The sequence below is a fragment of the Peromyscus maniculatus genome, chromosome 2, assembly GCF_049852395.1.
Source record: "Peromyscus maniculatus bairdii isolate BWxNUB_F1_BW_parent chromosome 2, HU_Pman_BW_mat_3.1, whole genome shotgun sequence".
Classification (NCBI taxonomy): Eukaryota; Metazoa; Chordata; class Mammalia; order Rodentia; family Cricetidae; genus Peromyscus; species Peromyscus maniculatus.
The window spans coordinates 150,813,497-150,949,133 of record NC_134853.1 but is presented as its reverse complement, the minus strand read 5'-3'; the positions used below and the strand labels follow the sequence as shown (position 1 = coordinate 150,949,133).

Sequence of the window (135,637 nt, the reverse complement as noted above, 5' to 3'; positions counted from 1 at the left end):
ATTTTTAAAATGTAGCTGGGCGGTGGTGGTGCACCCCTTTAATTCCAGCACTTGGGAGGCAGAAGCAAGCAGATCTCTGTGAGTTCAAGGCCAGCCTGGTCTACAGAGTGAGTTCCAGGACAGCCAAGGCCACTCAGAGGGGAAAAAAGTTATTTTAAGGGCCTGGAGAAATGGCTCGTTGGTGAAGAGCACTTGCTTGTTTTGTAGAGGACTTGGGTTCAGTTTCCAGCACCCACACGGTGGCTCACAGCTGTCTCTAACTCCAGCTCCAGGAGATCTGATGCCCTCTCCTGGCCCCTACGGGCACCAGGCACATACATGGTGCACAAATACACACATATACACACACACTAAAATGAAAAAAAAAATGATTTTACTAAAAGTAAAATCATTTTTTAAGTTTTAAAGCACACACACACACACACACACACACACACACACACACAGGTCAAAGGACAACTTGAGAGATCTTGTTTTCTTCTTCTCCCATTCGGAACCCCAGGATCACATTTAAGTCCTCAGGCATATCGGGAAGTGCTGAGCTATCTTGCCAGTCCTTTCCTACCCCCACCACATGCACATTCCCTACCCTCCCCTCAACCTGACAAGTCAGGGTTCCATGTAGCCCAGGCTGATTTTAAATTTACTGTGTAGTTGAGGTTGGCCTTGAACTCCTGATCCTCCTGCCTCTACCTCCCAAGTGTAGGGATTACAAACTCCTTCCCTTAATTTTCCTTCTCCTTTGGTTGGTGGCAGCAGGTATGTTAGCCAGATTAGGTTTCTGCTCCCTTGCTGGAGACCTTGGCTAAGTCACTTCCGCCCCCTGTGGAAAAGCTAACATACGGTGCCAGAGTCTTCCACCTTCTCTGAAGTCAACCTCTGGCCCCGAAAAGAAAAAACAGAAACAAAACAAGTCTTACTGGTCTTAGCAGTGGAAATTCTTTTCTTCCTAAGTCCGAATCACTTGCGTTCCTGTTGCTCTAGGGATAACGGGAATAGCAGGGATAACCTGAGCTCCTGCTGAATTTCTGAGAGTCAACAAAGAGCATCTTAGTGGGTGGGGTAGCTCAAGCCTCATTAGCAACTGGGGAGCCAAGGCTACTCAGGCCAACCTCATCTCCCCTCCCCAACAAAAATGGTGTTAGGGATGCTGGTAGAGAGCTACCTTAGATTACAGGAAGCTCTGGGTTCCATGCCAGCACTACAGCAGGAGAATCAGAAGTTCAAAGTCATCCTTGTCTACATAGTTAGTTCAAGGACAGCCTCAAATCCATGAAACCCCATCTTTAAAAACAACAACAGCTGGGTGGCAGTGGTGCACACTTTTAATCCCAGCACTCGGGAGGCAGAGCCAGGTGGATCTCTATGGGTTCGAGGCCAGCCTGGTCTACAGAGAGAGTTCCAGGAAAGACACAAAGCTACACAGAGAAACCCTGTCTCAAGAAACAAAAATAAACACAAAACAAAACAACATCAAGCCAGGCAGTGGTGGTGCAGGCCTTTAATAGCACTCAGGAGACAGAGGCAGTTAGTTCCTGGACAGCCAAGGCTGTTGTGTACAGAGAGACCCTGTCTCAAAAAACAAAACAAAACAAACAAACAAAGACTGGAGACATGGCTCAGAGGTTAAGAGCACTGGCTGCTCCTCCAGAGGCCCCGGGTTCAATTCCCAGCATCCATATGGTGACTCACAACTGTCTGTAACTCTAGTTCCAGAGGAAGGTACACACAAAGGACATGGACATTCATGCAGGCAAAATACTCATACAGATAAAGTAAAATAGGTATTTTTAAAAAAAGAAAGAAAGAAAAGAAAAACGCAAACAAACAAATGAAAATTTTTTGTTTATTGTTTATACCTTTCTGAGTGCTTCCTGTTTGCCACACTGACAGAACAGCTTTGAATGGGACACACACACAGTACCAGTCCTCGTGGCCATGAAGTTCATGAGAGAAAGACGACTTTCATAGACATACTCAGGATGAGTCCTGGGAAAAATCCAAGTCCAGGGAGTTCTGAGCAAGGACAGCCTGCAGGCTTGGAGGATGAGGGTGGACTTAGGACTTCGGGAGCAGGGTAAAGGAGCTGGCACAAAAGGAGAGGATTCTGTGGGTTTGAGACAGGGTCTCAGGAGATCCACCTGTCTCTGCCTCCCAAGTGCTGGGACTAAAGGCGTGGGCCACCACACCAAGCCTTGAAGGGGCAAGAAAGGGAAAACTGAGAGCCGAGGCTGGAAAAAGTCCCAGGAGAATCTGGTAGAATTTTGGACTTTGGTTGAGGGCTATAGCTTAGAGGTATAGCACCTTGGACAGTGTGGACTAGGCCCTGGGTTTTACACCCAAGTTAATAAAAATACAATTTCTTTTTAGCCTTTGTCCTATGCTGTTGGGAAACCTTCTGAGGAGATTTTATAGTTTATTGCAAAATAGATACTATTTATGAGCAGAGGAAGTGGAGTACAAGACTTAGAATGTGGTACCCCTACTTCACAGGCATGGTGTGCCTTATTGACTTACCTCTCACATCTCACATCCCTCTCTGTGGAGCCTTTTACATCCTTTTTTTTTTTTTTTGAGACAAAGTTTCTCTGTGTAATAGCCCTGGAACTTACTTTGTAGACCAGACTGGCCTCGAACTCACAGAGATCCGTCTGCCTCTGCCTCTACCTCCCAAGCGCTGGGATTAAATAAAGGCATGCACCACCACACTCAGCTTTTTTTTTTTTTTTTAAGATAGAGTCTTGCTATGTAGCTTAGGTTAGCCTTGAATTCATGGATCTCTTGCCTCAGTCTTGTAAATTCTGGAATTACAGGTGTGAGTCACCATGCCTGGTTTTAATATCTCCATTATACAATTGGTTCTAATGAACCTTACATCTAAAAAGGTTTTCTGTCTACCTGGGTATACTAGCCCGGCCCACAGTTCCAGCACTTGGGAACAGAAGCAGGATGGAAGACTGACATGTCTACCCGGGTATACTAGCCTGGCCCACAGTTCCAGCACTTGGGAGCAGAAGCAGGATGGAAGATTGACATGTCTACCCAGGTATACTAGCCTGGCCCACAGTTCCAGCACTTAGGAGGCAGAAGCAGGAAGATAGGCACAAGTTGTAGGCCAGCCTAGACTACAGAATTAGACCCTGACTCAAAGAAAAGCATAAATAGAACTAGGCATGGTGGAACTAGCGTCTCACTCTAACAGAAGGCAGAAACAGGAGGATGAGGAGTTTAAGGTCACACTGGGTTAAAAGAGCCCTCTCTCTGAAAACAATAATTAAAAAAACAACATCGAGATCAGTCAGACTCGGTGGTGTATACCCTAAACCTAGCACCTGGCAGGAGACCACAGCTGGGGGCTAACTTGATATATGTGATGAGTTCAAGACCACCCAGGGATATATCAGAAAACATTGTCTCAGAATTAATCAATTAATTAACATAAAGACTATCTTGGGCTGGGTATGAGCTTAGTTGGTGGAGTGCTTGCCCCACATAGACAAAGCCCCGGGTTTGATCCCTACATCAACTGGAGAAGGAGATGGATGTCGGTAATCCCAGCATTTGAGATATGGAAACAGGATCAGAGGTAGAGGTCATTCTTGGCTATATATCAAGTTTGAGACTGGCCTACGCTACTATCCCAAAAACAGAAAAGAATTTCGCTGGTTGCCCATCCCTTCCTAGAATACATCTTTATAAAATCCTTCCATTTCCAATCCTTTATTTTGCCGTAGTTTCTCCCTCCATACCAAATCCCAGAGCTGAGGTTGACCTAGGGCCTTGGTCAAGCAAGTATATCATTGTTACATCCCTAGCCTGCAAAGACTTTTTTTAAAATCCAAGTTATAATTATTTGTGTGATTATCTCATTTTCCTGTTTACTTAAAAACCCTAGAGAGGCAGGGATTTTTGCTTGGTGTGCTTTGTTTTATTCTCATAGCAGGGGTTGAGTGAATTGGTGTGGGGTAAATGTCTTTTTTTTTTTTTAATCTTTTTGGTTTTTTGAGACAGAGTCTCTCTTTTTTTGCCTTGGCTGTCCTGAAACTCACTCTCTAGATCAGGCTGGCCTCGAACTCCAAGAAATCCACCTGCCTCTGCCCACCAAGCGCTGGAATTCAAGGTGTGCAGTTGTAAATGTCTATCTTTACCCGAACACCTAGTCTAGTGCTGGGCCTCAGCACTCAGGGAACCCTAGTCTCAGACTCGGGAGATGGCTCACTGGGTAAAGACACTTTCTGTCAAACCTTGCAAACTGAGTCAAATCCCCGGGGCCCACGTGGGGGAAGCTGTCCTCTAACTTGCACACACACACATATACGCACACTATGTCATGCACACACATCCACATACTGAATAAATAACATATAATTTTAAAAAATTTTTTAAATCAGTTTCTCACTCAAGAGGCAGAGGCAGGCAGACCTCTGAGTTCAAAGCCAGCCTGGTCTACAGAGTGAGTTCCAGGACAGCCAGGGCTACATACATGGCAAAACCCTATTTGGAAAAAACAAAAAAACAAAACAAACAAACAAAAAAAAAATCACAGTTTCTGAGGCAGTGGCCTTGGCTCCTTTCCAGTCCCCTCTCCCTGCCTGGCTGGCTGTTCTGTGGCCAGCGCTCAGACAGTCGGGCTCAGTCTAGAGGTGGAGAAAGAGCTTGGACTTTGGAACCAGACGGAGGAGCCTCAACCCCAGTGCGAGTCCATCTGGAGTGAGGCAGAGCATGAACAAACAGAGCCGAAGTGCTCCTAGGACCATTAATAACTTGTTTAAATTTTTTCATCTACAAAATGGTAATGTCACCATCAATTTCAAAAAGTTATGCTGGGCATGGTGGTGCACACATTTAATCCCAGCACTCTGGTTGTAGAAGCAGGTGGATTTCTGTGAGTTTGAGGCCAGTCTGGTCTACATAGAAAGTTCCAAGCCAGCAAGAGCTCTACACAATGAGACCTTGTCCTTTATTTTTTTTTTTCCTTTTCTTTAAAAAAAGAAAAATAAATAGTGCTATTAGGTCCAATGAGTTGATTCAGCAGGAAAAGGCACTTGCTGCCCAGCCTGACGACCTGAGATCCATGCTCAGAGTCCACCTGGTGAAGGGGGAAACTGACTCCTGCGGGGTGTCTTCTGAAGGAAAAAAAAGTGACCACTCTCATCTAGGGATAATTTACCCACCAGAACATTTGCCCAGGTCAGGAGACATTTTTGTTTATCCCGATTGGTAGTGCTCCTGAACTTCATTGGGTGGAAACCAAGGGTGCTGCCAGGCATCATACCCCACACAGGACAGGCTCCATAACAAACTGTTGTCCAGTCCAAAAAGTCAACTATCCCAAGGTTGATAAGTTTTGAATGAAATAACACACATGATGTTTTCAATATAACACCCGGTAAGTCTCAAGAGCTTGGTAACTAGAAAGCAAACAGACTGTGTTTTAGTGTGTGTGTATGGTGTATGCATGTATATGTGTTCGTGTGTGTGTGTGTGTGTGTGTGTGTGTGTGTGTGTGTGTGTGTCTGGGTGTGTGCACGTGGGTGCTGGTGCCCTCAGAAGAGGCCTTGGCGATCCTGGAGCTAAGGTTTCAGGTGTTGGAGAGCCGCTCTCTCTGCATTGTGGGTGCTGGGAATGAAACTCAGATCCTCTGGAAGAACAGTAATTGCACTTAACATCTTTCCAGGCCCTATCATATTTTGGGGGGGACAGGGTCTCTCACCGAATCTGGAGCTCAAAAATTAAGTTAGGACAGCTGGCAGGAGAGTCCCAAGGAGTCACCTGTCTTTGTTTCCTGAGAGCTAAGATTATACAGGCTTTGACCTGGGTGCTAGGGATTTTTACGTGGGTGCAAGCAATTTATCACTGGACCATCTTCCCAGCTTGCGTTCAGAGGAAACTGTCCCCAGGAGCAGGAACATGGGTTCGGTCAGTCCGCACCTCCATGGCTCTCTCAGGCATCGTGAAGGGAGTGGGTTGGAGTGAAGCGCTTCACACCAAAGGAGAAGTGGTTTCAGCACCAAAAAAAAAAAAAAAAGCCTTGGAAAGCAAAGGGTGAGCAGTGTGCTCAGAATGGAACGCAGCTGTGGACTTCGGACTCCTGGCACAGTGGGGGAGGGAAGACTAACGTTTTCCCCACCAGGCAGCATCTCCCTTGGTCTGGGTTCCATTTGCTGTCTGGGTCAGCGCAAAGACCTTTGGGCAGCTCCAGATCCAGGACTTCCGGCCCATGTCTCCCCCCCCCCCTCCCGCCCCAACCCCACCCTCCTTCACGGGCCTGTTCAGAAGATTCGGCCTAGTGAGACTCTCCAAGAGAGCTTTGCGTCACATGATCTGATGAAACCTCCTGGATGAATCCTGGATGAACTGGAGAGGGCCAAAGCAATCCAGGGCAAAGGGCAGCCAAAGCGGAAACCAACTCAATTCTACCAAGAAAAGCTATTTAGCAACATTCACCGCTGCTTCCCTGCGATGTGCCAGCCACTGTTTCCTACGTGGAATGATGTTTGGAACGGTCCTTCGTCACATCAATCTTTATCTAAAGAAAAACATTTGAACTCCAGCTCTGTCAACATGGGTATTTGTCCAATGCAAGGGTCACCTAGTATATGCACATTAAAAAATTAGGGCAGGCATGATAGCACACACCTTCAATCCTAGAATTTGGGAGACCGAGGCAAGAGGATCTCTATGAGTTTGAGTCCAGCATGAATGTCTGTTGTTCGAATCTTAAATGGTCTTTTTTTTTTTTTTTTTTTTTGTGATATATATTTTTTATTTTACAATACCATTCAGTTCTACATATCTGCCATGGGTTCCCCTATTCTCCCCCCTCCCACGCCCTCCCCTTACCCCCAGCCCACCCTCCATTCCCATCTCCTCCAGGACAAGTCCTCCCCCGAGGACTGTGATCGACTTGGTAGACTCAGTCCAGGGAGGTCCAGTCCCTTCCTCCCAGACTGAGCCAAGTGTCCCTGCATAAGTTCCTGGTTTCAAACAGCCAACTCATGGAATGAGCACAGGACTTGGTCCCACTGCCTAAATGCCTCCCAAACTGATCAAGCCAATCAACTGTCTCACCTATTCAGAGGGCCTGATCCAGCTGGGAGCCCCTCAGTCTTTGGTTCATAGTTCATGTGTTTCCATTCATTTGGCTATTAAATGGTCTTATAATAATAATAATAAACAAACAAACAAAAACAACAACAACAAAAAAAAAAAAACCCAGAGTCAGATATCAGGGTGAAAGCTGAAAGATCAGAGAAGCAGAACAGCCAGACACTAGTTCTTACCTCTATGAAATAAATCCTCAGCCTAAAGAGAGTTGAGTCCCTGTTTCCTCATGCCTTATATGCCTTTCTCTGCCCTGCCATATTACTTCCTGGGATTAAAGGCGTGTGTGCTTCCCAAGCAAAGACATAGGATCTCAAGTGCTGGGATTAAGGGTGTGTGCCACCACTGCCTGACCTCTATGTCTAATCTAGTGGCTGGCTCTACCCTCTGATCCTCAGGCAAATTTATTAGGGTACACAATATATCACCACAGTGGTCTACACAGTGACTTCTAGGCCAGGCAGATGGTCTACATAGTGAGATTTTTGTCTTAAAAAAGCCAGAACTCAGGGTTGGGGATTTAGCTCAGTGGTAGAGCACTTGCCTAACAAGCACAAGGCCCTGGGTTCAGTCCTCAGCTCTGAAAAATAAACAAACAAACAAACAAACAAACTATCTTGCATAGATACCACAGCACATGGCAGAGCCTGTATCCAATTCCCAACCAACACACACACACACACACACACACACACACACACACACACACCAAACCTCAGAGATATGAATGACTTTACTCAGTATCACAAGGCTAATTAAATGGTCTGGGATCATTGTGATAGACTTTTATGGAAATGGAAGGATGAATATTGTATAGTCCTTGCCTTCAAAAGCAATTGGGTCTCATACAGGAGAAGAAGACAGCAAAAGTCTAATCCATCCATCAAACACAGACAGATGGTGACTGAGTGTTCAGTCAGAGTAAGGCATTCTGAAGTTAGTTGTAGGTGGGGGCAGTTAGGAAGTCTTCAAGGGGGGAACTGTGGGTGAACTGGTCTTAGAAGATGGGCAGGTAGACTTTTCCTTTATAGGCTGAGGTTCTGAGACGCAGGACCATTGGGTCAGGCCATAGGATGTGTATGTAGCTGTAAAAACAGATCTGTCTGGAAAAGTTGATAAATTGGGCCGAAACTGTTCGTTTGGTAGAAATGAATGGGTTCAAAGTACTTAACGACTGAGCTGGAGAAGGACTCAGGTGGGTGTGGAAAAAAATATTTAACAACCGAGAAGGTACATTCAAAACTGGAGCAGAATGGACAGTGAGCTAGGAGCGTCAGTTCTCAAGGCTATCTGGGTGGGGACATGCTGAGTCAGTCCCATCTCAAATACCCTGGCAAGGGTGTATGAATTTGTCCACCCAGCCTCTTCCTCATCTCTTGGAAACAGCATGGGGCTATTTTGTCTGGAGATGCACTTATCTTATGCTCTGGAAGCCTGGAAGGCCTGAGCCTACCTCCTTATCTCCAGATATGGATACACAATGAAGTCTGGTCTAGCTGATTAGAACACACAGAGATTGGTACAAGGAAAGACACGTTCAGCAAGCTGAATCCATGAGAATTGTGCCCAGTATATTTGTTGGAACATGTAAGAAAAAGAGAAAACTTGCCGGGCGGTGGTGGCGCACGCCTTTAATCCCAGCACTCGGGAGGCAGAGACAGGCGGATCTCTGTGAGTTCGAGGCCAGCCTGGGCTACCAAGTGAGTTCCAGGAAAGGCGCAAAGCTACACAGAGAAACCCTGTCTTGAAAAACCAAAAAAAAAAAAAAAAGAGAAAACTTGCAGGAAAACAAGAAAAAAGAAAGTTACCAGGCAGTGATGGCACATGCCTTTGACCCCAGCACTCAAGAGGCAGAGACAAGCAGGTCTCTGAGTTCAAGGCCAGCCTGGGCTACAGAGTGAGTTCCAGGACAGATGGGGCTACCCTGTCTCAAAGATGTAAAGTGATTGGAGAAGACACTTGATGTTGAGCTCTGGTCTACACACTCTTCCCTCACACACTGCCGCTGCCTCAAACATACACACACTAAAGAGCCTTAAGTTGTGATAAAACAGCGAAGGGACTACTGAGCTGCTCGTGAGAAGCTAAAGTGTCATGGTCTTTGGTTTATGGTCTCTGCAGGGTCCCCAGGTCCCAGGGTCCGTGTGAGCATCCTCCTGGGTTCCTTGGTCACCATGCCTTCAGCAAGTCCCTATCTTCTTAGAATCAGGAAACTTTTAGGGACAACTGAAGTAACTCAGGTTTCAGCCTCAAAGGAGAGTCACAGGAAATGCTACAGCACCTAGCAAAGGAACAGATGGGAACGGAAAGTTCTGTGCAGACCTCGTCAGCCAGTCTAGGAGGAGGTCTCATGAGCCAAGCAAAATGGCAAGCAAATGAAATGGGTAATCTCTTGGCTTTGGACCTGTGAATGGAGGCACACACCTGTAATCCCAGTGCCGAGGCAAAAGGATCTTCAGTTTGAGGCCAGCTTGAGCCCCAGTTCTAGACTGACTGTATGGTAGAGGATGACATTGAACTTCTGATCTTCCTCTCCGCCCACTCCCCACCTCCACTACACCCAGTTAAGACAGTGCTGGGATCGAACTGGAACTTTGGGCGTGTGTGTGTGTGTGTGTGTGTGTGTGTGTGTGTGTGTGTGTGGCAAGTAGTGTACCAACTGAATGACATAACCAGTCCTTTATTTATTATTGTTGTTGATGTTGTTTTGTTTTGTTTTTCAAGGCAGGGTTTCTCTGTGTAGCCCTGGCTGTCCTGGAACTCAGTCTGTAGACCGGGCTGACCATGAGCCCATAGAGATCTTTTGTCTCTGGGCTTTTACCTTTCTCAATCTATATACCTTTCTTTCCTTCTTACTCTGTGGCTGGTTGTGTGGCTGGGTGACTGGCCCCTACTGTCCTCCTCTCCTCCTTTTCTCTCTCTTCTCCTCTTCTCTAGATCTCTCCTCCTATTTATTCTCTCTGCCCACCAGCCCTGCCTGTCCTTCTCCTGCCTAGCTATTGGCCATTCAGTTCTTTATTAGATCAATCAGGTGTTTTAGTCAGGTAAAGTAACACAGCTTTACAGAGTTAAACAAATGTAACATAAATGAATGCAGCACATCTTTGCATCATTAAACAAATGTTTCACAGCATAAACAAATGTAGCACATCTTAAATTAATATACCAGAGATCCAGTTGCCTCTACCTCCTGAGTGTTGGGATCCCTGATGATGATGATGATGATGATGATGGTGATTATCAATCGGTTATTATGAGGCCTATGATAACCTTGGACTTCCATGTAGTCAGGATAACTTTGAACTCCTCACTCTCCTGCCTCCATTTCCCAAGTGCTAAGATTACTGGTAAGTGTCATCACTCTTGGCAACCCCCAAACTTTCTGTCCATTCAGATTTACACAATCTTGATACACTTTTAGCTCCTACAGAATTAGCTGCTTTAAATGTTTAATATAAACACAACAGTCAGTTGGTGTCCTGGCCCATCCCATTCCTCTTATTCTAGCACTTGGAAGACTAAGACATGATGATTGCCAGTTGAAAGCCAACCTGGGCTACACGGTAAATTGGTGTGTTGTCCCCCCTGCAAAAAAAAAAAAAAAAAAAAAAAAAAAAAAAAATTGGGGATCAAACCTGTGACCTGTGCATGCTAGATAACTGATTTTGGATTTGTTAACTTTCTTGTAGCACCATATGTGGTGTTTCCTTTCTTTCTTCCTTTTTTCCTTCCTTCCTTCCTTCCTTCCTTCCTTTCTTCCTTCCTTTCTTTCTTGTATTTTTGTTTTGTTTTGTTTTCATTTTTCAAGACCAGGTTTCACCGTGTAGCCCTGGCTGTCCTGAAACTCACTCTATAGACCAGGCTGGCCTTGAACTCACTGAGCTCTGACTGCCTCTGCCTCCCGAGTGCTGGGATTAAAGGCATGCACCATCATCAACTGCTGTGGATTATCGTTCTGTATAAATAAACACTGATTGGCCAGTAGCCAGACAGGAAGTATAGGCAGGACTAACAGAGAGGAGAATTGAGGGAACAGGAAGGCAGAGGGAGAGTGCCTAGAACTGCAGCCAGGACAAGAAAGATGTAAAGTACTGGTAAGCCACAAGCCACGTGGCAAAGTATAGATTAATAAAAATGGGCTAAATATAAGAATAAGAGCTAGGTAATGATAGGCCTGAGCTAATGGCCAAACAGTTTAAATAATGTAAGAGTCTGTGTGTTTATTTTATAAATGGGCTCCGGGACTGGTGGGACATGGCAGAAGCTGGGGAGAAATTCTCCAGCTACAATCAACCAGGTTGGATTTATTTTATGGGCATGAGTATTTTGCCTCCATGTACGCTTGTGCCCAAGGAGGTCAGAGGTGTCAGACCCTCTGGGAAATGAGGTGAAGGATGTTTCTGAGCCACTCTGTAGGTGCTGGGGACCAAAGCAGGACCTCCGAAAGAACAAGTGCTCTTAACCCCTGAGCCATCTCATTAATTCATTCAGTCATGGTGTGAATGTGGAGGTCAGGGAACAGCTTGTGGGGTCTGGTTTTCTTTTCCACCATCTTTCAATATTTGGGTCCCAGGTCTGGAACTCAGGCTTGGTGGCAAGTGCCTTTACCTGTTAAACCATCAGCCCTTGGGATTTTGTTTTTATTTATTTATTTATTTATTTATTTTCCAAGACAGGGTTTTGCTGTGTAGCTTTAGAGTCCATCCTAGAACTTGCTCTGTAGACCAGGCTGGCCTCCAACTCACAGAGATCCTCCTGCCTCTATCTCCCAAGTGCTGGGATTAAAGGCGTGGGCCACCATGCTCTCCTGTAGTTCTGTCTGGTCTTGGGCCCTCTATATAGACAATGATGACCTTGAACTCCTGATCTTCTTGTTTCTACCTCTCAAGTGCTGGGATTACAGGCATGCACGAACACATTGACCAGTCTGAACATACATAAGTGGAAATAGAAAATGAATAAATGTAAGCTGGGTGTGCAGTGTAGTTGGCAGAGTGCTTGCCCTCCATAACTGAAGCTCTTCGTGTTACCCGAGCACCAAGAAAAGCAGGTGTGGAGTTGTTTATAATCCCAGCACTCGGGAGGCAGAGGCAGGTGGATCTCTGAGTTCGAGGCCAGCCTGGGCTACAGAGTGAGTTCCAGGACACCCAAAACTGTTTCACAGAGAAACTCTGTCTCAAAAAAAGAATTGATCTCTTTCTGTTCCAAAGGGTGAAGATTTCTAGATGGAATAGAAAAGCATAAAAACATGCTGCAAGGCATCAGATAAGAGCAGGGCTTGGTGGAAGGAGAGAGAGAAGAAATGGCAATAGGTTGTTTATAAGGAAGCCATGAGAACAGAGCACCAGGACTTAATCACTCTGGGAGTTTCACAGTTCACTGTCCTTGCCCTGGGGATTGTTTCCATCACATAAACTTTGTGCGACATGCTTAAACCACAGCACATATTCTTGACTTCTTAGTAGGATCTAGTTCCCTTTTATAATGACAGATATGATCCCAAACAGAGCCCACCTAGATCTTCCAGGATAATGACTTCAATTCAAAAATGTCTTGTCACCTTTCTTCAATTCATTTGCAAAGTGATGTGATCCGTTATCAACATTGACAAGTCAGAGATAAGGACTTGGGTGCCTTTGGGGACCATTTATTAACAATGTTTCTTTCTCAACCAGACATAAGATACAAGACTGCTATTCCAGCTTTTAGGAATTAAGAGGCTAAAGCAGGAGCATGATGAATTTGAGTCTAGCCTGGGCTACATGGTATAACTCCAAAAGGTTTTGGTTTTTGGTTCTTTTGAGACCCTTCTCATGTAGCCCAGCTAACTCATTATGTAGCTGAGGCTGGCCTTAAACCCAAGATCTTCCTGCCTCCATCTCCCAAGTGCTGGTGAGTGGGAACATTCTGCCATAATATGAACCCTACCTTGCAGAAGAGGCAAGCTCCCTTTAAAATCGGGAAAGGATGGATTCCAGCACAGAATTCTAATACCAACTTACAGATAATTTTCTATACTTTAGGAAGGAACTTTGCATACTTTATCACTAAATGAGAACTTTTCAAGGTGGGCGGGTTTTTTTTTTTTTTTTTTTTTTTTTTATAGTTGGAAGTTCATGCTTACAGAGGGTAAAGATAGGTTCCCAGGGTCACAAAGACACTCAGCAGCAGAGCCCGGGCTCTGAACTCAGCTTTGCATAATGCTGACCTCAAAGGCCAGGCCAAGCTTCCCCTGGAGAGACAGGAGCGCTCCCCAGCCTCTAGCACATTCCTTCATCCTGACAGGAGCACCGGGCGTCATTAGACAAGAATAACAAGCAGGAGAGGCATACAACTTTGGTACCCCAGTTCAGTCATTCATGACGCCCCAATGACCAGAGTTCACAGTCTGTGCTTGGCACCCTGTCAGGGCTTTGACAGGCGATGTGTTTGTTAGACACAATGTCCTTTCAGAACTCAGCCAAACAGCCCCAGCCTGCTGGCTGTAACCAGTGGGGCAGGTCCAGGCTGAGTCACAGCTCGGTGGTTTCACAACCTGTTTGTCCATTAGGCCACAGAGGCTGGGCAAGGACTCTGGCTGCCTGGTGTCTTTTAGATCTCCTGTACAAAAAGGTAGCTCCCGGTGACAAGTTCAAGGGGAGGTTAGCTTCGTCAAACCCACCCAGTCTTCATCCAGAAGTTTCTTCAACTTCCAGGCTCTTTCTTGCCTGGAGGTACAATCTAAGAGGAGAGAAGTTGCAGCAAGACTTAGTTCCTCCCCCTAAAATGGGAACTAGGTATGTATTTTAATTATTGCATACTATGTATACCATATAATTCAATCTTTATGGCAACCCAGTAAGACTGATGTCACTATTTAATTTGACAAATGAAAATACTGGGGTTCAGAGTTGTTGTATCACTAATCAAAATCACACAGGTTAGCCCAGGGTCAGGAATCCACCCAAGTCTATAATACTAAAGAAATTACTCTAGCCTGGGCTTCATAGTGACTTCTAGGCCAGCCTGAGTTACATAGCAAGATCCTGTCTTGTTCCCACCAGGCCTCATGGCTTGAGTTCAATCCCTGGAACCCACATGGTAGGAGTGGATTGACTCCCATAAGATGTCCTCTGACCTCCACAAGAATGCTGTGGCATACCCTCCCAAACACAAATAAAATAAAATGTAATAAATATATATACATACACACATATGCATACATATATAATATAATACAAATAAATAACCAGGTGGTGGGTGGCACACACTTTCAATCCCAGTACTTAGGAGGCAAAGGCAGGCAGATCTCCACGTTTGAGGCTAACCTGGTCTACAATAGTGAGTTCCAGGACAACCAGGACTACACAGAGAAACCCTGTCTCTAAAAACCAATGTGTGTGTGTGTGTGTGTGTGTGTGTGTGTGTGTGTGTGTGTGTAAGTGTTGTGGCACACATCTGTAATCCTTGTATTTGGGAGGCCAACCTGGGCTACAGAGTGAGCCTCTCCCTCAAAACTCTCCAAACTGAGAATGGAGAAATTGTGCTGAGAAGGAACCGGCCAGGGAAAGGCTGTCTGTTGCTGAGGCTTGCTGTTGTACACTGGGCAAGTCCCTTCTGCTCTGTAGGGCTTCATTTCCCATCCTTCCCTGGAGTCTCAAGAGTCTGAAGACAGCTGTCTCTTTTCAGTCTGCAGCCTGTAATCTTAGGTTAGAAAGATTTTTCCTGAAGTCACACCGTGAACATGGTCCCGGTTCTTGCACAGTCCTTTCCTGACGGTCCTCCAGGGGAAGAGCAGATACCAGTGATGATGAAGCCACACTGGTTGCAGTTCTTGCTTGTAGCATTTTAACGGTTCCTACCCAGCCGTGTCTGCCGGCACCGCAGTCCCAGTATGTGTGCTAAGTGTGTCACACTGTGGCTACGTGTGTCACAAGGGTTTCCTTTTCATCTTCACTAGGCCGTAGAAGCTGCCTGGCTGTAGGAGGTGGAGATGGTGTCTCAGCCTGAGTATTTGCATCTTGTCTGTGTCACTCTCTCCTGTGGGGAGCTGAGGAATGCTGCACATCTGCATGGTCACACCAACGCCGCACTCTGGGTTCTCATCTTCCCACCAGAGTGGAAGCTAGGGGCCCAATCTTCCACAGCTTTTGCACCCACGAATGCCAACAGGGGCCTTTGTGTGGTTTCTTAGGTAACTAGTGTCTGATAGACCCCATTCACCAAGGACCAAGAAGTGGAGATGCAGTCAGCTCCCAGCAGGTCTCGTCATCACTAACAGCCTTGTCCTCTAGGGGGCGTTATACCAGGCTTCTGATGAAATCTGGAGTTTCTGAGCACTCTCGTCCATTCCCTCCGTTCCTGCTTCCTAATGGGGCTTCCTCTCAGTAGTCTGCTTTTGTTTTGTTTTGCAGCGCTGGGATTGAACCCAGGGCCTCACTCATGCTGTTAAAGCCTCTGTTTCTTTTTGGGGGTGAGGGAGGGGGGTTGGATGGGTTTCAAGACAGCGTTTCTCTGTGTAGTCCTGGCTGTCCTTGAACTCTCTAGACCAGGCTGGCCTCAAACTCACAGATCCACCTGCCTCTGCCTCCTGAGTGCTGGGATGCTCACCACCACTGCCCAGCTTGTTTCTTTTTTAAAAATTAAGGGGCTGGAGAGATGGCTTAGAGGTTAAGAGTGCTTATGCTCTTCCAGAAGACCTAAGTTCTGTTCTCAGCACACACATTGGAAGACTCACATCCTCCTGTAATTTTAGCTGTGTGGGGTCCTAAGCCCTAACCTCCAAAGGCACCTGTACTCACACATGCGCAGATACCACAGACACTTAGTTGGGAAATAAAAACAAGCCTTTAGAAAAGTAATTGTGCTGTGTATGTGTGTGTGTGTGTGTGTGTGTGTGTTGTGTGTGTTATGTATATGCCACATGTGCCTGGTATGAGTGTGTGGTATTGGTGTGTATACATTGTATGGCATGTGTGTGTGTGTGTGTGTTGTTGGTGTGTACATTGTGTGTGTGTATTGTGTGTGTTATGTGTATGCCACATGTGCCTGGTATGAGTGTGTGGTATTGGTGTGTATACAGTGTACGGTGTGTGTGTGTGTGTGTGTGTGTGTGTGTGTGGTGTTGGTGTGTACACTGTGTGTGTGTGTGTGTTGTGTGTGTTATGTATATGCCACATGTGCCTGGTATGAGTGTGTGGTATTGGTGTGTATACATTGTATGGCATGTGTGTGTGTGTGTGTTGTTGGTGTGTACATTGTGTGTATGTATTGTGTGTGTTATGTGTATGCCACATGTGCCTGGTATGAGTGTGTGGTATTGGTGTATATACATTGTACGGCGTGTGTGTGTGTGTGTGTGTGTGTGTGTGTGTGTGTGTGTGTGTGTTTGAGTGTTTTACCTGCATATGCGTGTGCACCATGTGAGTGCCTGGTGCCTGCAGAGTTCAGAGGAGGACAATGGATCCCCTGGAACTGGAGCTACCAATGGTTGTGAGCCACCATGTGGGTGCTGGGACCTGAACCTGGTCCTCTGCAAGAGCACCCAATGCCCTTAACCCTGAGCCATTGCTCCAGGCTCTTACAGAGTAACCCAGGCTGTGTAAGGATTCTATCCTTAATTACGTCACCATCCTAAAAAGCAGGTAGGCCCAATAAAGCTCTAAAAAGGTAACCATGGCCTGTGATTCTTCTGATCAGCAGTCTCCTCCTCAGCCATGAGCAGCGCGCCATTTAACCAACAGGCTGGCTTTAAACTTGCTATATTGCTGGTGATGACTTTGAACTTCGGATCTTCCTGCGTGTACATCCTGATTGTGGCTTTGCAATTATTTGCCACCATGCCTGGTTTTGTTTACATGCACTACTGGAGACAGAATGCGGGGCTCTTGCATTCTATTAGCTGAGCTCTATGTATCTCCAGACTAAGCCTTAAATTCTTTTAAAAAATTTTTTTATTCTTAAAATTGTGTGCACTGGTGGTGGTGGCATACACCTTTAATCCCAGCACTCAGGAGGCAGAGCCAGATGGATCTCTGTGAGTTCGAGGCTAGCCTGGTCTACAGAGCAAGTTCCAGGGCAGGCTCCAAAGCTACACAAAGAAACCCTGTCTCAAAAAACCAAAAAATAAAAATAAAAAATAAAAAATAAAAATAGCACTGGCTGCTCGTCCAGAGGTCCTGGGTTCAATTCCCAGCACGGACATGGCAGTCTGTAACTCACAGCTGTCTGTAACTCCTGTTCCAGAGGGATCTGACATCCTCACACAGACATACATGCAAGCAAAGTACCAATGTACATAAAATACAAATAAATAAATAAAAAGAACAAAGAAATTGTCCAGGTTGATGATATACATAATGGCATGTGACCTTTGACCCCAGGAAGGGGTTAATGGTAAGGCAATATTAGAGGACCAGACACTTATAGCAGAGTACATGGTGGACTCTGTCTGGCAACCAGCAAACTAGACCTCCACCTGCCTCAGAGGGCTGGGAACTGGAGTACATGAGGGAGAGAGATTCACAGAAAGTGTTTACCCCAGAGCCTGGCACCCAGCAAGTGCTCACTAAAGGGCGTTATCTCTGAGAGCCTCCATCCAGGAAATCTGAGCCTCAGTGGGTTAATTATCCTCAGACAGAAAACAAGGTTGACGTCCCCAGACAGCATGGGGTGGGGTGGGGGGGCAGGCTGTGGAGGGGCAGGAAACCCAAACAGACAGTTACAGATCAGCTAAAGTGGAGCTGATCTTTAATCCTTTATGGACGTGCGTAATACATTAACTATTATAGCTAGCCCCTTGAGGGAGCTTAACACCCGACCAACCTGCAGCTGGAATGGATTGGCTGCATGGAAGGGAACAAGTAAATATGGCAATTACCCTGGGGCGGCAGACTTTCTTAGCAACCCCCACCCCAGATTAAGTGGTTCATGCTGCTGTCACCCCAGGGGTGGTGACAGGAAGATAAACTCTTGAGTCAGCACCCAGGGAGGCGCATTAGGCACAAAACGACCTGGCATGTTTTCTGTGTCCGCACAAACCAAACTCCTGAGACCAAGGACAGGATCATTTATTTGTCGCTGGGTGTTTACTGTTGGTGATTACTATTAAAAACCATGCTGCAGCTATCATCATAGAACAAACAAAAAAGGACAACCACAAACCAAAGGTGCAGAGTGGCGCAGGCTAGGTGTCTCTGTGGAAGTGGAGGACTCCTCTGTAAAGTTCAGCTCCTTTTCTCAACTCTAACATGCATCTGAGTCCGCGTCCACGAGGCTTCCACTTATGATAAACGCACAGATACGAGTGTCTAGAGGCATTTCGCTTGTCTAATCTTTCTTTCTTTGGCAGGGGTGGGGAGGGTGGACAAGGACTCCTTTAGTCCAGGATGATTTTGAACTCAAATCTGTAGCCGAGGATGACCTTGAACTCTGGTACTCGTGCTGGGATCAAAGGCATGTGCTGCCACACCCTGCTAGCCCTTGGTATTTTATCTGCTAGGCACCTACTCTACCACTAAAATACAACCCAGCCCATTATCTCCTTAAGACAGGATCGCTTTATGTGGCCAGGCAATCCTCCAGTCTCCCAATTTTTGGGATTATAGGCAAGTACCATCATGCTCACAAACTAAGGTTTAATTTGTTGGTTTATTGCTTATTTATTTATTTATCTATTTTGTTTTTTGAGATGGGGTTTCTCTGTGTAGCCCTGGTTGTCCTGGAACTCACTCTGTAGTCCAAGCTGGCCTCTGATTTACAGAGATCCTCTTGCCTCTGCCTCTTGAGCACTGTGTAGCGCCTGCGCTACCGCCCGTTCACCTTGTCCGAGCGAGGGGCTGAGGATTAAAACAGAAACAAGACATCGGGTCATTGGTCTCAGTGGAATACCGAATGTGAATGCGGTTTTTTGAAGGAGGGTAGAGGCCTTAAATACAGGCTTACAGCACAGAGGGAGAACCCCAGAGGGCAGAAGTTCGCTACAGATATTTTACAATCTTGCATCCTAGCTGTTGACACCAATATGCAGGATACACAAACAAGGAACCTCTGGTAAACTGTTTAGGAGAAAGGAAAGGAGGGGCAGGGAATTAGCATAGGGAAGACACCTGATCAAGGTCAGCAACCAAGGAACAGGGGACCAGAGCCCAACAGTACTGGGCTTAAGGGTGTGTGCCACCAAGCCAAGCTTTGTTTCCTTAATTCATTATCGGTGTGTGTATGACATGGAGAGGGAGGTACACGGTGTACATCACAGGCTAACTTTTGGGAGTTAGTTGACTCCACCCTGTGACCTGGGGATCACACTCAGGTTATCGGGCAATCTCTTTCACCTGCTGAACCTTCTTGCCAGCCTGGAGTATTGTTCTGTTACTAGCTGATCTCCAATTGCTGGTGTTCAGTGATCCTCCTGCCTCAGTTTCCTGAGCAGCTGCCATGACAGGTATATTCCACATCTACCGTGGAATACAAATGTAAACAGGTGGCCAGGGGAGGCAGCTCTAAGAAAAGGAAGGTTTGAGAGGCTGCGGAGAGGGCTCAGTTAGGAAAATGCTTGCCTGCAAGATGAAGACCTGTGTTCAGTCCCCAGAACCCACAGGGAAAAGAGAAGCAAGGAGGCACGCCTGTATCCTGCGCAGGGACGACACAGAAAGGTGGATCTCTGGGTCTTGCTGAGCTCTTGAGCAACAACAGTTGCAATTGACCTCTGGCCTCCACTGGTTCAATGACAGACATACATTTGCACCCTCTCACATACTTACACACACACACACACACACACACACACACACACACCACATGTTTAAAAAAAAGAAAGCCGGGCGGTGGTGGCGCACGCCTTTAATCCCAGCACTCTGGAGGCAGAACCAGGCGGATCTCTGTGAGTTCGAGGCCAGCCTGGGCTACCAAGTGAGTTCCAGGAAAGGCGCAAAGCTACACAGAGAAACCCTGTCTCAAAAAACAAAAAACAAACAAAAAAAAAAAAAAAAAAAAGAAAAGAAAAGAAAACCAGATTTGCAGGGAGATAGAAGTCGAGAGAATGAGCCCCGCAGCTCAGGGGCAGGAGAAGGTTTCAGACAGACCGTGGAACTGCAGAAGCCTGAAGCCAGGAGCATCTTTGACAGGCGGAGCATCTTTGACAGGCAGAGCATCTTTGACAGGCGGATGTTTGGTCCATGAGCACAGCGTGGCTGGAGTGAGTGCCACAGACGGGGGTGGTTGGCAGTACTTGGGCAGAGGAGTAAAGGGGATGTGGGCAGATCACATCAGCATTTCATGACCGTGCTTTCACTCTCACAGAGATGGGAACAGACTTGGTGTCACCTGAACACCTGAATTTAAATATGAGCTCAGACATTTACTAGCAGCGAGGTCCTGGGCAAGTCTCTCTCTCTCTCTCTCTCTCTCTCTCTCTCTCTCTCTCTCTCTCTCTCTCTCTCTTTCTCTCTCTCTCTCTCTCTCCAAGTACTAGGATTACAAGTGCAACCATGCCCAGGTCTAGTTCCTCTTTCAAATTTTATTTTATTTTTTTTTTTGGGGGGGGGTTGTTTTTGTTTTTTTGAAACAGGGTTTCTGTTTAAAGATGAAAGAAAAAAATGGAAGAGGGAGAGAGAGGAAGGGAGAGAGGGTCTCTCTGTGTAGCCCTGGCCTCCTGGAACTCATTCTGTAGACCAGGCTGACACTGAACTGACAGAGATCCACCTGCCTCTGCCTCAGAATGTTGGGATAAAAGGCGTGTGCCACCACTGCCAGGCTTCAAAATTTAATCTTATTTAAGCTTCAATTTGGATAAATACCTTGTTGTCTCCAATGACCCACACAGATCACTGGACGTTCTGTTCTGAAATTAGCATCTCTATAGGAGAAACAGCCACCCCCAATGGAGACCACGCAGGCCTGTATCATTTGCCCAATCTTGTAGGAGAAGAAGCACCACTGTGGCCTCAGCCACCCAAGGCAAAAATCTGGACAATTCTGCCTTGGTCTCCTCTCCCCTCCCCCGACTGCTTTGTCATTAAACTATTCAATCGCCTCCTTCTTTTCTTCTTCTAGACAGAGTCCCAGGGCAGGGGCTACCGTTTAGAGGTAAAGCACTTGCCTCAAATGCATGATGCCCTAGGTCCAATCTCTAGTATGCCAAAAATATCCCCCAAATAGAGAGGGTCTTATGTATGACATGCTGGCCTCAAACTCATTTGAACTCCTAATCTTCCTTTTTGTCTCCATGACCTGGGTCCTGGGGTTACTGGTGTGCACCATCATCCTGGACTCAGCCTAGGATTTCATGTACACAAGGGAAGCATTGTACCAAATGACCTACACCACCATTTTATTACAGCTTTCTTTGGAGGGAGAGAGGGGGAAAGAATCTTATCATGTAGTGCATGAGAAGTCACAGAGGGCTGTCTGCCTTTGCCTCCTGAGTGCTGGAATTAAAGGCATGTGCTATGATGCCCTGCTTATTAAGCCTTTTAAATTACATTCGTTTATTCTTGTGTGGGGGCACAAATCTGTCATGGCATACATGTGGAGGTCAGAAGGCAATTTTTGGGAGTCTCTCATTCCATTGGCTATTTAGGTCCCTAATAGCCAACTCAAGTTATCAGGTTTGGTGGCAGACATTTTTACCCACTCCGACATCTTGCTGGCCTTTTATTGTTTTGTTGTTGCTGTTTAAACTAGCATATATTAATTATACATAATAATGGGATTCATATGACATTTTCATACGTCTACACATGTATTTGGTTCCTGGTCATACATACCTCACTAATCTCTCTGGCCCCCTCCCAATCCCACTGATGCCCACCCTTTCTCATCATTCCTGTTTCTACTTTCATACTGGTTTTCCCAATACGAAATAAGCTTCATTAGGCTTGCTCACAGGAGCATATGCACTTTATCAGTAGCTTGCAGCACCAAAGAAAATGCCTCTCCTTCCCCTATTAAACATTAATTGGCTGTAAGTCTTCAGGGAGGGGCGGGGCCTCCTCAACCTCTCCCTCCTCTCTGACAGGATGGGCCCAATCTGAAGCACATCTTGTGTAGGTAAGCACAAAAGTGCCGCGGCGATATCACGCCCGGAAGTCGGTGTTTGACCTCAGCACCGCCATCCCTCCTCAGCGTCCGACATCCTTCCCACCTCTTCTTCTGTGGTGCTCTCGGAACCTCGGGGTGTTACGGATGCCCCGTTCATGCCTGAGCACTCAACAGTCTCTGAAGACCAGTCAGGAGTCTCCATGGGAACCACTGCCCATCACAAAGGGAGCTTCTCTGAAGAGGCTGAGAGAGGTACTGGCCTATGCAGTGCAAACACAGCCATTGAGAGGGCAGTCTGACTGGCATACCGTGTCCCTCCCGTGAAGCAATAGCAGTGCCTTCTCCCACCGGGGCCTATGACATCTCAAGCCCCAGACTTTTGACTAGGTTTACACTACCAGACGTGAATTCCCTCCTGTGGCACAGGCCTCAAACCCACAAAAAGTACTAGCAGTGAGCTACTCCATGTTAGACTTGTCAGTGTGCACCAGCAGTGGACACCTCTTGCTTGTCTAGTCTGTAGTACTGCACGTAGGTTCAGAGCACGCAGGTCCATAGCTCTCTCTCGATCATGCTGCCCCTTCCCCCACCCCTCAACCCCATGCGTGTGTGTGTGTGTGTGTGTGTGTGTGTGTGTGTGTGTGTGTGTGTGTGTTTGAGACAGGGTCTCTCTTTGTAGCCCTGGCTGGCCTGGAATTCACTATGTAGTCCCATGAAGCACCATGCCTGTCTCTCCCACGTTGTTTAACATCTGTAGCCTGAGTCTTCCCACTGGAAAAATCAGTCAGCAGTTACTTGAATAGGGTGATGCTTCCCAGCTCTCATCCCAGCCCTGAGTTCCGGGAAAGCTTGGGTTCCAGTGTGAGCCACTGTCTGACGTTGTTTTTTCCATTCATCTTTTTTTTTTTTTTTTTTTTTTGGCTTTTCGAGACAGGGTTTTTCTCTGTGTAGCTTTGCGCCTTTCCTGGGACTCACTTGGTAGACCAGGCTGGCCTCGAACTCACAGAGATCCTCCTGGCTCTGCCTCCCGAGTGCTGGGATTAAAGGCGTGCGCCACCACCGCCCGGCTTAATTTAGTTTCTTTCTATTTTGTGTGTTATGAGTGTTTTGCCTGCATGTCTGTATGTGCACCATATGGATGCAGTGCCTGAGCAGGGCAGAAGAGGCATCGGATCCCCTGGAAGGGGAATTACAGATGACTGTCAGCCTTCGTGTGGGTGTTGGGAACTCTGAAAGAGCAGCAAGCACTCTTACCTGCCCAGCCACCTCTCTAGGCCCTATTTATTTTTGAAGTCTCACAATGTTGTTTAAGTCTTGAACAGCTCTGCTGGAGAGATCCTTAACGCAGCCTTCTGAGGTTCTCAGATTCAGACTGTGTCTGGTCTCCTGTATTTAATGTTGAGGTATGTACCGTAAATTGAACAAGTTTGCTGTTGTTTCGTATTAAACGTACGGCCTTGCGCATGCCAGGGAAGGCTCTTAGCACTGAGCTGTTTCTCCAGACCCTTGAAAACACACAAAATATTAGGTGTTACTACTGAGGTCCATAACGGCACAACGCTATGCTTAGCTGGGGAGCGCAGCATCCCTTTGCCACCTTCAGGTCTCTCCTAGAATGTCTCCGATTTATAACATACTCCCCTTTTTCCATGCGGCTCTTTCCCTCCTCGCTCCCCCCAGCGGCTGAGTTCAAAATTTAAATATAGTATCCAATCAGTTTCGAGAGATCTGATCAAAACATCCAGGTAGTCGAAGCTGGGGAAAGAAAAAAAAAGGTCCTAGCGCTGTCCTATGACGTAAAGCCCTGCAGTCACCTCCAGTGCACCACTCTAGGACGGGACCCCATCACCACGCAGCACTGCACTTTGCACATGCGCTCTTGTCGTCCAGTGCCAGACGGCGGGCGCCTTCTCTGCCCTCTCGGCACCCTTACTTCCGGGGCTTCAGTAGCGAGGTTTCCCGTCCGTGAGCTTCCTGCCGGAAGTGCGGAAGGCAGTCCATTCGGTGGTTTGGCTGGATCTTCGATGGCGCGGTTTGGACATTTGTGGAGTGCGGATTGCTAGCGTGCACACGTGGATGTAAATCTAACTTTGTGGGGAGCTGCAGCGTGCACGGAGGCGTGTTGCTAGTGTAAGTTCACACGTGCCCCCGATCCCCGCGTGGGAGGACCGGTGCAGTCACTTTAACGTCACGCTTTCCGCCTGGCTCGTTTGAAAAGACGTTCTAGTGGGACCCTCACGTGTACCCTGGTGCCTCTGTCTGAGTCTCCACGGACGTAGGATGAAGGGTAGACAGGGCCTTAGGTCGCTTTCGGATCTTTTGTTTTGGGTTTTGAGACGGTCTCACTGTGATTGTGAGCTGGCTGGCCGGAACTTGCTGTGTAGACCAGTCTGGCCTCGAACTTGCAGCCGTCTTCCTAACTCTGTCCGTGAGTGTTGAGATTACAGATGTGTCCCGTCACGACCAGCTTTTATTTCTTTATGTGTAGCCTTTCTGTGTAGCATGAGGTGACTTTTTTTTTAATTTAGTTGTATGTCGGTTGTTTCGTTTGAGCCACGTAGCTGGGGGAGGAGGGGCTGGGTGGTTAAATGCCCCTGGTCTTATTTAAGAAGACAGACAGTAAGTTCCAGAACAAGAGGTTGCACAGCTGCCTCAGGATGACATAAGGAACTTCTAGAGGGTTCAGAACTTGAGGCTGGGATGGTTGTGCCATATTTTGGTGGCCAGAGTTCCGGCCATCCGTTCTTGGAACTGGCTGTATAAACAGATGTCCAAAGTTCTGAATGCTAAGTCTTGATTTCAGGGCCAGTGTCACAGCAAGTCAGCTGTGCCACACTACCAACCACTCCAGGGTGTACACAAGTGTGCCTCTTCCAGGTGTGTCCCGGGCTTCTGAGTGGAAGATCTGTTTCCAGTTCTGTCGTCTGGGACCGAATTAGAGGCATCATGGAGGCCCCACCAGTCACCATGATGCCAGTCACTGGGGGCACCATTAACATGATGGAGTACCTCCTGCAGGGTAAGTGAACCGGGGAGCTTGCATTACCAAGTTTTCTTTTTCTTTTTCTTTTTTTTTTCCTGGCCAAAGTAAGTAGAGATAAAGTTAACAAGGACAACCCCACAGTTTCTGTCGACCAGTAAGTAACTCTGTTTAAAAGGAGGGAGGGTGGTAAGATGGCTCAGTGGTCAGAAATTTACCTGCAGACCATGCCGGCCTCAGGTGCCTGAGGTTATAGGTATGCAGCACAACACTTGTTAACTTTTATTTATTTATTCATTCATTCATTTATTTTCGGCAGGGTTTCTCTGTAGTTTTGGTACCTGTCCTGGATTTCTATCTGTAGACCAGGCTGGCCTTGAACCTCACAGAGATCAGCCTGGCAGTGCTGGGATTAAAGGCGTGCGCCACCACCGCCCTGCTCTTTCTTTCTTTTTTTTTTTTAAATAATTTATTTTTATTTTTTGTGCATTGGTGTTTCGCCTGCATATATGTGTCAAGGTGTCAGATCCCCTGGAACTGGGAGTTACAGACAGTTGTATTTTTCTTTTTTTTTTTTTTTTTTTTTTTTGGTTTTTCGAGACAGGGTTTCTCTGCGTAGCTTTGCGCCTTTCCTGGAGCTCACTTGGTAGCCCAGGCTGGCCTCGAACTCACAGAGATCCGCCTGGCTCTGCCTCCCGAGTGCTGGGATTAAAGGCGTGCGCCACCACCGCCCGGCGACAGTTGTATTTTTCAATACAAGGTTTCTCTGTGTATCCCGGGTTGTCCTGGAACTCCATCTATAGACCAGGCTGGCCTCGAACTCAGAGATCTTCCTGCGTCTGCATCCTGAGTGCTGAGATTAAAGCATGCACCAACATCACCCTGCTTCATTTATTTTCTTTCTTTTTTGTTTGTTTGTTTGTTTTGAGACAGGGTTTCTCTATAGCTTTGGAGCCTGTCCTGGGACTCGATTTGTTGACTAGGCTGGCTTCAAACTCAACAGAGATCCGCCTGCCTCTGCCTACCAAGTGCTGGGATTAAAGCTTTTTTTTTTTTTTTTTTTGGTTTTTCGAGACAAGTTTTCTCCGTGTAGTTTTGGTGCCTGTCCTGGATCTCGCCGTCTAGACCAGGCTGGCCTCGAACTCACAGAGATCCGCCTAGCTCTGCCTCCCAAGTGCTGGGATTAAAGATGGGGCCACCACCGTCCATCTCTCTCTCTCTCTCTCTCTTTTTTTTAATCTTGAAAAATTAAAGCTCACACTACCCTGCCACACATACATAAATTTATATATAAGCAAATCACCGGTCATTTGTCTATCCAAGTACTGTTGGGCTAGACATCTGGTCTGCTTCCAGTTTTTGGCTACAGTGAAAACAGCTGCTATGTGCTTTCTTATAAGTATTTTGTGGGTTTGGTTTCTTTTCCTTTTTTCTTGGCTAAGTAACCAGGAGTGGGATTTCTTAGTGAGAGATCTACCCTTTGAGTAAAACTTAGTGACTTCAGAGAGGCGGCTCAGACAATTTTAAAAATTATGATAAACTGTCAGATGTGGTACCCACTTTTAATCCCAGCACTCTGGAGGCAGAAGCAGGCAGATCTCCATGGTTCTGAGACCATTCTTGTTTTCATAGTGAGCTCCAGAACAGCCAGGGCTAGTGTGTGTGTGTGTGTGTGTGTGTGTGTGTGTGTGTGTGTGTGTGTGTGTGTATGTATGTATGTATCTGTGTGCGTGTATCTGTGTGTGTGTATCTGTGTATGATAAGCTGTTTGTGATAGTTCATGCTTGTAATCCCAGCAATTAGGAGGTTGAGAGTTCAAGGCTAAGCTGGACTACATAGTAAGTTCTAGGGCCTTACAGCATCTTGGGTGAGACCCTGCCTTTAAAAAAAAATAGGTTTTTTTGGGTTTAGGGTTTTGTTTTGTGTTCTGGTATTGAACTGAGGGCCTTAAACATCTAAGGCAAGTGATCTGCCACTGAGTTTATCATAGCCCTTTTAAAAACTGTTGAGAAGGGGCTGGAGAGATGGCTCAGAGGTTAAGAGCACCGACTGCTCTTCCAGAGGTCCTGAGTTCAATTCCCAGCAACCACATGGTGGCTCACAACCATCAAATTGAGATCTGGCGCCCTCCTCTGTATACATAATAAATAAATACTTAAAAAAAAAAAAAAAAAAAAAAAAAAAAAAAAAAAACTGTTGAGAAGGTCTCAGTTACCCGGGCTGGTCTTGAATTTGCCATATAGCCCAGGCAGGACCTGACCATGCTGTATTCCTGCTTTGGACTCTTTATTAGCTAGAATCACAGGCCTGGGCCAGGCCCTGCTGAGTTCATGTTTCTGAATCTCTACTCTTTACCAAGTATCTCAAGTTTTGTATCTACTTACTGGAATCTTTTAGGGGGGTGGTTTGCTTGGTTGGTTGGGTTTTTGCTTTTGGTTTTTAAGACGGCTCACTTTATATCCCTGGTTGGCCTGGAACTCCCTATATAGTCCAGGCTGGCCTTGAACTCACAGAAATCCTCCTGCCTCTTCCTCCTCAGTGCTGGACTCAGAGGCCGCGCCTTCATGCCTGGCTTTACTTGAATCTTGTAACGGCCTCTGAGATGTTATTTTTTTATTTTTATTAGCTCTATCCTAAAGAGCAGAGGACAGAGATAAAGGCCCAATGATAAAACGAGACCCAAAGAGAGTGCTGGTTATTAGGAGATCACACAATATATTTAGTGGACAGATTTAGGCTTTAATTTTTCTTTTAAGTTTGTGTGTGTATGTGTGCACGTTTACACAGGTAGCTGTTGCACATTTTATAGGAGTCATTTCTCTGCCATTGTGTGGGTCAGAGGGAATTGAACTCAGGTCCTCGGGCTTGACAGAAAGTCTTTACCTGATGAGCCATTTGAACTGTTTTTAATAAGGTTTTTCTGTTACATTTTATTTGTTTGGGAGGGGCCTGTGTGTGCCACAACACAATTGTAGAGGTCAGGGGATGTGTAGGAGTTGGTTCCTTCCCTTCATTATGTGGGTGTGAGGATTGAACTCAGATCATCAGGCTTGGCAGCAAGCACCTCTACCCACTAAAGCCATCACATTGGCCCCTCTAAAATGTTATTTATTTATTTATTTGGTTTTTCTAGGCAGAGTTTCTTTGTGTAGTCCTCACTATGTAGACCAGGCTGGCCTCTAACTCACAGAGATCCACCTGCCTCTGCCTCCCAAATGGCAAATATTTTTTATTTATTTATATGTTTGCCTGTTTGGATTTATGTGCATCATGTCCATGCTGAGGCCAGAAGAGGGCATTGGGTCCCCTGAACCTGGAGTCACAGACAGTTGTGAGCTGCCTGATGTGGGTGCTGGGAACGGAACTTGCCAATTTTCCAGCCCCTGAGTCGTGAACAATTCTGCCTCAGTTTCCTGAGTATCATCATGTCTGGCTGATAAAATACATATTGTTTGTTGTTATTTAACCTTATTTTTTTTTTTATAGTGCTAAGGATTGAACCCAGAGCCTTGTGCATCTCTCTGTCCCTAAGCTCCGCCCCCAGCCTCACAACCTCCTCTCTTCTCCAAGGCCTTGCGTTCCAAGCATATGCTCTGCCACTGGTCTGCAGCTGGCTACAGTTACTTATTTCCAGCAAATGGAATTCTACGTATGGAACAAGTTCAAAATTTCCTTTTCATGTTATACTTAAGAACAAAAAGACAGGATTGTTTTTGTATGCCTTTAATCACAGCACTCAGGAGGCAGATACAAGTAGATCCCCCAGTTCAAGGCCAGCCTAGTCTACAGAGCAAGTTCCAAGATAGCCAGGGCTAGACAGAGAAACCTTGTCTTGAAAAAACAGAATAAAGAAAGAAAACTCGGGCTGGAGAAATAGCTCAGTGGTTAAGAGCACTGGCTACTCTTCCAGAGGACCCGGGTTCAATTCCCAGCACCCACATGGCAGCTCACAACTGTGTGTAACTCCAGTTCCAGGGGATCTGATACCCTCACATCAATGCACATAAAATAAAGTTAAATAAATATTTTAAAGAAAGAAAGAAAGAAAGAAAGAAAGAAAGAAAGAAAGAAAGAAAGAAAGAAAGAAAGAAAGAAAGAAAGAAAACTGGCTGTGAGCTGGCAAGACGGCTTAGTGCAGAAGGGTGCATCTTAGTCACTGTTCTGTTGCCTGTCACCATGACCAAGGGCAACACTGATAAAAGAAAGCTTTGTTTGTTTGTTTGTTTGTTTGTTTTTCGAAACAGGGTTTCTCTGTGTAGTTTTGGTGCTTGTCCTGGATCTCACTCTGTAGACCAGGCTGGCCTTGAACTCACAGAGATCCCCTGAGTGCTGGGATTAAAGGCCTGTGCCACCGCCACCCAGCAAAAGAAAGCATTTGCTGCAGGCTTGCTCACAGCTCAGAGGTTTGGTTCATGGTCGTCATGGTGGGGAGCATGGCAGCACGCAGGCAGCAGCTGAGAACCACAGCCTCATCCACCAGCAGAGAGAAAGACATTGGGCCTGGAGTGGGCTTTTGAAAACTCAAAACCCACTCTTGGTGACATACCTCCTCCAACAAGGACATGCCTAATCCTTCCCTAAACAGTCCATCACCTAGGGACAAGACCTTCAAATATAAGAGCCGATGGGGACAATTTTCAAACCACGAGAGGGCACTGGCCGTGAAGCCCTACATCCCAAGTTCAGTCTATGGGACCCACGTGGTGGAGGGAGAGAACCAGTAGAATCCCATGAATTGTTCATAAGAAATGATGCATAGAACTATTAATTTATTTGTCTTTTACTAGTTTCACGAGCCTTACTGAGAGCCAGAGCTCATTGTCTTTTTTACCTCTTCAGGAAGTGTTTTAGACCACAGTTTGGAAAGTCTCATCCATCGCCTTCGTGGTTTGTGTGACAACATGGAGCCCGAGACTTTCCTCGATCACGAGATGGTATTCCTTCTTAAGGGCCAGCAGGCCAGCCCATTTGTTCTAAGGGCCCGGCGCTCCATGGACAGGGCAGGGGCACCCTGGCACCTGCGTTACCTGGGACAGCCAGAAATGGGAGACAAGAACCGCCACGCTTTGGTGCGCAACTGTGTGGACATTGCCACATCTGAGAACCTCACAGACTTCTTGATGGAAATGGGCTTCCGCATGGACCATGAGTTTGTCGCCAAAGGACACTTGTTCCGTAAGGGCATCATGAAGATTGTGGTGTATAAGATTTTCCGACTCCTGGTCCCCGGGAATACAGACAGCACAGAGGCCCTGTCGCTCTCCTATCTTGTGGAGTTAAGTGTGGTCGCACCAGCTGGGCAGGACATGGTCTCTGATGACATGAGGAACTTTGCGGAGCAGCTCAAACCTCTGGTTCACCTGGAAAAAATAGACCCCAAAAGGCTTATGTGATTCACAAGGTCTGTCCTCACCTGGGAGGTGGAAGACCTCCTGAGTGCCCCAGTTCACTATTGCCAGGCAGCCTGACCCCCTTCAGGGAGATGGGTGGTGAGAATTTGGTTCCCTTGAACTGTTTCCTTCATATGGGAATTTCTTTTTTTTCTCTATTGGTGACAGGGTCTTACCATGTAGCCCTGGCTCACCTGGAACTCACTACATAACTAGCCAGCCTGGAACCTAGTTTCCCTACGTGTCTGCCTAAGTGCCTGTGTTAAAGGATCTCCTTACCAAGTTTCATTTCCTTGACAGTCTTTTCCAAATAAAGACCCAGGATAGCATGGAGATTTGTTCAAGTCCTGTCTCCAGTCAAAGAGAGGGAACTGGAAGCAACTCTGATAATTGTTTTGTCTTGTCTTTTTTTTTTTTTTAAATTCTTATATTTTTTGTCTTCATATGTTTTTATTTGTTCTGTTTTACCATTTATATATAAAGTTTGGAACAGTGTTGTGATCTGGCATTGTATGGTAATAAAGACAGAAAAGAAACAATTGCAATTCTGATCCTTATTAACTTTTTACTATTATTATTACTTAACTTCTTGACTATTTACTATTATTATATTACAGTTTTACTATCGATGTTATTGTGTATGATGGTGTGGGCGCACCTGTGCAGGACCAGAGGCCTCCAGGACGCACATGGTACAAGGAGAGAACTGCCTCCAGCGTTGTCCTACTCCGTCTCCACATGCTGTGACGACTGCTCCTGTACGTGTGCGCGCGCACACACACACACACACACACACACACACACACACACACACACACACACACGAAATAAACATAAAAAAAAGTACTTTAAGGAGCTAGTGGCTGGAGAGATAGTTCAGCTGTTAACGAGCACCAACTTCTCTTGCAGAGGACCCAGGTTCAGTTCCCAGCACCCACTTGGTAGCTCACAGACTTCTGTAACTCCAGTTCTAGAGGATCTGGTGCCCACTTGTGAACTACACGGGCACCAGGCACACACAGTACACAGACATGTTTAGGCAAAACACTGTACACATAAAACAAGTAAATCTTTTTTTTTAAGAATTCAATTTATTTCATGGGCATTCATGTTTTGCCTCCATGTATGTCTGTGTGAAGGTGTCCTGTTCCCTGAAATTGGAGTTATAGGCAGTTATGAGCTGCCATGTGAGTGCTGGGAGTTGAACCCAGGTCATCTGGAAGAGCAGTCAATACTCTTAACCACTGAGCTTTCTCTCCAGCCTCAATAAGTAAATCTTAAAAAGAAAAGAAAAATAGCTCATAGCCCCATATTTGATGAGGTCAGAGTGTGACATACAGTTTTCTTTCTTTTCATTTTTTTCTCTCAGGAAAACTAAATTTTTTTTTTGGTGGGGGATGGGGTGGGTTTGGAGACAGGATTTCTTCCTGTAGCTCTGACTGTCCTGGAACTCGATCTGTAGACCAGGTTGGTCTTGAACTCAGATCCTCCAGCCTCTGTCTTCTGGGAATAAAGGTGTGCATCACCACAACCGGCTTTCTTTGCTTTTTAATTCTTTTTTTTAGGAGTTTTACTCAGGATCCTACAAACAACCCTAATGAAACTCACTGTTGGCTATCTACCTGATTATAATTTTATATCACATTTATTTATGAGGTCATGCGTGTGCACACGTGGAGGTCAGAGGACAGCTGCCATTTATTTATGAGGTCATGCGTGTGCACACGTGGAGGTCAGAGGACAGCTGCCAGCCGTCGGACCTGCACGTTGACCGTGTGGGGCCGAGTGTGGAACTCCGGTTGTCAGGTTTGACAGCAAGCACCTTTGTCCACCTTTCCTGTCCAGACGAGCTCTCACCCTGAGCCTGGGGCTCTGGTTCCTCTAGATGGCCGGCCAGGGAGCCTCTCTGGTCTGACTCTCCACCCCCCAGCACTGGCATTGCAGAAGCCAGCTACCTCCAGCTGGAACCTGGATCTGCACTCAGCTTTCTGTACTTGTACAGCAATACTTTACCTGAACATTCTCTCCAACCTGATCCATATTTTCTTACCTTCAAATCTGGCACACTCGTTACCAAATTGAGGAAAAAGGAAACCAAATCAAAGGCCTTGAACATGCTAAGAAAGCACTCTACTACCAAGCTATAGACCCAGTCCCTTGTGATTATCTTTTGTAGAGATTTTTTTTTTTTTGAGACAGGGTTTCTCTGTGTAGTTTTGGTAGCTGTCCTGGATCTCACTCTGTAGACCAGACTGACCTTGAACCTGAGTTTCATTACCGGGACTCACATGTGTAAAGAGAGAATTGACTCCCACAAATTGTCCTCTGACCTCCACATATGTGTCCTAGCATACAGACATGCATGCAATAAAAACAAAATGTAAAAGAGGGAGTCCTAACCAGATTGGTGGTGCACATCTCTCATTCCATAATTCCATTTCCATGGAGGCTGAAGCAGGAGGATTGCAAAATTGAGGCCAGTGTGAACACATAGGAAGTATTTCTCAGCCAGGCATAGTGGTGCATGGCTTTAATCCCAGTACTCGGAAGGCAGAGGCAGGCAAATCTCTGAGTTTGAGGCCAGCCTTGTCTATAGAGGACAGCCAGGGCTACACAGAGAAACCCTGTCTCAATAAGCACCCCCAGAGGGGGGGGGAGAGAGAGAGAGAGAGAGAGAGAAAGAGAGAGAGAGAGAGGAAGAAAAGGCAGGGGAGGAGGAGAAGGAGGAGGAGGAGGAGGAGGAGGAGGAGGAGAAGGAGAAGAAGAAGAAGAAGAAGAAGAAGAAGAAGAAGAAGAAGAAGAAGAAGAAGAAGAAGAAGAAGAAGAAGAAGAAGAAGAAGCAGCATTCCTACATGATCTTTGCTGTAGTTTCTACCTCCAAGTTCCTGCCCTGACTTCCTCAGTGAAGGATGGTAACCTGGGGCTTGTAAGATAAAATAGGTCTTTCACTCCCCAAATTATCTTTGGTCATGGTGTTTACTACAGCAACAGGAAGCAAACTAGAACACACTGTCACAATGTGTTAGCTGGTGATTCAGACACTGCTCCTTATGGGCAGTCTCCCTTTTATTTCTAGACTCCACTGTTTGGTCTTCCTTCTCAGTTCAGGCTGGCCTTGAACTCAAGGCAATCCTTCCTCTTTAGCCTCTAGAGTGCTGTGATTACAGGCATGGACTACTACACCCAGCCCTAAATTATACTTTTTTTTTTTTTAAAGATTTATTTATTTATTATGTATACAGAAAAGGGTACCAGATCTCATTACAGATCATTGTGAGCCACCATGTGGGTGCTGGGAATTGAACTCAGGACCTCTGGAAGAGCAGTCAGTGCTCTTTACCTCTGAACCATCTCTCCAGCCCCCTAAATTATACTTTTATTCTCTCCCACTTATAACCACAAAGGTGGATTTATTTTTGTTTGTTTCTGTTTTTATTCTGAGGTATGGTCTCATGAAACCCAGTCTGGCCTCATACTTCCGAGGTAGTAAGACTGGCCTTGAACTCACAGAAATCCACTTGCTTCTACCTCCCGAGTGCTGGGATTAAAGGCATGCACCACCATGCCCAGACTCATTTGCTTAAATTACATTTGTGTGTGTGTTCGAACACATTCATATGCATGCCACATTTTGAGTGTGGAGGTCCAAGGACAATCTGCAGGAATCTATTCTTTCCTTCCCCTGTACAGGGCCAGATTCGTGGTGCTTTTACCCACTCTGCCATCCTAAGTGTCCATCCTACATTTTCTTATACTAACTTTATGGTTTTAATTTCACATTTCAGCCTTTAAACCTTTTGAAGTCTGTATTCTGCGTGGTTTCAAGGAGAGAGTCACCTTTCTTCTTCCTATGGTGAATTAGTTTCTGTCACAGCCTGAGACACAATGTCTCCAGGGTTTGGTGGCTTGTCACCTTTATCACGCATTAGCTTCCCGAATACAGTCTTTCTTAAGCTCCCCATTCTATTCCACTGGCCTTCTTTGTTCTTGGCCAGCATCTGGCAGAGCGGTGTTTTTATTGGCTTTGGGGTAAATCCAGTTCTACCAGTAGGGCAGGCACCCCCACTTTGCTTTCTCCTTCAAAACAGACTTAGCTTTCAAAGACCACACACCTGGAACACCAGCGCTTGGGAGCCTCAAGCTCTGTACATACGAGAATACAAGGCCAGAAGGTCATATCGCAAAATCCTTTCTTTTTCCTCCTCTGTGAATAACTACATAGTGAGACCCTGTTTTTAAAAATCAGCAACAAGAAGCTGGATGTGGAGTCACACGTCTTTAATCCCAGCACCTGGGAGGCAGAGGCAGGTGGATCTCCATGAGTTCGAGGCCAGTCTGGTCTACAAAGTGAGTTCCAGGACATCGAGGAGTATCACACAGAGAAACCTTGTCTCGAAAAACAAACAAACAAACAAACAAAAAGCAACAACAACAAATATATTTAAAAAAAAAGAAAAACTAACTCCTAATCTCTTGCCTCTGCCTCCCAAGTGCTGGGATTATAGCCATGTGCCACCCTCTTGTTCACAAAACGGGAATTCTGACATGTTGACTGTTACCTGTGCTTCTGTTTGGCTTTCCTGTGCAAGCCATCAGATCATTGGCAAGTAATGGCTATTCTCTCTTACCTGTATACAATTAAGTTGTTGAGTTTTTTGTTTGTTTGTTTGTTTTTCTTAGTTATTTATTTTATTCATTTAATGAGTGTTTTGCCTGCAATTTGTCTGTGTACCATATGGGTGCCTTATGCCCATAGGGGTCATGGGATGTCAGATCCCCTGGAACTGGAGTTTCAGATGTTTTTGAGCCACCATGTGTGCTGGAGACACAGCCTGGGTCCTCTGCAAGAGTAGCAAGTGCTCTTAACCTCTGTGTCAGCTCTCCAGCTCCCCAGCTCCCCACATGAAGCTTTTCAACAAAGGTCCTGAGAAGCCAGACATTTCTGTCTTTCTTGGGTCTGTTCTAAGCCATAAGAAGGCCATCCAAGCCTGGCCCTTTGACCTCTAACTTTTTAAAAAAACACAATTTATTTATTAATTTAGAAATAGGATGTCCTGCAGCGAAAGCGGGCCTTGAACTCACTATGTAGCCAAGAATGACTTTGATCTTCTGAGTGTCCGGTCTCTAAAGCCCTAGGATGCCAGATACAGGCTTCCATGCCTGGCTTATGTGGTGCTGAGGTCTAACTGAGCCCTCTGCAGACTGAGCTACATCCTCAGCCCCGCCCTCTGACATCCTCAGCCCCGCCCTCTGACATTCTCAGCCCCACCCTTGACATCCTCAGCCCCGCCCTCTGACATCCTCAGCCCCATCCCTGACATCCTCAGCCCCGCCCTCTGACATCTCAGCCCCACCCCCTGATATCCTCAGCCCCGCCCTCTGACATTCTCAGCCCCACCCCCTGACATCCTCAGCCCCACCCCCTGACATCCTCAGCCCCGCCCTCTGACTTTTGATAGCAACTAAGTGACACAATGTATTTTTACCATGTTCCTTGTACTATCACCCGTTTGAGTGTATTTTGGCTTCTAGCTCTAACACGTCATAGTTGTTTGCATATTGGGCATGTGATTTGAGCTTTCACAAAGTCTATTTTCTCATGCAGGTCATTAGAGTCCCACTTTTCAGAAGTAGGCTAAATGAGCGAAATTACCAGTGTGCATAAATGCATAAATCCCAATATATTGCTTGCCAGATGTCAGTGTATTACTTTGTACGTTTGTGTGTATATGTGTAGGCATGTATGTGTATGTGTGTGCATTCATGTGTGTTTGTGTTCATGAGGACTCAGGAGCCATCCACCTTTCTTTCTTGAGACAGGTTTGGCGTGCTAAATCTGGAGTTTGTCAGTTAGGCTGGACTGGCTGGAAGCAAGCCCCAGGAAATTCCTTGTCTCATTTTCCCAGCAGTGGGATTACATGCCTGTGCCCTCATCACCCTGTTTTTGTGTGAGTTGTGAGGCTTGAACTCAGGTCCTCAAGCTTGAGCAGCCAGCACTTGACCAACTGAGCCGTCTCCCTGGCCCCTATTTCTGTGTTACTGACAAACCTGCATACTTCCTCAGGGAGGAGTCATTTGGCAGGAGAGCATAATGGTTATGAATACAGAGTTTGGACGTTTGAGTTCCAATTCAAAGTTCACTTTAGGGCCTGCGCTTGAGGTTCAGGGTTGAGTTCAGGGTCAGGCACCCAGCACCAAAAACACCATAAATATCCAGGAGCAAAGTGCCACGGTAAGTGTGTTGTGCAAGCAGGCGGGACCACTTTACATTAGTCTCCACCCCGCCCTCCCCATTTGTGATGCTGGAGATGGAACCCAGAGCCTCAGATGTTAAGCATGTACTCTATGAACCCTCTTCCTACAGACTATAGGAGAGATTAACTAAGATAATAAATAATCAGCATTTGGATACATATAGTGACTGGTTTGAATACAGCTGCAGGGGCCGGCCCGAGGACTCCTTAGGTAATGACACTTGCTGTCAGGCCCGGTTACCTGAGTTCAGCCCCTGGGCCCCACGCGGTGGAAGGAGAAAGCCTACTCCCATAAGTTGTCCTCTGCCCTCCATATGCATGCAGCGGGACGTGTGCATACGCCACACACAGAAAACTCAGCTGGGTTGGGCTTACAGCTCAGTTAGTACAGTGCTCAGCTGGCATTCAGGAGCCCCTGGGTTTGATCCTCACCCTATGCCTGTAATTCCAGCCCCTGAGAGGTGATGGAGAGAGGAGGATCAGAAAACCAAGGATATTTTTAGCTACACAGGGACCTGAGGATCAGAAACCTAAGGATATTCTTTGCTACACAGGGAGCATGAAGGCATGTCTCAAATCTCTCTATATCTACCTACCTACTTGTCTGTTTATCTATCTGTCTGTCTGTCTATCTATCTATCTATCTATCTATCTATCTATCTATCTATCTATCTATCTATCTATCTACCTACCTATCTACCTACCTACCTACCTACCTAATTTCTCTATCTATCTAATATGTATGTGTGTCTCAGGGGCCCTCAGAGACCAGAAGAGGATGTTGGACTCTCTGGAGCTATAGTTACGGGTAGTTGTTAGTTATGTTTCACCCAATATGAGGGCTGGGAGCTAAACTCAGGTCCTCTGGGAGAGCCTCAATCAGCATTAGCCACTGAGCCATCTCTCCAGTTCATCTCCAGTCCACTTCTCTTTGTTTGTTTGTTTCTTTTTTCTTTTTCTTTATTTTTGTTTTGTTTTTTTCAGAGATTCTCTGTGTTACCTTAGCTGTCCTGGAACTTGCTTTGTAGACGAGGCTGGCCTTGAACTTGAAGAGATCCACCTCCCTCTGCCTCCTGAGTGCTGAGACTAAAGGCATGCGCCACCACACCCGGCTACATTCTAGCTCTTAATATACATTGTGTTAACTGTATATTAATGGTGGTGGTGGTGGCTCACACTTTTAATCCCAGTCCTTAGGAGGCAGAGGCAGGCAGATCTCTGAGTTTGAGGCCAGCCTGGTATACAGAGTTCCAGGATATCCAGGGCTACACAGAGAAACCCTGTCTCAAAAAAACAAACAACCAAAAATGTGAAGTAAGGAAAAATGTATGGAACTTTCCACTGTTTTTCTGACTCTGGAGTCTGTGTGGCATGGCCAGTGCCTGAGTGCCAAGAAGAAGGTGAGCCTCTCCATGCACTGGGGAGTAATTGGCTCTCTTCTCAAATGAGAGAGGATTTAGCCTTGGATGCACTCTGCAGTGACAGGTTCTTCACAGTGATGATGCCCATCGATGGAGAAGCAGAGCTGAACTTTAGAAGTGGACAGGATGTGAGTCACTGAGCTGGCCTTTTGTCAAGCTGACTGTAATTGGATTTTTGTTTTTCCTAGGCAGTTCGAGTGTGGAATGATTGGACTAATTTAAGGAACAAATAAACATATTAGATGATAGCATCAAAACAAGCAGCTCCCTTGGATGCTGTTTTGAATTATTAGAAGAGAAGGGAGAAACCAAACCCATTCATTTTAATATCAGTTTATATTATAAAGCTCTTAATTTATTAAAATCATGACATGGTGGAGCGTGATTGAGGAAGACATATCAAGTGGGCCTCTGGCCTTCACATACGTGTATGCTCATATGCATACACCCACACACATGAGACAGAGTAATCTAGGGTCTGGGCATGTCGCTCAGTTGGTGCAGTGCTTCCCTGGCATACATGAAGCCCTGGTTTGATTGACAGCTCTACATAAACTGACTCTGGTGGTGAACACCTAACACTTGAGAGGTAGAGGCAGGAGACCAGAAGTTCAAGGTCACCCTTCTAGGCTACACATCAAGTTAGAGACCTGTCTGGAGTACACGAGACCCTTTCTCGGGGGCTGGAGAGATGGCTCGGCGGTTAAGAGCACTGGCTGCTCTTCCAGAGGTCCTGAGTTCAATTCCCAGCAACCACATGGTGGCTCACAACCATCTGTAAAGAGACCTGGTGCCCTCTTCTGGCCTGCAGTCATACATGCTGTATACATAATAAATAAATAAAATCTTTTTTAAAAAAAAAAAAACAAAAACAAAAACAAAAAAACAAGCCAGGTGGCGGTGGCGCACACATTTAGTTCCAGCACTCGGGAGGCAGAGGCAGGCGGATCTCTGTGAGTTCGAGGCCAAGCTGGTCTACAGAGTGAGTTCCAGGAAAGGCGCAAAGCTACACAGAGAAATCCTGTCCCAAGAATACCAAAAAACCAAACCAAACCAAACACAAAAAACCAAGCCAGGTGGCGGTGGCGCATGCATTTAGTCCCAGCACTCAGGAGGTAGAGCCAGGTAGATCTCTGTGAGTTAGGGGCCAGCCTGGTCTACAGAGCAAGATCCAGGACAGGCACCAAAACTACACAGAGAAACCCTGTCTCGAAAAACCAAAAATAAATAAATAAAATAAAATAAAAAATAAAAAACCGGGGCTTATGTGATGCTTCTCCATTAGCCTTCTAAGTAGTTAGAATCCCAACATGTCCACTGCAGTGAGTCCTTAATGATGGCTGCTTTCAGTGGCTCTCTCTTGACTCCAACTATCCCTCCGGGCAGGTAACCTCTGTATCTGGTACCCGTGCTCCAGGTAACCTCTGTGTCTGGTACCTGTGCTCTCCCTGGAATAGTCCTCCCCTCAGGGCAGGTAACCTGTATGTGTGGTGCACATGCTTCTAGAATAGTCCTTGCCTATGGGCAGGTAACCTCTATGTGTGGTACACATGCTCCCCCTAGAACAGTCCTTGCCTGTGGGCAGGTAATATCTGTGTCGGGTACCTGTGCTCCCCCTAGAATAGTCCTGTTTTTTTAGTCCCCCCAAAGACAAGATTTCTCTGTGTAGTGCTGGAGGTCCTGAAACTCACTCTGTAGACCAGGCTGGCCTTGAACTCACAAAGATCCTCCTGCCTCTGCCTCTTGAGTGCTGAGATTAAAGGCATGTACTACCACCACCTGGCTAGTCCTTTTCTGTATTCCTGAAGATTCCCTTTGTGCCTCTCCTGTTGACTTTCCTAAGTCCCAAAACTCTGTGTGTGTGAGTGCGTGCGTGCGTGCGTGCGTGCGTGCGTGCGTGTGTGTGTGTGTGTGTGTGTGTGTGTGTGTGTGTATACTGCACACATGTGGATATACGTATGAGTATGGGTGCACTAATGTGTGCAGGCCTCAGAAGTTGTTAAAGGAGGACATACGGTGTCCTGCCCTGTCATTCTCCATCTTTTCCCCTGAGACAGGGTCTCTGGCTGACCATGGAGTTCCCATTCTTCCCCTTGATTCCCGCAGGATGGTTGGTCAGCAAACCTCTGGGGTCCTCTCCACCTCCCACAGCACTGAGGTGACAGGCGTGTGACCCTGTTCCTCTCTTATCCGGATGCTGGAGATCTGAACTCAGGACATCACGCCTGTGTAGCAAGCGCTCTTATCCACTAAATCATCTCCAATCCCCCACAATTTAAAAACTATATTTGTATATATTTAGTAGGCCACGTCTTCCCCAGAGTCCCTCCTTCCCCCATCACTGAGGCTCCAGCTCAGGAGCTTGAGCAGGAGAGGTGAGTGAGCTTCCTCTGAGTTACACCTGCAGCCTTGTTTGGGGCAGAGAGGGAAAGAGGAGATGGGGACAGGGTGTTGTCCATGTTAGCCATTCTCCTGACTCAGTTTCCCAAGAATGGGATTACAGATTACAAAGTAGTGACACCATGCTACTCTCTTGATAGTTTTAAGAGTTTTATTTTGGTCCTGGAGAGATGGCTCAGAGGTTAAGAGCACAAACTGCTCTTATAGAAGACCCAAACTTGAGTCCCAGCATCCATGCCTGTAACTCCAGCTCCAGGGGGATCCAACCCCTCTGTTGTCTGCACAGGCCCACACAAACACAATTAAAAACTTATAATAAGGGCTGGAGAGATGGCTCAGAGGTTAAGAGCACTCACTGCTCTTCCAGAGGTCCTGAGTTCAATTCCCAGCACCCACATGGTGGCTCACAACCTTCTGTAATGAGATCTGGCACCGTTCTCTGTATACATAATAAATAAATAAATCTTTTTAAAAAAAAACTAATAATAAAACGAATCTAAACTTTGATTTGCGTTGTCTCCGTTCCTTCCACTATTGCTCTGTTGTGTGCTCTCTGGCTCTTTTGATGGAGGAAATCCTTGTATCTGATCATCTTTGGTTTTCTGCTTATCGGTAAAGGTGGAATTAAGGCTGATTGAAAGCTCTGTGCAGAATGAGGAGAGTCATTGACCATGAAGCCATTTGTCCAGGAGCCAATGACCAGAAAGGTCACTGACCATGAGAAGCCATTTGTTGGGAGACCTTTATCCATTAGCAGAAACTACTTCACATCGGGCTTCATTTTCTTCAGAGAGACATTTGCCCCCTTTTTAGTGTGAGGCCCCTAATTGTACAGGGTGACTCCGGAGAATAAACCTCCATATAATTGCTGAGAGAGTGTGATGGTGGAAAAGGGAGTTCACCTTCAGTCGTTCTTATCACAGCTGCCCTTCGCCCTCCACCTCCAGGGATAGCAGTAGATTAGTTCCTGGACATAGCAGGCTGCTTCTTAGCTCTCTCCCATTTCTGCCCCAGAATTCAGCGTTCTTGAATTGGCCAGGTCTACTCCAATGTATTCTCCTGATTTATCATCGGTACTGTGCTGCAGCTACTGTTCCCCGCCCACCAGCTTTCTTTAGGCTTGAAAACAATCCTTTATTGAAGTTTTGGTGGGATTTGGAGGTTAGTGTATAGGAAAACTAAATGCATGAGAAATACAGCTATCCTCTTCTACAGAACCCCGGCCCCCCCCCCCCCCCCCCCCCCCCGTTCTGTCTCTTTCTGGAGACAGGGTCTATGCAAACTTGACTGGCCTGGAACTCACTATGTAGACCAAGGTGGCTTCAAACAAGCACTCTCAACTGCTGAGCCCTCTCTCCAGCCCCTATTTTCATTTTGAGACAGGGTCTCACTATGTTGTCTAACTAGTCCTGAGCTCTGTCTATAGCCCAAGCAGGCCTTGAACTTGCGATCCTCTTGTTGTCGGTAGGATTAGAGACCTGAACCACCAGGCCTGGCTTCGTATAATGCATTTTGAAGACTGAAACAAAAGTGGGCTTGGCGTTGCACATCTGTAATGAGAAGTCAAACACAAACAGATGCTGCTTACTAACCATGTGACCTGGAAGTTGCTGAGTCTCGTGAGTCTCTCTCTCTCTCTGTCTCACTAATGGGTGACGTTATATCACAAGGTTGCCATGAATGTTAAATAAAATACACGGGGAATAGCCGGGCGTTGGTGGCACACGCCTTTAATCCCAGCACTCGGGAGGCAGAGCCAGGTGGATCTCTGTGAGTTCGAGGCCAGCCTGGGCTACCAAGTGAGCTCCAGGAAAGGCACAAAGCTACACAGAGAAACCCTGTCTCGAAAAACCAAAAAAAAAAAAAAAAATACACGGGGAATGCCCTGCACAATGCCTGGCCCATGGTATGCACTCAATTAGTGGACACTAGTGTTGTGCCTTACTAAGAGGATTTTGTACTGATAAGTAACGTGTTGCTAAGCTAGGAGTTCTCGCTTTCTGAACTCCAATATTTACATCATCAAATGAATTGTGGAGACAGGGTAGCACAAAGTGACAGTCAATAAATCATAGCTTCCTCTGTTGCATTTTTGTGTTGAGACACAGGAGCAATATGGAGGTGGAAAGGCAAACATGTATATGTTTGAACACTACACTGCAAACATTCGTGTTTGAACACTGCGTGGATCTTCCTGACCCATCTGTCACAGAGCCAATTCCGGGCACTTCCTTAGTTGCAGAGATTTCACCGGTGCCACAGGAGATCAGAAGAGGTGGCACAGCTGCTTCCTCCCAGCTGGCAGTAATCATGGAGGCAGGAGGCTGTTCACAAGGCTCAGGGCCGATGGCTGTCTACTTTGTTCTGGCCTTGTATTGTTTCTGTTTGTTTGTTTGTTTGTTTTTCACTCCAGTTTACAAAGCACAACGTAGATGTCACTCCTCTCTCTCTCTCTCTCTCTCTCTCTCTATATATATATATATATATATGTGTGTGTGTGTGTGTGTGTGTGTGTGTATGTATGATGTTTCTGATGTGTACACACACACACACACACACACACACACACACACTTCTGAGACAGGATCTCATTATGTCGCCAGATACCCTTGAACTTGTCCAACAGCTTGGCTGGCTGGCTGCATCTCCCAATCTTCCTGCCCCCCCAATCATGCTGGGATTGAGACCTTAGTACACCACTATGCTGACCTGACTTTGACGTTTGCAAAATAGTTTTCTTTTCTTTCTCATGTAAATATGGCATAAGAACTAAAAGCAGTGTGCTGGGCTGGGGGAGATGGCTCGGCGAGCACAGACCCCTGTGTTTGGATTTCCAGCCCCCGTGTGTCAAAAGCGGGATGTAGCTGAGAGCACCTGTGATCCTGGTGAGAGCTGTAAACCTGGGGCAGAGATGGAGTGGGAGGCGGAGCTGAAAACTGGCAGGCTCTAAGTTCAGTGAAACGTCTGTTTAAGGGAATAGGATGGAGATTGGTAGAGGAGGACACAGGATGTCCTCTTCCAGACTCTTCGGGTGCAGCAGGCAACCACACACACAAGTGTACACAAATAGGACACACACACACACACACACACACACACACACACATTTAGAAAAAAAAAAACATGTACAACGCATCTTGATACCAGATTTTGAGTTTTTGCTGCTGATTAAATGATAAATTTTGCATCTGTATTAATAGAAAATAACTTTTAGATGGGTTCTTTGCCTTAGAGATTAACCAGATCTCATCACAAGGCACACTGTTTTAATTTTTTGATGTGTTCTTTACTTCCCTGAGGGTGGTAGTGGTGGTCATTATTTATTTGATTTTGGAGTGGGAGCGGTCTTCTACTGCCCAGGCTGCCCTCAGTCTCTTAAGGCCAAGTATTCGTCCCTCCTCGGCCTCTGGTTCTAAGACCACAGCACACATCACCATGTACTACTCCCCTACAGCAGGGCTTTGTTTTTGTTTTCTTTCTGTTTTTGTTTGGCTTTGAGACAAATTCTTGCTATGCATCCCTTGCAAGAAGTCCTGGAAGCCAGCCAGCCTGCTTTAGCTTTTGGTGTGCTGGGATTTCAAGTGTTTATCAGTGGGCCTGGCCTTCAACTAGAAGGTATTATTTTACTTTTTTTTTTTTTTTTTTTTTTTTTTGACAGGGTTTCTCTGTATAACAGTCCTATTGTCCTGGAACACGCTTTGTAGACCAAACTGGCCTCGAACTCAGAGATCTGCCTGCCTCTGCCACTACTGCCCAGCTCATTTTTTTAAAAACTAGTATTGATTGCATGGATATATATGGAGGTCAGAAGACAACTTATAGGAGCTGGTTCTCTCCTTCTACCAGGGTCCCAGGGATTGAACTCAGGTCATTGGGCTTGGTAGCAAGTGTCTTTACTGTTTTGCCTGCATATATGTTCTTGTGAAGGTGGTGGGTCCCCTGAAACTAAGGTTACAGACAGTTGTGAACCACCATGCAAGTCCCGGGAATTGAACCCACATCCTTTGGAAGAGCAGCCAGTGGTCTTAACTGCTGAGCCATCTCTCCAGCCCCCTGGACTGGAAGGTTTTAAAAGCACAAATTCCCTCTTGTCTGGATCTGTTCCTGGTTGGATAGATCAGAGAACATTTTTTTTTTATGGTTACAATAGACATTTATTTAAAGAGAGGCCTCTGCATAGCAAATAATTCTTAAATTGTGATTCAAGTTGAAACTTCATAAAAACATGGTAAGACCAGGCACGTCCACACATCTCAACTACAAGATCACTTCTTTGTCCATTCTTCTTTCTCTTTTCTTTCCTGAATAACCTCTTTCAGATAGGGCTCAAGGTAGTATTTGTCCTCCTCATATTTTGTCCCCTGCTCCTTAGGCAAGATCTGATGCTTCATGGTCAGGTCCAGAGCTCTCTTAATTTGAAACATTCTGTCATTATAAAGATTCTCAGGAAGCCTTCTTATGGCTTCTTTCACATCTTCAGTCTCAGATATTGTATCATCTCGCATTACCCCCAGTTTGTTGAATCCTGCAGCATTATAAGACCATTTTGGAAAACCATCCAGCCGCTTGCTTGGCACTGCAACAGCAGGTCGGCCCGCCATTTTGACCTGAGCCAGAGAACATTCTTGAGGGCTTTTGACAAAATGACTCTCTGTGGAAGTAGTGTGCTGCAGTGGTCTGGAGCCCAAGCTTTAGGCCCAGGGAAATGTAGATCTGAATTCTGGCTCTTCTATTTATATTTCTAGAATTTCAAGCTGAAATCTCTGAAGCCCAGTTTTCACATTTGTAAAATGAGAACTACTGTATCATTAATACTATGATAGTAACATTATAGAGTGATCAGAAATGTTGAAGAAGATAATATATAAAAACTGCTTAATACAGATCTCACACAAAGTGATAACTTGAATTTTCTCTTCTAAAAATTTGATTTCAGTCAGGTGGTGGTGGCCCACACCTTTAATCCCAGCACTCAGGAGGCAGAGGCAGGTGGATCTCTGTGAGTTCGAGGCCAGCCTGGTCTACAGAACGAGTTCCAAGACAGCCAAAGCTACACAGAGAAACCCTGTCTCAAAAAACAGATTTCATTTATTATTGTTATTTAATACCACTATTATTATTACTATTTTGTTATTATTAGTGTATGTGTGATGTATGTTTGTGCTCACCTGTGTTAGGAGTGGAACAGTCACAGGACAACTTTGTGTAATCAGTTTTTTTCCCACCGTTACCTGGGTTTTGGGGAAAGGATGCCCACAAGTCATCTGGCTGCGAAGCAAACGCCTTGCCCTGTGCTCCTTCTCACGGGCTGTCTGTCTCTCTTAAGAAGGTTCTTACCACGTTGCTGAGGCTGCTCTTGATTCCTGGGCTCAAGCACAGCCCTTGCATTAACATCATACCTTCTGGGATAACAGAGAAAGCTGTCACACCAGCTTGAATTTTCTCTGAATTACTTCATGCCGTACTGGGCACATGGCTCATGCTAAAAAGATGAAGGTATTACAAGTTACCTAAAGTTCCTAACTGTCAGATTTATGGCATTTGAAAAAAAAGTCAGTCAGTCAGTCAGTCATTAAGGATTCTCTTTACCCCAATACTTGGGAACTTGTCTTCCCATGTCTGTGCCTAGCATCACAATTGGCATATAGTAGGTCCCCAGGCCCCAGCTCTTGAATCACATTAAGTAAACTGAACATCCAGTTAGACATTAGCTCAAAAGCCCTGTCACCAAATAGCCATCATTCCAAAGGTGACAGTCAATCATGAATCAGGCATGCCTGCAGACTGGGTAAGCCAGGATTGCAACTTCCTGCATTGCAGGCATCTTAGCATGCCATTCCATTCACCTGACCCTGAGGAAGAGAGGGCACACATGGGGAGCCTGCCTCAGCAGCTTCGAGAAGCTTCCGTGTAGGCCATACAGGCTTCTACCCTGGCCCTTGTACCGCCTGTGGGGGCCGGTTAATCTCTCCCAGCTGCATTTTCCTCATCTGGGAAGTGAATGGCTGCTCTCTCATCCCATTATTGAGAGAGTGGTGTCTTCCATCTTCTGCTGCTCTCGCTGTCTGGGGCACTTGCCCTGTTTTACTTCTTTGGAGGTTTAGGGACAGACATTTGGATGTCTCCTTACTTTGTATCACACTTACCTGTATTACACCTCCTGCTTTTTCAGTTGACTTCTTTTTTCTTTCTTCCTTTCTTTCTTCCTTTCTTTCTTTCTTTCCTTCTTTCTTTCTCTCTTTCTTTTTATTAATTAATTAATTTTATTCTCTGTGTAATAGCCCTGGCTGTCCTGGAACTTGCTTTGTAGACCAGGCTGGTCTTGAACTCACAGAGATATACCTGCCTCTGCCTTCCAAGTGCTGGGATTAAAGGCCTGCGCCACCACTGCTTGGTTTTTTTTTTTTCTTTCTTGAGACAGGGTCTCACTATGAAGCCCCGGCTGGCCTGGAACTCTATGTAGACCAGGCTTGGATTGAACTCACAGAGATCCTTCTGTCTCTGTCCCACACCCAACCCTTTACCATCACTTTTTATAGAATGTCTTCCCCACTGGCTACGGTATATTGGGTTCACTGTTGAAGTCTCCCTGTAGCACCCACCAATTCTTTGTAATTTTTCCTTTTTTGGGTACTCAGGATGAAACCCAAGGCTGTGTGCATGCTAAACAAGCACTCTACCACTGGGCCACATCCCCAGCCCTGTACTTATTTCTCAAACTACTCACTTCCTTTCCGGACTGTGAATTTCTGAAGGATCAGGACAGAGTCTGTTTCATTCACTCCTGTATCTCGAGTGTCCAATCGTTCCTTGGGGCACAATATTTTGGTAGACTGTTTTTGTCAAATGAGCGAAAAGGATGAAATAATGACGTACATAGAGAGAGCAAGATGGCTTATTGGATAAAGGCAAAAGCCACACAAACCTGACAACCTGAACTTAAGCCCAGAACCATGGTGGAAGGAGAGAACTGACTTCTGAAAGTTGTCTTCTCATTGCTGGGTTTGGTGGCACACTCATTTAATCCCAGCATGAGGCCAGCCTGGCCTACACAGTGAATTGCATCCAAGGCTATACATGTGTACTCACACACATACACACACTCACTAATAGCAATAATAATAGTAATATTTTTAAGTTTACGATGTTCCTCATATTGAGAACAAATTGAACTGGGCATTATGAATTGAATTCTTCGTCTTTTTCTGTCCTTGACTAAATCTCTCCACTCACTTTTCCATTAGAAAAAAATGAATGTCAGTTGTCCAGCCTGGTGGGCAACGTGGTTCTTGTAAAGTCTGCCCTTTGCCACATCCTGCAGGCTGTCACGTTGACGTCCAGAGCTTCTGCAGGTGGACCCTACTCTTGTGCTCCTCTGCTTTCTCAGTGGCTGCGAGCTGACCACAATCTGTCTTCATTCTGACCTGGCTACCCTCTCGTTTATTACATCAATTAACTACTGCCCAGAGACCAGCCTGGAAGTGAAAATGGTTCTGGATATAGCAAGGATCAACCCATTCATTGTGAGAGGAAGAAATCACTAAATCAAAATGCCTTCTAGGCGGGTGAGGTGGCCCAGACCTACCATACCACTAATAAGGTACCTGAGGCAGGAGGATTGCAAGTCTGAGATTACCTTGAGGAGCTACATAGCAATATCAAGGCCAGTCTGGGCTGGAAAGATGCTACCTTTGACAAAGACAAAAAGAGCAAGAACTACAGTTTGTACATCTAATCCACTGAATATCATAGCTTAACCTAACTTTCCAAATGGTATCTGACAGCTGGACAAAATCATCTTACACAATGCCGATTTGAAATGAAAGTGACGGGTAGCTTAGGTAGTTTTATGAATACCGTATCTTAACAAATGCATAGTACACTGTTAGAATCAGTGTGTCTCCACCCTGCCCCCAGCCCAACTGCACAATTGATGAGAAGGAGCCTCGGTTGGCTCATGGCTGCTGCCAGCATCAGCTGAGTATTTCTTTATCACTAGGAAAAGACCACAGTTCAAGGTATGGCTGCTATTGAATGCACATCGCGTTTGTCCCACTGTCAAATGAAAAACTGGACATTGAGATCTGGCAATTGGTTTGGCGAGTAAAGTGGGTAAAGTGTTTGCCATGCAAGTTTGATAACTTGACGTCAATCCCCTGAACTCATGTGAAGGTGGAAGGCGAGAACAGACCTCACAAAGTTGGCCTCTGATCTCCACAACTGTGCCGTGTATCACACACACATACACACACACTCACACAATCATAATACATTTATTAATTTTAGAAAATTTCAATGTCTTTTTTAAAAATTTTATTTATTTATTTTTATGGTGTTTTGGCTGCACTAATACCTATGTGAGGATGTTAGATCCTCTGGAACTGGAAAAACTAATTCCAGCACTTGGGAGACAGGTAGGTAGATCTCTGTGAAAGCAGCCCTGTCTACATAGTGAGTTCAAGGCCAGGGCTAACAAAACCGAACCAAACCTAGTCTCTCTGTTCTGGACCTTAGGACACCGTAGCATAGCTGCTTGGAGCATTTTCTCCCATCTCTTGATAAGTTGGACCTCCACTCTACCTTTACAGCTTGGCTTTTTTTTTTTTTAACCTTCCTTTCCTTTCCTTTCCTTTCCTTTCCTTTCCTTTCCTTTCCTTTCCTTTCCTTTCCTTTCCTTTCCTTTCCTTTCCTTTCCTTTCCTCTCCTCTCCTCTCCTCTCCTCTCCTCCCCTCCCCTCCCCTCCCCTCCCCTCCCCTCCCCTCCCCTCCCCTCCCCTCCCCTCCCCTCTCCTCTCCTCCCCTCTCCTCTCTTTCCTTCTTCTTCTTCTTCTTCTTCTTCTTCTTCTTCTTCTTCTTCTTCTTCTTCTTCTTCTTCTTCTTCTTCTTCTTCTTCTTCTTCTTCTTCTTCGACAAGGTCTCACTATGTAGTCCAGGTTGGACCATCCAGGAACCATGTAGCCCAGGCTGGCTTCAAACTCACTAAGATTATAGGTGATTACCATCATTCTTGACTTATAATTCTAGTTTAATGTCACTTCTTCAAGGACTGTCACTTGGCTTGCTTAGAATAAATTAGCTTTCTCTCTTGTACACTGTCTTCTTGGTAGCTGAGTGTGACATATGGTCAGATCGTCACATTTTAAAACGGAAAGAAACTGGTCCTAAACATGAAATTTCTGCTTTTTTGTTTCTGTTTTGAGACAAAGGTTCTCACTATGTAGCTTTAGCTGAAAAATTTTTTTCTTTTCTTTCCTTCTTTCCTTCCTCTCTCCTTCCTTCCTTCCTTCCTTCCTTCCTTCCTTCCTTCCTTCCTTCCTTCCTTCCTTCTTTCTTTTTTAGACAGGTTCTTATATATTCTAAGCTGGCCAAGGATTGCCTATGTATCAGTGGATGACCTTAAATCGATCCTCCTGCCTCCACTTCCCAAGTGCTGGATCACAGGCATGTACTGCTGTGCCTGATTTATGTGGTGTTGGGAACTGAGTGCTGGGTTTCACATATGCCAGGCAAGCATGCTACCGACTGAGCTACAGGCCAGCCCTCTACCCTTTGTGATGCTGGGATTGAACCTAGGGTTCTGTGCCTGCCAGGTAAGCAGAGTCTATCTTTGAACCAAATCCTAGCCCCATGCCCTTGACCTTTTAACCCCCTTCCTCACCTTCTGCAGTCCTGGGATTACAGATAATCTACGCCATACAGATAGTTTTTTGTTTTGTTTTTGAGAGAGGGTCATGCTATGTAGCCCAGACTGCTATCAAACTAATAATCTTTCTGCTTCAACCTCCCACTTATGTGGGGGATTATAGGCGAGCACCCCCACACCCAGAAGAAGTTTTATTATTTCATTATTATTTTATGTGTATGGGTGTTTTGCCTGTGTGCATGTCTGTGAACCACATGTGTGCGCACAGTTCTATTTTTAATGCTGGCCAACAATTTGAAAAACGCCTGAAGGCTAGTGACTGCCTGGAACGTGCCCGTTTGCAGCCTGTGCTGTTCCGCCTTTAGCTATCCTTGGTAACTATTTCTGCGTTAATCATCATTCCGTCATCGCTCCGTTTATTATCTGTGGACTCCATGCCAGGCCGTGTCTCAGTACTTCACAGAGATGACCTCACGAATCTCCTAAGCCACCTGTGAGGTCAAGCAAGGTTCAGCAAGGTTGAGACGCTTGCCCGAGGAGGTCACAAGGTATAAGCGGCAGAAACAGATGCTAAAGTTCTTCCCACTGACCGGCTGTGCAGTTAAGGCACCACCTTCTGCTCAGAATGGCACCGTGCTGGTCTGCCTGACAACAACCGTTAACATTTGCTGCAGGATGGCGTGTGCCAGGCTCTGTGCTCTATAAGCCCTGATTCTGTCTTCACCACATCTGTGCGAAGGAGCTACTGTTACCATACCTGTTTTATGAAAGAGGAAACTGAGGTATTACTCATAGGGGCGGGGATGGGGTGGGGGGGTGGGGAGGGTGAGCAGGGGACAGAAAACAAGTTCTAAGCTCAATCTGATGTCACAGACCCCACTTTTAGGAACCCCTAATTACAATTGTGGTTTGTGGGCAGACTGTGGGTGACGGGGAACAGGGGAAATTACTAAGAAACTTTCTCCAGTAAATCTAGAGTTCCACAGAGAACTCAGAAATCTTCCTCTGGTGGGGGTGGGGGAGAATCTGTGAACTTGTTAGAGCCATGGGGCCTGCAGGTGGCAGCAACATTAACAGTCTCAAAGCTATAAGGCTAGAACATCTGTGATCCCATCACTCGGGAGACAGAGTCAGGTGGATGAGGAGTTCAAAGTAATCCTTGAGCAAGTAGTGAGTTCCAGGTCAGCCTGGGCTGCCTGAGCTCCTCTGTGTTGAAAAAAAAAAAAAAAAGAAGTTTATGCACACAATAACAGGCAACTTTTCTATTTATAAATTTTGTTTTCCAAAAACAACTTGGATATTTTAAAAAGTAAACTCAGAGAATAAACTTTCACAAGCACTGAAACTTTCTGGGTCACTGCTAATCGAGGGAAAGAGAAAGAAATGAGTACTCAGTCAGGCGGCAGTGGAGCACACCTTTAATCCCAGCACTCGGGAGGCAGAGCCAGGTGGATCTCTGTGAGTTCGAGGCCAGCCTGGTCTACAGAGCAAGAGCCAGGACAGGCACCAAAACTACATGAGAAATGAGGTCTCGAAAAACAAAAACAAACAAACAAAAGAAGTGAGTGCTTTCTTTTTTTTTTTTTTTTTTTTTTGGTTTTTCGAGACAGGGTTTCTCTGTGTAGCTTTGCGCCTTTCCTGGAACTCACTTGGTAGCCCAGGCTGGCCTCGAACTCATAAAGATCCGCCTGCCTCTGCCTCCCGAGTGCTGGGATTAAAGGCGTGCGCCACCACCGCCCGGCTGAAGTGAGTGCTTTCTGAATCAGAACACAAATCCCATTTCCTGGGCTACGCTGCCACTCAGTTAGCAGAGTGTTTGCCCTGCACGAACAGAGCTCTGAGTTCAATTCCCAGCACCACATAAAGCAGGCCTGGCAGCCTACAGTTGTAATTCCAGCATTAGGGAGGTGGAGGCAGAAGCATCGGAGGTTCGAGTTCATCTTCATACTTCATAGTAAGTATGAAGCCAGCTTATGATACATGAAACTGTATCCCAAGAATAAATGAATAAAGTGCCGTTTCAGACAAATGTTATTCAACGCTCCTCATTAAGTCTACAAGGACAGATCAGAACATAAGCCAGGTCAAAACAGCCCGGCACAATAAAGCCTTATTATATGAGGGCCTAATGCTTCTCTAAGAAGCTAATAGAACAGGAAAGCCTAAAACAAAACAAAAGATACTAAGGGGGCTAGAGAGACAGTTCAGTGGACAAAGTGTTTGCCACTCACTGTGAGGATGACAAACCATGAATTTCTGTACTACATAAATGTGTCTTGAAGGGCACAACCATCTGATGTCCACAACTCACTTCTGCATTTACAGTTTTTATAATGTCTGAACACACCTCTACCTTCACGAGACAACACTGAGGTGTATTCTAATGTCCATGACCTGATGTTTTAGAGACATCAATATAAGAGGGAAGTACATGGGGCTGGAGAGATGGCTCATAGATAAGAGAACTGGCTGCGCTTCCACAGGTCCTGAGTTTAATTCCCAGCAAACTACATGGTGGTTCACAATCATCTGTAATGAGATCTGGCGCCCTCTTCTGGCAGACAGGCATACATGCAGGCAGAACACTATACATAATAAATACATCTTTATAAAATAGTTCTTTAAAAAAAAAAAAAGAGGGAAGGACTTTTTTTTAAGTACATTCATTCATTCATTTGTTCATTTATTTATTGGAGAGGGGCTCATGTGGGCTACAGAGGAAACATGGCAGTCAGTGGACTCAATTCCTTCCTTCCACCACATGGATTCCAGGTATCCAACTCAAGTCATAAGACTTGGTGGTAAGGTGTTCTTCCCAGGTGAGCCATTGTTGGTGAGGTTTTCTGTCCCACCAGCCAGTTCCCAAATAACCATACAGAGACTTATTATTAATTATAAATGCCCAGCCAATAGCTTAGGCTTGTTACTAATTAGATCTTACAATTTAAATTAACCAATGTTTATTAATTTATGTGCTGCCACATGGCTCATGGCTTGTTACCTCATATTCTACACGTCCTCCCTCCTCTCTCCATCTGGCTGCCCCCCTTCTTCCCAGCATCCTTTCTGCCCTGAAAATCCTACCTAGCTATTGACTGTTCAGCTTTTTTGTTTGTTTGTTTGTTTATTTATTTATTTATTGTGTTTTTGAGACAGGGATTTTCTGTGTAGCTTTGGAGCCTGTCCTGGATCTCACTCTATAGACCAGGCTGGCTTTGAACTCACAGTGATCCAGTTGGTTCTGCCTCTTGAGTGCTGGGATTAAAGGCGTGCACCACCACTGCCTGGCAACTGTTCAGCTTTTTATTAAATCCATCTGAGTGACAAATCTTCACAGTGTACAAAAGGATTATTCTGCAGCAAGCCATCTCACCCACCCAAGAGGGAAGGAAATACTTTTAAAAAGTACTTATATTTATTATATATGTATGAGTTTTGCCTGTGTGTGTGTATACACCATGTTTGTGCAGTACACATGGAGGCCAGAAGAGGGCATCAGATCCCCTGTAACAGGAGTCACAGAAGCTTGTCAACTGCCTCGTGGGTCCTCTGCAAAAGCAACAAGTGCTCTTAGCCAATGAGTCATCTCTCCAGTCCCAATCCCAGCCTTATTAGTCTATCCTAGTAAGCTACCTCACATCTATTTAACAACTTCCATTGGTTATTTGCAAACTGTTTATATCCCTTGGTACAAAGTGTATTCAAGCCTTTTGTAAAAAGTAGAGCGTTGCTGGTCGGTGGTGCCATACACCATTAATCACAGCCAGCCTGGTTTACAGAGCTAGTTCCAGGACTGTTAGGACTACACAGAGAAACCCTGTCTCGAAAGCAAACAAACACAACAAACAAACAAGCAGTATTATTTATTTATTTATTTATTTATTTATTTATTTATTTATTTAGTAATAGTAGGGATTGAACTTTGAGTATCTTGTCTGCAAGGCAAGAGTTCTGTTATTGAGCTTTCCCTAGTCCATGGCTTATCTTTCTTGAGATCAGTGAGGATTTTTTTGTGTGTGTGTATTTTCTTTTTTTTTTTTTTTTTTTTTTTTTTTTTTTGGTTTTTTCGAGACAGGGTTTCTCTGTGTAGCTTTGCGCCTTTCCTGGGACTCACTTGGTAGTCCAGGCTGGCCTCGAACTCACAGAGATCCACCTGGCTCTGCCTCCCGAGTGCTGGGATTAAAGGCGTGCGCCACCACCGCCCGGCTTGTGTGTATTTTCAATACTGAACTTTTGTTGATTATATGCTTTGCAACTATTTTATCCTGGTTTGTGGCTTGCCTTTTTTTTTTTTTTTTTTTTTTTTTTTGGTTTTTCGAGACAGGGTTTCTCTGTATAGCTTTGCGCCTTTCCTGGAACTCACTTGGTAGCCCAGGCTGGCCTCAAACTCACAGAGATCTGCCTGGCTCTGCCTCCCGAGTGCTGGGATTAAAGGCGTGCGCCACCACCGCCCGGCGCGCCTTTTTTTTTTTTTTTTTTTTTTTATTCATCTTATTTTATTTATTTTAGAATCAAAGTTTATTGAGAAGTAATGAAACAACTCCTTGAAGCTGGAAAGGAACTTGAAAATGTGTTGAATTCACCTTTTTTTTTTTTTTTTTTTTTTTTTTTTTGGTTTTCGAGACAGGGTTTCTCTGTGTAGCTTTGCGCCTTTCCTGGAGCTCACTTGGTAGCCCAGGCTGGCCTTGAACTCACAGAGATCCGCCTGGCTCTGCCTCCCGCGTGCTGGGATTAAAGGCGTGCGCCACCACCGCCCGGCTCACCTTTTTTTTTTTTTAAAAGATTTATTTATTATGTATACAGTGTTCTGCCTACATATATGCCTGCATTATAGATGGTTGTGAGCCACCATGTGGTTGCTGGGAATTGAACTCAGGACCTGTGGGAGAGCAACCAGTGCTTTTAACCTCTGAGCCATCTCTCTAGCCCGGACTCACCTTTTTATTTATATATGATCTTAAAGCACAAAAGCTTAATTTTGGTGACATGCAATTGTTGTTGATTTTATTTGTTTTTACTCTTAGCTCTTTGGGAGGGCCCACCACTCAGCTCCCAAATAAACACACTGGGACTTATTATTTATTATGAATGCCTGGCTTTAGCTTGGCTTCTTTCTAGCCAATTTTCTTAACTTAAATTATCCTGTATACCTTTTGCCCCTGGGCTTTTTTCCTCCTCTGTTCTCTATACTTTTCTTTACTTCTTACTCCCTGGCTTGCTGTATAGCTCAGTGGCCGGCCCCTGGTGTCCTCTCTCCTCCTCCTCTCCCTCCTCCCCTTTCTTCAGCCTAGATTTCTTCTCCAATTTATTCTCTCTGCCTGGCAGCCCCGCCTATTTATCTCTCCTGCATAGCTATTGGCCATTCAGCTCTTTATTAGACCAATCAGGTGTTTTAGACAGGCAAAGCAACACAGTTTTACAGAGTTAAACAAATGCAACCTAAAAGAATGCAACACATCTTTGCATCATTAAACAAATATTCCACAGCATAAATAAATGTAACACATCTTAAAATAATATTCTACAACATGCAATCATTATTATTACTATTACTATTATTATTATTATTATATTACCAGACATCGTCTGGCTGGTCTATTTTTTGTTTGTTTGTTTGAGACAGGGTCCCAATCACTATGTAGCTCTGGCTGCTCTGGAACTGTATAGACTAAACTGTTCTTGAACTTACAGCCATACTCCAGTTCCAGCCTCCAGAGCAAGTAAGAATACAGGTGGGTGTCACCACAACTGGGTTGTAATTCGTCGCTATTTTTTAATGTTATAGATTCTATATTTGAAAGGCATAGATTTTTTCCTCCTGTTTTCTTCTGTATGTATCGTAATTTAAAAATGTTTGCATTTAGGCTGGGCGTTAATGGCGCGTGCCTTTAATCGCAGCATTTGAGAAGCAGAGGCAGGTGAATCTCTGTGGTCTACAGAGTGAGTTCCAGGACAGCCAGGTCTACACAGAGAAACCCAGTTTGGAAAAACTTTTTTTTTTAAAAAAGTTACATTTAGGTTTAATATGGGTGTGACCCATGCGTTTGGCTTTTAGAAAGCAAGGACGATGTCTGGAGGGTGATAGCCCGGGGCCCTGGAAGGAGTGCAACTTAGAGACAGATGGTGGCTTCTGCTAGTGATAGGGGGGAAATACAAACAGTAGGGGGTGTGGACGTTGACGGTCTGGGAGTAATGGGCTGGGTTCTTTAATTTCACACATTGAGGGTAATTGTTTCTAAGTTTTTTTGTACTTCAATTGGCTCTCAATAGTTTGAGACACACACTGTAGAAACACTACACGTGCATCATCAGCTCCTTTCTTGGGCATCACCAGGGAATCTGCTCCTGAACGTGTCCTCCCAAGCCCGGAGACCTTCGCCTCGCTCAGAACTAGGCAAGCTGCCCAAATCCATTTATGTGCAGCGCCGGGGCCGCGGGCGGCGCATGCCCAGACCCGCAGAGTTGGGGGCCAGGCACCGCGCAGCGGAGGGCCGGCAGTTCCCGCCATTTTGTCCCGGTCGCCGCACAGCTGGCCACTGCTGGCGACTACAAGTCCCGTGAGCCTCCGCGGCTGCACTTCCTACCCTCACTGTCCAGCCTGCTCCCTCCGCCCCCCTCCCCTGGGGCCGAAGGCTCTGGCTAGAGCCAGCCTGCCGGAGACCAGGTAGGATTTCCGGGAGAAAGTGCTGTGGAGCCTGAGGAGCCAGCGGCGGCCACCTAGGTGAGTTTCTCCCAGCCAGGGAAAGTGAGCGACTGGCGCGCGCTGCGGCCGCGGTCTCGGCTCGCCCGAGGGTCGCGGGCCCGGCCGGGGTCCGGGGGTAACGGCGCGGGCGGCGGCCCGTGCAGCCAGGGCGTGGCGGGCCGTAGCCTCCTCCCTCGGCCCTCCCACAACGGTCCCGCCGCGGTGTCCCCGCCTGTGGCCGGGCCCGCGCAGACTCGCGCTCTCCGCCCCCCCCAGCCTCCGCGGGGCCCTTTTGTCTGCGCCGCTTTGCCCCCTTTGTGGCCGTGCATGGAGCCGCGGTCTCCCGGGGAGCCCACAGGTCCTGCCGGGCGGGGACCGCTCCCTGGGGATCCGGTTACGGTAACTGGATCGGGTCAAAGTCCATCTTTCAAAAGTGACCTCCCTCAGACCTCTGCATCCCGGCGGAGCGGAACGGAGGCTTTGGAGCCTGCCTGGCATAGTTTCAGTGGAAACCTGGAAGTTATTGTCCAGGTCCTACATGTCAGCCTTCGGCAGCTAGGGACCAGAACTCGAGGCGCCTTTCTCCTCCAGAGGATGGTGTCTAAGAAAAAGAAGTGAGACTTTGGGAGTCCCAACCCCGGAAACTGAGAAAGAGTGGAATTTACTGCGATATGTGGGGCAGCTGTGAGGGGGGGTGGGGGGTGGGCAAAGAACTCAAGTGAATCATGGCTTTAGAAACCTGAAAATCGAAGGAGAGTGATTTCTGGGGCGTCATTCATCGCCTGCAAACGCCTGCAAATAGTCTTTGGCGCTCCATTCGCCCACACGGCTCCTCGATTCCCCAGACTGCATCCTTTTTCTTTTTTAAAGAAAAAGTCCGTTCACTGAGGAACGTGCTTTGTAGAGAAACCTAGAAACTCAGTGTATTCTAGAAAGCAGGTTGGTTTGTTTTTTACCAGGTAAAAAGAATGAAGGCTGTTTAGGGGAGGGAAGAGAATAAAATGTGTTCTTTCGGGACACCGCTGAATTCGTGGATTTGATCCAGTTTGGTCAGATAGTAGTGACTGTATGTCCAGTCAAAGACCCCATCGCGAGACTTAGCATAGGGGTAAAGCTTTATAAAGGCCAAGGTCGGTACCCCTTTGAAAACTGGTTGGTATTTCAGATTCCTTATAGGGAAGACAATTGGGACTCCTTTACATGAACCAGGAAAGGTGTTTTGAGGCTAAATTCCCACCCTAGACATGTAGGCAAATAAAGTCTCCATTATTCGGTTTGGCATTTCATAGTGGAAATGACTTTGAGACTCTCAGATTGCATTAATGTTGTGTAGAGATGGAAGGTCCTTAATTCAGGCTGTGTCTTTCCTAGAAAGTTGTGGTGGCACATCTCTGTGACCCCAATACTTGTGTGGCTAAGGGAGATTCTGGGTTGGAGACCCAGCTAGAACTATGTAATCGAGACCTTTATCTCAACAATCAAATCAAATCAAATAAAGTTTTCTTAAACGTGTGTGGGGTGGGGGGTGGGGCCAGTGCAGGTGTGACTTTAGAGACCACCTCCGTGGAGCTGATTTTTTTCCCACGTCCCTTGGGTTCCTGGAATGGAGCTCAAATAACCAGGCTTACACAGCAAGAGCCTTTACATTCTCAGCCATTTCGCTCGCTCACATTTTTTTCCCTTTTTCTCGGGCTAGGACTGGAATCCAATATCCTGACTGTGTAGCACCTGCTCTGCATGGTGCTTATACCTCTAGCCCCGGCTATTCTTCAGTTTTCGGAAATGCAAATTTATTTCTTTGAGATTGGGTTGCTATGTAGCCTAGTCTGGCCTTGAACTCTCCTATCCCGACTTTGTCTTGCCAAGTGCTAAGATTATTATGGTTGTACCATCACATCTAGCTCTTTAATTCTGAATTTATAGCGGGCTTACTACTTTCTGGCTTATTTACTCAAACATGATAGTGCTGTCCTTGTTTTTGAAGAGCTGTGTACATTGTATGTCCCATTAATACACATTGTGTAACTATTATATCCTCACAATTCTGTGAGGTATTGGGTCTCACTTTGCATTTGATACAACCTTGCCAAAATGTTAAATGACTAGCCCAAAGCCATACAGTTAGCCCAGGTAAGAAAGCTGACCTAAATATAACTAGCAAGCCTACCACTTTCTGTTACTTCAAATTTAATGCAACTACTAATCATAATTCCCCAAACTGCTTTAATGTTCTGATCTGAATATTAGAGAAAAATTATGGAAATATTTTCCAGCCTGAACAAACTGACTTACAAGGAACTGAAATTCATAGAACCATGAAGTCTTTTCCATAAGCCTTTCTGAAGATTACTGCCTTCACTCCAGCTTGATTATCCTGTATCTAGACAGAATAACAATTTTATGGAGCCTTGGGGACTTGAGGCTAGCATGGTCTTCATAACAAATTTCAGGTCAGCCAGAGCTACCCAGTAAGAACCATGTTCCAAAAAAAAAGAAAAGAAAAGAAAACAGAATGTGATTAAAGGTTTATTAAGATTAAGAAGTATGATGGGTAAGGCCGATTTGGTTCCTGAAACCTCACATTGAACTCAATGTACTTTTTTTTTTAAAGAGTATTAAGACTTAGGAAAATGTTTTCTTAATTTCTTTGCTTAGTAAAACCGTTTGATCAGACTAAGCCTGCAGTTTAGTCTTGGTTTTCTGTCAGTACATGCCGTGAATGTGACATCAGAAATAGCAGCCTACTTCAACTCTCGTACTTAAATTGTTAAGTAAAATGCGTAACATTCCAGTGGAATTGAGTCAGGGTAATTAGTCTAGCTTCTTTGTCTTATTATTTTCTTTTTAAGATAGGATCTTGCTATGTAGCACAGGCTAGCCTCATATTCTCACTGCTGTCTCAACCTTCTCAGTGGTGGATTACAGACTAGTTTAGCCTTTTAAACTGATAGATGCCTGTTTTAAATCTATTTTGTTTTGATACTGTAGTGAGGAAGAACTTGTTTTTTTCTTCTTTCTTTCTTTCTTTCTTTCTTTCTTTCTTTCTTTCTTTCTTTCTTTCTTTCTTTCTTTCTTTCTTTCTTCCTTCTATTTTTTAAATGTTGGTGTACTTTATTTCCAAATCCATCCTTTTACTCATTCAGCCATGAATGAAAGTTAAGACTCGGCCCTGAGGACAAAGCAGTCAAGTGTTTTCGCCTCTTGGGTTCTGCAGACTTTACTGACTGACATTGACTTGGGGAGGAAGAGAGACAGACAGTAACTACAACCAAATAAGAGTCTCAATCACTGTACAGTCAGTTCACCTAACCTCTTTTATTTTTAAAATTAACTTGTTTTGTTTGAGACAGGCCCTTGCTATATATAATAGCTCACACTGGTCTGATACTCATTATGAACCTGAAATGATCCTCCTGCCTCAGTCTCAAAAGTACTGAGATTAGGCCTGTGCCACATGCCTGGATTATGGCACATGCCTGAGTCTTAGTTTCTTGCTTTACCTGATGGAATGTTTCCAGGAGCAAGTGGCCTGAGAATCTTTCTGTTGTAAGCTGCTGCTGCTTCTAGAAAAGGAGAAGGGAGTGGGTGGACACTGGACCAAGAGTCTGTCCTCTTGTAAAACTTGGAGGTCTTTTTTGGGGGGTTTGGGGAAGGCTGCCATGTTGGCATGCTGGGGCCTATATAGATGGGCAAGTTCAATATTCCCACTCCTTCCCTTGTATCTTTTGTTAGTGTTTGCTTGGTTTTTGAGATAGGATTTCTCGGTGTATCCCTGACCATCCTGGAACTCATGCTGTAGAGCAGGCAGGAACTAATTTTGTAGACCAGGCTGGCCTCAGACTCATAGAGATCCACCTGCTTCTGCTTCCTGAGTGCTGGGATTAAAGGCCTTTGCCACCACTGTGTGGCCCCTTGTATCTTTGGTTTTTCCAGACAGGGTTTCTCTGTGTAGTTTTGGTGCCTGTTCTGGATCTCGCTCTGTGGACCAGGCTGGCCTCGAACTCACAGTCCTGGCTCTGCCTCCTGAGTGCTGGGACTAAAGGCTTGTGCCACTGTTGCCTGCCCAGCTCCTTGTATCTTAATAGGAGCTACCTCTAATCATTTATGGAGACATTTTCCCCTCAAAGTATTCTCTATTAAAGAAAGTTTGTTTTTATATATTTTTTTAATAATTTATTTTTATTTTATGTGCATTGGTGTTTTGCCTGCATGTATGTCTGTGTGAGGATGTCAGATCCCCTGGAACTGAAGTTACCAACAGTTTTTAACTGCCATGTGGGTGCTGGGAATTGAACCTATGTCCTGTGGAAGAGCAGCCAGTGCTCTTAATTGCTGAGCTATCTTCCCAGCTCCCTTGTTTTTATATTGTTACAGTTAATTGCCATAATGACAGTTATGACTACCACCGAGCTACATCTCCAGCACAGGATAAAGTCTTAATTTTCATGCATATTGCATAGTTCACAGTTCTTGGTATTTTTTTTCTTTTTCAAGTTTTTTTTTTTTTTTAATTTTATGTGTGTGTACTTGAGTGTATGCATATGCATCATGTGCATGCAAGTGCTATGGAAAAGGGCATTGGATCCCCTGGACCTGGAGTTATAGGCAGTTGTGAGCCACCTGAGGAAGGTGCTGGGAATCACCTGAGTCCTTTGTAAGAGCAGCCAGTGCTCTTAACCACTCAGTCTGCTTTCCAGTCCCAGCTCTGAGTGTTCACTGGAACGCTCTCCCCTCATTGCTCAGTGAATGAATGAATGATAAAAGTGGGCAGGTACAGTTTGGAGAATATCAGAACCAAAATGGATTTTTTTTTTTTTTTTTTTTTTTTAAAGATTTATTTATTTATTATGTTTACAGTGAGTGTTTAGCCTGCAGGCCAGAAGAGGGCACCAGATCTCATTGTAGATGGTTGTGAGCCACCATGTGGTTGCTGGGAATTGAACTCAGGACCACTGGAAGAACAGCCAGTGTTCTTAACCTCTGAGCCATCTCTCCAGCCCAAAATGGATTTTTTTATCCAGCAGATATTTTTGTTTTGCTGTTGTATGGTAGAGGTTGCATGTTTTTTTTTTTTGTTTGTTTGTTTTTTGTTTGTTTGTTTTGTTTTGTTCTCCCCCTCCCCCCCAGACAGGATTTCCCTGTAGCTTTGGAGCCTGTCCTGGACTAGCTCTATAGATCAGGCTGGCCTCGAATTCACAGAGATCCACCTGCCTCTGCCTCCCGAGTGCTGGGATTACAGGCGTGCGCCACCACCGCCCGGCTGAGGCTGCATGTTTTATGAGCATACTGATGTAGTGGTATTTAGCCCAGACTTCAAAAACCTAAGGTATTACAAAAATTATAACAGTGTACTAGAGATCCACTTAAAAAATAGATAGGGATTAGGGGCTGAGATGGCTTAGGCAGCAACCCTGAGTGTAGTTCCTGGGACCCAGAGAGTAGAGGGAGAGAACTAATGTTTGCATGCTTACCCCACATGCATGCTGTGGAGAGAGAGAGACAGAGAGACAGAGAGATTGACTCTCTAAGTAAATAAATAAATTGGAGTTGTAGAGTTTGCTCTGCAGTTAAGAGCACTTTCTGTTTTTGCAGAGGATCCCAGCACCGCCATGGTGGCTCACAGCCATCTGTAAATCTAGGGGATCAGATGCCCTGTTCTGGCCTCTAAGGGCCCCAGGCTCACATGTGGTGCACATAAATACATATAGGCAAATACATACACATAATTTTTTAAATGAAAATAAAATTTAGATAAGGACTAAACGATTTTGTTTTGTTTGAGACTGGAGTTTTGCTTTGTAGCCCTTGTGGGCCTGGAAGTCACTGTATAGATCAGGCTGGCCTTGAAAATTTTTTTTTTAAGATTTATTTATTTATTATGTATACAATGTTCTGTCTACATATATCCATACAACCCAGACGAGGGCACCAGATCTCATTATAGATGGTTGTGAGCCACCCTATGGATGCCGAGAATTGAACTCAGGACCTCCGAAGAGCTGCTGGTGCTCTTAACCTCTGAGCCATCTATTCAGTCCTGGCCATGAAATTTTAGTGATCCTCCTGAGTTCTGCGATTAAAAGCAAGCACCAATATGTCTGGTTTAAGAGTCTGTTTTGCACAGAGAAACCCTGTCTCAAAAAAGAAGACAAAGCAAAAAGGTTCTGTTTTGATAAAGAGTGCAGGAAGGTGTTGTAGAAGGTATGGTTTTCCAGTACAGTTTTAGGTAAGGAGGACATCAGGAGGACATGTCACTCTCCAAGTCCTCCTCCTCCTCTACCATCTCCTTCTTGTAAGGTGTGTGTGTGTGTCCACAAGTACAAGACTACACTTGGGGGCTAGAAAGCAGCCTTGGCCCTTCCTCGGGTGTACACAGGTTTTGAGACTGGTTCTCCTTCCAGCCTGCACCAGACTTGTTTTTGTTTTCAAGTAAACATGTCTTCTCTGGTGGTCAGACTCGGATCATCATGGTTGGGAGACAGACTCCCCAGCTCTAGGAGGAGGGTGTAGTTTTGAGCATAAGAATGGAATGAGTGTAAAAATGTTTAGGGGAGAGTGAGTGATCTGGAGTGCTGAGAGTACTTGGGTTTTAACATTTTGATTCTGATAATCCCTCTAGATAACTTGAACAAAGCCATGGTTCACCCTAGATGTCTATACATAGCAAACATGCACACGGAGTATCAGTCACTTAGACTCCTGCACTGGTGTGGTGGCTCACACCCGTTATCCCAGCACCTAAGAGGCTAATTGCAGGAGGATTGCTGTGATAAGTTTGAGGCCACACGGAGGCACAATGTCCTAGGCCAATCTGGGCTACAGGTTTTTGAAAAACAAGCAAAAAAAGAAAAACAATTAGACATGATTTTTTTTTAGTTCTTTTTGTGATGTTAGAGACCAAATCCCATGAAACGTGTTTTCTTTTGAGCTCCCCATAGCCCTTCTTTGACTCTTTAGAGGTTTTTTTGTAGCTTATTGTATTTTATTTTTGGTTTTTTGAGACAGGGTTTCTCTGTGTAGTTTTGGTGCCTGTCCTGGATCTCGCTCTATAGATCAGGCTAGCCTCGAATTCACAGAGATCCACCTGGCTCTACCTCCCGTGTGCTGGGATTAAAGGCAGGCGCCACCACCGCCCAGCCAGCTAGGATTTCTTGATTCAGCTTTTATTTTCCTCCCTCCCCTCCCTCCCTCCCTCCCTCCCTCCCTCCCTCCCTCCCTCCCTCCCTCCCTCCCTCCCTTTCTTTTTGTTTTTTTTGAGACAGAATTTCTTTGTGTAGCCTTGGCTGTCCTAGAACTAACTACATAGACCAAGCTGTCCTCAAACTCATAGAGAGCTGCCTGTCTCCGCCTCCAGAGTGCTGAGATAAAAGGTATGCGCTACCACTGCCCCCACCCCTTTTTTGTAAGACAGCATTTTACTAGGTAGTCCTGGCTGTCCTGGAACTTGCTCTGTAGATCAGGCTGGCCTCTAACTCACAGAGGTCAGAATAATAACTCTGCCTTCCGACTGCTGGGATTAAAGAACCTGCTCCAATTCAGTTTTCTTGACTGCTTTTTTTCTACTTGATTACAAGCCATACTTGCCTATTTATGTGTTGTCTCTTTCTTGATTTTTAAACCCTTTTTCTTTGGTTTTACACACACACACACACACACACACACACACACCATGTATGTATGTAAGTAAGGATATATGTATTAGGCATTTAAAATACTATAATGTGGCAGCCCTGAAAATAAAATTCTCTTTCTGTGGGTTTCTTTCTCTTTGTTTGGTGACTCTGCTGGGGTAAACCTGTAAAGTGTGTGTTCTTTGTTCTGGGTATCCACTGTAGTCTGCATTTGTTCGGTTTAGTGGTTAACTAATGATTAGACAGAGATTTCCTTATGTGCTGTGAACCAGTAAGTTATCCAGCTTTTGCTGAATGCTCGGGTAAGGACCTTACTACAGTGGCAGGGAGAGAAAACAGCTCAGGCTTAGGCCTTCACAACAGCTTGCCCTCTCTTAAACTTAACAGTTTCATCAAGTTACCTAAATGCCCTCCATTAGGCCCTAGCTCTTAAAGGTTCCATTTCCTAGAACTAGCAACCTGGGAACAGGGTTCCTAACACATCTAAACCACAGTAGGCATCAACTCTGATAGCTTGATTCCACATTAACATCTCATTCTTTCCTCCTCAGAGCCCTATAGTATACTATAGTATACTACGGCTTGTGGGGTGAACTAGCCATCTTTGGAGCTGGGCTGCTCTGATGATTGACTCTTAGGAGTTTGTTGTTGGTTTTTGTTTGTTTTATTTTTTTTATTTTTATTTATTTATTTATTTATTTTGAGACAGGGTTTCCCTGTACAGCTCTGGCTGTCCTGGAACTCACTCTGTAGACCAGGCTGGTCTTGAACTCAGAGATCCACCTGTCTCTGCTTCCCGAGTGCTGGGTAAAGGCGTGTGGAACCCCTGCCTGGCTTTCCTTCCACCTTGTTAAAGAAGGGTCTTTTGTTTCTGCTGTGCTGTGTACTCCAAGTGAGTTGGCCCAGGAGTGCCCAGGTGCTCTCGCCTCTGTCTCCCATTTCACCTTAGGAATGCAGAGCTTATAGATGCATGCCACTGCACCTGGTGTTTTCCATGGCTTCCAGGAATGGAACTCAGGTCACCAGGCTTGTGCAATAAATACTTTCATTTGCTGAACCATCTTATTAGCCTCCAGGTAGCAGTGTTCTCATTTAATAAGTTATATTTTTCAATAATTTTGTTTTGTTTTGTTTTTTTGAGACAGGGTTTCTATGTGTAGTTTTGGTGCTTGTCCTGGATCTCGCTCTGTAGACCAGGCTGGCCTCAATCAAACTCACAGAGATTCACCTGCCTCTGTCTCCCCAGTGCTGGGATTAAAGGCGTAAGCCACCACCACCCGGCTTCAATAATAATCAAGCTATATAATAAGTGTTAGTGAGAAACATACGAGATGGTAAATTTGACATTTTCAATATCTCATGTACCTCTTCTCTTTTTAGAAACTATTCCTCATCTCTCTACCCTGGTTAATAGTGGCATGGAAGATCCATTTGGTGAGTATGGCCTGCATTTTTATTGGTGTTTGTGCTTTGTCCGTACCCTGTTACAGCTTTGAGTAAATTATCTCCTGCTCAATGTGCTGGTGTAGAACAGTGGCTCTCAGACTTTTTGCTCTCAGCATCCATTTATATTCTTGTTTGTTAGCTTATTTTCTTGTTTATTTGCTTTTGAGACAGGGTCTCTCTACACAGTGCTAGCTGTCCTGGAACTCATTATGTAGACCAGGCTGCCTCACTCACCAAGATTCTCCTGCCTCTGCCACCATCCCCAGCCCTAAGGTTTGTTTGTTTTTTGAGACAGGGTCTCACTGTGGAGCTCCAGCCAGCCTAGAACTTACTATATAGACCGAGTTAATCTTGAACTCCCAGAGTTCCCTCTGCTTGCCTTCTGATTATAATATAATGCTGGGCTCCATTCATACTCTTACTATAATTGAGGGTCCTGACAACCTTCTGTTTGTTGACATTTGTTGTATTGTAAATGAGACCTGAGAGGATGGAAAGATGAGTCAGCGGTAAAAAAAAACAGATTCCTAATTATGTATATGCAGGCATTGTAAAACCTTACCACAAGCTATATCCTCGGGTCTAGGAAGTATATTTGAGATGGTAATTTAGTTTATTTTCTTCTGTCTTGCCCAATAGGCATTGATGTAACTGAGGCCAAACTCTCTGGACTCCCTGACCTGGTAGCCATAGTCAGGAAATCCAGGTGCAGTTTTTGCCTCGTGTTGAGAAGACTTTTGTTTAACACCTTGCAAGATAAGCGTTTTTTTTTTTGTTTTTGTTTTTGTTTTTCCTGATTTTAATGAGCCCAGGATAAGCACCTTTGAGTCTTTACCAAAGTCTAACTAGTTCATTTGGAGATCTTTAGTTTGAACACTAGAGGGCAGTCAGTGCCTGTTAATAGACCTAGTTTTGTCACCAATTTTTTTCTTTATTTGTGAAGATTCGGGAGGTTTAACTTACTTTCATAGCACAGTGACTGTTCCAAAAGATGAGTCCATATAATGAAAAAGTAGGATGTGATGCCATGAGCCTGTAGTACCGGGGATGTACTCAGGAGGTCATCCTCCAGAACTTAGAAGAACATACCTAAGCTCCATGAGATCCTTTAAAAGAAAGGAAAGAAAGAAAGAAATGAAACAACAGTGACAGCCAACTGGATTGGTGCATGATATGTTCTTAATCTAAGATCTGTAACGGGGCTGCTGAGAGATGCCTCAGAGGTTAAGAGCACTGGCTGCTTTTCCTCGGTTTGATTCCCAGTCACTTAAACCCCTCTGTAACTCTAGTTACAAGGGATCTGGCGCCCTCTTCTGGCCTCTGGGGGCACTGCACAAACGTTATGCAGAGACAAGTAGGAAAACACCCATACACATAAAATCGAATCAAATCTGTAATTGTACAAAGTTGGAAACTTTTTTCTTTTTCTTTTTCCAAGAGCTGAGGACCGAACCCAGGGCCTTGCACTTGCTAGGCAAGCACTCTACCACTGAGCTAAATCCCCAATCTCAAAGAATACATAAATAATTTTTTTTTTTTGGTTTTTCAAGACAGGGTTTCTCTGTGTAGCTTTGTGCCTTTCCTGGAACTCACTCTGTAGACCAGGCTGGCCTCGAACTCACAGAGATCCACCTGGCTCTGCCTCCCGTGTGCTGGGATTAAAGGCGTCCACCACCACCACCACCACCACCCCCCAGCTGGAAACTTTTTGAATGCTATTATAATTGGGAAATTCTACCTGACTGAGAATGGGATTGTCACAATCCTAAAACAAATACAAAAATGTATAAAATTACCTTTGACAAGGTATATATGACATGTAAATGAATTTCATGTATAACTTGATTTTTAAAATATTTTATTATAATTATTTATTTTTGTGTGTGATGTTTAACACAGCTCACAACATTCTGTAACTCCAGTTCCAGGGGATCCAACACCCTTACACAGATGCACCAATGCAAATAAATAGATCATTTAAAAAAACAAAACAAAACAAAAACCCAGCATTCTCTGGAGGCCAGCTGAGACTACTAGATTGAGATCCTGTCTGAAAGAAAACTAAACAAACAGAAATTACCTAGAAATATTGTAGCCATCTTAGTTATCATCCTGTTGTTTTTGTCCAATAAAGAAATTATCTAGTCTGTATCTCAGAACGTGTCTCATCATTAAACAATATGATTTGAAAAGGGAGGACTCAAGTCGGACGGTGGTGGCGCAGGCCTTTAATCCCAGCACTCAGGAGACAGAGGTAGGCGGATCTCTGTGAGTTCGAGGCCAGCCTGGGCTACCAAGTGAGTTCCAGGACAGGCACCAAAACTACACAGAGAAACCCTGTCTCGAAAAACAAAAAGAGAGAGAGACAGAGAGAGAGAGAGAGAGAGAGAGAGAGAGAGAGAGAGAGAGAGAGAGAGAGAGAAGAAAAGGGAGGACTCTCCTTATTTTAGTCCTCTCTCCCTTTCATAGGGACTTGGAGGAAATACGCTGAAAGTGTCAGTTGCCAGCTTGTGTTGGCTACGACAACTTGGAGAGAACATGTGCACAGCCTGTGGTCGTGCATCACACTTCACTCCTCCCCCCGCCCCTCTTGAGACAGGGTTTCTGGAGCCTGGCTTTGAACTCGCTCTGTAGACCAGGCTGGCCTTGATCACAGAGATCCTCCTGCCTCTGCCTCCCAAGTGCTGGGATTAAAGGTGTGTGCCACCACCTCCCAGCTCCCTACATGTTTTAAACCACCTAATTTTTAAGTTTCTGCACATAACAATTCCTGGAAAGATATGAACACTACTTATTGAAAATATCTTTTGGCAGTATGTTTGATGAAATAATTGATGAGATACAGTTCACTGATGTGAATTTTGAACCTAGCACTAGGTGTGGTGGTACACATCTATAACCTCAGCATTCGGAAAGTAAACTGGGAGAAGCAGAATGTGTAGCTTTCTTCAGTTAGGTAGTAAATTTACAAAAGCTTTCTGCGTGTTATAGAAATAGGTTAATAATGTAATACTGTTTTAAAAAGTTATTTTATGTCTGGCCATGGTGGCACACGTCTTTAATCCCAGCACTTGGGAGGTAGAGGCAGGAGGATCTCTGTGAGTCTGAAGCTAGCCTAGTCTATAGAATGAGTTCCAGGACATCCAGAAGTTACACAGAGAAAGCCTGTCTTGAAAAACAAAAAACAAAAACAAACAAAAATATATATATATTATATTAAGTGTATGAGTTTTTTTTTGTTTTTGTTTTTTGGTTTTTTTGTTTGTTTGTTTGTTTTTCGAGACAGGGTTTCTCTATGTAGCTTTGCACCTTTCCTGGAACTCACTTGGGAGCCCAGGCTGGCCTCGAACTCACAGAGATCCACCTGGCTCTGCCTCCTGAGTGCTGGGATTAAAGGCGTGCGCCACCACCGCCTGGCTTATTTTTTTTTTTTTTGTTTTTTTGTTTTTTTGTTTTTTTGTTTTGTTTTGTTTGGCTTTTTTTTTTTTTTTCTTTCCGAGACAGGGTTTCTCTGTGTAGTTTTGGTCCCTGTCCTGGATCTCGCTCTGTAGATCAGGCTAGCCTTGGACTCACAGAGATCCACCTGACTCTGCCTTCCAAGTGCTGAGATTAAAGGTGTGTGCCACCATTGTCTGGCTTTTTTTTTTTTTTAATTAAAGAATTGTATCATTTAGGAAATGTAAGAAACCATTTGTTAGTGTAGTGAACAATTTATTTCCTAAACAAAATGGTCAATTTTACTTTATTTAGTGTAGAAAACAGTAGACTAAGGCTATAGATTAAAGTGGAGTACCCTTGAGGAAGGAGTGGACAATGGCCAAAGAGACTGTTGTATCTATAATGTCTAAATTTTTGTGTTTCTTGAGACAGGATTTCTGTGTAGCCCTGGCTATCTTAGAACTCACTCTGTAGACCAGGCTGCCCTCACACTCACAGAGATATACCTGCTTCTGCCTCCTTAATGCTGGGATTAAAGGTCTGGCTTTTACTATGTCTAAATGTATAAGTACCTCCTAGGTTGCAAGGGTTGGGGTTTGTTGTTGAGTTCGTTCCTCCATCTCAGTGGTTCTCACCCTTTCCCAGGTGTCCCATATCAGATATCTTGCATATCATATGATTCATAAAAGTAGCAAAATTACAGTTATGAAATAGCAACGAAAATAATCTTATGGTTGGAGGTCACCACAACATGAGGAACTGTGTTAAAGGGTCCCAGCACTAGGAAGGTTGAGAACCACAGCTCTATCTGGTCAAGAATATTTATGAAGTAGCCATGCTCCTGGCTAGTGCGTCTTGTTTCAGAGTTTATGGGAAATTTTTTGTCTTGTTATCTTAACACTGGAAGCTAAAAGTATGTCAACAGCACAGCCCTTCCCTCCTATTAAAAAGGAGGAGGAAGCACGAACTCTAATTAGTTGCAATCCTTCAGGCGTAGGAGATAAATTCCTTTAAGATTAAATGAGGCTAAAAGTAATGTTACTTCATCTCTCTCTCTCTCTCTCTCTTTCCTTTTTTCTTTTTGTTGTTTGATTTTGGTTTTGGTTTGAGACAAGGTATCTGAGGCTGACTTCAAACATACAGCATCCTCCCTCCCCAGCCCCCCAGTCCCAGGACAAGGACTAAAGGCTTTCTTGTAATTTGTCTGGAAATTTAATGTGGCATCTTTACAAATGTATAGTGAGTAGCTTCTGTTATTTTCTTCCCTGACAAGAGCATAAACTTAGGACGGGAACTTTTTATTGTTAAATTCCACTACTCGGAAGTGAACATGGAATTCTTTTGTATATATTTCTTCTGGGAGATTTAATTTCTCTTTGTGAAATTAAATGTGGTGGCCACACAAGCCAGATGTGGTCATGAATACCTAGAATACTGACCTCTGGAGGCAGAGGCAGAAGGATCAGGAATTCATGGATCTGCAGACATTGTGCCATTGAGTCTATAACCCCAGCCCTCTAGAAGAAGTCTTTAATCTTTTTTAAAAACTCAATTTATTTTCATTTCTTGTGTATAAGTGCTTGTCTGCATGTAAGTGTGTGCACCATGTGCATGCAATGCCCGCAGAGGCCAGAAGAGTGATGGAACTGGAGTGATGGGTGATTGTGAACCACCGTGTGAATGAAGGGAACTGAACCTGGGTCCTCTAGAAGAGAGAGCATCCTGTGCTCTTAACAACCAAGCCAGCTCTCCAGCCCCAATCGATTTGTTTTTGTTTTTGAGACAGAGTCTATTTACTGTAGCTTGGGCTAATCTAAAACCTTACTTCTAAAAGAGAAAGCTTAAAAACTGTGTACTGAAGTAATAAGCTTTTAAGAATAATGTATGCCTGTCCTGGTAGCTCACACCTGTAATCCCAACATTCTGGAGATTGAGGCAGGAGGAGTACCACTAGTTTGATGTCAGCTTGAAATAAATAATGAATTCCTATACAGCCTGGGCTATAGATTGATTCTTCATCTCAAAAAACAAGATACGTGGGTGGATGATGAATGGATGGATGGATAGATAGATAGGTAGGACTGGGGAATTGTTTAGTTGGTAAAGCATTCCTAGAACCTACTTGAAAATCCTGGGCATAGTGATGAGTGTTGTAATCCCAGTGCTGGGGAAGCGGAGAGATCCCTAGGGACTCCCTGGCTGGTCAGTCTAGCCTGATTGATGAGCTCTAAGTTAGTGAGAGACCCTGTTTCAAAGGAGATGAACAGTGTTCTGGATAATGTCACATGAGATTGTCCTGGGTCTTACATGAATCTGCACAAACATGTATCCATGCAGGCATGTGCACCTATACACAAATATACATATTAGTGATAAAAATTTTTTTACTAATAAGTAATGTATTAATTGTAAAATAAAAGTAAAACTTTTTTTTTTTGTTTTGTTTTGTTTTGTTTTGTTTTGTTTTTTTCGAGACAGGGTTTCTCTGTGTAGCTTTGCACCTTTCCTGGAACTCACTTTGGAGACCAGGCTGGCCTCGAACTCACAGAGATCCACCTGCCTCTGCCTCCCAAGTGCTGGGATTAAAGGCGTGCACCCGGCGTAAAACTTTTTTTGTTGTTTTGTTTTTGGAGGGTTTGTTTTGGTTTTGGGGCTAAGGATTTCTTTTATGTGTATAGCTGTTTTGTCTGCATGTATGTTTGTACACCACATGCATGCCTGGTGATCTCAAAGGCCAGAAGGTGTCAGATGGCCCGGGACTGTAGTTACAGATGGTTGTTAGCTGCCGTATGGGTTCTGGGAGTTGATTCCAGTCCTCTGGAAGAGCAGCCAGTGCTCTTAACACCTGAGCCATCTCTCCAGCCCTGAAGAGACATTCTTAAAAAGATGAGTGGTTTGAGTACAGAAATACAAAGGCATGGGCCACAAGCTTCTGCTTATAATTTCACTATGCTTCCACAGTGTGTACTTTAATATTGGTTAACAGTGAAGGCTAGTTAGTATCCTAACCTCAATCAAAAGGTAATGATGGGTTGATACTTAGCTGACAGGATTTATTAATTCTTCCAACAAATTTTAGTTGGCACACTGCCCTAGCTGCCATGAAGGGGAAAGGAAAAGAATAGGGTAGTGTTTCAGGGGACTAGGGATGACTCAGTGAGTAAGTGCTTGCTTGTGCAGAGTAAGGGCATGAATTCACATTTCCAACACTATCTAAAAGCCGAGTACAGTGGCCTTTGTAATCCCAGTGCTGACCAGGTGGAGACAGGCTGATCTCCTGGGCTTGCTAGCTAGTCCATACAGCTGAGTCATTGAGTTCCAGTTTCAGTGAGAGACCTTGCCTCAAAAGATAGATTGTAGAGTGACATATGGCCTACACACACGTGTCCATGTGCACTTGGGTGCAGAATACACACACAGAAAGAAAAGAAAATTTAAGATCTTAAGAGATTTGATTTAAAAAAAAAAAAAAAATTGAAACAGTGTTTCTTGGTATAGCTTTGGCTGTCCTGGAACTCACTCGATAGACTAAGCTGGCCTCTGAACTCACAGAGATCCACCTGCCTCTGCCTCCCAAGTTCTGGAATTAAAGGTGTATGCTACCATTGCCTGGCTCAAATTAACTTTTTATATAAATTAAAATAGTCATGAGGCTAGGGAGTTGCTCACTGGGTAAAAAATTGAGTTCATCCCACCTGAATCCATGCAAAAAAGCCAGGTGTGACGGCTTGTGGTTGTAATCCAGGCACTGGGGAGATGGGGCCGGCAGATCCCTGGTGCTCTCTGTCCAGCCAGCCTGGCCCCACTGGGGAGTCAGGGCTTGGTGAGAGAGACCTTGTCTCAAAGTAGAGTGACGACAGAGTGTGCATCGACCTCTGGCCTCCACAGCCTGCATGCGGATGCACACACACAGATCAGTTGCCATGAGCCTCTGTGAAAGCTAATTTATAATCACGTATAAACTCATGGAAACTAATTTATAATATAGCAGGATAATCTCAATTATGCTGTCTTTTTCATTCCTTTTTGAAACAACTGATCAGTGATTTTGGTTTTTGGTTTTTGGAGACAGGGTTTCTTGTGTAGTTTTGGTGCCTGTCCTGGAGTTCACTCTGTAGACCAGGCTAGTCTTGAACTCACAGAGATCTGCCTAGCTTTGCCTCCCAAGTGCTGGGATTAAAGGCGTGCACCACCACCGCCCTGGACTGATCAGTGATTAGTATGTGTTCATAACTTCTAGGCATGTGCACATTTCAAAACTAAAATCCATCATAACTGAAGGGAGTCTGGCGTTGATTCTCTCCTTTTCCCGTGTGGGTCCTGGGGTTCAGAGTCCACTCATCAGGCTCTGGAGCAAGCCCTTTTACCCACTAAGCCATCTCACTGGTCCCCAAGTATTTCTTGAATGCTCTAGTGAGCTGTGTACTATGTTATTTTTTAAGGCTACCAAGACGATTTCTACCTTTTCTTTTTGGTCTCAAAAAATAAGATGGGGATTGCTCTCAAGGAAAATAGCATCTAGCCTTGGCCTCCACATACCTGTATGCACAGTGTCTCATCCTGCAGCCCAGGCTGCTCTGGAACAGACAGCAGTCTTCCTGCCCCAACCTGGGGTTAGACGGGTTCCACCTCTCCCAGCCACAGTCTCTGCTGTCAAGGAGTACACAGTCTAGCAAGAGATCGATGAATGACCAGATGATTACAGCAGAGGTTGCCTAGACTGTAGGTAGAGGTGCAGTCAAGTACTGATTACACAAGGTGAGTGTCTAGTGCCGGCTCAGGGGTGAGATGGTTCCAGGAATTCAGCTTGAGGAAGTCCGACGTGAACTGGATGTGGAAGAGTGGCAGCTGGTCAGATTTCGGAAGGAAAGGTGGAGAGAACAGCGTACGGCTGGGTGAGGTAGACCAGGGAGAACAGGTGTCATAGTTTAGGAGCTCCAAAGGTCAGCAGGACTAAAGATGAGGGTAGATGTGGGAGAGTTGTGAGAACAGGTACAAGGTCAGAGCCTCTGGGCTTGAACACTTGACTCCTGTACGTCAGCCTCCCAAGTGGCTGGGTGATAGGCATGTGCTACCAGGACTGCATACTTATATTCTAAGGGTCACTGTGACCTATGCTGAAAATAAATGAAAAGCTGGCTGTGGTGGCACATGTCTGTAATCCCAAGACTTCAAAGGCAAGAGAATTCAGAGTGTCTTGGGAAAACTATCCAATAAACTAGGAAGGGACAGAACTTGAGCTGTCATAGCTCAGTGGGACAGCACTTGCCTAGCGTACACACAGCGTGGGTTTGATCTCCAGCACAGAAAAGATACCCTTGTAGCCAGGCATGGTGTTACACATTTGTAATCTCAGTTCTTGGGAGGCTGAGGCAGGAGGATTGAAAGGCTCAGAGCCTTCCCGGCCGACATAGAAAGGGACAGAACTAAAGACAGGTATGAAATTATTGTCCAAATATACATAGATGTTGAATTCTACAGTTGGGTTGCACAGAATTTGTAGAAAGTTTTTCTTGAAAGAAAAAGAAAATTTGAACCAAGTCAATAAATCCCCAAACTTAGGGGCTAGGGTTGTGGATCAGCTGGCGGAGTGTTTACCTAGTGCACGCTCAGCTGGCGGAGTGTTTACCTAGTGCACGCTCAGCCGTTGGCTCTATTCTCACACCATACAGATTAAGCACATGATGGTCAATCTCAGCTACTCAGGAGTTTCAGGACAGCCTGGGGTACATGAGACTATGACTTGAAGAAGGAAAAAGGAACACCCAGCCCATTGTCTTTTTCCTCTCTGCAAACCAACACAACAAATTTAGTTTGAGGAGTAATTACTCTCCTTGTGACCAAATGCCCGACAAAGAAGCACTTCAAGGGAGGAAGGATTGTTTGTGCTGACATTTTCATGTCAACACGGGGTCTTCCACGGGGTCTGCCGTGGGGAGCTGGCGTGGAGAAGGCAGAGCAGCAAGGGTGTGAGGTGGCTGCAGGGCAGCATGGCATCGCAGCCAGGAAGCAGCTTTCTCTCTACTCATTTGTTTTTGAGGTGGTGTGGCCCTGGTTGGCTTGGAGCTCCCTATGTAGACCAGGCTGGCCTCAAACTCAGAGATCCGCCTGCCTCTTCTTGCCCAGTGCTGGGATTAAAGGCCTGGGCCACCACTGCCTGGTTTTCTTTCTTTCTCTATTATGTGAGTGTGTGTGCATTTCAGGTGTGTGTGTGGAGGTCAGGCACAAGCTCTGAGAAGAGAGCTTGTTGGAGTCTGTTCCCTCCTTCCACCATGTGGAGCCTGGGTATTGAATGCAGGTGTTAGGCTTAGCATCAAGCTCCTTTACCTGCCGAGTCATCTCAGCAGTCCACTTTCTACTTTTTATTCAGTCCAGACCCAAGCCCATGGAGGGTACTGTCCATATGTAGGGTGAGTCTTCCCTTATAAGGAAAACCTTTGTAAAATTTATTTATTTATTTATTTATTTATTTATTTATTTATTTATTTATTTATTTATTTATTTAGTGTATTGTGCCAATGCATGCCACAGCATCCATGTGGAGGTCAGGGGACAACTTTGTGGAGTAGGTTCTTTTTTCTAAGCCTCTATGTAGACTCCACGGGTCAAATTCAGGTCTTCAGGCTTGCATGGCAAGCCATTTTGCCAACCTTAGTTAAACCTTTCTGGAAATACCCTCCTAAGTAAAGCCTGAGGTGGGTTTCCATGGTGATTCTCTGTCCAGTCAAGTTCGTAGTGAAGAATTATCATATGGCTCTTCCTTAGATTTTATGTAGGTAGTGCTCTTAGAGTTCTTAGTGCCTAAGCCAGGGAACAGGGAATATGAGTGTAGTGTTTAATGGCTAACGGATCTTGTTTATCTTTATTTATTTTTGTTTGTTTGTTTATTTTGAGGCAGAGTCTCACTCTGGCTTACACTAGCTTCACATTCAAGGCAGTCCTCTTGCCTCAGCTTCCCAAGAGCTAAGAAGGACTTCTAGGCATGTCACCACCTCTGGTGGGATCAGGTTTCTTTTAAGCCTTCTTTCTTCACAAGAAGAAATACTTTTTAGGTTGAAATGACAGTTACCAAGCTTGTTTCTTGGGAGGTTCTGTTTTTTGGGATGCATATTTATCTAAAGTACTTGTAAAGCTTTTCAGAAAAGTCAGCGTAGGATAGCAGACTGCTTTAGCATAGACAGATAAGCATAGGCGTGAGTTGTGGGAGCTTTCCTCTGGTCTCACTAGACTGTTTTCCTAAGGCATGAATACATTGGCTCTGCTTTTCAACTGAATTTAGAAAGCAAAGGTGCATGTAATGCAAAACATAATTTTCTCTTTGATTTTAAAAGTTCTATGAAAAGGCTGGGTGGTGGTGGCTCACACCTTCAATCCCAGCACTCTGGAGGCAGCGGCAGGAGGTCAGCCTGCTCTACAAAGTGAGTTTCAGGACAGCCAGAGCTATTATACAGAGAAACCCTATCTTGAAAAACAAAACAAAACAAAAAGTTCTGTGAAAACAATAATTATTCACCCCCCCCCCAATACTTCCTGTGTTGCTAAAAAATTGAAGATTTTGAAGGGAGGGTTATTTTATACATGAAAATAGCAAAGTGCAGTTGAATTACTGGCTGGAGCAAGTTTGATAGAAACATTTACAAGTCATCCTTAGCTATTTTGCAGGAATTACTATTGACTCACAGTGGCACCAGGTGCTCATTACTCAGACTTTTTATTTAGAAGAGGATAAAGGCTGGATTCTTCTGCATATGAGCCGGAAAGGAATGCCCCTTAACCTGAATCCTTGCTAGAAGTTCCTGAATAACTTTCAGGTGCCATGGCTCTCCTCAGACAGTTACTGTGTTCCCATAGCTACGTGACTGAGGCCTGATTCTGCCCAGATCCTGTTTCCTTTCCTTGGAGTTTCCCAGCCAGCTGAGTTGTGCAGAGTTAGGAAAGCAGAAAAGGAAGATGGAACAGCAGTGCTTTGAGTCAGCAGCAGTGAGTGCTACTTACTAGGAAACAGCACATTTCCACCCTTGCAGTGGCTTCCTCCTCCATGTCTGTCCGCCTGTTCCTGCATGGTATTGATGCCTTGGTTCCTTGATAGAGCTCAGTTGGCTTGTCCATGTGGCTTTATAAGGTGCTCTTCTTCATCAGAAGACTTAGGCTTTTTGATCTCTTTATTGTAACTATAAAAAACAACTACATTCTGCTCATGAAAATATAATACAGTAGAAAGAAATTGTTGGCCAGTGAGGTTTATTAATAATACAATTCACTTAATCTTTTTGCCTTATTTGGCAAACACTGACTTAGATTCATTATAGAAAGTACACCATGGCTACTGCCCTGCCAACATTTCCTGGAACCTGTTTTTTCCCCTGGCAGAATATTGATTAGTTAAATCATTGGTTTAACAGGAAGAGACTTTGACAGTAATTTTAATCACTTATGTAGTAGTTCATGGTGATTTTTTTTTGTCTGTATATATGGTGTATGGATGAATATATGTTTTCTTGTGTGTGTGAGGACCCACTTGCATGTATGTATGTGTAGGTACAGATGCAAACTTATATGGGTGTGTACATGCATATGGAGGCATTGTTGGACATTGTGTATCTTCCTCTGTCATACTCCATCTTGTGTGTGGTGTGTATAGTACGCATGCAGGTGACAGAGGGGAATATCAGGTATATTCGTCTGTTGCTATCCATCTATTTTTTTGTTGGTTTTGTTTTTGTTTATTTGTTTCTTTTTGGTTTTTTTTGAGACAGGGTTTCTCTGTGTAGCCCTTGCTGTCCTGGAATTTGTTTTGCAGATTACACTGGCCTCGAACTCACACAGATCTGCCTGCCTCTGCTTCCCCAGTGCTGGGATTAAAGGCATGTGCCACCATGCCCCAGCTTGTTGCTCTCCGTCTTATTGTTTGAGACATAGTTTTCTACTGAACCTGAAGGTCCGTCCCCATGGCTACACTGGCATGTCAGTGAGCTGTAGGTATTTCTCTTGACTTAATCCTCATAACTCTGTGAGTAATTATCTCCATTCACAGGTATATCCTCATTCTTTTTTTCTGATTTAATTGTGAAACAAAGTGATCCCTAATTCCTCACTACTGTCACATGAAGGACTTGGAAGTCTATCCTTTTACTTATTCTTTACAATCCTCCTGTGCTGGGGGGGGGGGATAGACGACACACACACATGGAATATATATATATATATATATATATATATATATATATATATATATATATATATATATTTCCTCTAACCCCAGATAGGGCAATTTTTTTTGAGACAGGGTCTCACCATGTAACTCTGGCTGTCCTGGAACTCACTTTGTATATCAGGATGGCCTCAAACTCGAAGAAATTTGCCTGCTCTGCCTCCTGAGTGCTGAAATTCAAGGTATACACCATCATGCCTGATTGGGAATAACTTTTCAAAATTTATTATGAACATAACATTTTTTTCCTCACCAAAAAAAAAGCAAAACTTGTCCTCTTACCTCAACATCCTGAATGCTGAGGTTGCAGGCATGTACGTTGTCTTTTACTTCTAGGTTCCATAAGCAAAGCTTCAGATTAATTTTGTTTCCTGCTGGGGCTGTAGCTCAATGCTTGTCTAGCATGCATGAGACATGCTCATAGGGGGAGGTTCAGGTTGCTAGAGACTTATTGCATGTACACTGTGTACGAGGGTACCTTCATCAGGCATTGGGAGTTCAAGGATAAATACATAATGGTCCTGATGAGGAGCTTTTAGACTACCAGGGAAGTGTGAAGATGATTGTAGTTCAGGGTGTTGTAGATATCAAGACTACTGCTTAGCCCAGTGGTTCTCAACCTGTGGGTCTTGACCCCTTTTTTTGAACAACCTTTTCACAGGGGTCACTTAAGACCATCAGAAAACACAGGTGTTTACAATTCATAACAGTTACCGTTATGACGTAGCAATGAAAATAATATTATGGTTGGGGTGTCACCACAACATAAGGGACTGTATTAAAGGATCACAGCATTAGAAAAGTTGAGAACTGCTGGTCTGGTCCGTTCTCTTTGTTTGATTGTCTGCTTTGAGTTTTTTGAGATAGTTTTACCGTGTAGCTTAGGTAAGCCTGGAACTTAAATCTGTCTCTACCTCCCAAGTGCGGTTTGTACCACAGGTGGCAGATGGCCGCTTCTTTGTCTTTCCAATAGTGTCTCTTGATACTTGTTCCTTTTTCTCACCTCTATCACACCTTCTCTGGCTTCCTCTAGACTCTGTCTCTCTCTCTCTCTCTCCTCTCTCTCCTCTCTAACACACACACACACACACACACACACACACACACACACACACACACACACACACCCTATGTATTTGCATGTTGCCTATGTGCTCATTATATTCTGTTGTAGCTCCAGTTACTCTAAGCACTTAGGGAAAAACCTTTCTTTTGGTGCCAACACAGTGCTAGACACATAATCAGTGTTCAGTGAATCTTTCTTTATTAGAACCCTGTTTATGTGACTAAGAAAAGGCTTTGGTGAAGGAAGCAAAATTTGAGCCTGTTTTTAAAGGGTCGGGGTAGATCTGATCAAGAAATTCCAGCTAAAGGAACCTTTCTTTCTTTCTTTTCTTTTTTCTTTTTTCTTTTTTTTGGTTTTTCAAGACAGGGTTTCTCTGTGTAGTTTTGGTGCCTGGATCTCGCTCTGTAGACCAGGCTGGCCTCGAACTCACAGAGATCCACCTGGCTCTGCCTCCTGAGTGCTGGGATTACAGGCGTGTGCCACCACCGCCAAGCTAAAGGAGCAATTTACACAAATGAAAAACAGTGAGGAGTCTGCACCAGGGAGCAGGAAGACCTTCCAGCACAGGTGTGAGATAGTCACGGACAGATGCCATTACCGCAGGTATCCCAAGCTGGCAGCCCGACTGTGTTATTATATTGTATTGCCTGAGCATTGTTTTTTCCCTTGTGCTTATGCCTTAGCATTTTAGTTATTTTTCTTGTTGTCATTGTGGTTTCCTGTTGTTTGTTTCTCTGTCAAAACTGATGATCAGGACTGGGGAGGTGGCTTGGTGCTTGCTGTGTAAGCATGGTGACCCCAGCATCGTGCACAGAGACTGTTGAAGCTATTGAGGAAGACAGACCAATATCAGTCAACCTCTGGTTCCACACAAGCCTCTGCATACGTGCACACATGCACATATTACAACACACACACACACACACACACACACACACACACACACACACAAATAAATGTCATAAAAATGTTTTAAAATAGGGACTGGGCATGTAGTTCAGTTGCTGGACTAGTGCCTAGTATACACAAAAGCCCTGATTCCATCTCAGCATCACATAACCAAGTATAGTAGTAGAAGCCTGTAATGCCAGCCTAAATTCCAGCCTTTGGGAAGTGGAGGCAGGAGGATCAGCAGTTCAAGGCTACATATCCAGCTTGAGGGTAGCCTAGACTACATGAAACTGTCTCAAAAAGGCAGGGAGGGGAGGGTAAACAATCATACATTTTTACTTCGGAGATTCCAAAGAATTTAGGATATATATTATTTTTTTAGATTTTTTTTTTTAAATGTAAGTTTTGCCTGCATATATGTATGTGGTCCGTATGCCTGGTGCCCACAGAGGTCAGAAGACAGTGTTAGATCCCCTGGAACTGGAGTTGTGAGCTGCCCTGTATGTATTAGGAATGGAACCCAGGTTCTCTATAAGAGCAACAAATGCTCTTAACTGCTGAACCATCTCTCCAGCCCCAACACACACACACACACACACACACACACACACACACACACACACACACACACGGAAAGGTGTTCTACAATATGGGTGGATGGGGAGGTACCAAATAATCAGTCCATATACAGCACAGAAATTCTAGAATAACTGGATGCTTTGCAAGTAAGCTCATATCTAAACTATGAAATGAACTTCTACCCACATTAGACTGTTATCCAACCCCCACTGATGGTGTGGGGTATTTTGTTGTGATTAAATGTGTAGGGTCTCTGCTGTACTTTGAGGCAGGCTCCCTGTCTTCTGTGGCTTTGAGTCTAGAGGCTTCCAACCAAGCTCAAAGTCAGGAAAAGGAGGTGTGGGCTTTTGGGCTGTGCCACTGGCAGCCAGAATGTGGTTGGCTGTCTCCTCCCCTTCCGCACTGGAGCTCTCTACACTGTGCACTCTGGAATGACAGGCATTCCTGTGTGAAGAAAGCCGGCGAGAAGACATTTGTGAGAGCCACAAGTACCCAGTGACCGGGATACAGGAAAACAGAAACTCCAGATCTCATGCTGTTTCCTGGCATTTGGCGGTGATACAGGATTGCTGGTCGCTTGTTTGGATTTGTCTTTTGAGAGAAGTTTGCTTTGTCCGGGATAGTTTGCTGTCGTGGGATACATCTAAGACAATTATAATCATGGGGCAAGCTGATGTCTCCAGACCGGTAAATCCAGATGCACTTGGTGAGTAATAGAAGGCAGAAAAATAGACGTCTTGGCAGAAACGAGGCAGGTTTACAGCTGAAGTTAGTATCTCTTAGGAACTGGAATGCAAGACTTTGGCATGTTTATGAAAGTTGGGAGAAATGAATGAAAACTTTAAAGTTGTTTCCACTCTGTTAAACTTGTTTACCTCTCACAATCTTGTTTACTTGCTCTCTGGAGTTCTGTGTTTTAGATTATATTGCTAAGAAGTTGCCTACTTGTTAATTCCAAGTCTTAAAAGAAAATAAAAGTTACAGGAGCTGTTACAGGAGGTTAGAGGCATTTTACTGATGTTTTGTAGGTTCAGGCAATTGTTAAGTGTGTGATCTAGAAATAAAACTGCCGAATTATAAAAGCAAGACCATTTTAATATTGAGTTTGAGTTTTAGACTTGTTATATCTTTTCCAAGTCTGTCCTGGGCTCTCTCTGTTGTACCAATGTTCGCTCCTCAGAAGACATTGTGCTGTATGAACTTCTGAAGTGTTACTGTCTCGGGGGCCAGCTCAGACTGGACAGGCTGGGAATTGTGAGTGTGGCTCAGAGTTCAAGTGTGAGGTGATGAGTTTGACCATCGTCTTGGTGAGCACATTCTCCTGCCTTTGTAGGGTTTGGTATTTGATGATGATAATTGGGGAAAATGGTTTTAAAAAGAAGATTAGAAAAAGTAGAGTAGGAGAAGCATCTAGGTTATTTCTGGACAATGTGCTATTTAGGAAAAAAATTTATAGGGTAACTGGTTTAGGAAGCATCAGGAAGCCTCTTTAATCTTTTTTCTTGTTTTGTTTTGTTTTTGTTTTTCTCTCTGCTAAGAAATAAAAAGTCTAAGCTGGACGGTGCACACCTTTAATCCCAGTATCAAGGAGGCGGAGGCAGAGGCAGATGGATCTCTGCTTTTAGGCTCACCTGGTCTACACAATGAGTTCCTAGGCTAGCCAAGGCAACATGAGACCCTGTCTCAAAGACAAAGACAAAACAAAACCCCACTAAGACAAAATAAAAAGCGGTGGTGACTAAAGAAAGTGTTCAAGTTTGGGAAGCTGGTGATGCCTCAGATGGGTCTCATAATTTGTTGCAGTTAGTTTCTGATTTCCCAGGGAAAGTGTGTGTCAGGTTTTCCTGAAACTGAGCACATGCATGACAAAGTTCTTACCCAGTCACAGACTTGAGGACTTCAGGTAGTTGGTCTGGTTGCTTGCTTTACTTTGACCACTAGGCTGAGTATCAGTTCAGTACTTCACTTTTTAAAAGAGTGAAATGCAGGCCTGGAGAGATGGCTCAGAGGTTAAGAGCATTGGCAGTTCTTCCAGAGGTCCTGGGTTCGATTCCCAGTAACCACATGGGGCTCTCAGCCATCTATAATGGGATCTGATGCCCTCTTCTAGCATGCAGGTATACATGCAGATGGAGCACTGTATACATAAAATAAATATTTGTTTTTGGTTTTTCAAGACAGGGTTTCTCTCTGTGTAGCTTTGCATCCTTCCTGGAACTCACTTTGGAGACCAGGCTGGCCTGGAAGTCACAGAGATCTGCCTGCCTCTGCCTCCTGAGTGCTGGAATTAAAGGTGTGCGCCACCACCGCCCAGCAAAATAAATAAATCTTTTTAAAAAATTATTAAAAAAAAAAAGAGTAAAATGCTTTCTAGAAAAGGGTATACAGAAAAATATAAGAAACCCTCTAGGACTGCTTTGCAGCTTGGGAAAGTAAGTTAAAACATAGACATGGGGTAGGGTACATGTTAGTAACACCAGTACTTGGAGGCAGAAGCCAGAGGATCAGGAGCCCAAGAATCATCCTGGGCCAAATAGCAAGTTTTAGGCCAGCCTAGGTTTTAGGAGACCCTGTCTCCCACACATAGAAATTTAATTAAATAAGTTTAAAAAATCAAAAACCAAAGTAGAGATACCCTGTCTTAGTTAGAGTTTCTTGTTGCCATGATGAGACATTATGACCACAGCAATTCTTATATGGAAAACATTCATTTGGGGCTTACAGTTTCAGGGGTTCAGTCCATTATCATGGTGGGAACATGAAGGTCTGCAGGCAGACTGGGTGCTGGAGCTCAGAGTGCTATGTTTTGCAAGCAACAGGAAGTTGACTGGCTGTCACACTGAAGGAAGCTTGAGCAGAAGAGACCTTAAAGTCTGTTCCCACAATGACATACTTCCTTCTACAAGGCCACACCTCCTAGTAGTGCCACTCCCTTTCAGGGCCACTTTCTTTCAAACCACCACATACCCCAACCTCTGACTCCCTTCCAGTGACAGGTTGCTTTTTTGCTCTTGGAGCCAACCTCCTCCTGTATGTGATCAGTGACCCACTTATGCAGGTCAGCTTTTCCTGTGCTTGCTGCTCCGTTGTTCTTCTCTAACAAACACAGTATGGGCCCAGTGGCATTTATCCACACCGTAGAAATGAAAGGATTTTGAAAAACATCAAGTTGTTGAACTGGTACAAATTAGTGATGTGGCATTCCCCCCACTCCACCCCACCCCCCGACAGTGTTTCTCTGTATAGCTTTGGAGCCTGTCCTGGAACTCGCTCTGTAGCCCAGGCTGGCCTTGAACTCACAGAGATCCGCCTGCCTCTGCCTCCCCAGTGCTGGGATTAAAAGTGTGCGTCACTACCGCCCAGCTGAGGGTGCTCCTTTTAACTGCACAAAGCCCTGGGTTCAATCCCTAGCACTACATAAACTTGGGTGTGGCACGGACCTGTGATCCCTACCTTCAGGTGGAGGCAGGAAAATCAGGTCAAGGTTATTCTTGGATACATATTGAATGCCAGGCTTGCCTGGGTTGCCTGGAACACTGTCTCAGGAACAAGAAGTCAGTTTTGCCACTAATAACTGTAACAACAAATTTTTGGGAGACTGGGGGTGTAGTTTAGTTTAAAGTGCTTTTTAGCATGCATGAAACCCTGGATTGGATTTGATCCCAATCATGCCAAAAAATTTTTTTTAATTACACATAATAATAATAATCATAAATAAAATGTTTTAATTAAATTTTTTTAGTCAGGTAGTGGCAGCACATGCCTTTAATCCCAGCAGAGGCAGGTAGATCTCTAAGTTTGAGGCCAGTCTGGTCTACTATTTGAGTTCCAGGACAGATAGGGCTGTGTAAAAGAGACTCTGTGTCGAAAACTAAACACAAATTTAAATCTTACTTGTATGGTGTTTGCCCTGCTTGTCTGCCCACCACTGGGCTTGCTGTCCACTGAGGCCAGAAGAGGATATTGGGTCTTCTGAATCTGGAACTGCAGGCGGGTGGGAGCAGGAGTCAGACTTAGGTCCTCTGGAAGTACAGTGGTGCTCTGCAAAAGTGCTAAGTTGTTAGGAAGTGTTTCAGTAGGCAGCTGTTTAGAAGGCCGTACTAGGTCCTTTAGAAGGATAAATATATTAAGATATGTAGTTCAGTGTTTTAGAGTTATCATACACTTAAGTCTGTTTAGTCTTTTTTTTTTCTTTAAAAAAGAAACTCTGTGTGTGTGTGTGTGTGTGTGTGCGCGCGCATGCGCGTGCACGCACACGCGTGTGCTATGTGGTGTAGGTAGTCTAGGTGGTGTGTGTGTGGTGTTGTGTATATGCATGTATTGATGAGTGTGCATGCATGTGGAGGCCTGAGGGAGATGTCGATGACCTTCTCAGGCACTCTTTCCTCTCCGTTAATTTTTTGTTGTTGTTGTTCTGTTTTAGGTTTTTATTTGTTAGTTATTATGTGTGTGCTTATATATGTGTCGGGGCATGTGTATACCAGAGCGCTTTTGTGGAAGTCAGAACACAACCCACCGGAACCTGTTCTCTACTTCTGCCCTGGTGGGACCTAGGAATCAAACTCAGGCCTTCTGGTTTGGTGACTATAGTCTATCTGCTGAGCCATTTTCCATATGGGCCCACTCCACTCCACCCCAATTTCCTTTTTTTGTTTTTTGTTTTCCTTTTTCTTTTTAAAGGAAAGGTTTCATGCTGGGGTCTTGGTGAGGCATACTTTTAAACCCAGTACTCAGGAGGCAGAGGCAGGTAGATCTCTGTGAGTTCCAGGCCATAGAATCTGTGTAGTGTTGGAGGCCAGCCAGAGGTACACAGTGACACTGGTGGTTTGAATTTGAATGGCCCCCATAGACTCATGTGTTTGAATGCTTGGCCCATAGGGAGTGGCACTATTAGTAGGTGTGGCCTTGTTGGAGTAGGTGTGGTTTTGTTGGAGGAAGTATGACACTTAGGGGTATGCTTTGAGAGGTCTCTGAAGCTCAAGCCAGGCCTGGTGAGTCCCAGTCTCTTTCTGCTGCCTTTAGATGGGGATGTAGAACTCTCAGCTACCTCCCCAGCACCACATCTGCCTGTGCGCCATGCTTCCTACCACAATGACAATGGACTAAACCTCTGAACTGTATGTAAGCCAGCCCCAATTAAATGTTTCCTTTATAAGAGTTACCATGGTAGCTGGGCGGTGGTGGTGCACGCCTTTAATCCCAGCACTCCCGAGAGGCAGAGCCAAGCGCATCTCTGTGAGTTCGAGGCCAGCCTGGGCTACCAAGTGAGTTCCAGGAAAGGTGCAAAGCTACACAGAGAAACCCTGTCTCAAAAAACAAAAACAAAAACAACAACAACAACAACAACAAAAGAGTTACCATGGTAATGGTGTCTTTTCTCAGCAATAGAAACCCTAAGACAGACACCTTGTCTCAAAACAAAAGACAAAAGATAAGGTCTTACTTTATAGCCCTGGCTTGTTTGGAAATCCATATGTAGACCAGCCTGGCCTTAGACTCAGAGATTTGCCTACCTCTGCCTCCCAAATGCTAGGATTAAAGGCAGACACCACCATACTGGTCTCCCCCCCCCTCCTTTTAATAAAAACACGTTTAAAAATGTTAGTGTGTGTGTGTGTGTGTGTGTGTGTGTGTGTGTGTGTGTGTGTGTGTGTGTAGGTCAGAGGACAACTTTCAGGAGTCAGTTCTTTTGCACTGTGGGTCTGGGAATTGAACTCAGGTGATCATAGCTGTGTGACAAATGCTTTTACACTATGAGCACCCTCACTGGCCCCTCTCTCTATTTATTGAGACAGGATCTCTTCCTGAACCTGGACAGAGTATCTGACTAATGGGCTCCAGGGTGCTATTGACTGCATCCCTACCCTCTCGGTGCTGGGTTGACCCAGCTTACCGAGCTGCCCTTTACATGGGTGCTGGTGGTCCAAACCCAAGCCCCCATGGTCAGGCGTCACTATCTACAAAGTACGCATGTCATGTTTCTGAGCTGGGCCTTGGACTAGGCTAAGCACACACTCTGCACTCAGCTGAACCCGAGGCTGCATCCTTCTTGCCCGCATTGTGGTTGGAAATACATTTTCCCTGAGGCAGAGGCAGATCTGCCTGTACTTAGAAGTGCAGAGACCTTATTTGTCTCTCCCTCTGTGGAGCGCTTACTAATCCCCATGGTCAAGGCTGTTGGAGATCTCCAGAAATTGTAGGCCTTCTCTGCACAAAGGCTGCCTTGTTCATTAGTGAAACACTTTGCTTTCTATAATTTTGTTGCAGTTTTCTAAAACTATTCTTTAAATCCATAATAAGCCTCTTTTAGAGAACAAAAAAAAAATATGTCAAGTATGGTGGCAAAGTATCATAAAGTATGCTATTTACAAAGTTCTAAAGGCTGAGGCAGGAGGATCATATTAAGTTTCAGGTCAGCCAGGGCTGGGGAGTAAGACCCTGTCGTAAAAAATAAATAAATAAATAAATAAATAAATAAATAAATAAATAAATAAATAAATAAATAAATAAAATAAAAAAACAAAAAGTGGTCGGGTGGTGGTGGCTCACACCTTTAATCACAGCACTCGGGAGGCAGAGGCAGGAGAGGCAGAGGCAGGAGGATCTTTGTGAGTTCAAGGCTAGCCTGGTCTACAGAGCGAGATCCAGGAAAGGCGCAAAGCTACACAGAGAAACCCTGTCTTGGGAAAAAAAAAAAAAAAAGGGCCCCAAACATTGCCTAGATAGTAAAGGTACTTGTTGCCCAAGACCGATGACCTGAGTTTGATCCCGGAACCCACTGGTAGGAGAAAGCAAGCCAGCAGTGGTGTTGCACACCTTTAATCCCAGCACTCAGGAGGTAGAAATAGGCGGATCTCTGTGAGTTCAAGACCAGCCTGGTCTACAAAGTGAGTCCCTGTTTCAAAAAAAAAAAAAAATGGAGAGAACAAACTCCTTCAAGTTGTCCTCTGCCCGCCGCACGTGAGCCTTAGCATATGCATGCATGCATACACTTATACACAGCCAGGGGGAACGGGGGTGACACAATGACAACAACACAAAACACCAAAACATTAACAAAGAATAATTGATAAGGTGCAAATGATAGATGTGAAATTCAAACAAACCAAGTAATTTAGTCACTTACTACAAATCTAGTGAAGGAATGTTGAAGATTTGTGTTCTGTGGATTTTTGTACCTGGCTATACTTAGCCATCTAGCATAGGTGAGTGAGAACTGGTTGTAGGCCAGGTGTGATGCTGTACATCCAGGTACTCTGGAAGCTGAGGTGAGAGTGAGTGAGGGAGTGAGCTCTCAAGGCCAGTCTGGGCAAGTGAGGCCTCTCCTCAAAGTAATTGGAAAGAAGGCTAGTGATACAGTTCATTGGTAAACTGCTTCCCTACTGTGCAAGAGGCCTTGGCTTCAATTCTTAGTACTTATACTAAGTACTTAGTTTTATATAGGAATATATAAAACTAGACAGTCTTTGATCTAGGCTTTATTTTTTTAATCCTATTTTTTTATTTAGTTATGTGTAGTTATAACTTACAAATAGTGAATACCTGAAGATGCAAAGTGTTAATAGATAAGGCTTGGTTTTGTTGTTTTGAGACAAGGTTTCTGCTGTGAAGTCCAGGCTGGCCTTGAACTCACTATGTACCCTAGGCTAGACCTCAAAGACACAGCTAATGTCCTACTTTAGTCTTTGAAGTGTTTGAATTATAGGCATGTATCACCATGGCCAAGTTTTTGTGTTTCTTTTTTAATTTAGTTAAGTATTTACTTATTATTGGGGCAGGCAGGGAACATCATTTATGCCATGGTGTGTATGTGGAGGTCAGTTCGAAGGAGTAGGCTCTCTTCCCACCGTGGGTTCTGAGGATGAAACTCATCTCATCAAGCTTGTACAACCAATTCCTTCACCAGCTGACTATCTTGACAGCCCTGCCTTTGCTTAAAAGTAAATGTGGGCAGTAATGGTACACATTTTAAATCCCAGCATTTAGGAGGCAGAGGCAAGTTGATCTCTGAGTTCAAGGCCTGCCTGTTCTACAGAGCAAGTTCTAGGCCAGCCAAGGGCTACACAGAGAAACTCTGCCTCCAAAAACAAAGAAACAAAAAAACCTTCCTGGACATTGGTGGCACATAATCCCAGCACTTGGGAAGCAAAGGCAAATGAATCTCTTGAGTTCCAGGCCAACCTGGTCTACATAGCAAGTTGCAGGGCAGCTAGGACTGCATGTGAGACCTTGTCTAAAGGAAAAAGAAAGAGAAAAACAAAAAGGGGCTGGAGAGATGGCTCAGGGTTAAGGGCACTTGCTGCTCGCTCTTCCAGAGGACCCAGGTTTGATTCCCAGCACCCATATTTTGGGCCAACAGCCATCTATGACTCCAGTTCCAGGAGAGTCCAACACCTTCTTTTGGCTTCTTCAGGTACTGAGCATGCATATCATGTACAGCTAAACATTCAGGCAACACTCATACACAACAGCTAAAATAAAAGTAATAAGAAAAGTAAATTAGTTGGGCGGTGGTGGCGCACACCTTTAATCCCAGCACTCGGGAGGCAGAGGCAGGCGGATCTCTGTGAGTTCGAGGCCAGCCTGGGCTACCAAGTGAGTTCCAGGACAGGCGCAAAGCTACACAGAGAAACCCTGTCTCAAAAAACCAAAAAAAAAAAAAAAAAGAAAAGTAAATTAGATGGCTCCTGGGTAGTGATTCCCAGGGCTGACCTCTGGCTTCCATGCATACCTGCACAAACAAATAGCAAAATGAATCTTCTTTAGATCATGGATAAAGAAAGACTTGATAAAGTATCACAGGACATTTGAATGACTTATAACTGGATGAAAAATTAGTTTGTAAAAAATTTAATTTGAATCCAACTTTATAATTTAAACCTTTTAAATGAAAAATTACACTATTTGTGTGTGTGTGTGTGTGTGTGTGTGTGTGTGTGTGTGTGTGTGTATCTGTGTGTCTGTGCACATTGTACAGGCAGGGTCAGAGGACATCTTACAGAAGTCTGTTTTCTCCTACCATGTGGGTCTCAGGGAGCAAACTCAGGTCATCAGACTTATCACTAAGTGCCTATACCTGCCATACCATCTTTTCAGCCCTTTTATAAAATTTGATATTAAATAGTACTTGAAATTAGTAACAGTTGTGTAGGTAGTTGTGAGAACAAGAATTATATAACGTGTCATTGTGTAAATTGCATTTTGGTATGTGTTTTGTTGTTGCTGTTTAGTTTTTGTCTTTTTTTAAAAATAGATAATAAAAAATATATTTTTTAAAAATTCATATATGCCAGATGGCCTTGAATGTTTGATCTCATTTTGGCCTCTCAAATGCTGGGATTACAGATGTGTATGTATTACCTTGCCCATTATAAATTGTATGCTACGAGCCTTTGTTATTAAATGAATCCAAATGTAAGAAGTTATAATGATAAGGTATAATAAGATTTCAGATTAAAAATTAAAATAAAAGGTGGATCTGGGTGAAAGGGGACGTGGGGGGAACTAGGAAGAATAGAGTTAGGAAAACTACAGTTGGGATGTAATATATGTGAGAAGAATAAATATAAAAACATTTATTTTAAAATAAAAAGGAGTGTGATAGAAAAAGAGCCACAGACTTTGAAGTTAGATTTCAATATATAATCCCCATTTTGTCACAAATTAAAATTTCTTTATTTTTATGTGTATGGATGGGGTGTTTTTTTTTGTTTTGTTTTGTTTTAAGATTTATGTATTTGTTATGTAGACAGTGTTCTGCCTGCATGTATCCCTGCAGGCCAGAAGAGGGCACCAGATCTCATTACAGATGGTTGTGAGCCACCATGTGGTTGCTGGGAATTGAACTTGGGATCTCTGGAAGAGTAGGCAGTGCTCTTGACCCCTAGCCATCTCTGCAGCCTATTTATAAATGTTTTGTCTGAATGTATATGTGTGTACCTTGTGTGTGCCTGGTACCCAAAGAGGCCAGGAAAGGATATCAGATCCCCTGGGACTAGAGATACAGGGAATTGTGAGTTACCATGTGGGTGCTGGGAATCAAACCTGGCTTGATATATAGAAAATATAACAGTATTGTTTGTTAAAACAGCAAAATATGTTCTGTGGTTTATTGCTACATGTATATAGAAGTGAAATATGTGACAGAAGATTGCAGTTAAATAAGAGTCTTTCATTGTTCAGGGTGCAGTAAAGGTCCAAATCCACATAGATTAGTAAGTCACGGATGTAGAAGACAAGACAGAACTAAAGCCATACCGACAGTGGAAATAATAAACATAGATGAATTCAATACCCCAGTTAAAGATGGCTGACTAGGTGAGGCACTGTACACCTGTGAGACCAGTACTTGAAAAGCTAAGAGGAGGAACTTGAGTTTGAAGCCAGCCTAGACCTGGTTCGAAGGAGCGAAAAGACAGTTGTCAAATGAAATAGGAAACTAAAATAGAGTTAAAAAGTATTTCTGCCGGGTGGTGGTGGCGCACACCTTTAATCCCAGCACTCGGGAGGCAGAGCCAGGCAGATCTCTGTGAGTTCGAGGCCAGCCTGGGCTACCAAGTGAGTTTTAGGAAAGGCGCAAAGCTACACAGAGAAATCCTGTCTTGAAAAACCAAAAAAAAAAAAAAAAAAGTATTTCTACAATGTATAGGAATTTTCTTATTAATAAAAAAGGGTCCATTCAAGAGGAAACCATCTGGGCTAGAGAGATGGCTCCATGTTAAGAGAATGTACTGCTCTAGCCGGGAGTCTAATTAGCGAGAAAGAGGAGGGTTTCTATGAGTGAGAATTGTTGAAACCAAGGTTGGATAAAGCACAGGGACAAATAGCCAAACGAATGGAAACACATGAACTATGAACCAAAGGCTGAGGGGTCCCCAACTGGATCAGGCCCTCTGAATAGGTGAGACAGCTGATTGGCTTGATCTGTTTGGGAGGCATCTAGGCAGTGGTACCGAGTCCTGGGCTCGTTGCATGAGTTAGCTGTTTGAAACCTGGGACTTATGCAGGGACGCTTGGCTCAATCTGGGTGGAGGGGACTGGACCTGCCTGGACTGAGTCTACCAGGCTGATCTCAGTCCTCGGGGGAGACCTTGCTCTGGAGGAGGTGGGAATAGGGGGTGGGCTGGGGGGAAGGGGAGGGGGGCAGGAAGGGGGAGAACAAGGGAATCTGTGGCGGTTATGTAGAACTGAATAGTATTGTAAAATAAAATTTAAAAAAAAAAAGAGAGAGAGAGAGAATGTACTGCTCTTGCAGAGGACCCAAATTTGGTTCAAAGCATCTCCATTAAGTGGCTTACAACCTCCTATTACACCAGCTCCAAGGGATCTGATACTTTTCCTCTGGGCTCTGCAGGTACCTACATGACCACATGTGCACACACATAATTAAATAAAATTTATTAAAGGGGTGAGACATGGCTCAGTGGTTAAGAGCACTGGCTGCTCTTCCAGAGGACCAGAGACAGTTGAGGGCTCACGACGGTCTGCAACTTCAGTCCAAAGGGATCCAACAGCTTCTTTCTAGCCCCCTCAGGCACCAGGCAAACACACGGTGCACAGACATACATGAAGGTAAAATACCCTTACCTGTTAATTTCTTTAAAAAATTTTTTTTTCAAGACAGGGTTTCTCTGTTTTAGTCTTGGCTGGCCTGGAACTCACTCTGTAGACCAGGCTGGCCTGGAACTCACAGAGATCTGCCTGCCTCTGCCTTACTAGTGCTGGGATTAAAGATGTGCACCACCACCATCTGGCTCTTTAAATTTTTTTAAAAGAAGAAAACTAAATTTACAATTATCCAACAGACCTTGTCACACAAAAAAGGAACAAATTTCTTTCATAGCTAGAGATGTTACTGTGCCTCTCCTAGCAGTTGATGGAACAAGCCGACAGCACACCAGACAGGATGCTAATGATTGTGCAACACAATAAACCAGCTTGACCTGATTGGCATATTTAGAACACTACACTACACCCAACCACTACGTAATGTACATCGTTTTAGGTTTGTCTGCTTTGAGGTGAGGCTTGCTATATACGTAGCCCATGCTGCCCTTAAACGTGTAATCCTCTAACCTCAGCCCCATAGTGACAGTGCTGGGATCATAAGTGTAAGCCATTGGGTCCTGCTCATGAGACACTGTTTTAATTTTTCTAAAAAAAGTATCTATTTTTTTATGTATATGTATGTTTTCCCTGTGTGTATGTATGTGCACTGTATGTGTGTACTGATGCCTATGGAGGTCAGAAGAGGGCATCTGATCCTCTGAAACCAGAGTTGTACATGTTTGTGAGCCACCATGTAGGTGCTGGGACTCGATCCTGCGTCCTCTGAAAGAGCAATAAGTGATCTTAACTGCTGAGCCATCTCTCTAGCCCCTTATTTTGTCTATTATTAGTGGGAGTGTGTGCTGTATTTTGGAGTCAGTTCTCACCTTCCACTATGTGAGAGAACTCAAGTCTTCAGGCTTGCTCAGTAAACTTTTACCCACAGAACCATCTCTTTGGCTTTTTTATTTTTGATTTAGGATCTTACTATAGTTCAGTGTCCTGGAACTCACTCTGTCCCAGGCTGGTCTTGAACTTCAAGTAATTCTCCTTCCTGAACCTTCCAAATGCTAGATTATAGGTGTGCACCACCATATTTTGTATAATAACACACACTGTTGTGTATATGGAACGTAATGTAAGTGTGGATGAGTTTGAGACAAGTTTGATCTACATCAGTGGTTCTCAGCCTTCCTAATGCTTCAGCCCTTTAATACAGGTCCTCATGTTGTGGTGACCCCCAACCATACAATTATTTTTGATGCTACTTCATAACTGCAAATTTACTACTGTTATGAATCATAATGTACCTGTGTTTTCTGATGGTCTTAGGTGATCTCTATAAAAGGGTCATTTGACCCCCTCCAAAGGGATCGAGACCCACAGGTTGAGAACCATTGGTCTACACAGAGTTACAGGACAGCCAGGGCTACACAGAGAGACCCTGTTTCAAAAAACAAACAAACCAACCAGGCCTGTTCTTCCTTTAAATTGGAATGTAGTGGGACTGGGAAGCACAAGGGCAGGAGGCACCTCACTGCCCCCGTGGGAATGCCTTGCTGAGCAGAAGCTCTGCAGCATGGGGTCTTACAGCTTCCTCAACAAAGGCAAAAGTCTGAGCCAGGAAAGGTCTGCCTGTGTCTCTTTTAACTTGTGTGAGGTAACAATGGGGTAACAAGTGTGGACTGAGACCCCTGAATATTTAGTCTTTTCTTTTTCTCAGCTTCATGCAGGGCCGTGTGCCAGTGCCACACTTAAGAGCTTCAGCCCTGCCCTTGTGTTTTTGAGACAGGGTTCCACTGTGTAGCCCAAGCTGCCCTGGAACTTTTGATCTTCCTGCTTTTGCCTCCTGGGTGCTAAGATCATAGGCGGATGCCATCACACCTGGCTGGAGAGTTTTAAAAAGATTTATGGTTGCACTTCCGGGAGATCTTGTATATTATAAAGGCAGTTGGGCTGATTCTAAATATTTGGACAAATGTGAGTCACTGAAATAATATGCAGTTTGTCACTGAGAGTAGGGAGGGGAGAGGAGAGGAGGAAGAATAGAAATATGAGTAAAGCCGGATGTGGTGGCTCACACCTGTAATCCTGCATTTGAAGGGAAGACCATAGAGGATCAGGAGTTCAGGGTCATCCTCAGCTACAAATAAATTCAAACCCAGCCCAGGCTGCTTAAGACCCTATCACATAAAACAAGCAAACATAAAAATACAAAGATAGATAGATGAATAAGTAAATGTTAACATGGATGAATGAATTGGAGGACATAAAATGCAGGGCTGGGTGTGGCTTCATCCCACTGCATGAACTAAGGTTCTGTTCTTCTAAAACATTTGACAGATTTAGGTAAATATGAAGAGAGAAGCAAAGAAAACACTGTTTCTGTCAGGTGTGGTGGCTCACGCCTTTAATCCCAGCACTGGGAGGCAGAGGCAGGCGGATCTCTGTGAGTTCGAGGCCAGCCTGGTCTACAGAGCCAGTTCCAGGACAGCCAGGGCTACACAGAGAAACTCTGTCTTGGGGGGTGGTAATTGAAAAGTATCAATAACACCAACCTAGAGTGTTAAAAGGAGATAATTTTTCTTCATTGCATGTGTTAAACTCTTCCTGCCCCCAAACATTGTTTGCTCCTAGAATGAATTAGTTTACAAATGTGTGTATTGATGCATTTCTGTAAAGCAGCAATTGCACCTTCATCCCAGGAGTGAGTCCACAGAGCTTTTTCTTTCCTTTAGACTTCTCCAGTGAACCCTGGGAAAGTAGGTGGAGTGCAAGGCTGCATTGTGTCGCTTTCCTGCTTTTTTTGTTGCCTTCCTGCCCTGCCCCTTGGCTGCTGCTTTCTCTACCATTAAAGCACTGCACATGTTGTCCTTGTGAGGCCCTGGAGACCTTTGATCTCAGTTCTGAACTTGTAGTGGGTCAGCCATGTTTTGTGTTAAATCCTTAATATCAAGGGTTTCCCTAAGTAATAGGGTGATGGTAAAGTAGAATCTCACCTCTGCTCTCCCTACTTCCCTTCATTTCAAAGCATCTTCTTTATACAGAGTCTTTTTTGTGTGGAGAGAAAAATCTGATAAACAGATCCAAGGTGTCAACACTTGATGAAGTGCCCTCCCCTGAACTATCTAAATCCTGGAAACTTCTGGGAGGGAGTACTATTTAACAGTGACTCCTTAGTGATGGAATTCCCTGCTTTAGGGATACAGAACTCATGCATACTGAGAGGACATCTACATTGTATATGCTAAAAATGTTGACCTGGTGGTCCTCATCATTTCACTGAATTTTTCTCTTAAGTGATCCAGGTTGTTTTGGCTCCTATAGAGATCTAAAGTGGACCTTTGCTGTCCATGCGATATCCGGAGTGTGACTTGTCTGCATGATTGTTTATTATTGCCCCATCCTTTCCAGCTGCCGCAGGAAGAAAGGGGACATTTTTAGAGGTTATACAGGACTAATAAGTTGGCGTTTCTCTCTGCTCTCCTCCATGTACAGAAGAAGCAGAGCAGCCCTCTGGAGATCCAGGCGTGGTCCTGGATGGTGTGGAAGCAGGGGACACAACTCCTCCCACCAAGAGAAAAAGCAAGTTCTCAGGTTTTGGCAAGATCTTCAAGCCATGGAAATGGAGGAAGAAAAAAAGTAGTGATAAATTTAAAGAGACATCAGAAGGTAAGATGCTAAGATTTAAATACGTGTTCTGAGGGGTGAGGGTGGAGTGCTTGCCTAGTTTGAGCAAAGCCCTGGGCTCTTCTGCCCTTATAGCACAGAGGCCCTGGTACACTTGTGTTCTCCTGTGGTCTCTGCAGAGGGGAGGACCAAGTCATTCTGAGTCATATATTGAGTTCCAGCCAACCTTGGCACCCATCATGAGAACTTGTCTCAATAAAATAAAATAAATATGGCTTCTAATTTTGAGAGTCCCCTGTTTGTGCTGAGGAGTAATTGAGCAGGTAAAGCACGTGATGCAAACATGAGGACCTGAGTTGGAACCCCCAGAACTCACATCAAGCCAGATTTGGTGCACATACTATTATAAGCCAGTGCTTCTGTGGGGAGATGAAAGGCTGAGACAGAGAATCGCCAGAAACCTGGGGCCAGTTGGGGCCAGCTGGCATGTAGTGGGGGAAGAAAGCAAACACACCCAAGAAACCCAGCTCAACCAAAGTGGGTAAAAACTGATACTGGAGGTTGACCTCTGACCTTCACGTGCAGACCATGTCCTGCTTGTGCCCTAGTGTGCTTGCACACATATTCATACAAATTGTACACACACACATAAAAGAAGAATAATTCCCTGATTTAGCTGGGCGTGGTGGTGTAGGCTGTGGTCCTAACACTTAGAAGGTGGAGGCATGAAGATCAAGAATTTAAGGATATCCTTGGTCAGTCTGGGTTATATGAGGCAAACCATAACAACAAAAGGGGGGAATTCTATTAAGTAATTTATTGTTAAGTTGATTAATTTAGCAGACAGTCTAATGTAGCAGGGTATCCTTGTACTCTTTATATAGCAAGGATGATCTTGAAATTGTGATTCTCCTGCCTCTGCCTCCTGAGCACTAGGATTACAGGTATGTGCTATATCTCACTTATATGACGATAGAGATTAAGCCAGGGCTTTGTGCTTGAAGGCACACACTCTACCAATTGAGGTTCCTATTTTAGAAGTACCCAACTTTTTCATATCTCCCTAAACTTCTGCAACCTCCTACTTTTAGATTTAGGCTAATGAATGGTCCTTCATTGAGCCTTTACTCTCTTTTGCATTTTGTATTGAGGATTAAGCTTATGAACCTAAGGTAGGATACATACTAGGCTAGGCAAGTGCTCTACCACTGACCTACAGCCCTAGCCATCTTTTTCTGGTTGGTTTTGGTTTTTTTTTTTAGGCGGGGCCTCAATTGGCCTGCTATCTACTTTCTTTCTTGCCTGGGATGGCCTCATTTGTAATATTTATCCTGCCTCAGCCTCCCAAGTGCTATGGTATGGACCATGATGTCTAGTTGTTGTTTTTTAAACTACAGTTTGTTTGTTGGGTCAGATCACAGCAAAAGGGGAAGTCTAATACAATTTGCAAAATCTGTTCTTTCCTTCTACCACGTGGATTCCAGGAATCAAAATCCATCTATCAGGCTTGGCAACAAGTACCTTTACCCACTGAGCCATCTTGCCGGCCTTCCTATATATATTATTCCTATATATTTATATTTATTTATTAAGAGATTTATTTATTTATTATGTATACAGTGAGTGTTCTGCCTGCAGGCCAGAAGAGGGCTTCAGATCCCATTGTAGATGTATGTGAGCCATCATGTGGTTCCTGGGAATTGAACTCAGGACCTCTGGAAGAACAGCCAGTGCTGTTAACCTCTGAGCCATCTCTCCAGCCCCCCATTTATTTTTTATTGTGATGCAAGTTTTCACTACATTGCACAGACTGCCTTAAATTAACCATGACAATCCTCTTGCCTCAGCCTTTGGAATAGCTGAAATTTACAGGCCTGTTTCAGCAAGGCTGGCTGACACTTGTATTCTATCGTCTCATTCCCAGGTTGTATTTTGATGGGATTAAATCTGTTCAGTAAAGACAAGCTTAGTGTTGCACACCTGTTACCTCAGTACTTAAGAGCCAGGAGTGCCATGAGTATGGGGCTAGCCTGGGCTACATAGTGAGTTCTAGGCCAGTCAGAGCTGTATTGTAAGACCCCCCTCAAAAATAAATCTGAAAATAAAAGAACCAGGTGGGAATGCGCAGTGAGACTCTGGAGCAACTGTCTTGTAGCAGATCTAAGGTGCTTCTTTTTTCTTTTCCCTTAGCCCATGTCCCATCAGCATGGCTCATCTGTAAAAGCCTTACTATTGAAGCCCTGACTGAAGCTGCAGACATATGAATATGGCCCCTTTGGGAAATGATACTTTCCCAGCACAGGAAATAAATGAAGATGTTTTGTTGTTTGATTTTTTTATATGTAGTTCTAGTTGTGGAACCCAGGGCCTTGAACATGCCAGGCAATCACTACTTTTGATCTAACACTCAGCCCCAGCAATTAATTTTGTTTTGTTTTGGTCAGAGCCTTGCCATGCCCTAGATGGCCTAGCACTGTATAGCATAGGCTGGCCTCAAACTCTGCAGAATTCCTCAGCATCTTCCTCTCAAATGGTGATGTTTGTTTTGTTTGAGGCATTCTTGTGTAGCCCATGCTAGTCTATGTAGCTGAGGCTATATTGGAACTAATCCTCCTGCCTCTACCTGCCTCCACCTCCCAAGTGCTAGGATTACATGTGGGACCATCCTTAGCTAAGTTTTTAAATGTAAAGGTAGTTTCCTTATTCTCTTTTTCCTTAAGAATATAAGAAATAGGAACCATTGTACTAAAAAAAAAAAAAAAAAAGGAAAGAAAGAAAGAAAGAAAGAAAGAAGAAAAAAAAGAAATAGGAACTACTTTATTTTTTAATACTTACAATGCTAAGAGTTATGTTGACCTTCCAACTGCCACATTTCTGAGTTCTGTTTTCCAATTTAATGTTAGTTTTAGAGCGAAAAATATCTATGCGAAAACCAAGAGAAGAGCTGGTTAAAAGAGGGGTTCTATTGGAAGACCCTGAGCAGGGTGAGTTCCACACGATCAGCATATGCCTGTCTCTACATGTGGTCTTTCACTGGGTCTCACCAGGGGTTTGAATTTTCTTCCTGTGCTTTACTCTCACTGAAGTTATGGTGGAGGAACATTTTAAAAATGATTCCCTATTTCTTCCTAGGTATCTGGCTTCACTCTTAAGCTGTGAAATAGAATGATTGGTGAAGGGTCCTGGGAGCAAAGATTCCATGTGTGTCTTCCTCCAACTTGTCACCTGCATTGGTGACAGCTATTTCAGATTGCCTGTTGATAGTTTGGACCAAATTGCCATCACCTCCATGCTCATCTTACAATGATGACTCATTGACGTTTTAGTACCCATTGCTAGTTAATGATGTTGAGACTGTCTTGTGTGGCTGTTATAAAGCAGTGGATTATAAATGTAAAACACAGTATTATACCTTGATTTATTTCATTTCTCTTCAGTTTCATAGACGGAACAGTTTACTACTTTTGTGGAATTGCCATCTTGCTCCCTTCCTCTCCTAAAAATAAGAAGATGGCTCAGTGGTTAAGGGTACTTGCTACTCTTACAGAGGACCTGGGTTCAATTCCAAGTACCCACGTATATCTTACAGCCATCTGTAACTCCAGTTCCAGGTGACCTAGCACCCTCTTCTGGCTTCCCCTGCCACCAGGCAAGCACGTGGTGCACTGCTGTGGGATCCTTCTGTACACTGTGAATGTGTGTTTCTCTCATTGGTTAAGAAAAAGCTGACAGGCTGGCAGTTGGTCAGGAAGTTAGTCAGGAAAGCCAACCTGAGAATGATGGGAAGAAGGAGGATGGAGTCAGAGAGACACCAGCAGACACTGAAGGAGCAAGATGCCAGAGCACTGGTAAGCCATGGGCCACATGGTGATGCAAAGATGAATAGAAATGGATTAACTTAAATGTAAGAGCTAGTTAGTAATAAGTTTGAGCTACTAACCAAGCATTTATAAGTAATATTAAGCCTCTGAGTAGTTATTCAGGAACTGGCAGGCAGGAGAGAACCATCCATTTACAGTGCACATACATGCATACATGCAAACAAAACACTAATACACTTAAAAATCAGCAACAAAAGATTTTTAAAAATTAGCCAGGTGGTGGTGGTGGCGGCAGCACACACCTTTAATCTCAGCAGAGTAAGTGGAGGCATAGGCGGATGGATCTCTGAGTTTGAGGCCAACCTGTTCTATAGAGTGAGGTCTAGGACAGCCAGAGCTACACAAAGAAACCTGTCTCAAAAAACAAAGAACAAAACGAATTTAAATTACTAAACTTAAAAGTACAGTACTAGAGAGATGGCTCAGCAAGTAAAGGTACTTCAGGGAATTGATAGCCACAAGTTGTCTTCTAATCTCAGTATGTGCTCTATGACATATGAGCCATGCACATACATACCCATGCACATGCACACATCCATAAATAAAAGTAAGGATTTCAAAAAATAATTAAAAAGCCAGGCATGATGGCACACACCTTTAGTCCCAGTACTTGGAAGTCAAAGGCAGATGGATCTCTGTGAGTTCTAGGCCAGCCTGATCTACAGAGTAACTAGACTAGCCAAGGCTACCCAGTGATAACTCACTCAAAAAACAAAAGAAAATAAAGTACATCTGGTCATAATGGTACATACCTATAACCTCAGGAGGCAGAGTCAGGAGCATTACTAAGTTAAAAACCAGCCTGGTGTACACAGAGAGCTCTAGGCCAGTCGGGATAGATGGTAAGACTCTGTCTGGAAAAGCTAGTTTAATAATTAACCAGTTAATTAATTTAATAAAAATACACCAAGGTGTGGTATGTCACACCTATAATCCAACAACACTAGGAGACAGAGCCAGCTCAATCCAGTTCAAGGCTAGTCTAGGCTGAGACCTTGCTTCAAAACAAATAATTAGTAAAAATGCCTTACGGTTTCTTTAGCTTTAGAAATATATTTTATTTATGACTTGGCTTTCCTTCAATACTTTAGTCCAAACTCCACTGCTTTCTGGGCATGCTTGAAGGATACCATCTAATCTCTTAGTGGGCGGTGATGTTGGCTGACAGGAGCTGGTCTGTGAGAAGTTATTGGACTAATCTTAAAAATATCAAAAGATGAGAATACATGTGTATGCACACACAAATAAAATAAAACAAATCTTTAAATGACATTACTCTAAGCATTACTGTGGGAAGCAAGGAAAGACACTAATACCACCCTGTGACAAGGATATGAGACTTTCAGTCCCTGACCTCACTGTTTTTTCTTTGTTCTCTCTCTCTCTCTCTCTCTCTCTCTCTCTCTCTCTCTCTCTCTCTCTCTCTCTCTCTCTCTCCTCTCTCAAGATTTATTTATTTATTATGTATACAGTGTTCTGCCTGCATGTATGCCTACACACCAGAGGAGGGCACCAGATCTCATTACAGATGGTTGTGAGCCACCATGTGGTTGCTGGGAATTGAACTCAGGACCTCTGGAAGAGCAGTTAGTGCTCTTAACCTCTGAGCCATCTCTCCAGCCCATTTTGCTCTCTCTTTTTTTAAAATATATTTTAAAAATATAGTTATAGATCTTTATGTATGGGTGTGTTGCTTGAATATATGTCTGTGTACCATGTGCCTCCCTGGTGCCCTTGGGAGACTAGAAGAGTACATTAGATCACCTGGAACTGGAATTCCAGGTATGAGCTGCCGTGTGGGTACTGAGAATTGAACTCAGGTCCTCTGTAAGAAGTGCTCTTAACCACTGACTCTGGCCCCTGACCTCACCATTTTTAACTTTGTCTTCTAAATAAGTCTAGGAGAAAGAACTTCAGGCACTGGGGATGTTTATCTAATTACTCCATGAAAGATCTCACTTCCTTTTCCACGGCCGTGTGTGATAATCAAAGGCTTCCCTCCGTTCCAGGCTAGTGGCCATCCTTGTAGTTTAGTGTGTAGGGAATCTCTGTGTATATCATGTTAGCGTGGATTCACCCTTCTCGCCCCCTGGCTCCCCTCAGTCCCCCCCTGCTGTTTTTCCATGTACAGTGAAATAGTAGTTTCTCTTCCTTTTCCTGTTCAGTCATTGCCTGTCTACAACCCTTCCTCCTAACAGGTTCCAGAGCCATCCTTCTGCAAGACAGACAACATTACATATCCCTGCTCCTTCTAATCCTTGGGATTCTGGTTTCATCCAAGATTTATTTCTAGCTTCTTTATGCATGTTTAATAATCTTCAGCTCAGTCCCTGCTTGCCTTTACAGTCCTACACATAATCATTGTAGTCCTACTCACAACCGTGAATACCTAGTCTCTAATACTGTACTCACTGCCAGTCCCTGATCATAATTTTAGCCTTTATATATTATTGCTTCTTTTTTAAAAGACTTATTTTTTAAATTATGTATATGTGTCTGTGTCAGGGTTGTGTGCATATGACGGCAGATGCCTACATGGGTCAGAAGTGTAAGATCCCTGGAGCTGTAGTTACTGGTTATTGTGAGCTGCCTGGCATGGATGCTGGGAACTGAACCTAGGTCCTCTGCAAAAGCAGAATGTGCTCTTAATCATTAAGCCATCTTTCCAGCGCCTCCTATTGTCTTAATTTAAATAGTCTATCTTTTATCCATGTGGTGGGCTTCTGTTCCTTTTTCAGAACCTACCGCTTTCTGTGGTGCTTCCCCAAACCCTTTCCCACCCCGGAAGAATGGAGTTTTTATCTTCATTCTTACTATAGCCTTCTATCACAAGTGTCCTTTTCCTCCTCAGTGCTGGGTGTAGGTCACAGGGCCTTATATATGCTAGGCAAGTATTCCATGGAGCTTTACCCCCACCTTAACATTGTCATATGTATGTATGATAGATTATTTATGTAGCACGTTACTTGATGTAGTAGACAATAAGTTACCTTTTGAAATAGGAACTACTTATTTCTGCTCCAGATAACACAGATTTCAATAAGAAGCCTATGTATTAGAAAGCAGGCGGTAAGAGAGGTTAGAAACCGCCAGCTCTTCCCATCTGGCCATGCCAGGCCCGTCACTTAGCTCTTTTCTTTGTCTTCTTGCAGGTGGTGAGGAGCCAGGAAAGCTGAGCCATGCCACATTAAAGAATGGCCACACGACCCCCATCGGGAGTGCCCGGTCTCCTAGTCCAGTCCTAGTGGAAGAAGAGCCAGTGAGAATATCAAGTCTTAGGAATCTTAACCCAGAAGAGAATCCAAAGAAGAGACTCGGTAAAATGGGTGTTTGAGTTTGAAAGCCACAGACTGTTCTCATTTTCCTCAGGGCTGCAAGAGAAGTCAGGTGGAGGCTGGGAGGAGGGTTTGTGTTCTTGAGAAACTGTGTGTCCTCTGCTTGTTACTCCCAGCCTTTCCCCAGGCTCCTAAATTTATGATTCTTTCTCTGCCTCTTTATTTTTTGTTTGTTTGTTTGTTTGTTTGGAGACAGTGTCTCTATGTGTAGACCAGGCTGGCCTCAAACTCAGAGATCTTCCTGCCTCTGCCTCCCAAATTCTGGGGTTAAAGTCATGGGACACCCACTCACTTCTCCATCCTCATTCTTTGACCCAGAGTCTCACTCTGAAGCTCAGGCTGGCCTTGATCTCATGGTGGTCTTCCTGACTTAGCCTCCCACATGCTGGGTTTCAGATGGGAGCCGTCACACTTAGCTCTCCTGTAGGATTTTGTCAAGCTCCACATTTGTGTTCTCCCCAAGGAATTTTGTATGTGTTTTTATGGGTACAGGTCCATATGCATGTAGGTGCTAGAAGTAGCACTGGTGTCTCCTTTTTGTTCTCCACCTTTTTATTTTTTCCTTTTATTGAGGGGTGGTTTTAAAATTTATTTTTTATTTTTATTTATTTATTTATTTTGGTTTTTCCAGACAGGGGTTCTCTGTGTAGCTTTGCGCCTTTCCTAGAACTCGCTTTGGAGACCAGGCTGGCCTCGAACTCACAGAGATCCAACTGCCTCTGCCTCCTGAGTGCTGGGATTAAAGGCGTGCGCCACCACCGCCTGGCTTAAAATTTATTTTTTTTAATTTAATTTAATTTTGGTTTTTCAAGACAGTTTCTCTGTGTAGCCTTGGCTGTCCTGGATCTAGCTCTGTAGACCAGGCTAGCCTCAAACTCAGAGATCTGCTTGACTCCTTCAGTTCTGGGATTAAAGGCCTATGCCACCACCGCCCATCTTATTTATTTATTTTGAGACAGCATTTCTTACTGAACCCAGAACTCACTGCTAAGCTAGAATGGAAGGCCAGTAAGCTCCAGTGATCTTGTCTCTACTCCACCCCCAGCACAGCTCTAGGGTTAGAACCCAGCTTTTATGTGAATGTGGAGTGGTGCGTTTATCTAATTACTCTTTATCAGTCAAAACTCAGGAGTCAAATAGCAGGGTCAGAACCTGAATGATCAGAGAAGCGGTGCGGTGGAGAAGTGACCAGTGACCTCCTATCTCTTTCCTTCCTTCCCACCCCTCCCTACTACTTCCTGTGTCTGTCTGTCCTCAGTCCTCCAAAACCTCTATGGTTAATTTTGGTCAGCCAGTAGCTAGCTCTGCCCTCCGATCCGAAACAAACTTTATTGTCAATCTCAGTGTGCAAAGTATCACACAACAGTAGAGATCTGAACTCAGTCCTCATGATGGTGTGGCAGGCACTTAACTGACGTGTCCTTGGTAGTAGGCTCTTGAAGGAAGCATCATTACCCTTACTGAGCCTCTCTTCTGGACACTCCCTAAACATGCCTACAGGCAGCTGGAAAGGGGTCTGTAAACTAATTTGTAAATTCACTGATGAAGTTGGTTGTAGATGTGTTCACACTTTCAGTCTCTTCCTTTTGAAATCCTCTTTTACGGCACAGGCTCCACTGGAAGCCAGCCAAACTCCGAAGCGGAGTCTGCTCCTGAGCACGCAGCTAAGCAGCCTCTGCTCCCCCCAAGAAGACTCTCGTCCTCTTCTTACGAAGCAAGCGAAGGGCAAGCAAAGGAGGCTGTGTCTGGCAGTGCCTCGAGGTCTGTCTGCTCCACTTCTGGCTCTACCACCATGACACCTGCTGTCACCACTGCTGCCCCAAACCTCACAAGGACTGCTCATCCCTCTGTCGCCCCTGCCCCAGCCCCCAGGACTCTGCTGCTTCCTCCTGCCACAGCCGCCAGCACTACCGCCCCCCCTGCCAAGCAGCCCCCCATCCCCCCTCCTAAACCAGCCCACAGAAACAGCACCCCTGTCATTGGTGAGTCCTTGGATTTGGGGTGGGCGTTTGGTTTGGTTTGGGTAGTTATTTTATTGAATGACTGCTAGATTACTGATTGCGTCTGTGAAAGACTTTTCTAACTCATCTTTTGGAATATTCTCAATATAGAAAAAAGTTTTAGAGCCAGGCAGTGGTGGCACACGCGTTTAATCCCAGCACTTGGGAGGCAGAGACAGGCGGATCTCTGTGAGTTTGAGGCCAGCCTGGTCTAAAAAAAAAAAAAAGAAAAGAAAGAAAGAGAGAGAGACAGAGACAGAGAGAGAGAGAGAAAGAAAGAAAGAAAGAAAAAGAAAAAGACAAAAATGGTCATGAATTAGAAAGTCAGTAAAATTAAGTTGAAATACGGGGAAATTAATATGTTTTATTTTTTAAGTATTACAAAACTAACTTTAACATTGCTAATTTAATTTATTTATTTGATTTTAGGGTTTTTTTAAAGATTTATTTATTATGTATACAGTGTTCTGCCTGCAGGCCGGAAGATGGCGCCAGATCTCATTACAGATGGTTGTGAACCACCATGTGGTTGCTGGGAATTGAACTCAGGACCTCTGGAAGAGTAGCCAATGCTCTTAACCGCTGAGCCATCTCTCCAGTCCCTTGATTTTAGTTTTTCAAGACAGGGTACAGGGTTTCTCTTTATAGCCCTGGCTGTCCTGGAACTCACTCTGTAGACCAGGCTGGCCTTGAATTCACAGAGATCGACCTGCCTCTGTCTCCCAAGTGCTGGGATTAACGACGTGTGTCACCATTGCCTGGCTGATAATTACAGTTTTGAAAATTTAAAAAGAATATTCCCTAGAACTAGGCATTGGTGATACTTGGGAATGTGTCAGGTGGTGGGGGCAGGAGAATCATGACTCAAGGATATCATCTTTGGATATGTGAGTTTAAGGCCAGCCTGAGCTACATGAAACTCTGTCTCAACTCCTCTCTCTCTCTGAAAAAAACAAAACCAGCAATAAGGAAAAAATCCATTACCTATAGTTGATGGACTGGATATTGAAGGCAATTGACCATCCTGGTGAGACCTTTGGTCTCACTGAGGAAATAAGAGTAATGGCAAGGTTCACAAGGGGCAAGGTGAGTGTCTCATCTGCTTTAAACTATCAGTTCCTTCTCTAAACATAAGTCCAGTAGCTAAAATGATAGTTTTGTCAGTGTCCTACCTTGTGATTCAGTGTCCAGTACAGTATCTTCATGCGAACTACAGAGGCATTTAAGTAGTACTGATAACATCATGTTTTCTCTCGGGGAGAGTTAAAGTGCTACTCTTGCCAGGTGTGGTGGCGTGCTGTAAACTGAGCACTCAGGAAATAGAGACAGGAGAGTTTGCCAAAACTGAGACTGTCCTGGTCAGCATAACAAGTTCCAGCTCGGAGTCTGTAGATCCTGTCTTAAAGATAGATAGATAGATAGATAGATAGATAGATAGATAGATAGATAGATAGATAGATAGATAGATAGATAGATAGATAAAAAAAAAATGATGGTAAAGGAAGCCAGGCCTGCTAGAACAGGCCTATGATTGATTTCAGCTACTCAGGATTGCAAATTCAAGGCCTACATGGTCAGTCTTAAACGTCGTGAGATCCTGTCTCAGAATGTTAAAGAACAGTGAGCTGGCTGGTGTGCGTGCATGTGTGCATGCGTATGTATGTATATATGTATGTATGTATGTATGTATGTATAGTTCTAGCCTAGTCGGGACCACTACAAAATGAAAGCAGGGAAGTGTATCAGTATATGTTTATAGGCTTAGTAAATTACTTTGCATTTCCTAAATTCTTGCTTAGGTCTATTTTCCTATCATAATTGCACTTCATACAAGAATTTTCCAGAAAGGGAAAATGTTGTAAGTGTTTCAGAGCTAATGAAAGTGTAATTTTTCAGGAAAAACAGTATTAGGCTTAAGGTTCTTGCTAATGATTGCACAGCTAATGAATAAAAAGTATCCTCATTAAGACTCTTAATGTCACTCAGCTGGGTGGAGTGACCAGAACCTTATCAGGCTTCCAGAGTAGTGTTGGACAGACAGGTTGGAGTAGGACCGTAGGAACAGGATCATCACAATAGCGACACCTTAGTGATGATGTGGTCCTGACTTAGCTCTGAGGAACCTGAGGAGCGTTCACATGGACTTTCAAAACCACCTTGGGCTGTAGTGAATGATTGTATCTGTTATATGCAGAGGCAATTAGAAATGCAGATGTTGTGACTCACAAGGTTGTAACTAATGTGGGACAGAAACTCACCTCTGATCTAGACAGTGTGGTTCTCAGGCTGTTAATGGAGTTCACCTAGAAGGTCCTCATGGATGAGGGAACACTGATCCCAGAGGCTCTGATGTCAGCCCAGCCTAGGGCCTGTGAGTCTGTGAATAGATTCACAGATGTTCATGCTGCTAGTCCTGGAACAATTTGATATGCTCCTACTCCGGGACGGTGCTGTTTCTTAAGTTTTGGCAACACCTAAAATAACTAACTGGCTGTGGTGCTCCACACCTATCATCTCAGTACTGGGGAGGTATGAGTTTAAGGTCATCCTCGGCTTCATAGTAAGTTCAAGAATTGATAGCCCAGAGCAACAGGCCTTGTGACCTAAGACAGGTTATTATTCCTAAAACAGGAACATTATTCCATGACAGGCCCTCACAGAAGAAAAAAGGATAAGTCAGAGTTTTTATTAAGATTAGATAGGATTTAGGGGCTGGAGAGATAGCTCAGAGGTTAAGAGCACTGACTGTTCTTCCAAAGGTCCTGAGTTCAATTCCCAGCACCCACATGGTGGCTTACAAACATCTGTAATGAGATCTGGCACCCTCTTCTGTATACATAATAAATAAATAAATTTAAAAAACAAAAGAAATATGATTAAAAAAAAAAGATTAGATAGGATTTAAAAGTTAGACCTTATTCTAAAATTAGTGACCTTCCTAATGCTTTGATTCTAAAGTACCGTTTCTGTCAGAGAAAGATTATGATCACAAATGGTTTACTTAGTATCAGCTGTTACTTAGAAATGATAGGCTGGGTTGTGGGGGTGGGAATCTTTGGAGAGATGACTCATCAGTTAAGCACACTTCTGGTTCTTTCAGAACTAGTGGGGCTGATGTCCCGTAGTGTTAGTTCCAGGGGACCCAGTGCCCTTTTCTGGCCTCTGTCGGCACCCACACACAAACACATAAAAATAGAATAAAGCTCTAAAAGTAGAAAAAGAAAAATCTCTTAGGACCCAGGAGAGAGTTCAGTCTGTAAAGTACATACATGCCTTTGCAAGCATAAGGACCTGTGTTAACCCCTAGAATTCACCTTAAAAAAAGTTGGTATGATGGTGCCCTGTGAGTGCTAGGGAGACAGGCAGTGTTATGAGGCCTTGGCGGGTTGGGCCAAGGTGCCTTGGTGGGACATGCCATGCATATGCGGTGTGGGGCTGCAGGGTGAAGCGGTGGAAAGTTACTCATACCATGCAGACGCGGCATCCACATGGCGAGTTTTATTATTAAAGGGAGAGAGGAGAGAGAGGGAGGGAGGGAGAGAGGGAGGGAGGAAGGAAGGTACAAGCTCACTACATTGAGAGGGAGGGAGGAGGGAGGGAGGGAGGGGAGGGAAGGGAGAGGGAGAGTGGGGAGGAGTTTTTTCTTAAAGGGGACTTGATGACATCAGGACGCTGGGCGGGTCCCCAAGAGGCGGTTCAGAATACTCAAAGGCAGGTGGATTCTTGGAATCACAGGCCAGTCAGTCTAGCCTAATTGGCAAGCCTTGGGTCTCAGTGAGAAACTATCTTAAAAAACAAGATTAAAGCCAGGTTGATGAGTTCCAGGCCAACCTTGTCTACATAGTGAGTTCAGGCCAAACTACAGGCTACATAGTGAGACCCTGTCTCAAAAAAATTTAAGCAATTTATTTCATCAATTAAAAATTAAAATGCTCACCAGGGTGATGGAGGGCACACCTTTAATCCCAGCTCTTGGGAAGCAGATCTCTATGAGTTCTAAGCTAGTCTGGTCTACAGAGCAAGTTCCAGGACAGCCAGAGCTGTTGTTACACAGAGAAATCATGTCTCGAAAAACAAAAACAAAATTAAAATGCTCAAATATGGTCTTATTGTGGTGAAGGACCACACCTTTAATTCTAGCACTCAGGAGACAGAAGCAGGCAGATCTCTGTGAGTGTGAGGCCAGCCTGGTCTACAGAGTGAGTTCTTACATAGTCAGGGCTACCCAGAGAAACTCTGTCTCAAAAAAAAAAAAAATCTTGTTAGAGGCCAGTTTTATTGTAGATGGAATAGCTAACTGCTATTCTTATCTTTGTGTATCATGTACAGGGGTTTTCTAGATTGTCCTTTTTATTTGTTTGGGGTGCGGTTTCTTGTTTGTTTCTTGTTTTTATTTTTATTTTTCTGGCAAGGTCTCATCTGTAATCCAGTCCTTGAAATCACTATGTAGCCAAGGATGATCTTGAACTCCTCATCCTCCTCTCATATCTGAGACTAGACACTCACTACTGTGTCAGTTATAATAAGTGATATGACAGTCCTGGACTAGCTCAGTCTTTACTCTGAGTGTATTCGTGGAATGAAATTAAGGGAAAATGACATTTTATTTGAAGAAATTTATAGATTCCTTGAGAACATTGGATAGACTGAAATAAAAGATTCAGATAGATGATTAGAGGTTGCTCATCAAAAGAACGCCTCTTTAATTGGTTCACAGGTTAGCTTCTTTATGATGCGATGGCCCACTTCTTACATAGATTAATGCCTGAGTCATGTGGGCTCTGGGAAGATCAGTAGGGATATATGCTGTCATGATATAGAGGAAGAGCGTCTCATAAACTTGTAGTGAGGGCACACTGTGTGTATGCTTATGAACATGCTGCTGATGGAGGCCAGAGTTGTCAACCTGCCAGCAAACCCAGAGTGTAATGCACAGGGAACATGGACTTAGCGAGGGGCCGGAAGAGGCGTGCAGACCAACAAAGGCCGTGGGGAGTGGAGGATGGAGTAACGGTCTAATGTTACCAGGTCACGTTTGTTTGTGGAATGACCTTGGGCAAGTTACCTAGTGACTGGCTTCAGTTTTGTTTTGGAGGAAAAGAGAAAAAAAAGATACTTGTTTTCCCTTGTCACTCAGGGGTGCTGGAGACTTCAGACATAAAGATAGTTCTGTGAGATGGCTCAGTGAGAAAGGTACTGAAGGCCACCAAGCTTGACAACCTCAATTTGATCCTCATGACTTACATGGTGGAAAAGAAGAACCAATTACCCCGAGTTGTTTTGTTTTTTTTCAAAGCAAGGTTTCTTTGGTAGCCTAGGTTGGCTGTCCTAGAACAAGCTCTGTAGAACGAACTGGCCTCAAACTCAGAGATCCGCCTGCCTCTCTCTGCCTCTAAGTGCTGGGATTAAAGGTGTGCACCACCACCACCCAGCAATTTAAAAAAGCTTTTTAAAAGACATTTTAAAAAAAAAGAAAGAAAAGAAAAAAAAAACTTTAGTTTCTTTGAAGGGCTTTGCATTTGCCATAATAAGATTTATTAAATAGCTTTATTGAATTTTATTCAACAATATATAATACAAGGCTGAGGGTATGGTAAGAATGGCCAAGAGCTTGGGGTGCTTTTGGTTTTAATTAATTATTATTATTGTGTGTGTGTGTGGTGTTGTGAGTGCCGATACACACATACCACAGTGCACTGTAGAGGTCAGAAGACGGTTTACAGGAATTGCTTCTACCTTCCTCTATGAGTTAAGGATCAAACTCAGGTCATCATGCTTGGAGGTATGTGCCTTTACCCACTGAGCCATCCTGCCCACCCAGGTTGGTTGGATTCTTAAGACTAAATTTTATTGGCTAGTGGTGTTCTACCCCCACAGCCCCAACGACCCAGATGAGACAGAGTCCTGCTGTAGAGCCCTGGCAGGCCTGGAGCTAGGTGTGCAGAGACCTTGTGCTGCTTTCCTGAGGGCTGGGATTGTGTTGGGCAGACAACACAGTCAAGAGCACTGGCTGCTCCTCTAGAACCTCGGTTTGGCTCCCAGCACCCACAGCTCACGACCACTGTAACTCCGCCGCCAGGAGGTCCAGGGCCCTTTTTCTGGACTGTAGAGGCACTAATCCCAGTACATATGTGGTACACAGACATACATGTAGACCTCTGTAGACCAGGCTAGCCTTGCACTCAGAGATCCACCTACCTCTGCCTCCTGAGCAATGGGGTAAAAGGCGTTCTCCACCACTGCTCAATTACAAACAACTTTTTGGTAAGTTTTTTTTTTTTTTCCTTTTTTTTTTTTTTTTTTCGGGATCAATTCTGTTTATCCATCAGCTCATAGAGTTGCCATATCTATCCTCATAGTAATTAAATGTTAATCATCAGATTAACATTCTTACAGCTCTACTCATTAGATCCTCTATCTGAATAAATACCAATTTTGTTTCAGGAATTGCAAAGCCATGAAATGATATAATTGCCTAAAAGGTTAGTTCTGACCTAGGTCTTCAGTGCATTGTAAAGCATGTTAACAAAGTGTTGCTGTCTTCTTTCCAGCTGAACTATCCCAAGCAATAAACAGTGGTACACTGTTACCGAAACCATCCCCACCCTTACCACCCAAGAGAGGCATTCCATCAACCTCAGGACCCACCTCAGAGCCTGCTGCTTCACCCACAAGAAAAACAGCAAGTGATCAAAGAGAAAAAACTGTCACTGTGTGTTCGGATCCACCGATGATAATCCCGCCTTCCTCCCCATCACCCCCACTGCCTACCCACATACCTCCAGAGCCCCCACGGTCCCCACCATTCCCTGCTAAGACTTTTCACGTTGTGTCAGAAGTTGAGTTTTCCCCTCCCTTAGATCTATCCCAGGACATATCCCAGCAGGAAGATCAGAAAAGGGAAGTCCCCAAGAAGATACAGGACCAGAACTTCGGGGAGCCCCACATACCCTCCAGGCTGCCCCCACTCCCGCTGCATATCCGAATTCAGCAGGCCCTGACTAGCCCCCTTCCTGTGACTCCTCCCTTGGAAGGCGCTCACAGAGCTCACTCACAGCTGTTTGAGAGCAGTGACAGCTTCTCTGAGGACAGTGGGACCCTGGGTCGGACCCGGTCACTTCCCATCACGATTGAAATGCTGAAAGTGTGAGTGTTTCTGCCTGCCTCCTGTTTCTGTGCATAGTGTAGATAGCCACACGGGAAACACCCTTCCCAAAGTGCGGGTAAATGAAAGTTCAAGGAGTGCTCTGCCCAGAGAGTCAGTCTAGAAACAGGGCCTTTTACCCTGCTGATTTCTCCAAACTTGTGGGGTTTTTTTTTTGTTTGTTTGGTTTTTTTTTTGGTTTTTTTTTTTTTTTTTTTTTTTTTGGTTTTTCAAGACAGGGTTTCTCTGTGTAGCTTTGCGCCTTTCCTGGAACTCACTTGGTAGCCCAGGCTGGCCTCGAACTCACAGAGATCCACCTGGCTCTGCCTCCCAAGTGCTGGGATTAAAGGCGTGCGCCACCACCGCCCGGCACTTGTGGGGTTTTTAATGGATTTTTATGGTGATTTCTGTGTTGTCACCAAAATTACCTTTTGTAGATAAGAGCATTAACACTACAAGTTTTACATGACACACATGTATTACATGCCCTGGGTTATCACATCTCTCCAACTCCTGGCATGTCACTCAGCCTCTCTGTTCTTTTAATAGCTCATCTCTAAATGGGGGCAGTGTCCCCTCCAAAGGCTTCTGTGAAAGAAATGAGGCAAACTGTGAAATGTGCCAGTGTCTACTAAGAAATAGCCTGGGATTTGAACCCAGTGCTTTTTGGATTCATGATTTTTTTGTTTGTTTGTTTTTGTTTTTTGAGACAGGGTTTCTCTGTGCAGTTTTGGTGCATGGATTCATGAATCTTAAAAGGCTTCTTGGGAAGAATGTTAATGGTTAAGACAGGGATTATGCATCTTTCCACTAATGGACTTCTTGTGTGTTTCAATCCTTTTGAAAAGCCTCATTGTTTCTGAAGAAAAAAACAAAACCATATACTTATGTTCATTTGTTAGTCCAGACGATGAAGAAGAGGAGCAGACCTGCCCACTGGCGTTTGTTGAAGACATGACATCTACCTCAGTCACTCCTAAACTGCCACAGTGTCTGCAAGAGGAAGAAAAGGAGAGCGACTCGGATTCGGAGGGTCCCATTCAGTATCGAGACGAAGAAGATGAAGATGAGGAAGACGAAAGCCACCAGAGTAAGAAAGGGAGGGCGGGGGAGAGGGGGAGGTGTGTGCGTGTACGTGTGCGCGCGCTGGGAACTGAGCACCACGTCTGCCGGGAAGACCCAAGAGTGGAAACAGCTTCCCTGTTCCATGGAGTCCTCTGGCTGCTGGAAACTGGTGTGAAGGATCCCTCCCCCCACCCTTTACCATGTCTCTGCTGGGGGAAGCCATGAGAGGGAGTCACATTGACAAAATCATTGGGATTTATTTTTTGTTTATTTTTCAGACAAAGTAACTGTGTAGCCCTGGTTAGCCTGGAACTCACTGTGTAGACCAGGGTGGCTTTGAACTCACATCTACCTGCCTCTGCATCCTTAGTGCTAGGATTAAAGGTGTGTGCCATCATCATTCAAATGCTTTGTTTGTCACCCAGAGACCAGAGGTGTAGTTCAGTTGTAGAGCCTGTGCTAAGTTACGTACAGAGCCTGGATTCAGTCCCCAATTCAAAAATAGAAAAATAAAAAACCAAACCCATTATTCACCTTGAAGATAGAGACTTACGAATTATAGAGAAAAGCTGGTACTTAAGAATTATACTTAGTTCAGGCAATTCTACCCGCAGGTCTCCTGTCCAGAGAAACTAGTGGTACTTGAAGATAGGAAAGTTCCTGTGGTAGCCAGACCTTGAAGCACAGTATTGTATATAAGTAAATACCTGATTCTAAATTAAATCCAGATTTAACTAATATATATTATTTTATATCTTTGTTGTATTAAAATGTTTTAAAACACTAAAAATAAAACATTTGAAAGTTGAAAAAAAAAAAAAAAAGAATTATACAGAAAAGTTAGGTGAGATACTTGAGAACTGGCTCAGCATTTCAGAATGGACACTGCAGCCGGGCGGTGGTGGTGCACGCCTTTAATCCCAGCACTCGGGAGGCAGAGCCAGGCGGATCTCTGTGAGTTCAGGGCCAGCCTGGTCTACAGAGTGTTCCAGGAAAGGCACCAAAACTACACAGAGAAACCCTGTCTCAAAAAAACAAAACAAAAGAATGGATACTGCTCTTGCAGAGGACCTGAGTTTGGTTCCCAGTACCCATGTTGGGTAGCTCACAACCTCCTGTAACTCCGGCTCCAGGGGATCCAATACCTCTGGCCTCTGAAGGAACTTACACTCATGTGCACATACCTCCACACAGACATAAACACACATACATTATTAAAAATAATCTTATAAGAAAGACTTAATGAAAGAGATAAATAATGATTTTTCTTTAATATAATGAACTTCTTGAGAACCCAAACTAAAAAGTGTGTTTTCTTGGGTGTGGTGACTTACACTTATAACCATAGCATTTAAGAGGCTAAGGCAGGAATATTACATTAGTTGGAATATAGCCTAAGCTGCCAATTAGCTCAAAAACCAAAAATGGGACTGGAGAGATGGAGGGAGGGAGGGGGTATAGTGTAGGAGTGTGGGAGTGTTAGCTACATGAAACAACAAAGCAAGCAAGGCTGGGAGGAGACTTACAGATGACTCCAGTCCAGCTACTAAGCAGGGGGGGGGATGATGATCAGCTGAACTTGGGAGTCTGAGAGCAGCCTGACAACATAGTAAGACCCTCTCTCAGAACAATGTTGAACAGATTAGAAGTCTATTAATATAAGAGCTTTCATGTTTTAAATCAGACGACTGCCCCAGAACAGACAATTACATTTTTAGAAACTTTCACTTTTGGGGCAGTGGTGGCACACACCTTTAATCCCAGTATACAGAGGCAGAGGCAGGCAGATCTCTGTGAGTTCAAGGCCAGCCTGGTTTACAGAGAGAGTTCTAGGACAGCCAGTACTATTACACAAAGAAACCCTTTCTTAAAAAACAAAATAAAATAATAAGGGTGCTGGAGAGATGGCTCAGTGATTAAGAGCACTGGCTGCTCTTCCAAAGGACCTAGGTTCAATTCCAAGTACCCACCTGGCAGCTTACAACTGCCTGTAACTCCAGTTCCAGGGGATCCAATACCCTCATACAGACAAATTTGCACATAAAGTAAAAAAATAAACTCTCACTAAATGAGGAAGGTGTAGAGGGCTGATGGAAGAGAGAAGGTATTCTTTTTTTTTTTTAAATAATTTATTTTTAATTTTATTTGAATTGGTGCTTTTGCCTGCATGTATATCTATGTGAATGTGTCAGATCTTGGAGTTACAGACAGTTGTGAGCTGCCATGTGGGTGCTGGGAATTGAACCTGTGTCCTCTGGAAGAGCAGTCAGTGCTCTTAACCGCTGAGCCATCTCTCCAGCCCCGAGAAGGTATTCTTTATCTGTCTCATTCCATTTTGCTGAAAGTATCTTTAAATGTCTTATGTTATTCCTTCCTCTGTGTTTGGCTGGATCATTTGAAGCCAACTGGGCAGCTGGGAGTTGTATTCTCACCCTTTTGCCTGGCTCACATGAGCTGTGCCTTTGTGTTTCAACATTTTTTCCCTGTGTAAAGGTGCTCTGGCCAACAAAGTGAAGAGGAAAGACACATTGGCAATGAAGCTAAGCAGCAGACCCAGTGAACCAGAGTTGAACCTGAATTCTTGGCCTCGTAAAAGCAAGGAGGAGTGGAATGAAATCCGGCACCAGATTGGGAACACGCTGATCCGGTAGGCCTTTGCATTTGGGTTTGTAAAGCACTCGTCTGTCTTTTAAAGGAATAATTCTAACAATGTATGTTAGACAGGTGGAATTTCTCTAAGCTTTAGGAGGTCGGGAATGTCAGAGATGGCACTGGGAGCTTTGAGCCATCATCACATAAGACTGAAGGTTTTGCAAAGGTTGCTAAAGAAGTCAGGCTGGTTCCCAGGACACGCAGATTCCTGTGTGACTTTATCCTCTTGCTGAACCATGAAATGCCAACCTAACTCATCACACCTGTATTTTTTTTTTAATAAATAAGTACCATGTAGCTATTTCTTTTCAAAAAGTTAGTATATTTTTCAAGTCAGCTGGAATCAAGGAGGGAAGTGAAATGCAGGCCAGCCTCTTGTTTATGTAACGAGCATATTTGTGTATAGATAGGTGTTTGCATGGCACAGCTACTTCTCCCCCTCTAAAAGGGATAACAGGTAGAAAAGCTCTCGGCCTTCTCCCTACAAGAAAAATTAACTGAGAGTGTCCATTAACTAAGATCCAGCCCTCTTACCTATCATAGACAGCTAGCTTTCCTTGTACATAGTCCGTGTATGCTGCATCTAGAAACAAGACTGGCAGGGCTGAAGAGATGGCCTAGTGGTTAAGAGCACTGACTGCTCTTCCAGAGGACCCAGGTTCAATTCCCAGCACCCACATGGCAGCTCACAACTATAACTCCGGTTCCAGGGGACCCTCACACAGGCAAAACAACAATGCACAATAGATAAATAAATTTAAAAAAAAGAAAAGAAACAAGGCTGGCCTTTTGTCTACTCTGGCATTGAGGTGCTGAAGCCTTTATCTCATACTATGTATCATTTACTTTAGAGGGGAGATACCCATTTCAAACAAGAAGAATTGTGAGAAAATACCCTTTACCTAGATATACTCATGTGTGCTTGTTTGTGTTAATGATTATTATGTACACTGCCAGTATGCACATACTGTTTTTTCTGGACCCTTTCAGAATACAGTATAAGCTGTGATGTCTCTCACATGTAATTTCAGCACTTGGGAGACTGAAGCTAGGATATTTCTGGTTCCAAGCTAACCTGGGCCATATAATGAGACTCAAATATTCATGATCTTTGTTTTGTTTTGTTTAGACAGGTTCTCTCATTGTATCTCAGGCTGACCTCAAATTCTCTAGGTAACCCCGGCTGTCCTTGAACTTCAGAATCCTCCTAACTCAACCAAGTGCTAGGATTACAGGTATATGCACACTAACACATGCAGTTGATTTTTGTTTTTTAAGACAAGATCTCATGATATAGCTTTGACTAGTCTTGAACTCACAGAGATCCCCCTGCCTCTGATGAGTACTGGAGTTAAAGGTGTGCACCACCATACCAGGTGACTCTACTTCTAAGTACTTCAGCACAGTCTTCTGTGAAGGACATTCTCTTATCCCCACAGAATACTACCAGTTTTTCAACAAAACTAGTATTCAGTGTAGTATTTTCATCTAGTATACTATCCATACTCATTTGTACTTATTTATATGTATTTCTTTATTTTTGAAGCAGGGTCTCATGTAGTCAAAGCTAGTCTCAAATTCATGTACCTGAGGATGGCTTTGAAGTCCTCATCTCCTGCCTCCACCTCCCAAGTGTTAGAATTGTTGGTGTACTACTTTATCCCATCGGTTTTTGTTTTGTTTTGTTTTTCGAAACAGTGTTTCTCTGTGTAGCCCTGGCTCTCCTGGATCTCACTCTGTAGACCAGGCTGGCCTAAACTCAGAGATCCACCTGCCTCTGCCTCAGAGTCCTGGGATTAAAGGTGTGCGCCCCCACTGCCCAGCTAACCCATAATAATTTTAATAGTAGGGTTTTATACTCCCAAGTCTAATTTCCAGTCTGAGGTAATGTGTGATATCTAGTTTCCCTGTCTCTTCAGTGTGCTTTGATCTGAAAATTGTTCTTAGCCACTTTATTCTAAAGGTTTAATAATTGTGTGTGCATGTGTGTTTGTATACATGCATGTGCATGCATGAGTGAAGTGCCCTCATGGAATAGAGGGGTGTAGATCTCCTGGAACTGGAGTTACAGACAGTTGTGAGCCACTTTATGTGTGTTTTGAGAATCCAACTTGGGTCCCCTAGAAGAGTAGTATGTGCTTTTAACCACTGAGTCATCTCTCTAGGCCCTCATCATCTTTTTTGTTTTGTTTTGTTTTTTCAAGACAGAGTTTCTCAGTGTAGCTTTGGATCCTGTCCTGGATGTCACTCTGTAGACCAGGCTGGCCTCGAACTCACAGAGATCCGCCTGCCTCTGCCTCCCCAGTGCTGGGATTAAACACATGTGCTACCACCTCTTGACCAACATTTTTTTTTTTTAATCTTAACAATTTTCCTGTTACCATATAGTCTTTTATTTATTTTGAGACAAGGTCTTACTATGTAGCCCGGGCTCTCCTAGAACTATGTAGACCAGGCTGGTCTCAAACTTTCAAAGGTCCACTTGCCTCTGCTTCCCTGAGTGCTAAGATTTAAGACTCATACCACCACCAGCAACCAAATAAATAGTCTTTGTTCTTATTACTAATGATCACTGTATGCTACTCCACTGAACTGATACAATTAATTGAGTCATAACCTTGGTAGTTGGTGTACCCCTGATTTTTCATTCTTCTAATTAATTCTAGTCAGTGGTTCTCACACTTAAGCATTCATTTGGCAGGCTTAACTTACCTGGCAAGCTTGTTTAAAAAGCAAACTGTCGAGTTCCGCCCAGAGTTTTTGCTCCAGGGTGGGGCCTGGTTTGTGTGTCGTGTTCGTACTGCTGGTCCTGGGGCCACTCTGAAAGCCAGGACTCTGTTAGTTTCCACCCGGGTTGTCACTGCAAAGGTTTGGGGATTATAATGTAAATTCTTTTGTGGTTGTTTTGTGAAAGTTTCATGCTGTGGCCTAAACTGGCCTTGTACCTATGGCAGCCTTCCTGCCTCAGCCTCCTGTGTGCTGGGACTCGAGGTCTTAGTGACTGCTCAGCAGTGCAGCGCCTTCCTCCCCCACTCTGTCAGGAAATTATGTAGACTAGTCAGTCTGTTCGTGGTCACGGTGTGGCCTGCCTTTCCTCGTCAGCAGCTGCCCCTCCTGTATCTGTCCATGGAGAGGACAGTGCGATCTTTGCCTTTCCCCCGGTGTTGCAGCCAGATGTGGTAATGCACGCATGGGATCCCAGCATTCAGGAGGCTGAGGCAAGATGGTTGCCACAAGTTTCAGACCACACTGATGTACAGTGGGAAACCCTGTTTCCAAAAAATAAAATAACACATATATATATATATGTCCATCAGGTATGTGTGTGTGTGTGTATGCTTTTTTCTTTTCTTTTTTTTATTTTTTTATTTTTTGAGACAGGGTTTCTCTGTGTAGCTTTGGTGCCTGTCCTGGAGCTTGCTCTGTAGACTAGGCTGGCCTCGAACTCACAGATATTCGCCTGGCTCTGCCTCCCAAATGCTGGGATTAAAGGCATGTACCACCACTCGGCAATCAGGTATATTTTAAAAACATTCAGCATGGCCAGATGTGGTGTGCACCTTTAATCCCATTACTGGGAGGCAGAGGCAAGTAGATCTTTGAGTTTGAGGCTAGCCTGCTCTACATAGTAAATTCTAGGACAGTCAGGTATACAGTGAGACCCTGTCTCAAAACAAAATATGTTCGACATCACTAATAATCAGAGAGACAGAAACCAGAACCACCAGATATCAGTTCACACATAGGGATAATGAACACCTTTATTTGTTTGTTTAAAGATTTATTTATTTATTATGTATACAGTGTTCTGTTTGTATGTATGTCTGCACACCAGAAGAGGTCACCAGATCTCATTATAGATGGTTGTGAGCCACCATGTGGTTGCTGGGAATTGAACTCGGGATCTATGGAAGAGCAAGCAGTCAGTGCTCTTAACCTCTGAGCCATCTCTACAGCCCCTGTTTGTTTGTTTTTTGAGACAGAATTTTTTTGTTTTTGCCCTTGCCATCCTGGAACTCACTCTGTAGACCAGGCTGGCCTTGAAATCACAGAGATCCGATTGCCTCTGCCTCCTTGAGTGCTGGGATTAAAGACCATCATGCCTAGTAAGGATTCTTTTTGTTTGTTTGTTTTAAAGTTCTTTTTCCTTTTTTAAAAATGTGTATGAGTGTTTTGGCTGTATGTAAGCACATGTGTGCAATGCCCAAGAAATTCAGAAGACAGCATCAGATCCCCTGGAACTGGGATTCCGGTCGGTTGTGAGCTGCCACGTCAGTGCTTGGAACCAAACCCAGGTTCTCTGGTAGAACAGCAGTGTTTCTAACTGCCAGGCCCCTCCACACTTGCCCACCTTTCTGTCTTGAGGAAGATCTAGGTCCCCCTGGGCATCTACCCTCAGGTGCTGGCCTCCCAGGTGTAAGCCACCACGGTCAGCACAGTAGTGTGTGTACAGTAGTGTGTGTACAGCAGTGTGTGCACAGCAGTGTGTGTACAGCAGTGTATATAGTAGCACTCTCCATGTCAAATTGCTTCATGATAAGCAAATACGCTACTGGAGTATATGTTAGAGATTTTCCTGATTTCTTTGTTATAGGTCAATATAAATCTTGGCCCAAGAAACTCCCCAAATCCTTAGAAACAGTGATTGGAGCTTTGCCACAGACAGTTAAGTACCCTGTGTCTCTCTGTTGTAGGCGACTGAGCCAAAGACCGACAGCAGAAGAACTGGAGCAACGGAATATACTGCAGCGTGAGTGCAATGTGCATAAGGCCAGGAGTGTTTGCTAAAGGGCCACGGAGAGTTATTAGTTCCTGCTCTGGAAGCCCAGCTTCCTAGAAAGATGTCTCCATGGTATTGTTCAGTGTACAATAATACGCCAGAAACTTTTTTCAAATGTTTTCATAGCATCCTGGGTCTATGTTGGCATTTGTGATAATGTGACTGTGTGTGCAGGCTTGGCCTATGCATTCTTTGTTCAGGGAGCTAAGGTAATGGCTGAGTTGGTGTACAGGACATATCTGTTCCTGGTGGATTCTAAGGATAGGGCCCAAAACAATCCCCTGATCCATGGTTTTCATTCTCCATTTATCTCTTGACTTGTATTTCTGCAGCCACCAAATAGGAGAGCGTATCTAACTTATTGTCCATGTGCATAGTTTGAACAATGTTCTCATCTCAGACTGACTTTAGTCTTAGGTTTTGAGTTAGAACCTGTGCTGTGGCGCTCCTCCCCTTCCTCTCCTGGGTCTGGAGCTCCTGAGGACAGATGGCAGTCCCACCTCCCACTCCCATCTTGTCCCTGCTTGTATCCATCCCAGGTCAAATCACCAGAAATAGTCCAGCCAGGTGCTTCCACTCCAGGGCTCCCTTCTGTCTTCCCACCCTAAGCTCTCAGCATACCCTTCCCCGAAGGCCTTCTGTGTCCTTGTTCCTTGGAAGTACCCACCGCAGTGAAGACCCTGAGCTGAGCCCCTAGGACAAGGACCAGCCATGTCCTGGGATACCTGTGTCCTTGGGTCTCAAATCCCGTCCCTCTGGCTCTGCCGGCAGTCCTGTTTGCCCCTCGGAGAGTGATCTCTTCTCGACAGCTCTTACCTATTTCATCCCTGTGGACATGGATGTGGAGGGTACGGAGTGAAGAGGAGAGAGACACAAAGGAGGACAGGGTGCAGTGAAGAGGGATGGGAGTGTCTGTGAGAGTGGAGAGACACAGTCGATTCTCTGGAGCAAGTAGGGGTGGGGTGGAGGAAAGCGTTCCTATTTCAGCAGAGGAGTGGCAGGGTCTCCGGAAGCTGCTTCAGCATGCCGTCTGATCATTCCCTCACCTGCTTTCTCAGTGCTGTTTGGATCTATATTCACAGTTTAGTCACTCAGTGAGTTTAGAATTGAGAAGCTTTGTAGAAACCACCCTTGACGGGGTGCATTATCAATTAACTATTCTTAGGATGACTCTGGAAATTTTTTCTTTTCTTTTTTAAAAAAAGATTTATTACTGTTTTTAATTGCATATATGTGTGTGCATGCATATGAGTGCAGGTGTCCACTGAGGCCAGAGGCATCAGACCTCCCTAGAGCCAGAGTCACAGGCAGTTGTGAGCCAGCCAGTAGTGTGCTGGGAACTAAACTTGGGTCCTCTGCAAGTGCAGTATGCATTTACTTTTTATATATAATTTATTTTATTTCTCTGTGTTTTGTCTGCATGTATGTCTGTGCAGCATATGGGTGCCTGGTGCCCTCAGAGGCCAGAAGAGGGCATCAGATCCTCTGGAACTGGAGTTACAGATGGTTTTGAGCCTGGGAACCAAACCTGTATCCTCTAGAAGAGCAGCCAGTGCTCTTAATCACTGGTCCATTTCTGCAGCCCCTAGAAACTTTTTTCCCCAAGAAAAGTATTTGTCTATTTTATTATATATGTGTACATGTGTTGTGAGTGTGTGCCATGTTTGAGGTGGGTGATGGTAGAGGCCAGAAGAGGGAGTGGAATTCCCCCAACCCAGCTGAAGTTACAGGCAGTGTGAGCCTCCACTGTGGTTGCTGGGAATTGAACTCAGGTCCTCTAGTGCAGCAAGTGTACTGAACTGTCTCCTGAAAACTTCCTCTTCAAGAGCACTATAGTCAGTATTAAAAATATTTTCAGCTCTCTAGATCATTAAGCACATGGAAATGTTTAGGTAGCTGAAAAATGCTTAAAAATGTGAAAAACTGCCTGGTGGTTGTGGCTCACACCTTTAATCCCAAGCACTCAGGAGACAGACATGTGGATCTCTGTGAGTTTGAGGCCAGCCTGGTCTATAGAGCTACTTTAGAACAGTCAGGACTGCTACACGGAGAAAGCCTGTCTTAAAAAAAAAAGTGAAAAATATCCTTGGCTCAAGTCTGATGCCCTAGTTTTCTGTGTTTAAGTACTTGACTATACAGTGGACAGGAAAGACTGCCTTACTAGGAAAGGGTTCTTGATTAGCCATTCACAAATGGAGTATTTCGGTCTTGCTTTGACCTCTAAGAAATATATGTATTATATTACTAAAATGTTTGGTGTGCAGATTGTCATTTTGAAGTAATATCCTTTGTTTCTATGAACTGAAGCTAAAAATGAAGCTGATCGCCAAGCAGAGAAACGAGAGATTAAGCGTCGACTCACTAGAAAGGTACGGTGTCCTTGTATTTGGGTGACCTGTGTGATTGGAGTCAATGAGTTGGACTCATGCCTTAGATCGCTAGGAAAATAAGCACATCTATATAGAAACCCCCACCATATTGGCAGGAGTGCACCTCTTGGTTGGGTTGTAATATTTGAGAGAGGTTGGCACATGGTACATTTAAACCAAGAACTCTGAATGTGGTGGGAGGTTTCTTGTTTTCCTGGAGGGTTCTGTTTGCTTGGGTTTGGGGGTGGGGTGGGGATCAAAAGAAGGTCTTTGTGCATTCTAGACAACTATTCTACTAGTGAGCCCTTTTAGACTAAAAATTTTATTGATATATAGAAGCAATAATAGGAGAATTTGTAGCATTCCATTTTGCAAACAGACTGGTTGTTTTCAAATCAAGAAAGTAATTGAAATAATCCTGAGACCTGGGAAATAAGAAGAGACGTGATTTTCTCCCTGGTCTGGGTCAGTCGGGATAAGACTTTTCTGCAGTGGCCCATGTTGGCACTGGAGTCATCTCTTTTCTTTTCCGTTCCCCATTACGTTTATAGTTGCCTCCTGCAGATTCTGATGTGTTCTTAGCACTCTAGAGGCTTACCAAAAGTCATAAGACTCGCCAGGCAAATGCCATAGCACCTTTGGGCCTAGCACCTGGGAGACAGAGGCAGGAGGATCTCTTAGTCGAGGCTAGCCTGGTCCACAGAGTGAGCTCCAGGACAGCCAGGGCAACACAGAGAAACCCTGTCTCAAAAAACAGAACAAGAAATCCCAGAACAGTGAAAGTATGGATATTCTTTCTGGAATTATTCTATCGCTCTCCAGGAATGGAGGAATTATCCTTGCTGATTAGAGGCCATTCCCAGTCCTACTGCCTTTTAACATTTAAGGTGACCTAATTGTATAGCCTTAAATGTAATTTCCCTGGCTAGAGAGACGGCTCAGAGGTTAAGAGCACTGGTTGCTCTTCCAAAAGTCCTGAGTTCAATTCCCAGCAATCACATGGTGGCTAATAACCATCTGTAATGAGATCTGGTGCTTTCTAGCATGCAGGGACACATGCATACAGAACACTGTATACATAATAAATAAATAAATCTTAAAAAATAGGTAAATCAGCCAGGCGGTGGTGGCACACGCCTTTAATCCCAGCACCTCGGGAGGCAGAACCAGGTGGATCTCTGTGAGTTCGAGACCAGCCTGGTCTACAGAGCGAGATCTAGGACAGGCACCAAAACTACACAAAGAAACCCTGTCTTGAAAAAAAACAAAACAAACAAAAAAAAGTAAATCTTTGGGGGAAAAAAAGGGGGGAGGATGAAGGGCATTGAAGAACCTCCATATGAGGTTTGCTTTCATTTGTGGCAGATTTAGCCACTGGGCAAAGAAACTGCCTTTTCCTCAGCTGCTAACAGTATGCTGTCGAAACTGGACAAGCGGGACACAAAAGAAGGTGACTGCCAAATGGGATCTGATGCCCTCTGCTGGTGTGCAGGCATACATGCAGATGGAGTATTCATGCACTTCAGATAAATAAATAAATCTTTAGGGGAAAAAGTCATAATTTCCACAGAATCTGCTATTTTGGTAGCATTGACCAGGTATTTCCTGGGAACGTCTCAGAGCCATGTAACCTCAGGTTCTATTCTAGACCCATCTATAATCAGAATCCACTTTTTCTTGAGGCAGGGAGGTGGGAGGGGCCAGTGCTGGGGCTGGACCAAGGGTGTCATGGATGCTAAACATGTGCTTTGCACTGAGCTCTAGCCTCAGACAGCAGCCTCTGCATTGTAACCAGATCTTCAGGCACTAGGAGCACACATTAAAGTTTGCGGAACATGGGGCATGGCAATCGTTCTATACAATGATGTGAATTAAAATAAAAAACCAAACTCTTACAGTTTTTATACATTTTTACCTATTTTGCGTGTATGGAGTATTGCATGTTATGGCATGCATGTGGAAGTCAGAGGACAACTTGTGGGCCTGAGCTCTCTCTCTCTCTCTCCACTGTGAGTCCCAGGGATTAACCGCAGTTCATCAGACTTGGTGACAAGTGCTCTCACCCATTACCCACCAAGCCACCTTGCCAGTCCAGAATGAAACTCCTAATACCCAGAATCCTCGGAGAGCTTTGGGAGGATGGGACCCAGGCGGGTATAGTTAAAGCTTCCCAGGTAGTCTGGGTATGGTTGCTCATTCCTATAATTCTGGCACGAAGGTGGCTGAGTCAGCAGGAAAATTACTGCGGGTTTCAGGCTAGCCTGAGCTACAGAGTAAGACCTTATCTCAAAAGAAAAAAACACTGCTGACGGTGGCACTTGCCTCTAATCCCAGCACTCGGGAGGCAGAGGCAAGAGGATCTCTCTGAGTTTGAGGCCAGCCTGGGCTACAGAGTGAGTTCCAAGATGGCTAGAACTACACAGAGAAATCCTATCTCAAAAAACAATAAATAAATAAATAAATAAATAAATAAATAAATAAATAAATAAATAAATAAATAAATAAATAAATAAATAAATAAAAGAAAGCAAGCTCCCCATGTAGCTCCAGTGTCCATTGATGGTAAAGCAACTGGAATGCGTGATGGCCTCTGTTTCTTTCAGCTCAGTCAAAGGCCAACTGTGGCTGAACTACTTGCCAGGAAGATTCTGAGGTTTAATGAGTATGTGGAGGTAACAGATGCTCAGGATTATGACCGGCGAGCAGATAAACCTTGGACCAAACTGACACCTGCTGACAAGGTAAATCAAAAATGCTCTCATAGTCTCTTTGATTTTCCTTCTTACTCTTCTCTTTTCTATTATTATTTTATTTTGAAACACACTTATGGCTTTTTGGTTTGTTTGTTTTTTTCTTCTCGAGACAGGGTTTCTCTGTGTAGTTTTGGTGCCTGTCCTGGATCTCACTCTGTAGACCAGGCTGGCCTCGAACTCACAAAGATCTGCCTGGTTCTGCCTCCTGAGTGCTGGGATTAAAGGCGTTTGCTACCACCACCATCCAGCTTAGGGTTTATTAAGAGAGATTTTAAACAGATTTAAGCATGGAGGTAACAGAAAGAGGCACTTGGCAGAGCACAGCATACGCCCCAGTGTGGGCATCTTCAGAGTCCATGCTCTGCTCTTCTTTCTCTGAAGGATACAAGTTACTAATGAGAGAGTAAGCCGGCAGCAAAGCTTCTAGTTTGATAGGATGCTAAATTTCAAAGCAAGGTACAAAATGCCAAGATGTAAACCCCAGTCTTATATTAAACATTGAGAAAACAGCTGTATTGCCAGGCAGCACACACCTTTGATCCCAGCCCCTCAGAAGGCAGGGGCAGGTGGATCTCTGTGGGTTGAGGCCAGCCTGGTCCACAGAGTGATTTCCAGGACACCCAGGTCTACACAGAGAAACTGTCTCAAAAAAAAAGAAAGGAAGGAAGGAAGGAAGAAAGGAAGGAAGGAAGGAAGGAAGGAAGGAAGGAAGGAAGGAAGGAAGGAAGGAAGGAAGGAAGGAAAAAAGAGAAAATTGAGATAGAAATAAAATCCTTTTTTTTGTCTTTGTTGTTACATTTTTGGTTTTGTTTGTTTGTTTGTTTGTTTGTTTTCTGGGGAACTTTTTGAGACAGAGTTTCTCTGTAGTTTTCGTGGCTGCCCTGGATCTTGCTCCGTAGACCAGGCTGTCCTCGAATTCATAGATATCCACCTGCCTCTGCCTATGGAGTGCTGGGATTAAAGGTGTGCACCACCATCGCCTGCCCCTCCCCCCTTTTAATATTTTATGTTTATGGGTGTTTTTCTGGCCTGTCTGTCTATGCAGAGAGGCCAGAAGAAGGGCATCGAATGCCCTGGAACTGAATTACAGGCAGTTGTTAGCCACCATGTGGGGATTGAATCCCGGATCCTCTGGAAGAGCAGTGCTGCTCTTAACTGCCAAGCGTTCTCTCCATCCCAATAAATCATATTCGTAGGGCCGGAGAGATGGCTCAGTGGTTAAGAGCACCAGCTGCTGTTCCAGAGGACCCAGGTTCAGTTCCCCGCACCCACATAGCAGCTCACAACTGTCTGTAACTCTAGTTCCAGAGCATCTGGCATCCTTCCAGAGGCATACATGCAGGCAAAAAAACCAATGCACATAAAAATAAATAAAGCCTCAAAAAAAAAAACATAAAAAAAATCCCCATATTATTAACAGAGGCAGTTGGAGGAGATTTGGTGCTGTATTTGAGTAATTATACTTATTCACTTCTATACCCTGCTTAATGTGCTGTGGAAACTACAAAGGCTTTACAGTCTATCTTTTTAACGCTTTGCTTTAACTTGAGACTTGGCTTTGCACGAAGCTTAGTGGTGTCAAGGAGAGTGCCATGTGTCTGGTTCAGCTCCAATGGCTCTCTTGACCAGGCTTTTTTCTTTTTTCTTTTTTCTTGACCTGGCTTTTTTCTTCCCTCTGTGCTGTACCCAAGACTTGTGGTTCCTCCTGACGGTTAGCCCATTAGAGACATGGCAAGTCACACAGCTGCCCTTCAGGAGAGATACGATGCTTGAATCTTATTTCTATCCTACAGGCTGCCATAAGAAAAGAATTGAATGAATTTAAAAGCTCAGAGATGGAGGTTCATGAAGACAGCAAACATTTTACACGGTAAGACCCTAAAGATCCAAATATTTATAGCTAAGTAAAATTTCTCCAATGGACAAGCATAACAAAGTTGTTCAGATAGGAGGAATTCTACTGATCTAGAAAGCCAGGCATGGGGGCATAGATCCGTAATCACAGCACTTGGAAGGTGGAGGCAGAAGGATCAGGAGTTCAAGGCCAGCCTCGACTCCATGAGACCTTGTATTAAGAACAGAGACAGTGGGGCCAGGTGACGGCTCTGTGGATGAGCACTGCTGTGAAAGTGTAAAGATGAGTTTGGACCCCTAGAGCCACTAAAGCCAGATGCGAGTGTCTATCATCCCCACGTACCACAGTGAGATGGAAAGCAGAGATAGGCCAATCCTCAGAAGTCCATGGGCTAGCCTAGTGTACACAGCAGTGAACAAGAGACCTTGACTCAAACCAGTGGAAGACAAAGACCGACACCCTCGGCTGTCAGAGTCTGACTCCCACGTGCCCACTGCATATGTGGATCTGCACCCACACATTACACATGTTAGAAATAGAGTGAGCCGGGCGGTGGTGGCACACACCTTTAATCCCAGCACTCAGGAGGCAGAGGCAGATGGATCTCTGAGTTCTAGGCCAACCTGGTCTTCAGAGAGTTCAGAACAGCCAGGGCTACAGAGAAACCCTGCCTCAAGAAACCAAACAACAACAACAACAAAAAGAAGAAATGAATAGGGCCGAGGATGTAGCTCAGTTTGTAGAGTGCTTGTCTTGCATGCACAAAGCCCTGGGTTCCATCCCCAGCACTTATAATCTGGGTGTGGTGGTGTATTGTAACTAGAGTTTTTCTCTCCAGGTCCCTCTAAGCCCAGGGAGTCCCATAGCCCACTTATAAAATAAACATACAGATGCTTATATTATTTAAATTGCTCAGCCTTTAGCTCAGGCCTACCACTGTCTAGCTCTTGCATTTAAACTCAGCCCATTTCTGTTAATCTATATGTCACCATGTGTTCCGTGGCTTTACCTGCTGCCTTTTACATCATGCTCCCCGGACGGCAGGCTGGTGTCTCCTCCTAGCTTCCACCTCTCAGCCTCTCTTCTCTCTTTGTTCTACTTATCCTATACTTCCTGCCTGGCTACTGGCCAATCAGTGTTTTATCAATCAATCATAGCAACATATATTCACAACATACAGGACATCCCACAGCAGTGTGTGTCTGTTATCCTAGCACTCAGGTGATAGAGGCAGGAAGGTCAGGATTTCAAGATCATCCTCAGCTACATAGCGAGTTCCAGAGCATCCTGGGCTAAATCAATCCCTGTACCAAAGGAACACCACCAACGAAAGAGAATGAGAACTAAGGGGCAGTTGTAAATGCCTTTCTGAGTTTTGCCATTTTGTGTAGCCCAGACCTAGAATTTATATGTAACCAGGGCTGGCTTGAAACTCTCTAGCTCCTACCCTCAAAGTGCTGGGATTACAAACTTGAGTTACTAATCTCCCAGATACTTCTTCTGTTGTTGTTTTTGAGACGGGGTCTCACTGTCCCGAGACTGGACTGCAGGCCTATGCCACCATGCCTAGCTTAGCCTGGGGCTCTGGATCCTTCTGTCAGCCTCCTAAGAGCAGAGGCTACAGATGTGAGTGTGAGATCTGTGAGACCATAAACTGTGTAGACAGCTTAGTTTATTTAGCAAGTATTTACTGAGCACCTTTAACACAGTACATACAATTCTGGATCCTTTGGTTACAACAGGCAATCAGGAAGAACCTCGAGTTTCTACAAGCTCTTGTTCTGCAGCAGAAGGGCAACTGGGAAATAAACTGCAGACATTTAAGGCTGATGCACCTGTGACACACTGAGGTGGAGATGCCTGGAGTCTAGAGAGCAAGCATCCCTCTCTCAGACCCTCCATCCTCAGCCTGCAGTTGAATTGCCACCGTATCAACTCAAGATAGTAGATGCTTAAGGAGAAAATCCATTTTTTTGTTGTTTTCTTTTGTTTTTGTTCTATGAAACAAAACCGGGGATCCTGCTCTTTTGTTTACTTGGCTTCTGACAAACAGCTGTTTTGCCGATTGTCTGCAGAGTGACAAGCACAGGTCTGACCAGTTCTCCTTTGGGGAGCTTGTTGTCCTTTTGAGATAGGATCTCACACTGTAGCTCAAGCTAGCCTGGAACCTGGAACTCAAAGCAGTCCTCCTGCCTCAAACTACCAATGCTGGAAGTACCGCTACCTCTCCAGCTACAACATAATAGTACTAATCGAGTGGAGCCAGCGCTAGAGATTTAATTTAGTGGTGGAGCATGTACGAGCCAGCCCTACTTCAGCCTTCAGCACCACTGGAACTACATACATTTTTGTAATCAACAAAAATCCTTTTGATTTTTCCCAAAAAATTTAAAGAATAGAAAAGCAGTCTTGGGCTAGAGGGATGGCTCAGTGGTTAAGAGCACTGGCTGCTCTTCCAGAGGACCTGAGTTCATTTCTCAGCAACCATATGGTGGCTCACAACCATCTATAACCTAGACCCGTTGCCCTCTTCTGGCATGTAGGTATACTACCTGCAGGCAGAACACTGTATACATAATAAATAAATCTTTTTAAAAAAAAGGAAAGAAAAAAAAAAGAAAAGCAGTCTCAATTGTCTGGTAACTTGTCCTTTTTTGACCCTTCCAGCTACCATCGCCCATGATGCTGAAGTGTGAGAAAGGGACTGAAGGACCATGGAAAAGCAACCATAGCACTTCCCACACAGCCAGGCTGCTCTGGGATCTGGTTTGGGGTGAAGAGCACTTCTATGAACGTAGCCTTTCACTGGAACGGAGTCTCCTGTGCCGCCCTTAGAGAAGAATGAAACACCTAATGCTTTTGAACCTGTTAACAGCACTGCAGTGGACTTGAAGGCGTCCCTGTCCCCAGCCACCCAAGCTCGGGCCCTTGATGGACCTGAGTTTTACTGGCTGCAGCACACCCTGCCCCGAGACAGTGCTTGTGCTGAGGCAGGTGGTGCCATTAGCCTTACCCACCTCGCTGTGTGTGTGTGTGAGACCCACTCATGCAGGTGTTATTCCAGCCACCAAATCCTCTTGCCAGAAACCCCGGGGGCACTACCGTTCTAGCAAAGGGCCCCCACTTGCAGAAGAAGTGCTTGGACCCCCTGGCATGGCAGTTGGAAGAATGTACTATCCCTCCTAGACTGAGGCCGACAGGAAGCTTGGCGTCCGGGCTGTCCCTCCTTGACACTTGTCTTCCCAGCTCCTTCCCTTTTGTTTCGAGACAAGATCTTAAACTGTGGCTCAGGCTGGCCCCGCAACTCACTGTGTAGCCCAGGCTGGCCTCAAACTCCTGTCTCAGCCTCCCACATGCTGGGATTACAAGCATGAGCCATCATGTTTAGCTTTCATCCTGGTCCATATTTTAAAGTTATCTTAAAGAAATGATGGGAATTTACTCATTCAACAGTCGGAGCTGTGATCAAGCTGTTTAAATGAGAATATCATGCACAGTTTCTAAATACAAACCAAGAAAAAGGCCTTAATATTAATGTCACTTTGGCAGAGAACTGACTCATGGGTTAAACTCCATAGGCTATCTATGTTCCTTGTACCAAATGATACTGTAAATCACTTCAGCCGGTGGATGTAGGCGCCCTGTGGGAGCACACGTGTGCCACTGGTGCCCATGCGTGCAGCCAGAGCCCCTCCTCGGTGCCCTTGGCCCCCCTTGCTGTGGAGCCCCTCTGCTCCAGCAGCCTCCCGCCTCTCCTCTCTGGCAGCATTCACCTCACTTGCCTTTTCAATTCCATGCTGTAGCCAGTGTGGTCGGTGCCTAAGTTTCTGGATCAGGCCCTCCCCATTCGTATTTGTGATGTCAGTATGATTTCCTAAAGCAGATCTGGTTATGTACCTCGAAGAATTTTTCTCCTGAAACCCACACAGCCTCACTGTTCCCTCCTGATTGCAATTTACGTTGTAAGTGGAAAAGAAGACGTTCCGTTTCTCTCTTGTCTTTTTGTTTTAGTCTGCAGTCAGAATGTAGCTCAGCTAGCCTTAGACTTGAGGTCTTCCTCCCCAGCCTTCCCCATCTGGGATCATAAGGTCAACAGGCTTACCCAGCTCTTCCTCACCTTCGTATTTAGTAAATTGTGACTGTTTTGTTTCTCCTGCTTTGTTCTCTTTCCTGTTGGTGTTCTCTCAGCGATTTTCTCCTTGTTAGCATCACACTTAGTGAAGATTTAGAATAGAGGGCAAACAAAAATGCTCAAGTGACCTTAAAAATAGTACTTCCTTCTCCACGGAGGAAGAGGTGGTTTTGTTTTTTGTTCCTGCATGGTAGTTTCTGGCTATGGAACAAGACCCCACCTCCTCAGAGCTCGCTAACACTTGGGTTAAGGAGGAAACCCAGTGACTGTGCTAAGGCTGTTAGAAGTCTAGATACAGGTTGCCCTAACTGCTAACCCGAGAAGTCTAGATACAGGTTGCCATAACTGCTAACCCGAGAAGTCTAGATACAGGTTGCCGTAACTGCTAACCTGGTCGTTCTCCTTTGTGATTGCATTTTGTTCAGTGTGCTCAGGATGGAACCCGAGTTCTCACAAGCTAGGCCGGTGCTCCCTGCCACTGATCTGTCCCCAGCCCTGGCTCCAACCACTCTTTCCTGTTGGTTGGGGACTGTTTTGCATATGCCTATGCTATCTGTGGCTGAGGTGACATTTTGTTTTGTTTTATTAGATAGGGTCTCATGTGGCCCAGAATGGCCTCAGACTCACTAGATAGCCAAGGAAGACCTCAACCTCTGATCCCCCTGCCTCCACCTCCCAAGTGCAGGGAGTATGGACATGACCCACCATGCCTGACAGCAAAAAACTTTCCCGTCTTCCTTCACTGCGCTTCCCCTCTCGGTGCCAAGCCTGAGCTACCTGCCCGCTCCTGTGTGCCATCAGGGCTCGGAGTCACTGTTCATCTCATTGTCTTCTGAAACCTGGGGGAGGGTGGCATCTACTCAGTGGTTCTGTCTTAGTGTATATAAAAGTTGACTTTGTGTTTTCTGTCTGTAACTTGGAGTCACAAGTGTAAATGTAAAGGAGGAAAAGCCTAGCATATTGTACGTCAAGATGTTCCCCTAATGTACAGAATCATGTAAAATAAATAATTGCATTGTATATCAGTCTTCCCACCAATCTTAATTATTAAAGTATTTTAGAATATTAAAAAAACCTGGATTTGTTTATTTTTTATTTTTTTCAGTGCTGGAGATCGAGCTCAGGCCTCATTACTCTACTACTAAGCCATATCCCTGACCTGTGTTTTGTTTTGTTTTACATTTAAAATTTTTATTTTTATTTTTTTATTGGTGTTTTGCCTGTATGTATGTCTGTCTGTGTGAAGGTATTAGAGTTACAGACAGTTGTGAGCTGCCATGTGGGTGCTGGGAATGCAGCCTGGGTCCTCTGGAGGAGGAGTCGGTGCTCTAACCACTGAGCCACCTCTCCAGCCCTGTTTTGTTTTACTTTATTCCAAAAGGTTAAAGCAACTTAAAAATTATACCCCCCAAAAAATAAAATAAATTAAAATTATACCCCCCAAAAATAAAATAAATTAAAATTATACCCCCCAAAAAATAAAATAAAATAAAAAAAATTATACCCAAATCTGCTGGCCAGTGGTGGCGCACGCCTTTAATCCCAGCACTTGGGAGGCAGAGCCAGGCGGATCTCTGTGAGTTCGAGGCCAGCCTGGTCTACAGAGAGCTCAAGGACAGGCACCAAAACTACACAGAGAAACCCTGTCTTGAAAAAAAAAATTATACCCAAATCCAAGAACTTAGGAGGCAGAGGCAGGCAGATCTCTGGGTTTCAGGACAGCCAGGGCTACACAGAAAGACCCTATTTCAGGAAAAAAAAGAAGAAAGAAAGAAAGAAAAAGGAAAAAAATGATACCCAAAATACTGCTCGTGACTTCAAATGAAGAAGATAAATGATTATGTTAAATGCAGCCAGAAGTGAGAATCTGTCGTTTATGTATTTCTCTTCATAAACAAAAATCCCAGGGCTGGGGGTATCGTCAGTAAAGTGCTTGCCTAGTATGCACCAAGCCCTGAGTTCAATCCCACATCATAAAACAAGGCAAAGTGTATCCCAACCCTTCTGAGGCCTCGGCAGAAGGATGAGAAGTTCAAGGTCATCTTGAGTGTAAGCTACTCAAGCCAGGTCCCTCCGGAGGACCTCCAGCTGCCGGGTTCCACCCACAGAACACTGTCCTAACAGCTGGACCCTGCCCCCACCCTACAGCTGCACCTGAAATCTCACCTATCTCCACCCTGGAGAGCTTCACCCTGCAAAGTTCCACTCCCTCCCACAAGAAACTCTTATAAGCCTTGCCTTCTGCTCAGTTCCCTGCTGTTTCTTACTCAAGCAGAGGCAGCCATAGTCCTGTCAATAAATCTCTGGTGTGAGGTTTGTTAGGAGGTGTGACTTGTATTCCTTGGCTCCCAACTGCCAGGATACCTTTCTGTCTGTCCGTCTGTCCGTCCGTCTGTCCGTCCATCCATTCGAGCTGTAATGCTTACATTGGGTGTCGTGACTTGATAGGCTCTCCTAGTGCCTGCAATTCCCCTCCCTCATGGTCTAAGCTGCACTGGGACCTGATCCCTCATCTCCAGTTTACCCACAACAGACTCACCTTCCTACTTACCAATCCCTCAGCACCCTACCCACCAGCAGCAATTAGGTAAGTTTTCCCTTTGGTCCGTGTGAACATTTCCCTGAGTCCGAGGAAGTGACCTTTGAGTGTCTGGCACTCCTCTGGTACTCTTGGAAGTAAAGGTATCCACCATCTTTAAGGCTATGGCTGGTCCTCTTGACCTGACCCTGTCCTCCACCCTTGGAGCTGCAATCCTGCAGTTTCCTTAGGCCCAACTGGGCTATTGCAACCTCCTGCCCTCCTCTACCTCGCCTTCAGAGCTGCCTATAATCCCACAGCTCCTCTAGACCCTTGTGGCTATTTCGACCCCATTAGAGACCCTTTCCTGTAGATGAGACCCTCCTCCTAGAGCTCAGTTTTTATCCTCACCTTCTACAAAAGCCCTGGTACCAGGCACTGAGTCCCTCCTCTTGATAAGGCCCTGACCCCGGTTGAGTCTGGTGATGACCCATTGAATGGCTTGGTCCTCATTTGGTCCTCCTTGAGTCCTGGGGAATGCCCACAACTACAGCCTGCAGTGACATTTTCCCTTTCTCATCCATGGGAACATCCCCTCTCATTCCCCCTTGGGATGCCCTTAGAAAACCTCCAGCTTCTCCACCTGATACCCGACCTGAAGCGCCCCAAATTTATTCACTTTTGCAATCAAAGGACCACCTAATGGAACCCTAGATCCTAATATTACTCAAGACCTTTACAAATATTATGAGCTGTCTCGCAGTGGTGCACGCCTTTAATCCCAGCACTGGGGAGGCAGAGACAGGCAGACATCTGTGAGTTT

General features: G+C 44.6%; 2 protein-coding genes and 1 pseudogene across 11 annotated transcripts; 2 read left to right on the top strand and 1 right to left on the bottom strand.

Annotated features, from left to right (window-relative positions):
* Nucleotides 1–24,079: 24,079 nt before the first annotated feature.
* On the top strand, nucleotides 24,080–31,037 carry Med18 (mediator complex subunit 18). Of its 2 annotated transcripts, none has more exons than XM_006975594.4 (3): nucleotides 24,080–24,252; nucleotides 25,000–25,141; nucleotides 29,942–31,037. In XM_006975594.4, exons 2-3 carry the CDS (start codon nucleotides 25,069–25,071, stop codon nucleotides 30,493–30,495), a joined length of 627 nt encoding a protein of 208 aa, XP_006975656.1. In that variant the 5' UTR covers nucleotides 24,080–24,252; nucleotides 25,000–25,068; the 3' UTR covers nucleotides 30,496–31,037. The 2 variants fall into 2 exon arrangements, with proteins under 2 accessions (XP_006975656.1, XP_042127942.1); XM_042272008.2 differs by lacking the exon at nucleotides 24,080–24,252 and adding an exon at nucleotides 24,298–24,550.
* A 13,657-nt stretch (nucleotides 31,038–44,694) lies between these two features.
* Nucleotides 44,695–45,168, bottom strand: LOC102925151 (cytochrome b-c1 complex subunit 7 pseudogene; annotated as a pseudogene).
* An 11,606-nt stretch (nucleotides 45,169–56,774) lies between these two features.
* Phactr4 (phosphatase and actin regulator 4) lies at nucleotides 56,775–133,370 on the top strand. 9 transcript variants are annotated; one of them, XM_042272004.2, is made up of 14 exons: nucleotides 56,775–56,930; nucleotides 65,903–65,956; nucleotides 96,199–96,372; nucleotides 99,234–99,314; nucleotides 103,364–103,528; nucleotides 105,157–105,528; nucleotides 112,098–112,692; nucleotides 113,593–113,780; nucleotides 116,249–116,402; nucleotides 121,102–121,157; nucleotides 123,495–123,556; nucleotides 126,160–126,297; nucleotides 128,103–128,179; nucleotides 130,832–133,370. In XM_042272004.2, the coding sequence occupies exons 2-14, from the start codon at nucleotides 65,941–65,943 to the stop codon at nucleotides 130,845–130,847; spliced, it is 2,094 nt and encodes a 697-aa protein (XP_042127938.2). In that variant the 5' UTR covers nucleotides 56,775–56,930; nucleotides 65,903–65,940; the 3' UTR covers nucleotides 130,848–133,370. The 9 variants fall into 9 exon arrangements, 7 of the variants coding, with proteins under 7 accessions (XP_042127938.2, XP_076421434.1, XP_042127940.2 ...); XM_042272006.2 differs by lacking the exon at nucleotides 56,775–56,930 and adding an exon at nucleotides 57,223–57,505; XM_042272005.2 differs by lacking the exon at nucleotides 56,775–56,930 and adding an exon at nucleotides 57,614–57,830.
* The last annotated feature ends 2,267 nt before the right edge of the window (nucleotides 133,371–135,637 follow it).

Coding starts and splice junctions, on each gene's coding strand:
- Phactr4 (XM_015994476.3), top strand. CDS start 81,814: ATGGGGCAAGCTGATGTCTCCAGACCGGTAAATCCAGATGCACTTG. Junction 96,373..99,233: donor ATTTAAAGAGACATCAGAAG/GTAAGATGCTAA, acceptor ATTTAATGTTAG/TTTTAGAGCGAAAAATATCT. Junction 105,529..112,097: donor AAACAGCACCCCTGTCATTG/GTGAGTCCTTGG, acceptor TCTTCTTTCCAG/CTGAACTATCCCAAGCAATA.
- Med18 (XM_006975594.4), top strand. CDS start 25,069: ATGGAGGCCCCACCAGTCACCATGATGCCAGTCACTGGGGGCACCATT. Junction 25,142..29,941: donor GATGGAGTACCTCCTGCAGG/GTAAGTGAACCG, acceptor TTACCTCTTCAG/GAAGTGTTTTAGACCACAGT.